Source organism: Suncus etruscus, chromosome 7 (genome assembly GCF_024139225.1).
Source record: "Suncus etruscus isolate mSunEtr1 chromosome 7, mSunEtr1.pri.cur, whole genome shotgun sequence".
In the NCBI taxonomy this organism is placed as follows: domain Eukaryota; kingdom Metazoa; phylum Chordata; class Mammalia; order Eulipotyphla; family Soricidae; genus Suncus; species Suncus etruscus.
Genome location: NC_064854.1, coordinates 4,890,580 through 5,034,758, shown reverse-complemented (window position 1 = coordinate 5,034,758; position 144,179 = coordinate 4,890,580). Strand labels below are relative to the sequence as shown.

At 39.2% G+C, this 144,179-nt stretch overlaps 2 protein-coding genes and 1 non-coding gene across 3 annotated transcripts; all 3 read right to left on the bottom strand.

Moving 5' to 3' along the window:
* Window positions 1-29,593: 29,593 nt before the first annotated feature.
* FIGNL1 (fidgetin like 1) lies at window positions 29,594-31,591 on the bottom strand. The gene has a single exon (XM_049777487.1). It carries the CDS (start codon window positions 31,589-31,591, stop codon window positions 29,594-29,596), a length of 1,998 nt encoding a protein of 665 aa, XP_049633444.1.
* Window positions 31,592-42,405: 10,814 nt separating this feature from the next.
* Window positions 42,406-42,538, bottom strand: LOC126014738 (small nucleolar RNA SNORA51). Its single transcript, XR_007497737.1, has one exon. It is a non-coding gene; the product is annotated as a small nucleolar RNA SNORA51 (small nucleolar RNA).
* A 10,768-nt stretch (window positions 42,539-53,306) lies between these two features.
* DDC (dopa decarboxylase) lies at window positions 53,307-134,095 on the bottom strand. The gene is made up of 15 exons (XM_049777478.1): window positions 134,053-134,095; window positions 113,587-113,815; window positions 112,059-112,172; window positions 109,616-109,735; window positions 105,029-105,163; window positions 102,901-103,044; window positions 98,736-98,802; window positions 82,762-82,856; window positions 77,403-77,470; window positions 70,352-70,428; window positions 65,670-65,689; window positions 63,188-63,286; window positions 60,840-60,941; window positions 55,671-55,891; window positions 53,307-53,602 (listed from the first exon to the last, which is right to left on the bottom strand). Exons 2-14 carry the CDS (start codon window positions 113,785-113,787, stop codon window positions 55,685-55,687), a joined length of 1,449 nt encoding a protein of 482 aa, XP_049633435.1. The 5' UTR covers window positions 113,788-113,815; window positions 134,053-134,095; the 3' UTR covers window positions 53,307-53,602; window positions 55,671-55,684.
* Window positions 134,096-144,179: the final 10,084 nt, after the last annotated feature.

Here is a 144,179-nt window from a genome sequence, read left to right as displayed (position 1 = left end):
TTATCAGCTAGCACTAGGTCTGCAAATGGAACTGCAGCAAGTTGGTGACTGTGGGTTTGAAGGTTCCCCTCGGGATCACAGGCAACCAGGCCGAGCAGTGGATCCCCTTGCATGGGCAAACCCAGTGGAGGGAAGGAATCCAGGGTAAGAGGTGGTGGTGGGAGATGGCGGGGGGGGGGGGGTACTCTGGTGATGCTGAGCAGTGAAATGGCAGCAGGGGTGGTGGGGACAGGAAGGAGAACCAGCACAGAGACAGCAGTGAGACAGGTCGTGGGCGTTGTGCCCCTGGAGAGAGGACCAGGAAGGTAGATGCCTTGGTCCTGTAAATGCTGGGGCCCCCCAGGACCGGAGAGACCAGGGCAGCAGTGCAGCTGTGTGGGCGACTCAGGTGTTGGTCAGCTGTTTGTCTCCAGGACCAGGTGTTCAACGGGCCAAAAGATGGAGGTCAGCGATGGCAGGTGGAGTCCCAGCACCGGGTCAGGTCTCTGCAGAGGAAACAGAGAAGGATATATCAGGTGGAGGGAGGAACAAAATCACCAAGTCTGTCTGGGGGAAGAATCCCCCCGTATCTCACTTCTCCCTTCTCAGCTCTGCCCATGATGTCACAGCAGCCCCAAATGCCCATGGCCACCCACATCCATTGTCATAGCCACCACGGCCCTGTCCAGCACAGCAGCCCCCAGACCCGGAATTGATGTGGGGAAGGAGGAAAATAATCACCTCAAGTGAAGAATGCACCTTATCCTCCTCTCCTCTCCTCTCCCACAGACTCTGAAGCCTCCTGTGATAGGGAAAGGGGCACTTGTCAGGGTAGCACCAGAGCTTGTGGTCGGGTCTGGTAGGACCCCGGCTAGGTCAGTCTCTGTACCCCCCAGGGTCTTCCCAAGCAACAGAATGGTCCAAGACTCACAGAGGCATCTACTTTGGGGCCAAGGCCTGTCAGACCATCTCAGGACTTTCACAACTGCCCTGGGAGCCCCAAGAACAGTTTCCTTAGAGGGACACATCATCTACACCCTCAGGGAATGTGATCAATTCCAGAAGCACAATTTCAGGGTCTTGTCCTCACCATTTTCTCCATGCCCAGCTCCCCCTTCATGCCCAAAGGCACTCAGGATCTGTCTGTCCTCTCATCAGCCTTCCCTTCTTCCTTCTAGGTCCCTGAATTCTCTGAGGGTTGTTGTCTAAACTGACATCCCCAGTGTTCAAAATCTGGGACTTATTGGATGGTAGGGAGAGGGGACCCCCTTAGAGTGTGCTGGAAAGGCTTCTCATTCCTCCTCACTGCTGGCTGCTTTCTCCTGATGGCTGCCCTCAAGTTCTGAAAGAAAAGGGAGAGTGAGGCAGGGACTTGGAGAAACTCAGAGAAGCCATAACTGAGCAGCACAGTATGACTTCAGGGAGCACACAATCATGTCTCTTCATTACAAAGATATTATCCATAAAGATGCTAATCACAGGTTTAGTCTGTCTGGCCCACACTAGCTGGTGTCCACAGAGCCCTGACAAGGAGACTCATAGAACAAAGCCCATAAGCCATGTTCTGATCAATCTACATGGATCCCCATTTGAGTGGTCACACGTGGTCTGTGACTACAACTAAAATGTAAGTCCTGTCATCTCCTGCGGAGCTGAGAGTCTAAAGAACTCTAGCAGCATTGTACAGTGGGTTTTTATTTGGGCCCAGCCTCAACACCAAAATATGTCTAAACCGGAGATAATATTGGTTCCTCCTCCACCCATACCCTACTCCTTGGGTCTTTGGGGTCTGAGAGATGAATAATGTTCTATGCTGGCCTCAGACTCCCCACCCTCCACCTTCCTCTGAACAGTCTCATTCTGAGACATGGTCATTCAATCCCTCAAGTATTTGCCCTTTTCCCTTACCTGGTGTCTCGCATAGAGGCTTTTCTCTCTGTAGTTGAAACCTGGAAGACAAAATGATAAAAGTATCACACAAAGGAGGTGGTCCATAAGGTCAGGGTGGCCATACCAGATGACAGGGCAGGGAGATGGGATTTCAGGAAAGGTGGGAGGAAAGGTGCTTCCTGATTCCATGACTATGGGACACATGGGAAACTCAAGAGTTTGCCTAAGGCAACTGAGCCCAGAACACGCAGGAACTGTATATATAGACTCGGTGACATCATCAACTGACACTGTGTCCTCACAAAAGGATACAGGGTGGGGTAGAAGACATCATGGTCATGGTGCCCACAGGCCCAGCCCCTCCAAGGACCCCTGAGGTCCCTCAATCCTATCTTCCCTCCTGTTTCCAGCCCTTTCCTCTAGTTCCCTGCTCCCCTGCCTTGTTCTCTCAGAAATCCAGTGATCACCTGAGCTCCCTGGACTCTGTTGCCTGACTGTTGTCTACAGTTGCCTTCCTTATAAACCTGAGGCAGTCAGTCCTTGCATTTTGACAGGATTCCCCATCTGGACCATATCTGTGTTCACACCCACTTTTCCTATAAATCTTTATGCCTCACATGTGAACTGAGGTCTGGAATTGAGAGGTCTTTCACACTTAGATTTGTGAATGGGCTTCAGTGAATAGTGTTGTATGTAGGTCTTCAGGAAGGAATGTTTTTCTGTCCTGGGCATAGATAGCCAAATTAAAAAATTTCTGGATCATCCAGGAGCTAAACTGAGATTTTACTGAGAACCCTCCAGACTCTTTCCTAAGGGGTTGGAGCTGACAAGATTGCACCAGCAGTGGATGAGAGCTCTTTCTTCGCCACATCCCTGCCAACTCAGGTGAATTGTCATACTCTCTACATACATGATCTTATATCCCTACCTGTTCCTTCTCCACCCTTCTCTTCAACCAATTCTTCTCTGAACACTAAGGAATTTTACAATGTTTTACTCGTTTCACTTGACCCTTCTTTTCATACTCCCTTGATCTATTCTCATGGTTTTTGTAGCCCTAGTATGTTTAATCTTAGATCATCCTTACTTTAATTTTCTTTGCAGTTGCCATAAATCTCCACATTTGGTGGAGCTTAAAACCAGACCCACTAGGCCCATTTCAGGGGATACTCTGGTGCCTGCCTCACCCCCATAGTGGTGCTATGAAGACAATGGTATGCTGGGGTAGAACCAGGACCTCACACCTAAATACATGTGTTTTACCACTTGATTCACATTCTAATGCTAGTTTCATATAAAATAGCATTTCCTTGATCACATATTCATCTCAATAAATTTTTCCTTTCATTCTTCTGAAATTCAAGCTAACAGTTAATTGCAATGAACTCTGAAGATTGTAGCATAGTGATAACATGGTGTAATGAGTATGGTAATCTCAAATCAACAATTACTTGACTATCCTGAGGAGGATTTAAATAAGGAGTTCTCAGGTTTACAGATCATGAGAAATCAAGAATGTTACTATAAATGTGTTATAAGGAAACTATCTTAATAATGATAAATCTAAAAGGATAAAACATTATATGTAAGAGTCATGCTCTTTACATTTAAAACTTGCTTGTCAATCATTCTGAGAAAAGTACTGTGATATGCATTTCTATATATACCAGTAAACTAATATTAAATACCTTATGTAACTCCACCTCTCAATCTCCTTATAACCTGACCTACAAGAAAGAGCCTCTTGGAAGGTAATAAAAGCCTTTGACCAGAAGGGCAAAAGAAAGAGAATTTATCTAGATGGAGAAGGAGCAGGAGGAAACATGGCTGGAAAAGGCTAGACGCAGGGCAAGCTGACAAGACCATGCTTAAATAGGTTTAAGATTATAGGCCACACATGTTGGCCAGGGCAAATAAAGCTGATATTTCTTGGAACCTGTCTGTGGATGATTTACTTGCCGCTAACTGAAAGTGCAGACCTGCCTGGGTTAGAAACACGTGGTCCTGAGCTGGAGGAGAAAGGTTTCCATCACCATCCACCTCCTTCCAGCTCCATCCTAAGGACCTAATTTATTATTTTAATCAACAGCCTTATACTAAATTTCTGTCTGTCATTTTGGGACATGTCTTAGTCATACCTATAAGTCCACAAAAGTCATAAAAATAAGCAAATGGTTCTGAATATTTTATTGATATCTTGCAGAGTATTTACATAAAAGTATTCTAAGATACATATAATTGCTGTAGAAAAAGAAATATTCTTTCCATAATAATAAACATATGAAAATTATGTCTAGAATAAAATATAAATATAATCAACTATTTCCAAATTTTACACTATATATTTCAAAGAAAAATAAAACCAAAATAGATATTTTAATTTATTGAAGGATATAAATCATCACAAATGATTTAATGAAAAATGTCAAGCTATTCTTATAAAAGTGAAAAGATTGGGGCCTGAGGAATAGCATAAAGGTAAGGTGTTTGCCTTGCATACAGAAGGTCGGTGGTTCGAATCCCAGCATCTCATATGGTCCCCCAAGCCTGCCAGGAGCGATTTCTGAGCACAGAGCTAGGAGTAACCCCTGAGCACTGCCGGGTGTGACCCAAAAATTAAAAAAAAGTGAAAGATTGATTCAAAAATTTTTATGATCTCACAATATCACATAATTAACAGGCAAATCATGAAAACTGGAAGTACATTAAAAAAACTTTCACTCATGACTTAAGAAATAGGTAAATTAAGAAAGGACTCAAGTAGAATAATATAAATAATTAAATCAGAGGGATATAATAAGATTTGGAAATAAACTGTCCTGCATTCTAGAAATGTTTTTGAAACCTTTGAAGTCTGTCAAATGAGAAAATATAGTTTTAAAAAGTTTTGTTAGGGGGCCGGGTGGTGGCACAAGAGGTAAGGTGCCTGCCTTGCCTGCGCTAGCCTTGGACGGACCGCAGTTTGATCCCCCGGTGTCCCATATGGTCCCCCAAGCCAGGAGCAACTTCTGAGCGCATAGCCAGGAGTAACCCCTGAGCATTACCAGGTGTGGCCCAAAAACCAAAAAAAAAAAAAAAAAAAAAAAGTTTTGTTAGAATCATTGAGAATATTTTTAAAAAAATCTAGTCAAGAAGCAATGTAATGACATGTTTCTCTTGAGAAAAAGTTCAAACCAGACTAAACCACTAAAACGTGGCCAAGAATCATCCGAAATATTTCTGGCTTAAATTCATGTTTCCTTGTCTTTTTTATCAAAGATAGAAATGGTTTTCAAAACTTTTTTCAAATTTATGAAGCATATCTTAAGATTTATTGCTAAAAATTTCACTCCAAAACTCAGATATCTGTTATATATCGATAACTTAACCCTATATTAAAAGCTATTTCCTTAGGGAAATTTTCCTTCAAGTCATTATTTCAGCATCAAGAAAATAATTACATCTTGATGTCATTGTTGTTACATAGATTTATTTTGTATTTACTGAAACCAATTCTAAGACAGAGTTAAAATTATGTATTTTATTATGATCATCCATACACAGGTGCAATCTAATAAAAAAATGGTCCACAATATTCCAACAGCATAATTTCCAGAAAATTCTCAACAAAAAAAGAGAAACTGTGGTTGAAGTTATTCAAATGACCAATATGTCACCTTGTGTGTAAAAGAGTAATTGAGGAATACAATAGTTAACTTGAGTTAACTCGAGGACCTTACAAAGATGGTCCCTACATAAACAGAAGCATGCTGATCAAGGGGAGAAAAAAGAAGAAAATAGACAGGAGAGATGCAACAGAAGTATTTGAGCAAAGACAGCTGACTTTCATTTTCAAAGTTGAAAATGGGGACAGAAAGCCTTTTTAAAAAAATGCATCCAGCCCATACTACAGTTCATTCGTCACACTTTACATCATCAACAGGTTCTTTGAATGGTTTAAAATTTTATTGTTTTGTGATATGATTTGACTTTATCATTTTTTAATCTTTTAAATTTTATCATCTACTAGTTATGTAAAGAGAGCTTCACAGAATAAATTACTCATTTTGAAGTCTAAAGTTTTTTTTTGCCAACCCTCTAATATGTTACTTTCCAACTTAAAATTTCAGGGATATCTAAGATTGTTTTAAGTAAGAAATAGGAAGATATTAGTATGCAGTCTATCTCAGGTAACCCTACTTTTTATAGTGTTACTACCTGGCATTTTATAATTTGCAAGAGAGAAGGGTGGGAGAAGTAAATGATTCCATTTTTATGCATCAGAAATTGTAGTTTTCATTGTATTAAGTGTTTTATTTGTATCTGTGAAAGTTTGCTTGCTGATCAAGGATCAAGGTGCAATTTTACTCATTTTGAGCCTAGTCAGTTATTTTTCTAAGTTCAGAGACTGCTTCCTTATACAGACAGAAATCATTTGATCAGATTGAGAATGGATTTTACCTATTTAAAATATATAAAGGTGTTTGCCTTGCACAGAGCTGACCCAGGATGGACCGAGCTGCAGTTGGATTCCCCAGCATCCTATATGGTCCCCCCCAGCCAAGAGTGATTTCTGAGTGCAGAGCCAAGTGTAACCCCTGAGAATCACCGGGAGTGCCTCCCCCCAAGAAAATAACAACAACAAAATCAAAAACATATCTGCAAGCTCATATCCATTTAAGGTTCATCATACATAGATATAATTACATATAGATCTAAACATTATTCCTATGATTTTGAAATTGCTTTGTTAAAAAATGTCTTTATAACATCGATATTGTGGAAATGAGAATATATAAATGTACTGAGAGTTCTAGTCAGTAAAATTTTGAGCTAGAGAGAATCAAAGGGATATATGCTTAAGTGAAGAATTATCAGTTCCTTCTCCTTTTGGGGGATTGTTGCATCTAGATCTGGGATATACAGAATTTCTTTCATTTATAATACATAATCTTTAGAGCATTTGCACACAATTCAACATCAAATTTGTGCTCCTGACTCTTTTCTCATTCTCCCTCTAGTTTCCCGTTTGTTCTCATCGCTCTCATTATCTTCCCTTATACTTATCTAAAGAAAGCTAGTTTGCTTTACAAAAGGATACATAATTATTAAGTACTATCTAGGGCCTAGATTCTAGGCTTTATAAAAAGTAGTGCATATGCCCCAAATGCTGAACATCCATCCTAAAGTTTATTATCAGAGTTAGGAACAACATTCTTACTGACTTGTGTTTAACATTGACAGTGTTTTTAGATAGAGATGGCAGGATTAAAGTTTATTAGAAGAATTTGACCGTCCATCTGGTACAGAGATTGGAACTCCATTGGAATTCCATTCACTATGCAGTTGAGTCCTGAGGGTAAAAGAAGTAAAGATCAGCCACAATTCAGGGAGTATTACAATATTTTAAATGGAGACATTAAAGACATTAGGCAATCTCAGGATAGCATCTGCATTTCTTGGATATGAGAGATATGCAACAATCAGTAAAAGCCAAAAGTGCCAAGTGGCTGATAGTAAAATAAACAAATTCTCCTGGAAGAAATAAAAAGGAAGACAAAATTGGGCTCCTTAGCTTAGGGAACAGAAACCATAGACTCCATTGCTCATGAATGCAAGCCCTGGGATCCACATCCCAGCTCCTAAGCCCAGAGCCCAGGAAGCAGCTGCCGCTTGATCTGCACCCAGAGACCCTGGATATTTCTCAAAAGGGCTGCAGAAGAAATAGGACTTTGGCTGAAAGCTGGACGTTTGACAGGGACGGGACACCATAAAGAACCTTTGACACCTGGTGGTCTCACAGATGGTCTCTCCAACAGCCCATGGAGAGAGAGGATTCTGGGTGGCAGCGCTGGGAGATGGAACTTCAGGAAAGGTAGGGCTATTCCATTAGTAAATTTGAGAAACTGATTTTTTTCCCCAGACAACTGATCCCAGAATGCACAGGCCCTGTAGATAGAGACTTGGTTATATGATTAGCAGCCACTGAAGTCACAAAGGGTCACAGGATGGTTGAGAGGATGCCATGAGTCACAAAGGGTCACAGGGTGGTACTGGTAGGTGGTCTCTCAGCCTTCCTGGGCCCCCTGAATTAACTTCAGTTCCAAATGCCACAGATGAAAAAAACAAACAAACAAACAAACAAAAAAAAAACGGAGGTAACTGTTTTACATTATAAACTTTCTTTTTTTTTTTTTGTCACCCAACATTATAAACTTTCTTAAAAGTGGAGATAGAACTAGAAGGTTTATATAGCATGCTTTGATAAAATTTTATAAGATATATACAAGAGATATATCAGATACGGTGTTTTGGTTCAGCCAATGCAACACATATTGTCCCCTGAGATCAAAGGCAGGTGTAAACCCTGAGCACTGTCAGGTGGGAACTCAAAACAAAACAAAACATATAATCTCATGTTCTCTAAAATACAGCCATTTCTTTCTTTGGAAAAATGCTACGTTTTTTTCCATTTGTGAGGTAAATTCTTCAACAAACAGTTAATATATTATTTTAATTAATCAAATACAAGCGAAAGACAATATTTCGATTCTTATAATATAAATGAGATTTTTATATAATATTTTTAATTCTTTATTTCTTTATTTATTTTTTGGTTTTGGGGTCACACCCAGAGGCGTTCAGGGGTTACTCCTGGGTTTGTACTCAGAAGTCGCTGCTGGCAGACTTGGGGCGCCATATGGGATGCCGGGATCTAAACCACAGTCTGTTAAAATCTGCTGCATGCAAGGCAAATGCCCTACCGCTGTGCTATCTCTCCAGCCCCATAATTCTTTATTTTTAACAGTTTTAGTTTCATTCGTGTTGATAAACTATACCTGTTCTCTTACTCAGGAGACACAAAGGACATTTACCAAAGTGTTTTGGAAATCCCTATTTAAGTGTATTTAGTTGACTGTTCTAAATTTTTACATCTGTATTTACAGTTGACTATAGTAATAATTGCCTTATAAATAAGAACACTTAAATCATACATTCCATTGTATAATAGCAATAAGTTCAATTATGAAATTTGTGTCCAGGTTTTTAATAAAATGAGAAATTAAAATCCTATGCTAATTTCTTCCAGCAACCTTGGCAACTATGACTATACGTTCTGATCATGAATTTTACCACTTTAGGTATCTTATATAATGAAAAAGTATATAACTTGTCTTTTGAGCAGGTATATTTTACATAGCATAATGTTTTCAGGTTTCACTCAGGCTGTAGTAAGCAAAAAAATTCATTTATTTTTAAGGTCAAATAATTCCATTTTAAGTATATATCATATTTTGTTTGTATTTTCATATATTTATTGACAATTACATTATTGTGGGGCCGGAGCAGTGGTGCTAGAGGTAAGGCTTCGGCCTTGCAAGCGCTAGCCTAGGACAAATGGCAGTTCAATCCCCAAGCATCCCATATGGTCCCCCCAAGCCAGGAGCTATTTCTGAGCACATAGCCAGGAGTAACCCCTGAGCGTCAATGGGTGTAGCCCCCCCAAAAGAAACCCAAAAACATTATTGTTACTATATTAACAAATAATATTGCTCTAAAATAATTGCATATATTTAACTTCAAGATCCTACAGTCAGTTATTGGTATATATAATTGGTATATAGTATATATTAATATATATTGGTATATACGTATAAATGTATATATATATATATCCAAGACTAGACATTCTAATTAGTGCTAATTCTATTTTTAATTTTTGAGAAGATATATTCTTATTTATTTAATTACTTTTGGGGGGATTGTACCACATCTGGCAGTGTTCAAGGGTTATTCCTGAATTTTTGTTTACAAATCACTCCTGACAACCTCAGAGAACCATATGTGATACTTGCAAGCAAATTCAGGTCAGCGGCATGCTAGACAAATGCCTTAACTCGTGTGCTATCACTATTGTCCAGGCCCTAAGACACATCAATTTTATAATGACTATGCCATCGAATTTTTATTACCAACAGTGTATAAAGTTTAGAACACCTAAACAATTTTGCCAATCTTTGTCATTATTATTACTTTTTATTATTGTGTTAGTTTTGTTTTGATATTAGTGTGATAACTCATTTTTCTGGGGTTTTTGGTTTTTTGGTTTTTTTTTGGTCGGGTCACCCAACAATAATGAGGATTACTCAGTATTTGCAATCAAGAATTACTCCTGGCCATCTTCAGGAGACCAAAAAGGGTCGTAAGATTGAAACTAGCCAACTATTTATAAGGCAAGTTCTATATCAGCCCCCAAATATATAACATTTAAATTTTGGGATTATCTAGGGATTCTATTTATCAATTAAATTATCAAATTAAATTTGTTTTTTGACTTTTTGACCACCTAGCAGCACCTCAGGGGTTACCCTTGGCTCTGTGTTCAGAAATCACTCCTGGCAGGCTCTGCAGACCATATGGATGCCTGGGATTGAATTTTGGTTTATCCCAGGTCGGCTGCATGCAAGAGATGGATAGAACCTAAGCTCTCCCTTCATACCTAAATTGGACTCTTTTATATGTAATGGTATTATATGATATGGTAGCATATATATATATAGGAACACAAGTCACAGATTTCTGATACTCATATTTAAGAGACAGAAACATATACACGTTTTAGTTAATAACTGCAAAGGATAGTTATATCTTGATTATTTCATTAAGCAGTAAATATTAATTAAAATGTGTTCATTTTTTTGAAATATCTGAATAGTGGTGGTACTTAAAACAGAAATAAAATAACTAGCTGTCTAATTTCTAGTTGTGAAATATATTCGTGATCTTTAATTTTATTTTTATATATGCATAACTATGCACAGAGATACATTTTTAATGGTAGTATGAAGATCTCACACATTTGAGATGTGATCCTTACGACTAAGGCACACCCCTGCTAAGGATATTTTTAACAGTGTGTGGCACAAATTAAATCTTTTCAAACTTTAATGATTCATGAACAAAATAAAAATAAAAACTAACAAGTCTTGGTTAACTATTTTTGAATGTTGTATATGGCATGTTTAAATATTAATTTATATAATGAAAATAAGGGCAATTCCTTATTTCAGTATCTTGTAACAAAACACACATAGAAAATATTACATGTCATTTTTGTCTTTTTATTTAGAAAAATACAGTAATTCAGTGTAGTATTAGAAATTATAGCTATGAAATTTTTTTTTTTTTTTTGGTTTTTGGGCCACACCCGGTGACGCTCAGGGGTTACTCCTGGCTATGCGCTCAGAAGTTGCTCCTGGCTTCTTGGGGGACCATATGGGACGCCAGGGGATCGAACCGCGGTCCGTCCTAGGCTAGCGCAGGCAAGGCAGGCACCTTACCTCCAGCGCCACCGCCCGGCCCTAGCTATGAAATTTTTAAATAGTTTGAATCAGTAGAGTTATGTGAACTTTGAATGTTGCTCCATATTGCTGAAACAGAAATTCAAAGAATAATTAGAGACTACTTTGAGAAACTCTATGCCACAAAATATAAGAACCTGGAAAAAAGAAATGGATAAATTCTTGGACTCTAATAATCTTTTATGGTTGAGCCAGGATGATCTAGCATATCTAACTAGCCCCGTCACTATTGAGAAAATTAAAATGGTAATCAAAAGTCTTCCCAAAAACAAAAGCCCAGGCCCAGATGGATTCACTAATGAATTCTTTCAAACTTTTCAAGAGCAACTACTACCAATCCTTTTCAGGTTCTTTCAGGAAATTGAAGAAACAGAAACACTCCCAAATATTTGTTATAAAGATACCATCACCTTGATACCAAAACCAGACAGAAATGCTGCAAAAAAAAAAAAAAAGAAAAGAAAGAAAGAAAACTACAGACCAATATCCCTAATGAACACAGATGCAAAGATCCTCAACAAAATCCTGGAAAATAGGATCTAACACTTCATCAAGAAGGTCATACACCATGACCAACTAGATTTCAGTCCAAGAATGCAAGGATGATTTAACATACATAAATCAATCAACATAAAACACCATATCAACAGAAGAAAAATTAAAATCCATATAATATTAATAGATGTGGAGAAAGCATTTAATAAAGTCCAACACCCATTCATGATAAAACCTTTCAACAAGATGGGAATGGAAGGAACTTTTTTTTAAAAATATTTTAACCATATTGAAGTTTTATGGGAACATTTCTTTTCATATTTTTTTGGTTTTTGGGTCATACCTGGCACTGCTGAGGGGTTACTCCTGGCTCTGCGCTCAGAAATCATTCCTGGCAGGCTCAGGGGGACCATATGGGATGCTGGAATTCGAACACTATCCTGCATGCAAGGCAAATGCCCTATCTCCATGCTATCTCTCCGGCCCCGGAAGAAACTTTTCTTAATATAGTCAAGGCCATTTAACTCAAGCCAATGGCACATATTATTCTCAATGCGGATAAACTAAAAGTCTTTCCTCTAAAATCTGATACAAGACAAGGCTGCCCTCCTCTCACCCCTCCTATTCAACATAGTACTAGAGTACTTGCCATAGCATTTAGGCATGGAAATGATTTCAAGAAAAGGAAGAAGTCAAGCTCTTACTGTTTGCAGATGAGATATTATATTTAGAAAACCCTAACGACTCTACCAAAAAGCTTCTCAAAACAATAGATTCATATAGCAAAGAAGCATGCTACAAAAGTAACACACAAAAATGAATGGCCTTCTTTTTTTTTTTTTTTGGTTTTTGGTTTTTGGGCCACACCCGTTTGATGCTCAGGGGTTACTCCTGGCTATGCGCTCAGAAATCACCCCTGGCTTGGGGGACCATATGGGACACCAGGGGATCGAACCGCAGCCCGTCCTAGGCTAGCGCTTGCAAGGCAGACACCTTACCTCTAGCGCCACCTTCCCGGCCCCGAATGGCCTTCTTATACACCAATAACTATAGAGAAGAAATGGACATTTAAAAAAAAATCCCATTTATATTAGTGCCACACAAACTCAAATACATTGAAATCAACTACAGAGGTGAAGGACATATACAAAAACAAAAAAAAAAACTACAAAACACTGCTTAAGGAAATAAAAGAGGACACAAGGAAATGGCTACACATACCTTCATTAAAATGGCAATATTCCCCCCAAAGCTTTATACGATTTAATGCAATTCCTCTAACAATACCCATGACATTCTTCAATGAAGTGCATCAAACGCTCCTGAAATCCACTTAAACAATAAACACCCATGAACAGCTAAAGAAACCCTTAGGAAAAAAAAGAAGATGGGAGGATGGACCAGAGATATAGCAGAGCTGTAGGGCATTTGTCTCACACTCGGTTAACCCAGGACAGACCTGGTTTCGATTTCCAACATCCCAAATGGTAATCTAAGCCAGGGAATGATTTCTGAGCACAGAGCCAGGAGTGACCTCTGAGAACAGCCAACTATGTCCCAAAAACCAAAATAAAATTAAAAAGATGGAAGTCGTCACTTTCCCCCACTCTAAATTGTATTACAAAACAATAGTTCTTAAAACAGCATGGCATTGGATAAAGACAGACCCTCAGATCAGTGGAATAGACTTGAGTATTCCAAGAATGTCGCCCAGACATGCAACCAGTTAATCTTTGACAAAGGGGTGAGAAATGCAAAATGGAGCAAGGAGAGCCTCCGCAACAGGTGGCGCTTGGACAACTGGTCAGCCACATGCAAAAGAGTGACCTCCACCTAACATCCTGAGCAAAGGTCAAGTAGAAATGAATTAAACACCTTGATATCGAAGCCAAGACCATAGAACATGTCGCTGAGACTAAAAGCGTCTTACGGAGGAAACAGGAAACAGTACTGTCCACGAAAGTGGAAGCAGAACAAACAGACGAAACTGTTTAGAAAGCTGAGAAGCTTCTGCACCTCAAAGGAAATAATGATGATACAAGGCCGCCCCCCCAAAAAAAAATTGAGAAAATATATTTTCACCTATATATTCCTTGCATCACTGTCTACATTAGCCCCGGTCTAGAAATGACTCAAGTGCCCAAGAAAGATGACTGAATAAAGACTACGGTGCATACACAAAATGAAATACTACTCCGTCATGAGAAAAGATAGCTATGAAATGTGCCGCTATTGGTAAAGACCTGAAGAATATTATGCTGAGCTAATTTAGTCAGAGAGAGAATGTTACACAGAACTATACATTTTTGTGTGGGTTATAAAGAAATATGATGGTGGAATAACCCAAAGTACCCAAAGATGATGGAAATAAGGAACATGAGAACTAGTATTCAGGAAAAACACAAGTCCCAGGAAGAGCTGGAGTGGACAGGAAGGACAGGAGTGGCTTGGGTTGGGGTTTGTGAATGAATATAGTGGAGGAAAGTGCTCATCCAGGAACAGGGAGTGGTAAAGTGCTAACAACATTACTATAAACCATAGTGCAGGGCACAGTACATGTATAAGCCACATACATATATGTAAGCTAAAGACAGTATCACTAGAACGGGGAATACATTAGATGAGGAGATGAGAGCTGAAAGAATAGCCACACTATTTTTCTTCTACATATATACTGTTCATGTAGTTGTGTGATAAAATACCATCTAATTGATTTGCATGCAGGGATTATATTGGAAAAACTAAAATGAAAGGCTTTAGTTCTCATTGAAATGTAAAACCTTGGGATTTAGCGATACATAATATACTTATTTCCTGCTTTGGGAATATTAAAATATTATTTAGCAACAGTGCAAGGGTTCACTATCAAAATATTGTAAATATATTTGACTTTGTGCTAGAATTTTTTTTTTTTGATGTTTGGGTCACATCTGATAATGTTCAGGGTTACTCCTGGCTCTAGGTTCAGAAATCTCTCCTGGCTTGGGGGGACCATATGGGATGTGAGGATCAAATCCAGGTCTGTGCTGGGTCAGCTGCGTGCAAGGCAAACACCCTACCGCTGTGCTATCTATCGCTCAAGCCCTGTGCTAGAATTTTAATCTATGATATCGTTAAAATTAGCTTTTTTTTTTTTTTGGTGAATCCAGCTGGTAAAAAATCAAACCTTTCATTATCTATGAAAGCACTGTACATGCTGACAGCTCACCTGCCATTTATACTAAAACAAAGTGACAAATTTTGCACCTTGTATTTGCTGTGTCTACTTAAATCTCTCATAGTTTTATCTTCATTGATAAGTACTTTCTATCTTTTGTATCATATTTTGCTGCTTTTAAAACAATCTTAAATCTCTTTAGTCAGTTGGTGCTATTTTCTTGCATTTTGCTTTGGTATCAAAACAGCATTTTCTCTAATTAACAAATAATTAGATTCAGATTTCAATTACTAATAGCCACTTCTGATCTTTCATTGTACTTCACAAAAGAAAACAATCTGTTGAAACAGCTGCCTAAACCACAAATAGTTTTTGCACTTAGAGGCTAAATTGTTTTAATTGCAATAAAAGTTGTATTATAATTGCTAATACCCTGAAGGACATTTTGCTTCATGACCTTATCTATTTCATAGCTCTTTGAATAGCAGGAGATCTCGGTATCCCTCTGCCAATCTTGCTTCCATTCTGCCAACATTTTTTTTCAAATCCCCAAAAAATAGTAAAGGAAGCTACATTCAAAATATCAATGTGAATATTTAAATTAAAGATGCTCAAACTACAAATTTTTCTACTGTGGAGACAACGTATATACAAATTAAGCAGTAGGGAATCTATTTAAAAATATTTAAATATATGCTGGTTCCTGAGTGCATTTTATATATTTTTCATCTGTCAATAGTCTTCATGTTTTTCAAATACAATATGCAAAGATAAAAAAAAAGCAATGCTCTCTAAAATTAGAATAAGTCGTCATCAATTTAACTGAAAAGGAGAAGCTCTCTTTCTCAAGCTTCAGTTCTGCCTTCAACACTTGAACACTCACTTTCTGCTTTGTTCATTCTTGAAAAACCTGTTTTTCCTTTTGAACACATATTCCTCTCTCTCTCCCCTCACAACTTTCTAGGTAACATTTTTTTTAATAAATAAGTAAATAAAATAATGAAAGAGGAGGTAAGAAGAGGAAAATTTTAAAAAATCTGGAAAAAAGTCATATTTAATTACAAGAGATATAATGCAGGGAGTGTTCTGATTATGACTGAAACCCAACTACAATCATGCTTGTAATTATGGTGCTTAAAGATTTTATTTAAAAAAAATAGAGATGTAATGCGAATCAAAAGCACAGTGAGATATTACCCTACACTTACTATCTCAAAAAAGGAATTATATTAATACAAATATATATGGCAATGGTTTTAATTTTAGCAAGATGTTCTGTAAGCCAAGTTTTTAGACTTTAAGAAAGTATGTACTTAAAACTCTGAATAAAATTGACATTTTATGAATGATTAATTTTGTGAGAATAACAAAGTTTACAGTGTACTAAACTGACTTTCACCTAACAAACTTTTGTAGTAAGAGTAAGGATTCATAAGTTTTTCCTTTATTTTTTCGCTTATTTTTTACAGGCCACACCGCATAGTGCTTGCAGCCATGTTACTTGGGTGCCACCAGGTTTATACTGGATTTTACAGCATATAAAGTATAGACAGAATGAACTCAGGGTCTCAAACAAGCTAGAGATGACACTAACACTTCATTAAATCACCATTATATGAAGACAGTCAATAGGCCAGTGGCTTCAAAAATTCTACCATATTATAATTTTACATTGTATTTTAGCTATATATATGGATATATATTTTTTCCAGAAATATACATGTTATCTTGAATTAAGAAAGTCATGATCATGCTTGAGATTTAAAGTGTATATTATGTTTATCCTTCAGTCTCTACTGTCCAACCAACTATTGCTACCTTAGTTGGTACATATTTAATAGTATGAGTTGGTATAAAGTTTGGTCCTCAAACATTTTAAACAGGGGGCTAGTTCACTGTCCCTCAGACTGTTGGGAGGACCAGACTATAGTAAAAACAAAAATTATGAAATTTCTATGCACACTGCACATTTTATTTTGAAGAAATAAAACAGGAACAAATACAATAAAATGTGGCCCATGGGTCTTAGTTTGAGGACCACTGCTAGTGGTAGGTCACTTACTAAAAATAAAGCAATTTCTCTATTTCTAGCAATCCATACTCTCCTTGTAAGAATTTTGCACTGATAAATAAGATGCCAACGCAGTGAAATATTTTATAACCCCTGAGTTTGAAGCTATAAAACTCTGATTATTAATGTTATTAATTCCTAATAATTGTGTTTGTAGTCTGTTTGTCAGAGAGAATGCCAAAATATCTTGAGTTGCGAATTTCTGTATTTTTTTTATCTTTTCTTATATTCTGCACGTTTTAAATCCTCAATGAGCATTTGTAGAATAGTGAAATTCATTATATGAGTACATTATTCTACATTAAGATTTTTCGCAACAGTTAGAAGCCAGAATTACCAACAGTTAGAGAAAATTTGTTAAAGGAAATTCAATTAGAAATTCACTACAAAGACTCATCAGTAAAACTTTAATTTCCAGATAATTATAAAGGTCATTTTTCTTCATCCTAGTTATTTCTTCATCTTAGTTATTTCTCTTCAAAATATATTAAAGGGGTGAAAGAAATATCTCAGTGGCCTAGAACGTCTGCCTTGCACTCAGATAGCCACCAATTCAATCCCCAGTGCTGCTGCATATGCCAAGTATAATTCTTACCTCTCTTGGTTAGCCTGGAAAGCAGAATCACTGAGGGGAGTGTGTGAACAAACCTGAAAAGCAAAATATTCCATTTTCAGTCATCTTAACATCAGTAAACAGAAGGAAGAGCAGGAGGAGAGTTTTGGTATTTGGGACTTTTTTTGTTAATGATTTTTAACTGGACAGATGATCTCTCTCATATGTTGGATCTAAAGAATCATGGTACAGAAATTACAAATCCCCAAAGGCAACAGAAACTGAGAACTGGTTTCCAGTAGGAAGCTCACCCACCCCAGGGAGGTGAAAGGAGGAAGGACATGGGTGTAATGATGCAGACTCTCGAGCAGAGGGTGTGGTGCTGTAGTGTTTCATGCATGAAACTGGACTAATAATAGTCTTGCAAACCCTGGTGCCTAAAATAAAACTTAAATTTAAAACACAATGACAGTCCAACACTGTTTCACCATCCTAATGAGGAACTTTTAGATAATGCTTAAAGAAAACCTGTAAAATATACAGAATAAAGGGAGAGAAAGTAGATGAACAACAGAAAACAATGTTGTAACATATATAAATTACCATATTTTTGTATCATAAGACGCACTTCCCTCACACACACACCCCAAAGTGCATCATATGGAGCAAACGCCACCTGGAGCTGAAGCCTTAGTGCAGGGAAAGAGGGCCTCTAAAATCTATGTTCATCTTACGGTCAGGTGTGTCTTATAATGCAGAAAATACAATATAATCCTCAGTTGTTTCAAATGTGCATTTCTTTTGTATGTGTCTTGCCATGATCTTTAAGTATGGAATATTATTCACATGAGAAATGAAGTTCAGTAAGATAGTTCCGAAGATTGTTGTATATGATCTGTATATAGGAGCCCTGCTTGGATAACAGGTACTCTGGGGTCCATGAGCACCACTGGGAGGAAACAAACCCCCTTTCCCTAGTTATTTGCCAGGATAAACACACCTGGGCACCACTAGCTGTGACATCTCCAAAGACATGAGTAATAAAGGATGGAGAAAGATCATTAAAGACAATGGGAGGTGGAGTGGGAGAAGAGATAGCATAGCAGTAGGGCATATGCCTTGCATGCGGCCAACCAAGAACAGATTTGAGTTTGAAGCCCAGCATCCCATATGGTCCCCCAAGCCTGCCAAGAGTGATTTTTGAGCACAGAGCCAGGAGCAACCTTTGAGTGTCACCAGGTGTAGCCCCCCCCCAAAAAAAAAGAAGAGAGGGGGAGAGAAATAGAGAGATAAGGAACATAATGACATTTTTTAATCCTATTACCTAGAATTTTATTCTTTACAGTTTTTCATCCAAAGAGAAAGTTTTAGTTGTTTTACTTACTTTTGAAGCCTGAGCCTACTGTACACTTTTATTATTAAGTTAAGAGAAGTGTTGGTTGGGGCCGGAATGGTGGCGCAGCAGTAGGGCATTTGCCTTACTCACGTCTGACCTAGGACAGACCTTGGTTCGATCCCCGACATCCCATATGGTCCCCCAAACCGGGAGCAATTTATGACCACAGAGCCAGGAGTAACCCCTGAGCATCACTGGATGTGGCCCAAAAACAAAAACAAAAAGTGTTGGAGTTTCTCTCATGCAAAACCCTGTTTTGTGTAATGTAATTTCTCCTATTTAAGGCTGTTTAGTAATCTTGGATGATACCTGATGCTGTATCGTTTACTGTTACTGAGAATTTCTGTCCTTCTTTTAAAAAACTCATACATTTGAAAATTATGTATTTATGTAAAATAATATAAAGAAAAATTATAGTAAATTCCTAATTTCTTAAAAAAAATAGTCTGTGCTTTGACTCTTATATGGACAGAATAAAATTTGACTATAAAAGTTGACTTTAATTTTCAGTTCCTCCTTTTTAAAATATATTGTGGAGGCTGCAAAGCCTTGTTTTCACTTAATAACATTGCTCAATAAACTGAGAATCACCAAGTTGGAAGGTATCAGATCCTTTTGAGAATACTTGGGTGGGTCTCAAAGTCATTTGCCCTTTTGTCTGGCAACAAAGCCAGAACTTTCTGTCCAACCATGTTAAAAACACATATATATCATATGTGTATATATACATAATATAATAATATATATTATATATGCTATATGTCATAATTCATTAATTTTTCTGAATGGAAAAACTGACCTTTAAGAGTTCAGAGACTTATTTTATCAAAAGAAAAATTGGGGAATTCCATTTAGCAGTGGATAATTATGCTATACAAAGATTGAGAACAATAGACAGTTTAGTGAAACTGAGACAGAAAGCCTTTGAAACTAATTATACACTAGGATTGAGTTTTTCCAAAGTACTAAAATGGCTTAGGAAAGACAATTTTATTTTCATTTCTATGTGTATTGCAGATTGGAAATCATGTGCATTTTCCACTCTAATTTAGACTTCTTGAAAAGAATAAATAATGAAGTACTGACATATTTATTTTGCATCCACTAAACTTATCCATTAAAATAGATTTATCTGCACCATTTCCCTTAAATTGCAATCATGCACTGGTTTTACAGCAATTTTCTGTATTTTGTGAAATTATGCTTCCATAAGCTTATCATACATTTGAAGATGCATTGTTCTATGAGGTCGGAAACTTATGTATGCCATGCCATATTTTCCAGATGTGGGAGTTGAATATTACCTCTATCCCAAACTCAAATAAAATGAAACATAGCCCTTCTATATTCACATATGTAATGTTATGTTTATAAGTTACTTTCCCAAAGATTCCTTTATAAAATGGGTTTCTGATTCTTCCCTTCTTAACATGCAGACAAAAATTTGTATTTCTCTCACAGCTACTACTTAAAGCAATTGTTGATGGCTTTGCTCGATTTGGAATTGAATGAATGAGTATTGCTTTGGATTCTGCTTCTGAAGGATTTGCTTCTAAATAAAATTTTATATATGTGTAAAGCATGGAGCATTCCCATCTGTTTCTTTTTTTTCTTTAAGATTTATTTTATTTTATTTTTTGCTTGGTCATCAACTGAGAAAGTCATTTCAAATTTTAGGTTTTTATAGCTCCATTACTTTCTAAAATATGTAGGGTTCTTGTGATTTTTAAAGCCAGTTTTCTTATTGTTATTAAATAATTTCAAAATACTATTTTGTTGCACTTTCAAAAGTTCCCAAAAAGTAGCTTATTATTGTTACCCATATTTATTGCTTACTATTTTAGCTTATTATCATTTGCTCCCAACAAGGGAACCAGTGTCTTAAGTTAACTCTAGATATATTATTTTGCTTTGTGGTAATATCACAGTCACCTAAATACTTGGAGCTTTCTACTTTACACTCAAAAATTTACACTATATTCTACCTTTTATATTATTTTTGGTTTTGGGGCCACACCCAGTGACACTCAGGGGTTACTCCTGGCTATGCACTCAGAAGTCGCTTCTGGCTAGGGGGACCATATGAGATGCCGGGGATCAAAGTGCGGTCAATCCTAGGTTAGCGTGTGCAAGGCAAATACCCTACTGCTTGCACCACTACTCTGGCCTTATCTTTTATCTTTAAATGCTGCTTTTATTCTTCTTTCTGGAGTAACATTTCAGTCTCCTGACAATGTTTTCCATTAAAAAGAGCCAGGAGTCAGCCCTGAGCATAACTGGCTGTGGCCTCCAAACAAAACAAAAAAACAAAACAATATAGCCAACCAAAAAATAAACCAATTTCCTTAAAGCAAAATGAAACACACAATAAAAGATCAGTAGTATTTACATTTTATTATATTAAACTAATAATTAAAATATGTATGAACTTGTGCAAAAAGCCAGATGTTATTACAATCTACATTGTTAACTTTTTGGGTCATACCGATGGTACTCATGGTAGCACTTGGTTCTGTTCTTGGAGCTCTCTCTGCAGAACTTAGTCTACTATGAAGTTCCAAGGACCCATCATGTAAAACACTCGCACCTCCATTCTTTTCTTCTGTTGTTATGGACCACATCCGATGGCACTCCAGCAGTCCTGCACTTCACTCAGAAATTACTCCTGGCAGGCTCAGGGGAACGTATGGGATGCCAGGGATTGAATCTGGATCAGCCGCATGCAAGGCAGTCAGGAGAAAGATATGGAGCCAGTCTGCACCTGTTGGTATTTCTGAGCACCAGATAAAACTGAATTTTCTTAACTAAACTAACATCCATCCACCAGGAAGGGGAAGATCCAGAGTGAGACAAAAGTACCTATCAGTGGGCTTTTACATATCAAAGGAAGAGGTTTAAGGAAGGGGAAAGTTGGGGGACTGTTTGTGTCTTGGGCTAATAGCTGGCTGTCATCCTATATTCATTACTGTACTTATTCAAGTATAATGCGCAAAATTTTCTACCAAAATAAGAAATCAAAGTTTGGGTGTACGTTATAAATGAGGGCTGGGCTGGAGTGGCTGTGGCGGCTGGTCCAATGAGGGCACAGGCGAATTGCGAGTTTGCACTGCGCTTTTTCCGGGCTGCAGCTGCCACTCTACGTGAGGGCGAAGAAAAAAAAAAACCTCAAGAAACCTGGCCTATCTCTCATGACTTCCTGGGTTAAAACATCATGGGAAGACAGACCAAAAGAAATGATCATCAAGAGTTTTTGGAAGACAGGCATCAGAAGACGACCTGCTGTGGAATTCAGACTCAGAAGAAAGCAAAGAAACTGAGAAACAGATGTTCCTGCCAACTGGGACACTGATGAAAAAATTAACTCGAGAAGAATGGGAACAACTCTTTAGTGTATCTGATGATGGATCTGGCTTTGAAGCATTTTAAATAAATAGTTACCGATAATTTTAGTTCGGTATTGTGTTGATACCAGTTTACGTTGTCAATAAATGACTTTTATTATGGTTGCACGTGTTCAACGTTTTTTGTCAATTACAATGCTTAGAGTGACAACAAAATGTTATACCGATTTTTAATAGAAAATTAGGGGTCTGCATTATACATGTGTTATACTCGAATAAATACGGTACTTACAGGCACATAAGTTTAAATAGCAGGTTGTTTGAATTCAGATCCTGCTATGAAAAACACCACATTCCCAGTATCCTTACTTAAATCTACTGCCAAACTTCTTCATAATGCTTATTCTTTTCTTAAATGATCTGTATATATAAAGTACACAATTATGATTCCTTACAGTTCTATCCCTTCAAGTTTTCACTCATTATTTTACTAACTCTTAAACAGAAAAATCCTTAAACTTTTAGGAACCTAGCATTTAAGTTGTTACCAACTTAGCACAATGATGCTCAATTTCTGGAAATTAGTAATAGAATAGCAAAGCCATTATTTTAAGGAAAACATAACACAAGCCTACCTAAAAAAAAAAAAAAAAAAAAAAAGACAAGTCTACCTGATAACGAATGAAACATGAAACAAGAGAGGTAACATTTGAAAAGCTCAATTATTTGCAGTTTTATGATGTATTTTCCACATTCTCTACAATAAAATTGTGCTACATAAAAGTTCTCTCTAATAGAAGAGTTAAATGGAAAAGAACTGGGTGCTGAAAGGAGATAAAGTGATATGTATGACCCAGCTTCAATAATAATATTGCAAACTACAGGATCTAAAAGAAAAATAAAGGAGGAGAGAATGAGACATAGAAGAAAATATGTCACAATAATGTGACAAAGAAGAAAATTGATGAAAAATGTCTGCAAAAAAGGTGAACTCAGTCTTCTTTTTAATGTCATGCACTAAAGTCAAAACAAACTGGATTAAAGACTTTGATATCAGACCTAAAACCATAAGTACATAGAGAAAAACATAGGAAAAATCACTCCAGGAACACTGATACTAAAGGCATCTTCAAGAAGGAAACACCTTTGTCCAGGCAAGTGAAAGGAGAGATTAACAAATGGGACTACATTAAACCAAGAATCAACTGCACTTTCACGTCAAGGAAAACTGTGAGTACCCACAGAATTAGAGAAACTATTCCCCCAGTACTCATCTGATGAAGAGTAAACATCTAAGCTATACAAAGCCCTGGTAAAACTTAGCCTAAAAATAAAATATTGTGAGGCCGGAGAGAGAGCACAGCGGCGTTTGCCTTGCAAGCAGCCGATCCAGGACCTAAGGTGGTTGGTTCGAATCCCAGTGTCCCATATGGTCCCCCGCACCTGCCAGGAGCTATTTCTGAGCAGATAGCCAGGAGTAACCCCCTGAGCGCTGCTGGGTGTGGCCCAAAAACCAGAAAAAGAAAAAAAATTTAAAAAATTAAAAAAAAAATTGAACCCCATCCCAAAACAAGAAAAAATTAATACATTTTTTGAAGAAATTCAGATGGCCAAAGACACATGAAAAATGCTCCACATTATTAATATTAGAGATGCAAATCTAAAGTACAATTAGGGGCCAGAGTGATGGCACAGCAGTAGGGCATTTATCTTGCATGCCCTAACCTAGGAAGGATCGCAGTTTGATCCTCCGGCATCCCATATGGTCCCCAAGTCAGGAGTGATTTCTGAGCATATAGCCAGGAGTAACCCCTGAGCGTCACCAGGTGTGGCCCCAAAACAAAAAAATTTCAATGAGATACCATCTCAGAGAATAGACTCTCATTTACTGCTAGGAGGAATGTTCACTGATCCAGCCTTTTTTGGAAAAAAATATGGATATTACATAAGAAACTAGAAAATCGGGCTGGAGAGATAAAATGGAGGTGGGGTGTTTGCCTTGCATGCAGGAGGACGATGGTTCGAATGCTGGCATCCCATATGGACCCTGAGCCTGCCAGGAGCAATTTCTGAGTGGAGAACCAGGAGTGACCCCTGAACGCTGCCGGGTGTGACCCAAGCAAACAAAAAAAAAAGAAACTAGAAATTGAGCTTCCATATGACACAGAAAAACCTTTTAGAAATATATCCTAGCAGCTCAAAAACAAAAATAGCAGAAAAGCCCTGTTCATTTTTAATTAAACCAGTATTCATATTAGCCAGAATCTGGATACAAAGCAAGTGTCTGAGAACAGAAACGTGGGTAAAGAAACTGTGGTATATCTACACAAGAGAATATTATGCAGCTGTTAGAAAAAAAAAATGAAGTCATGAAACTTACTTATGCACGGATGGATACTGAGAGCCTATGCTAAGTTAAATTAGCCAGAGGGACAGATACAGAATGATTACATTCATTTGGGGGGGGGGGATATAAAAATTTAGAGACTATGGTGATAATGTCCAAAATGACAGAAATAAGGACCAGGTGACCCAGAATACCACTCTGGACAAGTGGGTTCTAAAAGGAAAAATGTGGCGGACATGATACACCTCATTAACAATATTGAAAACCAAGTGTCTAAGAGGGTGGGGGGAGAAAGTGAGAATGAGAGACATAGGGGAAGAGAGAATACAAAAGCAGAAAATAATCTGCCCAATAGGCAGCAGGGAGTGAAAAATGGAGATATTGGTGGCCAGAAATGTTCCTGGTGAAGTGTGTTGTACTTTGTATGAATGAAACTCAATCACGAATAAGTGTAAGTGGGTAAAAAAAATTATAAACAACTTTGTTACCATAGTGTTTAAGTGAATTTTATATATATGTATGTGTATGTATATATATGTATGTATGTATGTATGTATATACCTGCCTTAGAGACAAGCATGGGGAAGGTAGAGGGAAGAGCAGGAGGGAAATAGGAAGCATGCACTGTGAAGGGTGCTGGACATCGCATGACATTGAAATTCAATCATGTCTAACTTTTTAACTGTATTTCATGATGACTCAATTAAAAAATGTATTTATTTAAAAAAATAAGTTAAAGTGGTTGACTATATCTCACCAACTCTCATCAGTCTTTCCCTTATGGCTATGGTGAAGACAGACATTTAAACGGTTGTTTCCCTTGACTCAATCACCAACAAACCCAGACTTGTGATCAAAAACTAGAGATCAGTCAGCAGATGAGCACTCATTTGGCCTGACCCTTTGCCAGAGTCTACATAGAATCCTCTAAGTCTAAAGCATGAAGGTGGGCATAGACTGTCCCTTTAAAACACAGGGACAGGGGGCCAGAGAAATAGCATGGAGGTAAGGCATTGCCTTGCATGCAGAAGGTCGGTGGTTCGAATCCGGGCATCCCATATGGTCCCCCGAGCCTGCCAGGGGCGACTTCTGAGCAGAGTCAGGAGTAACCCTGAGCGCTGCCGGGTGTGACCCAAAACAACCAACCAAACAAACAACAACAACAAAAAAAAACAGGGACGGGGCCGGAGTGGTGGTGCAGGTGGTAGGGCATTTGCTTTGTGTGCGCTATCCTAGGACAGACCGCAGTTCGATCCCCCTGCATCCCATATGGTTCCCCAAGCCAGAGGCGATTTCTGAGCGCATAGCCAGGAGTAACCCAAGTGTGACCTAAAAAACAAACAAAAAACAAGGGGACAGTATACTGACAGATGAGTAATGAAAAATAATACCCAGGACCTGTAAACAAGTCTTTAAATCTAGAAAAACCACATTTCTTTCTTTTGAATCAGATTTACTTCATCAATACTAACATAAATGTTAATGATTATCTATGATACAAGTACCACAAATAGATTAGATTAGGCAACTCTTGGAAGTTTAAAACAAGCCTTTGACACTATGAAAACACAAGAATGAATTACTGGGCACCCTGGAACTTGCAACTTGTTTCTTAATTCTCCATATTGACCAGTGTTTTCCAAGGAGGGAGATGCCATGCCCTGACTGTCTCTGAGGAATCCAGGGACAACAGTCGTTCCAAGTGCCTGTGGGAGCTGCTTTCTGTTTCTTCACATAAAGAAGATGGATTCCCAGGGAGGACACTGAGTAATTTTTTTTACAAAAAGAAAACAGTAGGTCCAATAACTTTGGGAACCTCAGGATATTACTTTAGAACTGACATTTAACAATTATGTGGTGTAGACACAGCTTGCAAATGAAAAAACATAATAGGTCCAATTAGTTTCCAAGTCCATGATCTATATATAATTCCATACTGTCAATTAGTGTAGAGGACTTAATATTTTATAATAGAAAAAAAATAAATTAAACTTCCAGAAGAATGGAAAAAAGATCAAGTTACAATAATATTTAAAAATATTTGCCTGGAGCCTAGAGTTGGTCTTGTGCCAGGAAACTTCAGGGGTAGGGTCTCCTTGTATTTAGACCAAGGCTTTTCCTTTCCATGTCCCCCATATTTTGGTGGGCCTATGCAAACAATATTTGCCATTCTAACCCCATTTTTACTGTGCTCTTTTGACTCTAACCCTTAAAAAAAAACCTCTTAAACTTTTGATGTTAACTTAAACTAATATACATGTGCATGAAAATACTAAAAAATACTATGCCTTCAATGTTTAAGGAGTCACATAAATCTTATGGCTTTAGATTGCTTTGTGTACTGCTAAGAAATGTTATAATGTACTACAATCTGGGGACTTGTGGACAAAGTAATTGTACATGGGTTCTGCCTTATTTTTTTTAATGTTCTTTGACTGTAAGTTCAATATTTAGGCATCAGCAAGGGGATTTCTTCTGAGAACTCTGTTTATGTTATGTTTATGGGCGATTGTCCTTCCACTGTAACTTTACCTTGTCCTCTTTGCATCACTGTTCTCATAATTAAAAATAAAAAATTAATTTAATAAAGGGGAAAAAATGGACAGAGAGAAGAAACTGAATGAGAAGAGAAAAAAATTTAAACCTAATATTAAAAAGAAAAGGTTGATACAAATAATAGCTTTGGTAAGCTAGTGCATAATTTCTTTAACATTTCATAATATATGTGTCTTCAAAATTTTAAAACCTCTATGGCATTAGTAGTTTAATCTTTAAGGTCTTTATATCTTGAAGGTATAAATAACCTTGTGGTTATTTCTTTCTAAAATCTCAGGATGAGAAACATTTATAATAGAAGGTCATAAGCAAAATATAATTTACCTTCAAGTAATTAAAAAAATTTTTCATCTTTTCAAAAGTGAAAACCCATTGCAACTATAGCAAGACTGAATCTGGCCAAGAGTCATGCTGTTACTATTTGCTTATTTTTCCATTTTTTACTTCCAAAATATTTGCCTAGAGAGACTTTCAATAAATCTATTAGTAAAAAAATTTAATAAAATAATATGTAAATTATAATTAGGTATATAATAGATACCTACATAGGTATATAATATAGATAATACAAATATTAAAAATGGGGCCAGCGAGGTGGCACTAGAGGTAAGGTGTCTGCCTTGCAAGCGCTAGCCAAGAAAGGACCTCGGTTCGATCCCCTGGCGTCCCATATGGTCCCCAAAGCCAGGAGTAACCCCTGAGCATCTAATGGGTATGGCCCAAAAAAACAAAACAAAAAATAAATAAATAAAAGTACAAATCTGGCCACTCTGGATCATCTGCCCCAGGTGGCCAGTCACGTCTGTGTCTGGGCAGAAACAGGAAAACTGTCCTAATCCCTCCCACCAAATGTGATCAGGGCTGTATTTAGAGTTCCTCAGCCTCCTTCTGGAGGTCCAGCTCCAATCCTCCTGATTGTCCTGTTCTTCCCATCAACCCTCCTTTTTTGAAACTATGTGGATGCTAGTGCATGCGCATGAAGTCATTTCAATTTGTATCATATAGTTCCTGGCAGACTGGATCTAACTTCTTTCTCTTAAAATTTATATAGCTCAAAAACCAGCTGACCAAACCAATGAACTAGTTTGCAGTATTTTTATCATATACATGTAATCTTGCTTGTTTAGAAAACTTACCTCTAAAGAAGACAGACCTCGAGCCACCTTTCATATAAACAGTTCCATAGATCACTTTCTTGAACACCCTGACACTCCAGCATCCTAAAACACTAAATTTAAAGATCAACGGGGAAGTTAAGGAAGACACGTACAGTTGGGGACATGGAGAGAAATCCTGGCAAATTTAAAAGTCCACCCAAATGCCTGAGCCTTAAGTATGAGGACCTGAAATCAATACCTCATGTTTTAGCAATGAAAATCAGAGTCACTAGCTTGTGAAATTAAGAAATCTAGAGATGAACAATTCAACCATTCAAAGAACTCTGAGAGAATCCATACAAATGGAACAGAAGGAACTAAAAGACATGTTAGTAAGCCATAATAGAATTACAGGAGGAGAATCGCATAGATAAACCTGAAGACAAATTACAAGCCAGCAGAGCTTAAAAAAAAAAAAAAGTCAAAAAGAAAGGAGATATAAAATACTGGAAGAAAATGTAAGGTACCTCCCCCACCCTCTTATAGGTAGACTGGTAGGGGAATGCTAATGAAGGGGAGGTAATTGGTGGACCTCATGGCTTGCCTTAAATGCCCAGAGGATTCAGTCCGTCCACACAACTGAAATACAGGCACTTTTAAAAAGGAAGAGAGACAAGTGATAAGGTGGGAAGTATTTTAAAAAATGAGCAGACTACAAAAAGGAAGTCCTGTATAAAATACTTGAAAAATGCAATGGCTTCAAAACAAAAATAACCAGTATAAAATATGAAAACATCTATTTTTGAAATGCAGGTTGTGATGACAATTAGTTTTAAACATCACTTCCCCTTAGAACAAATGATACTCATCACCTTTCAGTTCTGTGCTTTGCTTAATATTAAATTACCCTATTTCTGGAAACACTTTATTAGCCTTGTTTAGGGAAGAACTATTAAATGCTAGAATAAAGTAAGAACAGGAACTTTCACTCCTGGTTTTAAGACAAATTTATTCCAGCTCAAGTACAAAGAATATGGTATTTACAAAAAACTCTTCAATGAAATATAAATAGATCCACTAGAGCTTCATATATAAATGATTCTGTTAAATATACATTTGAGATGTTTACTTTCTACATGTAGAAAAAGTTTCATACAAGAATATTTCTCACTGCGTGAGTAGATTACTAGATAACTGGAAAATAAGCTTTTATTAACAGGATAAGTTAACTGCAATATTTAACCTTTTGTTCTATTGTATCAGATGAGGTAATAGAATTGAGAGTACACAGGAAGTGGAATTTTTTTTTTGTTCAAATGCTTTGAAAAAACTGCACCTAGATGACATCTTTTCATTTCAAGTATCCCAATTTACTTCCCACAGCCATAAGTTTTGTTCCAATTTTCAAAAAGCTCTAAATCTTTTGAGGACACAGATGGCCGCACAGTTCTAAAAGCATTTTCAAAATCAATATAAGCTATTGGCCGGACTTGATCTGGTGTGACCGTGGCAATGTCGGCAATCTGCAAGCTTCGAATGGGACCAAGGGAGGCCTCTCGGCACAGCTGCGTCATGTCAGCCCCCGAGAACCCTTCAGACTGCTGCACGACCAGCTCAATCTCCTCTTCCCTGAGACAGCACGGCTCCTTAGACATCAGATTAATCACTATCTGCTTCCGGGCTGAAGCTTCTGGAAGGGGAATATAAAGTCTTTTCACCAACCTTCTCCGGGCAGCCTCATCGATTTCTTGTGGCCGATTAGTTGCTCCGACTACTAAAATACGATCTTCAGAAGATGTGGTGGCTCCATCTAACTGAACTAAAAATTCGGTTTTAATCCTTCTAGAAGATTCGTGTTCACCATCTCCTCGTTGAGACAACAAGGAATCGATTTCATCAATAAAGATCACAGATGGTTGCTGGCACCTGGCAACGGCAAACAATGCCCGGACCATCTTCTCCCCCTCGCCTACCCATTTCGAAGTCAAGGATGATGCAGAGATGCTGAAGAACGTTGCACCAGACTGACTAGCAATGCACTTGCCAATGAGAGTCTTGCCAGTCCCGGGGGGACCAAAGAGCAGGATCCCTTTGGGGGGTCCTCGCAAACCAGTGAAAATATCCGGCCTCAACATAGGCCACACGACTATCTCCTTTATAGTGGCTTTGGCAAATTCCACCCCTGCTATGTCTTCCCAATTTACCGGAGGGCCGTGATCCACAATCTCACTCATAATAAGGTCGACCATCCTTGGTTCCATGTTCTTCAGACGCCCATCAATGGGGGGTGCTGATTCTGCAGATCCGGTGCCGTAAGACTTACGCTGCATTTCTCCATTCTGCTCTCCCCCATCTTGCTTAGGTATTGGAGGCACAAACTTTCCAAATATTCCTCGGGATCGACTTGCTCCTAGAGATTTCTTTATCCCACCATATGAAGACCCTGCTGCACGCTGGGGTTGGTGGTATTTTTTCTGCTCATCTACCCATAACTGTTCTTTGGCAGTTTTAAAAGTGGGCAGGCTGCTCTCCTCCCTTGGGTTGTTATCTACTGTTTTACTGGGAGCATTAGGCATCGGGGTAGAGCGTGTATCAATGATGCCGGAGCCATAGAAACCTTTTCTTTTCTGTGAATCTTCACAATCCAAAGGAAGACAAGACTGGCTAGGTAAGAACATACCAAGGCCTACGCTGGCTTTTGAAGAGCTCTTATTTTCCTTTCTAGCATTTCCAAAGAGTGGTGTGGCATGGAATTTGGCAGTAGGTGGTTCATTTGGAACTAGAGAACATGTCTTAATGGTGTCCGTCAGAGTAGGTAGCTGGGCATTCTGAGGACCTGGGAGACCTTGGATCTTATTTGTATACTGAACTGAGTTACATATTGGACTATTCTCCCCTGTACTACCACAAACATTAAACTTAAGATCTAATTGAGCAGTCTCTTTATGGATCACTGCTGAGGGGTCAGAAGATGCCAGCAAATCCCCTTCACATTTTCTGCCAGCCTGCATCATTTCCTGCACAGTCTTCATTTTGAAGACATTATTGATCGACAATCCAGACTGCCACTTTTCACTATCAGTTTGCTGAGATCTGGCCAGAGATAAAACGTTTTCTGCATAGTTATTCAAACCAGTTTTGACATTGTCAGAATCAATAATAGTGGAGTACTTCTCTGCGTATTTCTTGAAAAGCGTGGACGCGCAGGCCTGGGAGATCTGAGAGTCTGCCCACGCATACTGAATCTGTAGTATCTGTGATCGGTATGCATCCGCCTTCTGTCCAGGTGTGCACGTGTCAGATGTGACTATAAAGTAGTTTTTCTGCCATTCACTGAGGTGCACAGATCTAGAATTGGAGGTCTGCATTGTAGAGGGCCTATGATAAATGACAGTTTAAAAAGAATCAATATTAAGCAAACAAAAATATCATATTTTAAACATACGGTTTTTACAGTTTATGTGGAGGAATGGTGGATATTGGGCACAGAGCCTCATACACAGGACACACATGGTTTACCACTGAGCTGTATCTCCTGCTAAATGTAACTGTTTGGAAGAGAAGAGGTGCCAAAGGGTGTGGAGACCCCACCATGATTCTCAGGCTGCTGATTCACTGCAATGATCCAAGAAAGCAATACTGCTTGGTCTCTATGATAGAGAATTAACTGGGTTACCCAGGCCACCCCAGCAGTCTGGGGCCTTCAGGATCATGGCCTGAAGTACATGAGGGACTCAAACGAGTCTAGGAAATCAGCTAGTGCCAGGGACAGAACCAGGCTTGGCACATACAAACTATATACTCTAAATATATGTTCATCCAAACGCTTACTATATCTTTATAACAAGCTTTTAGAGATATAAAATTAACATGGAAATTATCTAGTAAACAGTTTTTGATAACTGAGGATATGAAAGACTTCAACCAACTTAATATTTGGTAGAGGTTAAACTGCATTATCCCTACAAAAGCTTTTCAAAGGTAATGGCAGAACAACAGAATAAGAGACAATAAAATAAACCACGCCAAGGGTTTATTTCTAGTCTAAGAAATATTAGATGCTTTTTTAAATGTTATTTTTTTTTTTTTTTTTTGGTTTTAGGGCCACACCCGGCGATGCTCAGGGGTTACTTACTCCTGGCTGTCTGCTCAGAAATAGCTCCTGGCAGGCACGGGGGACCATATGGGACACCGGGATTCGAACCAACCACCTTAGGTCCTGGATCGGCTGCTTGCAAGGCAAACATCGCTGTGCTATCTCTCCGGGCCCTTTAAATGTTATTTTTAGCAAAGCAACATAGTTTTTAATTGAAAGAAATTTAAGAGAAATGTTCGGGAAGTGAAGAAGAACTATGTGTTCAAGAGAAGTTCTCGACAGTGGGAAAAACATCTAGAAAAATGTAAGCAAACCTTTATTATCAACAAGTCTTCAGTTTTCTGATCTGCAAAGTGAAAAAAAAGTCCATTATGAATGAAGTCAAATAATGAATACTTTGAAAAGCAGTACACAAACATGAAAAGCAGATGCAGTTAAGGAACGTACTTGAGCTCACAGCCCCGTGGCAATGAAGTCAGAATTCGTAACGGCAATTTCAGTTCTTGCTGCATGCTTCAGTGTAAAAATATAACCCTACTAGAAACGACAGCAGTATGAGGATTACTATGAACAGCTATCAAATAAACATCAGATTTCTAAGATTTACTTAGTGAATGAGCATTCAATACAGGTTGCTGCAGAACTAATTTTACATTAGAACTGAAGTTGGAATTGTTATGAAATAAGAAATTTGTGAACAAGGTTCTTAGAAGAGAAATTCATGTTTTATAATACATTTCTTCTGTTATTTTAATGGCCTCTTTACCTGAATTAAAATGACTTTTAATGTCATCACATAATGTATCAGATTGCTAGATATTCAGATTTTATTTATTTATTTTTTGTTTTTTGGGCCACACCCGGTGATGTCCAGGGGTTATTCCTGGCTATGGGCTCAGAAATCGCTCCTGGCTTAGGGAACTATATGGGACACTGGGGGGTCAAACTGCAGTCCATCAGAGGCTAGCGCACGCAAGGCAGATTTATGGCTTGCGCTACCGCTCCAGCCCCTTAGAATTTATCTTTTAATCCTCAGTAAAGATTATTTTTGTTTTACAAAATTACTTTTGGTATGCCAAGTTTTAAATATTTATGTTCTGGGGGTACAATTTCAGCATCACACTCATGACCAGAGTGTCGATATCCAAGGGCTGGGAGACTATATATTAGTTAACGGACATCATATGTGTGGTTAGCACATCATACGGTCCCTCAAGAATCCCTTGGTGGGCCCGGAGAGATAGCACAGCGCCGTTTGCCTTGCAAGCAGCCGATCCAGGACCTAAGGTGGTTGGTTTGAATCCCGGCGTCCCATATGGTCCCCCGTGCCTGCCAGGAGCTATTTCTGAGCAGACAGCAGACAGCCAGGAGTAACCCCTGAGCAACGCCGGGTGTGGCCCAAAAACCAAAAACCAAAAACCAAAAAAAAAAAAAAAAAAAAAAAGAATCCTTGGTGCAGCCTTGAAATCCCAACTTCCTCCCAGCAACCAAGAGTTGGCGCCCCCAGATCCACTGATGTGTGGCTCAGTCTAATTTCTGGCGGCATAGGGCCTGAGCAGCACTGCATCTTCAGGCCCTCACATGAAATCTATCACCAACTTGACTAAGAATCACAGGTACAGACACCGGTTGAGTACCACTTGGGAGCCTCTCTACCAACAAGTGAATTATCCTTCTACCACAGTCCATAAGATATCCACACCCTTTCTCTCCGCTTACATCACAACTTTATTAGTCTCACTTCGGCATCAAAGCCTAAGGATCAGGGGCCTGAGAAACAGCAACAGCAGTAGGGCATTTGCCTTGCCTGTGGCTGACCCAAAATGGACCTGCTTTCGATTCCTGGCACCCCATCTGGTCCCCGAGCCTGCCAGGAATGATTTCTGAGTGCAGAGCCAGGAGAAACCCGAGTGCCACTGAGCGTGGCCCAAAACCAAACCAAACCAAAAAAACCTAAGGATCTGATTTCTATACTTGTTTTGTTTCTTTATATTCCACATCAATGAGATATCTTTCTCCCTCTGACTTACTCCAATCAGTATGAAGTCCCTTCCAGTTCCATTAATGCTGCAGCAAAGGCAAGATTCTATTTTTTCTAATAATGAATAGTATTCTATGGTATATCTATCATGAGAGAGAGAAAAAGAGAGTGAGAGTGAGAGTGAGTGTGCATGCGTGCGTGCATGCGTGTGTGTGTGTGTGTGTGTGTGTGTGTGTGTGTATCTCCATCCCATGGTATACCACAGTATAACAGTATAACATATGGTATATCAACTACATAGTACAGTATATCTAAAATATCTACTATTGGACTCTTGGGTGGTTTCCAAAAGTTGACTACTGTCAACAGTACTGCTATGAATAGAGGTGTACCTGTTAATCTTTTAGTTTTATGGTTTTTCATCAATGGAACAGATGAATCATATGATAGGCTATTTAAAAGAAGTTGAAGAATCTTGCAGCTTTTTATAGGAACTGCACAAATTTACTTTTAAAAAAATCTGAAATAGAGACTGGAGCAATAGCACAGCTGTAGGGCATTTATCTTGCACACAACCTGGAATGGATCGGTTCAATTCCCAACATCCCCTATGGTCCCTCAAGACTGCCAGGAGCGATTTCTAAGCTCAGTGCCAGGAGTAAACCCCTGAGCGCCGCCGGGTATGGTGCCCCCCAAAAAAGAAATCTGAAATGTATTTTTAAAAACATTTTTGTTTTAAGGTCATGCTTAGTTATGTTCAGGGTCACTGCTGGCCCTGTGCTTAGGATTCAGTTAGGGCTTAGAGGGGACATATGAAGTCAGGGGCTAGGTGCAAGAAAAATGCCTTCCCTGATATATCTCTTCAGTGCCCTATTTATTTTTTACCAAGTGTGTAAAAGTTCCATTTTCTCCATATCTTGGACAACAGCTGGGTTTCTTTTGGTCAGTCATTCTTACTGGTATGAAGTAACAGCACTGTTATTTTGACTGGTTTCTTAATATATTTTACTTGTTATAAGTAAATATGTATGTATGTGCTCTTGATCATCTGTATATCTTCCTTGGTGAAGTTTTTATTCAACTCTTCCGCTATCCTTTCTTATTAGGCTGTCAGGTTTTTGTTCCATTTCATGAGCTCCTTATGTATTTCAGGATTAGCTCTTTGTGAGATGCACAGCATGCGATTTTTCTCCACTCACTAAGGTGTCTTTTTGTTTTGTAATGATAGTTTATTTTATTGTGCAGAAGCTTTTCAGTTTGATGTAACCCCATTGTTTGTATTTTTTTTCTTGTCAACAGAATCCAATCCCTAATTAAACCAGAGCAGTCAGTATTCCAGAGCATTTTGCCAGTTTTCTTAGATGTATTTTATGGGTTTTGGTGTAATGTGAAAGTCTTTTTATCTATTCTAAGTTTACTTTAGTTCATCATGTGAGATAATTACCCACAATGGGATTACTTCAAACTAAAAATCTTCTTTACTATTAACAAATAAAATAAGATAGTCACGCACACATCAGACAAAAAAAAAAAAATAAAATAAATGATGGACAGAAGGAGCCTTCAAGAAAAATTGTATAGGGGTTAAGGTCCAGGCGCCTGCAGCCAATCTGGTTTAATCCCCAGCACTACATGGTTCCCTGAATATAACTAAACTAGGCCCTGAATCTATGGCCTTGAAGGACCCCAGGCACTAGGTATACTGAGGTCTTCTGGATAATCTCAGGCTCTGCAGAGCCAAAGCAAAGCCACATCCTTAGAGCTTGGTGTTGACCAGCTTGTCTGGTTGGCCAAGAATCACTGGAAGAGGGTCCCTAGCATCCCAAGAATTGCAAGGAAACTGCCCTTTCCCCACCAAAAAATCATGGGCAGAAGATCTGAGCAAACACTTCTCTACAGGCATATGAATTAGCAATAGATACATTAAAAAAAAAAAACCATACTCATAGGTTATTATTAGAAAATCTCAAGCCAAAACCTCATGTTAAATCATACCTATCAGATAGCTTACATCAAAGACACGATCCAAAGAACTGTGAGAACAATTCCAGAGACCTGACTGAGACAATAGCAACTGAATGGGTCTTCCAGAAACATAACTCTATCCCAGGCTCCATCCTAGGAGCAGCATAATGACCAAGACCACCAACTACAGAAGATGGATTAAAACAACACTGAAGAAACAGAACTGCTAGAACCACAAAGAAAGACTTCATCATAAGCTCCATTCCTTGAGCTGTACAGACACCAAGATCTCTAGATACAGAGGTCTGGTTTTACCATCCAAGACGAAGCAGAAGTCTTCCATACACCACGAAAGCACCGAGGGGAGAATAAATGATCATGCAAGGAGTCTATAGTTAATCCCATGACAGTATACTTCAAGGGTGGAGAAACCCTGTGTCTCCTAGGCAGGCCAAGGGAATTCCCTCTATAATGTCCCCAATAGTTACTGTGCCTATGCAGGGAGAAAAAGAAAAGGGAAATTAAAAAGCCCAAAATAATCCTTTTATCCACTTATATATTTATTTATTGACTGATTTTTTTGACTTCTTTATTTTGGTGTAAATATTGAAATTGATGCCTCCAATTTTATTTTATTTTATTTTATCTTTCTTTTTGCACTCCAGCATGGTTTGATTTCAGGACCGAGACTGTTGTGTGGTGCTTGTCTTTATTGCTGCAGTGCTCACTGGACATTTTATTTGATATTTCTTTCTGTATTGTTGCGGTGTTTCAATTACCTTTTTCCTGTCCTCTTTCAATCTTTCCTTCAAACAAAACCACATAACTCGAACTATCTAGCTCCGCCTCTCAAATAGAGGGGGAAAAAAGAAAGGGTACCAGGACCAAACAGATATATATGATCACTCATAGTAAGCTAGACACAAAGGGGACCACCTACTCTAGCAGCTTGGGAGGAGTAGGTGGGGGATATGGGTTGCAGGAAGGGAACAGGGGTGGAGGGAGGACAAATTTGGTGATGGGAATTCCCCAGATTCAATGTTAATATGTACCTAAAATACTATTGTGACAGATATGTAAGCCAATATAGTCAAAATAAAAATTTAAAAAAGAAAAAGAAAATAACTGTGAGAACAAAGGTATCTCCACACAAAGGAGGTCTGAAAGACACTGTCTTCTGTTTATGTAACTGTAAATTATGCCAGTCACTGTGGAACAGTTCAAAAGCTCCTCATAAAATAAAAATCAGAACCATCATATGATCTTGCAATATCACTCTTGATTTCTAAAGAACATGATCACACTAATTCACAATTATCTAAGTACTACTAGGTTTATAGCATGATTCAAAATAGCCAATATATGGAAGCATACTAAATACTCTAATAAAAACCACAATGAAGATGTAGTATACATAGACAATATACTCAACTATATTTTTAAATCTTATTTGCAATAAGAATGGGGTTTGTCGGGTGGGGAGGAGGGAGACTTGGGACATTGGTGATGGGAATGTTGCACTGGTGATGGGTGGTGTTCTTTACATGACTGAAACCCAAACACAATCATGTATGTAATCAAGGTGTTTAAAAAAAAAAAAGAAATTAAAACCCTGGAATCCAAAAAAAAAAAAAGCAGAAACTGAATTTGTTTTTATCACTCACCTGGCCTATAAATATTAAAAAAAAAAAAAAAAAAAGAATGGGGTTTGTGGGCCCGGAGAGATAGCACAGCGGTGCTTGCCTTGCAAGCAGCCGATCCAGAACCTAAGGTGGTTGGTTTGAATCCCGGTGTCCCATATGGTTCCCCGTGCCTGCCAGGAGCTATTTCTGAGCAGACAGCCAGGAGTAACCCCTGAGCACTGCCGGGTGTGACCCAAAAACCAAAAAAAAAAAAAAAAAAAAAAGAATGGGGTTTGAAATGTCGATGCTATGTGAAATAAGTTAGGAAAAAACATGAATATGACTGAACATAAAGTAGGAAGCAACAAATGAACAAAAAAATTTGTCCTAGCTTCTGACAACAAGTTGATTATAACTAGAAAGGACAAAAAGGAGAGGAATGGAGACAAAAGGGTAGAAACAGGTAGAAAAAACTGGTTACTGGCAGATGATTACCAGTTCAGTGTGAGTGGTTTATGAGTAGTATAAGAGGGAGGGGAAAGAGAGGGAAAAGAGAGGGAGAGAGAGAGAAAGAGAGAGAGTGAGTGAAAGAGAGAATTTACCCAATGAGGTAAAATATGATGTGAACTCCTGAAATCTGCCAAGCAAAGGTATACTCATTTAAAAAATAATCTTAACAGTCATATAAAAGTAAATGAGAAAAGCTCTGCATTTCCTACAATGTGGCACAAAAGTTGTACCACTTTAGAATTGTAGATGCCTGCTCACAAATCTTTGTTGGAATGTCACTTATGACCCAGAGAATCTGCTTAAAGCTCATATGCCAAATGGCACACAGAACTAGAACTGAAATCCCTTGATTACAGAGAGCCTCTCTCCAATCGATTTATTTTATCTCGATCATCTGTGCAATACTGGAAATAAGAAAATGTAAGAGGTGACTTGGAAAACACCACATTTTCACATCACTAATAACATGCACTTCTTTCCTGGGACTCTATCCCACTTGGTCTGTACCAGCATCCTCCAAACCCAGAGTTCTGGCACTGCTCCCCAAAACTCAGTCTGACTTGTGCTCAACAGACACCCCACCTAGTCCCATACCATGCACACCCCTAGACCTCCTTTCATCGATCACTTACTTATCAAATCCCAATACAGACACCAGGATTGGTCTGGGCTTGTACTAATCACTAGGAGCCAGTAAATTAGTTACCATTAGAATCAACTGAACCTTCTAGGCCTTTCTTAGATCTCAAAGAATGTGGATCCTGACGACAGGTACATGACTAGCACTTCAATCTTGAATTTTGGTCAGTAGTAGGCAAGCAGGTACTACTTCCTATCATCCACATGATTTCTCCCACCTAGGTAAGAATAAAGACTTCAGAGCAGCCCATCTGGAGGCAGGACCCTTAGCACCATGGTAGGGCGTTAGCATACAATAAATCCATTTTTTCCTGGCGTGGTAGTCTCTAATTTATAACTTTTTAGTAACATTTTATATATTTTAATATTTTATGTTTTATAATTTATAACTACGACTTATAACTGTTATAAACATACATTTATGAAATATATCAATCACGACCATGGGCAGAGTGGGGTTGAGGGGGGCATCCTAAACACCCTAAAAGCCTCCTATGCCTTTATACCTAGAAAAATACTAGAGGTATTTTTACCTATCAAAGTAGTATAGCATGCATACTCTATGCTCTAAAAATACTTTCTAGGGCTGGAAAGAGAGTGGTTTGTTTGCCTTGCATTCCTGCCTACCCTGGAGGGTCCAGGGTTGATCCCCTGCATCCCAGAAAGTCCCCAGAGGCTGCCAAAGTGATTCCTGATCCGGTCGGTCCCCAACACCTTGGGGTGCCTCTCTGCAAGCCTTTCTGGAAGCAGAAGTCTCAATCTCTGACAACTGCTGAGAATGAATGAGCTGGGCATTGAATTGGCAGCATTTGCAGAGTCTGGGCTGCTGCCACCAACACGCATGCGCAGTCGCCAGGGGGCAGGGACTGGCGGGCCAGGCCGCGGGAAGGGTGACAGGAACCCCACGCCATCCACCGCTGTCCACCACCATCACCCCTAGCCCAACCAGGAAGCCCCTCAGCCCGCCGCGCCCCACTCCCGGCCCCCGGAGCTCGGCCTCGCGCCCGCACACTTTGGCCCACAGTGGCCTCACGAACCTGGAGCATCCAAAAAGCGCGCGGGACGACGTGCGCCTGCGCAGTGCCGTCCTTCCGGGCCCGCCCTCGGCGTCCTTGCGTGCGTGCGTGCGTGCTTGCGTCGGTCGCGCTGCGTGTGTCCAAGATGTGCGGTAGTGGGAGCGTGGCGGGGCGGGCGCATGCGAGACTTGCGCAGTCGCGCGAGAACGCTGGGCGGGTGGGCGGGGCTTGCGCGTTGGCGCGGGATTTGGGAGGAGACGGGCTGGGACGTGGACAAGGGGACCAGAGGCCAGAGCCATGTGCAAGTCCCTTGGGGTGCTTTTTCTTTTCTTTCTTTTCTTTTCTTTCTTCTTCTTTTTTTTTTTCTTTTCTTTTTTCTTTTCTTTTCTTTTCTTTTCTTTTCTTTTCTTTTCTTTTCTTTTCTTTCTTTTTCTTTTTCTTTTCTTTTTTTTTCTTTTCTTTTTCTTTTCTTTTTTTTCTTTCTTTTTCTTTTCTTTTCTTTTTCTTTTCTTTTTTTTCTTTCTTCTTTTCTTTTCTTTTCTTTTTTTTTTCTTTTTCTTTTTTTTCTTTTCTTTCTTTTCTTTTCTTTTTTTTTTCTTTTTTTTCTTTTCTTTTTTCTTTTCTTTTTTTCTTTTTTTTCTTTTTCTTTTTTTTTTTTTTTTTTTTCTTTTCTTTTCTTTTCTTTTCTTTTTTTCTTTTCTTTTTTTTTTCTTTTTTTTTTTTCTTTTTTTTTTCTTTTTCTTTCTTCTTTCTTTTTATTTTTTTGGTTTTTGGGCCACACCCGGCGGTGTTTCTTTCACTATCATTATCATGGTAGATTTTCATGTAGTTATTTCTCTAACTGCACTTACTACTCTTTGTGGAAAGCTTCATATCATGGGCTGGTCCTTCCAGCTTTCATCTCTTTTGTGTCTGGGCATTATTACAATAAGGTCCTTGATTTTTCTTAAAACCCATAGATGAGTGAGTGTGTGTCTATTTTGTGTGTGTGTCTCTCTCTCCCTCTGACTTATTTCACTCAGCATAATAGATTCCATGTACATCCATGTATAGGAAAATTTCATGACTTCATCTCTCTTGACGGCTGCATTATATTCCATTGTGTATATGTACCACTGTTTCTTTAGCCGTTCATTTGTTGTTGGGCATCTGGGTTGTTTTTAGAGTCTGGCTATTGTAAATAGTGCTGCTATGAACATAGGAGTGCAGAGAAAATTATTGTATTTGTTTCTTGTGTTCCTAAGGTATGTTCCTAGGCGTGGTATAACTGAATCCTATGGGAGCTCAATGTCCAGATTTTTCAGAAATATCCATACTGTTTTCCAGAAAGGCAAGACTAGATGGCATTCCTACTGACAGTGAATGAGAGTTCCTTTTACACAACATCCATGCCAACAGTGGTTATTCTTGTTCTTTGTATATGTGTCAGTCTCTGTGGCATGAAATGATATTTCATTGTTGTTTTGATTTTCATCTCCCTGAAGATTAGGATGTGGAGTGCTTTTTATGATCCAAAGACAGAATAGCCACTTACAGTGACCATGCGGTAATTAGTATCATGATGGTGCCTAGTGAACGGTTTAGAGGTTGGCAGTTGCATGTTAGAGTTATTCCTGGCTCTACACTTAGGAATTACTTATGACAGGCTTAGAGACAAAAGGAATCCTGGGGATTCAGCCAGGTTTGCTTGATGTGAAGGCAAATGTCTACCTGCTGTACTGTCTTTCTGGCCTCACTTTTTTTTAAATTGTCAAGCCATTTCTCATCAGATAACTTTATGTGATTAATAGACACTGGTTTGTCGATTTTTTCCAGTTTATTTATTTTTATAATATCTTTAAGTACCATCATTCCAAACATGTTTGTACTTGGATTTCAGTTATAAAAGACAATACCCCCTCTTTACCAGAGCAACCTTCCCACCACCAAAGTCCCCCATCTCCCAGTTTTATTTTTATTTAAATTAATTTAAAATTTATTTTAGATACCATGATTTACAATGTTGTAATGATAAAATTTCGTGTCTACGTGGTTCAACCTGTATGTTCAACCAGAGTGATTGCTTCCCTGCACCATTGTCTCAGCTTCCCACCCCACCATTATCTTTTCTCCCCCAACCCCATCATCTCCCTGCCATAATAAGGTCCTCCGTTCTGTAGATTAGTTCTTCTCAGATGCTTTTGCCTTTGGCCATTAGATATTCCCCTAATGTATTTCTTTATATACAACATATGAGAGAGATCATTCTGTGGTTGTCCTTCTTCTGGCTAATTTTGTTCTACATGAGTATATTTCAGTTCCATATTTGCAGTGGCAAATTGCTATGGCCAGAACTTCCAATACCACTATTTTTTTTTGCCCCCCAATACACAATACAGACCAGGCAAAAGGCCTTTGTTGAGGTGTATATGGGGTGCATTTACTGTACCTCCTCTTTCTATACAGTCAGTGTAAAGAACACAGCCTGTGGTAAGAATTGGGAGGCCTTATCTTTTCTTTTCTTTATTTTTTCTTGATTTTTTAATACACACACATACACGGGAATGTTGCACTGGTGAAGGATTTATATATATCCTTCACCAGTGCAACATTTCCATGCGCAATATCCCAAGTCTCCTTCCTTCCCACCCCACACCAGCCTGTACTCTGGAGAGAGATAAACACAGAATGGTCTTCCTCATCTATGGGTTTTGAGAAAAATGAAAACATTTGTGTAATGATTCTCAGAGACAAAATAGAGGAGGACTGGAGGGTCGAGCTCCTGACATGAAGCTCACCACAGGGATCATTTAGTGCAGTCATAGAAATAATTACACTGAGAACTATCATAACAAAATGTGGCTGAATGGGAGAAGTAGAAAGCCTGTCTAGAGTTCAATATCACTATTGAATAATAGTTGTGAGTGTTGGCAACCTTGTCTTGTGCCTTGTCCTTTTTATGTTATGAAAATAGATGTCTTCTGTGAGTTAGTGGTAAAGGCTTTGGCTATTTTAAGGTAAGTTCTTTATATTCCCACATTGTGGGTGTCTTTTTTTTTTTAATTTTACTAATTTTAATTGAATCACCATGAGATACAGAGTTACAAAGTTGTTCTTGACTGAGTCCCAGTCATACAATGCTCCAACACTCATCTTTTGACCAGTGCACATTTCCCTTCACCAATATCCCCAGTTTCCCTCCCAATCTCCCCAACTCCCCAGCCTGACTTTGGCAGATAATTTTCTTCTCTCCCACTCTCCCTCCCTCTCCCTCCTCTATCTTTTCCTTTTAAGGTTTGCAGTACTATTACTGAAGGGTTATCATGCATGTCACTTTGCCCTTTAAACAACCAGTTCTTGGCCAGAGTGATCATTTTCAACTACTGTTATTATACCTTTCTCTGCTGTATCTGCACTCTCCTGCTCTTTGTGGCAAGCTGCCTACAGCCCTCCTATCCCTTGTCTCTATTGTCTTTGAATAGTATTACCATACTATTTCTTTATTTCTCACAAACAAATGTAATCATGCTATGTTTAACCCTCACCCTCTGACTCGTTTCGCTTAGCATATCCATAGCCATCAATAATGCTATCCATAGCCATCAATAAATAAGCAAAGTTTATTTTTATCCAACAGCTTTGTAGTAGGAATTTAGGCTATTTCTGAATCTGTGAGTTCACTGCAGAAGGTATACATGTATTCCATGTAAGGTATGTTCTATGTAAAGAGCTATCATGAGATCATGTTGTTCTTATGAACCTGAAAAATGGTACACTTGAAGTCATAGACATACAGGCTGATGCCCACCCATATGGGTAGGATCCATCAGAATCCAAAGACCAAAGACCTATCATTGGGGAAGTGATATGGAGTGGGAAGGTATAGAACATGATGACAGAAAGAAGCCTCTTAGGGGTTCTGATCCAGCAAAGCAGTTGAGAAGGATTTGTGACTTTTGACCTCCAAGCAAAAATGGTTGGTCCAACCAACCAATACTGATACCCAATATATGCCCAAGATCCAAGGACAGAGCTGCAGGAGGAGTCTGAATTGGGGAGAGAAGCACTTAACAGTGCAAGAAAGTGGAGATATGTCTCATAATTTAAAGGGAAGGAATCATTAAAATAGCTTGTATGTACAGTGAGCTCTCATGATTTTCTAGCTGGTGTACATAATAAAAGACTGAGAAGGGATTGTGTGTATTTGCTTATGCATCACAATTCCTGGGAAGAAGATGATGTCATTCTGGGATGATGCTATTGAGCATCCACCAGGTCCTTTTACACACACACACCTGGGATGAAAAGTGGGCTGAACATCTGATTGGGATAAGTTTGACCTGGCATACCAGAAGCACTGGGAGAGGAGTGTGGTTCAAAATAGCTCAGTGACAAGTTGTGTATTTCTCGCCATTTATCTTTCCTTCACTTTTCCAAGTTTCCTCCCCTTTTACGTTTGTGATTAATTTCTGCTTTCAGTTTTTTTTTAATTTTGGTTTGTTGGGTTTTTGTTTTGTTTTGTTTTTGGGTCACACCCAGTGATGCTCAGGGTGTGAGCTGGCTATGCACTCAGAAATCACTCCTGGCTTGGGAGACCATATGGGGTCCCGGGGATCAAACCACGGTCAATCCTAGGTCAGCCACATGCAAGGCAAACGCCCTACCACCGCGCTATTGCCCCGGCCCCTCTATCTTTTAGATTTTATGGAGACTTTTTATGCCCAGAATGCCATCTGTCTTGAATATCCCATGCGTGTTGGAGAAGAATGTGTACTTGACATTTTAAAAGTGGAGAGCTCTGTAGTTGGCTCTTAGGCTCATTTCTTCCTTTTGTTTTTGGGAGGACCTCTCAAATGGTACTTAGGAGGGCAGAACCCCTCTATTCTTGGCCAACTAAGCAGATGGTTTGTGTAAGGGCAAGAGGATATGGTGCTGCCTTAAAATGAATAGAATTACCCAGGGTACTCCAGCAGTGCTCAGAGACTTCCAAGATTACATCTTGGAGTGCTCAGAGCACTCCACCTAGTGGTACTTGGAGAACCATATAATGCTAGAAATTAAATTAGTATCTGCTACAAGCAAGGCATGCTCCTTAACTCCAGTACTATATCTCTGACTCCTTCCATTTTTTCCTTTAAGTCCATTTTTTTCTTATGATTTTTGTACATACATAACCCCTGAGCATCACTGGGTGTGACCCAAAAAAACAAAACAAAACAAAAACCCAACAAACCAAAAAAAAAAAAAAAACAAAGAAACTGAAAGCAGAAATTAATCACAAACATAAAAGGGGAGGAAACTTGGAAAAGAGGAGGAAAGATAAATGGCGAGAAATACGCAACTTGTCACTGAGCTATTTTGGACCACACTCCTCTCCCAGTGCTTCTGGTATGCCAGGTCAAACTTATCCCAATCAGATGCTCAGCCCACTTTTCATCCCAGGTGTGTGTGAGTAAAAGGACCTGGTGGATGGTCAACAGCATGTAGTACATAAGGTTAACATCTTCAATTTCCTATTGTGTTAGTGTCAGTATCTTTCCTTCGATGAATCTATTAGAAGTTCCATATAATTTAATCCTATATTATGTGCATACATATTTATGATTATAAATGACGTGTAGATCTTTTTGTTCATGAATAAATATCTTCCTAACCCTTAAAATCTTATTTTGTTTGATTTTGGGGGTCATACCAGGCAGTACTCAAGACTTATTCCCAGTTCTACACTCAGGGGTCATTCCTTGTGGTACTCAAGCGACCATAGGGGGTAGTAGGCTTGGAATCCAGGTCAGCCACATGCAAACCAAGTGACTTACTCACTGTATTACATTCCAGCCTTCTCCCCTTAAAACCTTTTACAAATGTAAAGTCTGGTATGAATGTTCAGTACATTTTTGTTTGCTTGTTTTTTGACAAGACATCTGAAGGTGCTCAAGCATTCTCTTGGCTCTGTACTCAGGGATCACTCCTGGTGGGATCAGACCAAGTTCATAAAGTTCATTGAGGAAAACAGAACTCTCTAAGACTTAGATCTCAAAGAAGTCTTTGATGACAGGATACCAATGGCACAGGCTATAGCATCAAATCTGAATAAGTAGGACTACTTCAAACTAAAAAGTTTCTGTATGGCAAAAGAAACATAGGCCAAAATTCTAAGACAGCTAACTGAATGGGAGAAAATTTTTGCACTTGACACATCAGGGATAAAGGTTTTTTATATATAGGATATACAAGTACTCACAAGGGTTTACTCCACAAAACTTAAAAACCTCATCAAAAATGGGGAGAAGAGGAATGAAAGACACTTCTCTGAAGAAGACCAACAGATGACCAACAGGCACATGACCAAATGTTCACAACATCATTAGAAAATCCAAATCAAGACAACAATGGGATATCATCTTACACTAGTGAGGATGGCACCTATCAAAAATAATGGAAAAAATTTCTTGGTGGGGATGCTGTGAAAAAGAAACTCTCATACACTACTTGTGGGAATTCTGCCTGGTCCAACCCCTAGGGAAAACAGTATGGAGGGTCTCAGTAAACTCAAAATTGAGCTGCCATATGACCCAGCAATCTCTGTTTTGGGCATCTATCCCCAGGACAGAAAAACATTCATCCAAAAGGATTTATGCACACCATTACTCATTGCAACACTCAGTACAATAGCTAAGATATGTCCAACAATGGATGAATTAATCATGAAAATGTGGTACATATATACCATGTAATACTACATAGCTGTAAGGAATGATGAACTCGTGCAGTTTGCTACAGCATGGTTAGAACTGAAAGATATTATGTTAAATGAAGCAAGCCAGAAGAAGGATAAATACTTATATGTGGTCTTTAGAATAACTGCATGAAGAGATGCAATGGTTTAAATGGGAATCCGCCTGAACACCCTTGGCCCAGAGAATAGCGAGAAGTAGGAAAGAAACTGAGTGGAGGAGGTGAAACAAATATAGAAAGCATGGAGGCCAGGGGCAAAATGGTCCCAGGTCCATTAGTGGAGATTAAAAAAGGGGACAGAACTAGATATCCAAGCCAAAAACAAGAACAATAGAATCAAAGGATCCAAACTAATGATCTAAACTGTAAATTATCTTGTTATACTGGCAGTCTGGAAGGCAAAAGGTAAGGTTGTATGGGATACACTCTGGAACATGGCGGAGGGAAATCGACATTGGTGGTGGAAATTGGCCTTAATCCATGTATGTCTGAAACCCAACTCGAAGGACTTTGTAATTCATAATAGTTTTAATAAAATAAAAAAAAATAAATACTCCATGCATGGCAAAGAAATGCAGGCTAAAATTAAAAGACATCCTACTGAATGGGAGAAGATATTTGCACAAAATATCTGTCAGGTAAAGAATTAATATCCTAAATATTCAACACGCTTACAAAGATTAACAAATGTAATAATGCCACAATAATGTGAAGGGGAAATCAACAGACACTTTTCTGAAGAAAATAATAGATGTCCAGTAGGAATATGAAAGTGTTTATTATCACTTATATCAGGGAAGTCCAATTCAATATGGCAAAGAGTGATCATCTGACTGCTGAGAATAACATCAAAAACACCTAGAACAAAACAGTCAGTGTTGACAGATACAACACAAAGAAGGCTCTCCTTCCCTGCTGGTGAGAATGTGGATCATTCAGCCCCTGTGGAGAATCCTTAGTTAAGTAATAGAGCTCCCATATTAACCTGTGATTTCATTTCTTGATATCCAATCTCAAAACACACAAACAATCATTAAAATGATGTGTCACCCATGTTCATTGCAATGCTTAATGTTACATTTAATCTGCACCTTCATTGCCACCATATCTCTTCCTTCACTGCTTGATTGTATAATACAAGGCCAGTTAAACTAATTCCTCATTTTGTCTCTATCTCTATACCATACTTACGTGATAATATCTGATAATTACCATCCTCTCACTTATTTGTCTTAGCATGATAACCTCCAGTTCCATCCACCTAGCTGCAAATGGCATAATTTCATATTTTTTACAGCTGCATGATAATCCATTTTGAAATTTCTTTATCCATTCATCTCTTATCAAACATCTATTTTTTTCATATCTTGGCTATTGTTCTGAGCACTGCAATGAACATAGATGTGCATTTATCGTTTTAGACTAATATTCTCAAGTTTGATGCCAAGAATTGCTGGGTCAAATGTCTTTTTGGGACAACTGTGTAGTGCTCAGGTCTTACTGGGTCTGCTCTCCTGATCATCTCTGGACAGACTCTGGTAGCTACGTGGGGTGTCAGGAATTGAGCTTCAGTCAACTGAATGGTAAGTGTCCTGTCCTCTATGCTATCTCTGTGGCCCCTGTGTTATATTTTTTTTAAGAATATACTGCTTTTCCAAAGATGCTGAGTATTCTTACTGCAACATTTCCATCAATGATGAATATTTCTTTTTTTTTTGTCACATCCCTAACACTTATTGCTTGATATGATTTTAATATATTTCATTCTCACTGATACAAGTTGACATATCATAGCTGTTTGGATTTTCATTTTCTGATAATTAGTGGTAAAGAACACCTTTTCAGATGCTTACTGGCAGTTCATATGTCTTCTTGAGTAAAGTGCCTGTTTGTCACTTTACTCTATTTTTATGTATGTGATTATTGTATTTTTGTTGATGAGTTTTGAGAGTGCTGTATATATCTTGAATTATTTTATGTAATGTCTTGCAGGAAAGTATTTTATCACATTCAATGGAGTGTTTTTATGTGAACATGAGTCTCTTTTCATATAAAACCTTATAATTTGATTTAGTTTTATTTGTTTTTGTGATCTTTACCAATCAATTTATAGAACCAAAAACATCTCTGGAGTGCTAAAGAGTTCTGCTGATGTTTTCCTTAATAAATCAACTGTATTCTGATTAATTTATTTTTTTTGCATTTGGCTAATCAGTTTTCCCAAGGCCATTTGTTGAAGAGACTTTCCTCACTTCAAGCACACATAGATTTTTCTCCAAATTTACTGAATTTTTTTTCTAATTATTTTCCTAGGTCATCAAGTGTTGTGTATGTAAACATTTTTATGGGATTATTATGTTACTGACCCTACCCTGATCAGTGATTGTGCCCTATCCTAGGGTGTGACCTGGCATTCTGCTCCCACCCTAGGGTGGTACCTGATTCTGCTCCCACCATTGGGTGGTATCTGATTCCACCATTGGATGGTACCTGATTCTGGGGCATAAAAGCAAGGGTCTGTGGAAGGTGAGGGCTTTTTTTTCTGGGGCCTATTCTTAGGCCTTTGGCTTCGGCCTCTTCACGAAATAAAGAGCTGTTTTCTTCGGAAGCCTGACTGCCTGTTGGCTTTCTTCCCACCGCATTCACCTCAGAACCGCCTACTGAATAGGGTAACAGACGCGTGGTCAGAGCTGGAGGAGAAAGGCCTCATCCTCCATCCCTCCATCAGTCAACCTCATCAGGGGCTGATTTGCAACAATCAAGAGTATTTTTTTCTTTGGTTTTTGGATTTTGAGTCACACCCGGCAGTTCACAGAGGATTATTCCTGGCTCTCTACTCAGAAATCGCTCCCTGGCAGGCACAGGAGACCATATGGGATGCCAGGATTCGAACCACTGTTGGTCCTGGGTTGGCCATTTGCAAGGCAAACGCCCTATTGCTGCACTATCTGAAATCACCCTCAGGCAGCAGCAAAAGTTCGGATTTACCTTAGGACCTTCATGGACTTCCATACCAGTCTGTTGATGTGGCTGAATTTCAATGTTTTTGTTTCAATGTTTACCGTTTATTTTTACTTATGCACCATGGATTATAAATCTCTTTATGATAGAATCAGGGTTTCAATATTCCATCTTCAAATCCATCACCAGTATCATCATGCCTTTATCAATGACCTCAGGTTCCCTCCCTCTCACCTCCCCATTAATTTCTTCATTTTTTTTCATTATTCCTAGTGCCTTGTGGGAATTGTGGGTGAGACTTTAATAAATTATAAATGTTCTCAGCCGCAATCCTGTGTTCATATTCCCAGAGGGTAGTCATAGTACTGCCTATGACTAATGATATCTGGCAGCCACAAATGCTTAGTGAGTATTTTCTTTGTTTTTGAGTCACACCCTACAGTGCTCAGGGATTAGTCCTGGCTCTGCACTCAGAAATCAGTCTTGGCAGGCTTGGCGGACCATATGGGATGCCAGAAATCAAAAGGGGTCCATGGTTGGCCATGTGCAAAGCAAATGCACTACCTCTGTGCTACCGATCCAATTTGTGAGTACTACTTAAGTGCTTATAAGGCCAATCTGGTGCCTGCGACACTGATTTTGTGCAGTTGGTTAACAATGGGGTAATAGCATTTGTACCCTGTGGCTGCTATCTCATCAAGATCTAGTTGGCCAGAAGTCCAACCCAGGGTTCACAGTATCTGGCAGATTTTGTGCCATAACAACAGTTTAAATGACTGAGACATTGGCTGAGGTTTGTGTTCATATGTACCCAATCATAGCGGTCTACAAGAAGCTCTTCACAGCTGTAGGGAGATGTTTGAATTTGCCAGCACTTGTCTCAGGCTGTCTGCTTTAAAGTAGACCAAATGGGCAGGGTCACCTCAGCTAGTTTGCTACCTATTATGTCTTTTTGATGTTGGTTCCCAAGTTCTTTGCTTGAAATGTCTGTTCTCCTAAATGTGGCTTGGGGACAACTGTACCCTGTCCAGCTGCCAGATTCTAGTCGATTTCTAACATGATGGTTATTGATATAAAATTTATTTTTTGAACTCTGTATCCTCTAACTTAAGTTTTAGATCGAAGTCTTTTCTAGTCAGTTTAGGACAGTTTTACCTGTTCTGAACCAATTGGATTGTCCAACAACTGAAACCTGAGGGTAAAACCTGTCATCCTTCAGGATCTGAGCTTTAATGATGGAACTGAGAAGAGTACTTTTGCAGCAGTGCTATGACTTTGAGACCTGCTTGGCAGAACTGATGGTGGGATACTTCTGAACAAAGCTCATTTGCCCTCCAGAATGACTCCTCCCTACATAAACCTAGTGTGACTTCATTACCATATTTATGGGGCTTACGAATTCCAGAGAGACTAAAACTCACAAAATCTAATATAAAATGAATTCTGTGAAAACCTAATAAATAACAGAAATTTTCTATGGTGAGATTTAAGGTAGGCAAGCCTGTTGGGATGGAGGCAAGACAGAGCCCCAATGGCTTGGCTTCTCTTGGATGTAACTGTCTTCAACTTGGACTGAAAAAAGCAACCCCTTTTTGTTGTATTGTGTCCCACACCTGTTTCAACTTAGAAAGTACCATTTTGAGTCCTTTGTACTTAGTTCCCTCCTTCCCTATATTCTTTTTGTTCTCTCTGACTCAGTAGTATGTTCCCTCAAGCCAGGAGCGATGTCTGAGCACATAGCTAGGAGTAACCCACTGGATGTGGCCCAAAACACTAAAAAAAAAAAAAAAAATAGTATGAGTGATTAGAGGTGCCCTCTCCTAAAATTAGAGAGACAGAAAGAGCTATCTATGTTGTTTGTTTTCCCCAAGAGCCTATGCTACCACCTTGCGTCAGAATTTCCAGGTATTTTCAGTTTGACTTCATTAAGTTGGAGGTTGAATTGAGGGAGAATAGGTTGAGCTGATGAAGGGCATAGTGTTGGAACCTAGTATTCATGTTGATGCACAATACTTAAAAATCTATATAAAAAATATAATCAGAAGACTAAGGAGATAGTTCAAGAGTTATAGTGCATTCTAGGCATAAACCTGGCCCAGGTTTGATGACTAGCATCACATGACCTCCTTACCTTGGGGCTAGCACTGGAAGCCCCAAGCATCACAGGATGTGACCTATAAACTCCCTGTAAGATCCCTAAGCATTGCCAAGGTGATCTAAGTGGTCCTAACATTGCAGAACCTGAGTAGTATTGCAGCTCTCGCCTAGTAGAATAAGTATAACTGGATAAGACCTTTGGCTAAGTATCCTCAGGACCTTTGGAAACCACCTGGATGGCCAACAACAATAACAACAACAACAACAACAAAATGCCAAGTTATATTTATTTTTTTCTTCAAATAGTTTTGAATGAAATATTAGAATTTTCAATTTACCATTTGCTGCATCCATTGGGTTCCTTAGTTAGGACAGGTCTGAAGTCAATGTTAATGGGTAGTTCTGGGTTGGTTTTGAATTTTAATTTGGGAGAGTCTAGGCAGCCTACCTGGTCAGACGTAGGGGTTATTTTTAGCAGATAGTAGAAATGAACAAAAATATCTGATTTCAGAAAATTTTGCTTTTTTGCAAGTTTCAGAGAGAAGAGATTATTATTTCAGAGAGAAGAAAGAATTCCTAGATATGACAAAATAAAAATGTAATATTTTTATATTAAGTAGCACTCTATTGGGTTCCAAGTACCTAATAATAAAAATATTTCATATTATTATAAAAATATAATGTAGCAATTTATATAAATGTAATGTAAAAGCAATATAGACATAGTTAAGTATAGAAATAAATTAAAATATTTCAAATTATTTAAAATGATAAATAAAATATGTTAAAATACTTAAAATAAATAAAATATTTAATATATATGAAACTAGAAAATTTATTTATTTTATGAATATCTTATTATCTTAAGGTTTCATTATAATGTATTATAATATAATTATAATTATCTTATAATTATCTTAAAGCCTACTAATAATAAATCTTTATAAGGGTTATTCTTTAAAATAAATATATATTTATACTTGAGTAAATGTTGCATCTCATTCATATTCTTGTTTGCATTAAGAGTTCTATAACTGGGGCCAGAAAGATAGCATGGAGGTAGGGTGTTTTCGTTGCATCCAGAAGGTCATTGGTTTGACTCTGGCATCCCATATGATCCCCCAAGCCTGCTAGGAGCGATTTCTGAGTGTAGATCCAGGAGTAACCCCTGAGCACTGCCGGATGTTAACTCCCCCCCACCACCACCAAAAAAAAGTTCTATAACTGTTACTTGTGACAATCCAGGCCAGATAGACATCAGTAAATTGGGTCTGTGGGTTAAAGTTTTTTTTCCATCAAACCAAATAGGACTGAGACTCTGGTTGTGTCTTTGTTCTGAATTTATTCCTTTATAATAACAAGTAATAATTGAATCTGATTAATACTTCTTGAACAGTGTCTTACATTTACTAAGAATTCAATAAAAATAAATATTTATTTGAACCAAAGGTATAACTCCAAGCTTATAATTATAGATAAGAAATATTTCAATATGACTTTTATGCCACTGATAGTTTTACAAGCATGAAACACTACAATTTTAAGCAGCAAAAAATCACAGCCAGATTATGTGAGAAGCTATATTCACTGGGACTAACTTGTCATACAGTAAAAAATACTTCTTCATTGGTGAGGTACTGAACAGTTTTGATCACATCTTCTGGATGGTTTAAAGAAAGAAAGAAGGTCACATTTAGGCTTGGTTGCATGGAATCAGGATGAGATTTGTTTGTATAGCATTCCACTTTTCCAATATATAATTTTTAAACTTCTGATATCTATTAGAAGGAAAGTAGCAAACATGTATTAGGAAAATCACATGTATTAGAAAAAGCAAAGAATCAAGTGCTTAGTACTTTTATTGTATTTTGATTCATAAAACGCATATCTGATCTTCCACGGTTCTGGTTCACAACTCCTAAAATCTTTGTAATTCCCCTAGTAATTATGTTTTATTCCAAAACATATCATTTTTATTTTAACAAACCTAAAAATGGGAATCTTTTATTCTCACTTTAGACCTCCAAGTAGGGGAGAGGAGCAAGAGGTTGAATTATTTGCCAATGGCTAATGGATCAGTCAATCATGGTACTGTAATGAAGCCTTTCTCAAACCTGAAAGGCTTGACTTAGAGAGCTTTCAATTTAGAGAATGTGAAGATCTGTAGGGAGTTCTCTGGAGAGGACAGGACCTCTATGCCCTTTGACCTTGACCTCTAGCTATGTTTCTTTGAACTGTTCCTTAGTTATATCCCTTTATATAATAAACCAGTGATATAGTAAGTAAAATGTTTCTCTAAATTTTCTGAACTACTTTGGCATTAATCAAGTCTAAGTGGGGGATCATGGGGACCCCTGAGAACCAGTTAATCAAAAGCACAGGTGACAACCTGTATTTGCAGTGGGTGTGTGATGTGTGTGGAAGTTGAGAGGACAGTCTTGTGGGATTTATCAGTTAAACTATGAGGTCTTCTTACTCTCTTTGGGAGAACAGTCAGGACTGAATTAAATTATAGGAGATCTCTCTGCTATCCCTAACATTGTCTGGTTGTTGTTCTCGTTGGTTGGAAGCCATGAATTGACTTCTCATACATGAATTACAATTTAAATTATTTTTTTGGTTTTGGATTACAGCTACCAATACCTAAAGCTTACTTCTGGCTTGGTGCACAGTGAGCACTTTGGATGGTGTTCACAGGAACATATGGGGTTCTAGGGAAAGTAACCAAGTTGGCCACATTAAAGGCAAGCGCCTTACTGATTGTCCAAACTCTCTATCTCTCTAGCTTTTACTTTTTTGAGCAAACTGGGATTTCAGGTTTTCATGGTTAATTGTAAAATCAACCCATGTGTTGTATCGCCAACCGCAGGTGAACAAGTATGAACCAAGGTCATAATAATTCAAACCAGGCAGAGAGTAAAACACATGTAGTCTGGCAGTCTTCTACCTCGTATGGAGCACAAGTTGCTGCTTTTTTTGAGTCCAGAGACCACCCCTGGGTGTGGTAGTAAGGACAGAGTAAGGACAGATAGCTCAGGCTATCCTGAGACATTCCAAATTTATAAATAAGACAGTCTGTTTTGGTATAAATCCAAGTTATAAATAAACATACAAAAGAACCAGGACAATCTTTGTTTTAGGTAAAATAAGGTGTAACCTAACAGTTAATAAGGACAAAAAAGATAAAGCTATATTTGATCTGTAAAATTAACTGATCAGATATAGACACTGAGGTTTTACATACCCCATAAGTAGATAATAGAGGGAGAAAGGAGGCAGAAAGACACAGGAGATAATTAGAGGCAAGTCACAACACCCTTGCCTCCCAATGTAGAAAATAAGATAAAGTTGATAATTTTATTTTAGGGTTATAATAAGCTATAAGTTATGCTCAGGGATTACTCTTGGCTTTATTTCTGATGATACGCACAGAACCATAGAAGATACGGTGCAAAGAACCTGGGTCAATGGCATTCAGGGCAAGTACCCTACCCTCAATACTATCTCTCTCGCACCTGAAGGTAGACATTCTCAAAATATTCTGATATGAAGACTTTTGAGATGATTGTGACTGTGACATATTATCCTCAAATTCACCCTAGTCAGTAATTGAGCCTTGTTAACCAGGTGTTTCATGCATGTTCACACTACTGACTTCAGAATGGGCTAAAGCTCTGGATCAAACAAAAATTCTTTCCTGCACCAGCGGGAATGGTACATATCGGTCACATCACATTCTTTCTAGACATTTCCATTTTCCAGCTAAATATAGAAAAGAGTGTTATGACAGTAGCCTGACTCATCAACAACTGAAAAGATATGAGGGTGGAATTCAGTGCAACTCACCTACTGCAGCTGGCTCATTTGCCCTTGGTGTTGGCTTTCAGAAGTTCAGAGGCTTTCTCTCTAATGTGGTCCCAGGCAAAGTGTATATGAGCAGACTCCACAGTGCGGGAGCAGATGGCAAAACGCAGCACAAAGTTGTCCCTGAGGTGACAGGGAACCAAGTGGATTTTTTTGGCATTGTTTATACTTTCCAGAAGAGCTTCATTTAATTGATTGGATCCCTGTAGGTATTGAGAGAAGAGTTGTGTTCAGGGCTATGAAGAGTCAATAAGTCAGCGAATGAACTGAGACCCAAGTTTGGCAGTTCTGCCGGGCATGAGTGAGAGACATTGGCACCTAAAATAATCCAGTAGACATTCTATTAGAAACTATTCCCAAGAGACTGCAAGACCATTTCTTTTTTTTAATAATACTTTATTTAAGCCCCATAATTACAAAAATGTTGTAGTTTGGTTTTAGTTATAGCAAAGAACACCCCCCTTCACCAGTGCAACCTTCCATCACCAGTGCCCTCCCATCTCCCTTCCCCTCGCCCCTCCGCCTGTATTCGAAACAGGCATTCTAGTTCTCTCATTTACCATTATCATAATAGTTGTTAGTGCAGTTATTCTCTAACTACACTCGCCATTCTTTGTGGTAAGCTTCATATTGTGGGTCAGTCCTTTCAGCCCTCATCTCAATTGTCTCTGAGTATTTTAAATCCCACAGATGAGTGAGACTATTCTGCGTCTATCTCTCTCCCTCTGACTTATTTCACTCAGCATAGTAGTTTCCCTGTCCATCCATATATTGGAAAATTTTATGACTTAATTTTTTCTAATAGCTGCATAATATTCCATTGTGTGTATGTACCACAGTTTCTTTAGCCACTCATTTGTTGAAGGGCATCTGGGTTGATTCCAGATTCTGGCTATTGTAAATAGCATGCAAGACCATTTCTTTATGTTCAACTATGCTTTGTGTTCAAATAGAATTCTTCTGGTCTTGAACACATTGTTGCTATATAGATGAGGTAACTACATACTAAAAAGCATATATGGACAATACAACAATCATACAATCCAACTATGATACGCACATTTTAAATTTTTATGTGTTTATTTTGAGTTGAGTGCATCATGGCTCAATGTGGTGGCATCATGTCTCTGTGTTCCTCTGTCCTCACGGGTCACTCCTGCTGAGCCTCATGGGGGCCATATGTGATGCCAGAGATTGAACTCAGGTCCACATGCCACATGCCAGGTACAAGCCCTACCTACTATAATATTATTCTTGCCCCCAATAAGTACATTTTTTAATGAATTTTCTACAGTGGTAGGGTAGGGAGAGGAAGAGAACCTTTGGTTTGATGGAAAGATACTGACACTTGTGAAATGTGCTTTGGATTACAACATTGATTATGTTATCAAAAGTTTTATAAATCACAGTGCCTTATTTTTGGCTTTTGGGTTACACCCATCAACTGGCTCAGGAATTACTCATGGCTCTGCACTCAGAAATTGCTCCTGGCAGGCACAGGGGACCATATGGGATGCTGTCCTAGATTGGCTGCATGAAAGGCAAATGCCATACCACTATGCTATCTCTCTGGCCCCTAAAATAGACTTTTTTTTTTTCAAAAAATTATCCTTCTAAGTCCTGAGGGTATTTTTTAAAAGAATATTCCTAGGGCCCGGAGAGATAGCACAGCGGTGTTTGCCTTGCAAGCAGCCGATCCAGGACCAAAGGTGGTTGGTTAGAATCCCGGTGTCCCATATGGTCCCCTGTGCCTGCCAAGAGCTATTTCTGAGCAGACAGCCAGGAGTAACCCCTGAGCAACGCTGGGTGTGGCCCAAAAACCAAAAAAAAAAAAAAAAAAAAAAAAAAAAAAAAAAAAAAAAAAGATTGTTACTAGCTATAAAAATAAAAGAATTTTCCTAGAGATGGTCCATACTGAGGAACTTAAACAGTAGATCTGAGCAGAACTGAGCTTCCTAATGAGTCTCATACATAAAGACATATGTTTCAACAATATAGCAAATAAAGCATAATAGTCAACTTCTTACTAGAATCTGGAGAAACTGGTCATAACATAGGACCAAGGTGCCATTGTTTGGCTTTCCCTTTGAAGGGATCAGTCTAGCAGTTTGGAACAGAAAGACAGAGTTCAGGTTGGACTATTTATCAGGCCATATTTTCTCCCTTGTGTGCCAATTCCTGGGCAATTGACTCTGCCCTCTATTCTCTATCCTTTTCTGATCCCAAATAGTGTCTCCACCCTCTGTTAGCCACACAGTTAAAGCAAAAGAGGACTGACAGTGGAGCCTTGTAGACTTGGTCATGCAACCCTCACCTCACAGGACTGAATTTTTCTGGGTTTCACTCTGTTCTGAGTAGTAGGAAGAACTGTTTAAAGAGAAAAATCCAGTCTGGCCCAGACACACAGACAGATATTGGAATCCAGCCTGAGGCCCAAGGAGATTCATTCAGCTCTTAACTGTAGTGCTACCATTGGTTTTACATAGGCAGCTACTGAGAATGTTAGTTCAGAAAGCATTGCCATCACCAACCCCAGGTAAATCTGTTCCAGGAGGATAATGGAAAAGAATATGCTAAAAGGAACCAAAACTGTACCATAAAGATTTACCATAAGAGAAAACATCTGATAAATATTAAGTGCAGAAAGTAAAAACCAATGGTTTAGCAAAAATGTGCTTCTTATTGGAGACATTCTCTGTGTTCTGAAACATTAGTAAAGAATTGGCATAGACTAAAAAAAATAAATAGGAGCAAGATGCCAGAAAGAAAAGATATTAAGTAGGATGTGGAGAGAAAAAAAGAGTAGGATGGGAGGAGAGACAGAAGAGAATGCAGAATGAGAATAGAGTGGGTCGGAGCTATAGCACAGTGATAGGGTGTTTGCCTTGCATATGGCTGACCTGGGACAGATCTAGGTTCAAACCCTGGTATCCCATATAGTCCCCCAAGCCTGCCAGAAGCGATTTCTGAGCGCAGAGCTAGGAGAAACCCCTGAGCGCCACTGGGGTTATACACAAACATGCAAAAAGAATAATAATAGAGGGCTAGTTGGATGAAGATGGGGATGAGAGGAAGTCAGTTATAAATACTATCAGTGTATGGTCCTATTACTGTGTTTTGAATCAAATGAAGTTCCTTTATATGTTGGAGTGGTAGATGATGTATTTGAAATTCATGCTGGCGACAACTGGAACAAGAATTAATTATGACAAGATAAACAAAAACTTCTTAGAAATACCCTGGATTTCAAATCTGACTGAATATTACTAGTAGAATGAGAAGCATATGTATAATGGAGTTGGGTTACCACTAATTATGAAAAGAGAACAAAATGTAACCAAAATATGCCCTTGTCTAACCTTGATAACATTATGACTAAAGGAGCTGTGTTAAAAGGCAACATACGAATGACTTCATTAACAGATCTTCACAATATACCAAGCCATCACAACAGAAATCAGATCAATAACATCTGAAAATTACAGTATGGGATGATAGATTTTTGGGGGGCTTCTTTGGGGAGGATGATGATGTTCTCAAATTTATTTATGTAAAAGCTGGGATAGATGCTAAAATACTTCAAGTGGACATATCAATGATACCTCAATTACATTGGTGAAATGTGAAAATCGAAAGCCTGCAAGAACATTGGTGGTAAAATAAATACAAAAACAATTGGAATATAAGTCTCAGCAGAATGCCAGCATCAAATCTGGTGAAGTGTGAAGCCTGTTACAGTATTGCAGAATCTGTAGGGCTGTGAGGCTGTTCCACATGAAACTGGGTGTGAGCATATGCTCACTGATCGTCTATGACCATGATCTTAGGAATCCTCTCTCCCCTTTCTGCTACTTCCAGACTTTTCAGAACTGGTTCTCATCATCACCTTCGATCTCTAAGAATCTCAAAGAGGGATGAGTTATGAGAAGTCCCATGTCATAACCATGCAACTGAGCCATGGCAGTTTTCCTAAATGCCTTTCTTGAATTTGGATAAGAACCTTGTAGAAAGGGGGGGGGGGGGGTTCTGTTTTATTTTTAAGAGCTGATTCAAACATTAAGGCATTAAGTTGTCTAAGAGCCTCATTTTTACAGAACAGATTCAGTAAGGACCTGTATCCTCTGTTTTATGGAATCTTTTGAGAAACTTGGCGATGGATCGCCAAGACTCCAATTACAGAGCAAGCACATTTGTCTTTGTCACAGCCACAGCCCATCTTATCTATGTGTATTTGTGTGTGGGTATGCATACATGTGTCATGTGTGTACTAGAATCGAGGAGAAATGAGGAGGCATGTTAAGATGCAAATTTTGGGGGCTACCACCTTTTTCATAGAACCTTGGGATTACATTATTTAACCCCATACTCCCGTATTTTTCTATAAAACTAAGAGGAAAGGCATAAAGAAAGGCTGGGATCCAAGGGCCAAGTGTCTCAGATGCATTGGTGGGGAAAAAAATAAGGCCAGAACTAAATATCCAAGCCAAAGTCAACAATAATAGAATCAAGGGGCCTAAAATTTAACAATCTAAACTCAAAGGAGCCTGTTGCACTGACAGGCCAGGGAGCAAAGGGTGTTGGGAAAGGATGCATCCTGGGTCCACTGGTGGAGGGAGGTTGACATTGATGGTGGGAAGGGCCCTGACTCATTGTATAGTTGAAATTCAACTACGAAGGCTTCTGTGATCACAGTGGTTTCACTAAAATACAATTTTTAAAAAATGCAAATTTTGTCCTGTGAGATTAGGGTCCAATGCTAGCATTTTTAGCATCTTCAAAATGATACTAATTTTCTTCACTCTTGGGAGTGACACTAAGGGTAGTGGCTCTAATAGATAATAATATTATTATTATTATTAATAATGATAATAATAATAATAGATAGTCCAATTCTTAAACACTGGTAAGTGTCCTAGAGCCAAGGAATAAAACAAGTGAGGATTCACAGCCTATGATCAAGGAAGAGAAAACAATTCATGGAGAAGATCTAGGCAATTGTTAGGTAGAGTGGAAAGTGGTGGAGGAACAGTTGACTGGGATATGATCTAATTCTGAGTGTGCTCTAAACACAAAGGTCCTAAATGACACATTCCTCTCTATCACATTGAAAGAAAACAAGATGATTGTAATAAAGTTGACTATTGAACATACCTTGAGCCGGAAGCAGACCAGCCCCAGTGTGACTGCTGCACAGATCTCAAAGCGAGGATCCTGCCGCACCAGAGACTCAAACTCATGAGACAGCTGGACATGCTTGAAGGGAAAGGGGGGAACTTGGGTGAGTCTCTAGCTACCATTTAATCCCCTAGAAAACATCCTCAGACTGCACATTGATATTTTATTTATATGCTCTTAGCTATTTTCTTCAAGTGTTTGTCTATGGCACCTGTCCATTCACACACAGGTTGAAAATATTCATCATGGAGAAAGGGTTATCGCCTTCAGAAAAACACCAACCATAAATTTCTAGGCTGCATTTTTTTAATCCTCTCCCCATCATTTTGGAATAAACTCTTTGAAGATGAATTTGAACATACTTAAACAGTGTGGCTTTTATCTTTGGTATAGGTTCCTAGTGCAAGCTGTGTGCTTCACCACAGAGTAAATCACACAACACCAACACAGGTGAAACAAACTTAGGCCCAGCTTGCAAATAAGGACACTGAGGATGTGATCCTAATGTGATCCTAATGCCTAGGATGTAACCTTCAATTCTACATTCCACAGCTGCCATAGTGGTTGTTCCATGGCATTTGCTACCAAGAGTTGTAGCGAGTCACCTGGCATTCAAGATTTGCCTCTCATGAAATAAGCCACCCTATTAGATTTCTAGATCAAGGAAGGAGTTTTTGGGAGCTCAAACGCTATCCAAATAGTGTTTATCCAAATTAATATCCAAAGTAAGCCTGAGAAAAGTATCTCTATGTTTAGGAACACATCTTGCTCTTCTAGACAAAGACATCTAGCATAGTGCTGTCACTTGTTGATGCTCAAGAAATAATTTGAGTATTAGTACTCAAATGGGAATGAAGAAATATTTATTTAACAGTTATGTCCACCAGAGGGCACCAAAGAATTTAGGTTCACAGTGGTTCACCATAACAATAATCACCCCACATCATCCTTGGGACTCAAGACTGAAACCTGCTCCTGGTTTGCATGGACTGTTTTTAACATGAAGCAGCTCAATCCCACCCAGTTGTCCATTAACTTAAAGCTGGAATTATTAAGGTAAGATTAAGCCACTAGTTTTTGCCACTAGTTTATCTTTTTTGTGAAGAAACAAAATCCTCCATCATTATGAAGCTATACAATAGGATCTCTTATCCATAAACTCACAATACCTTTCTTTTCTAGAACTATTCCCAAATAAAACCAATTTTCCTATGTTTGTCGCCTTATGGTTACCTTCTAAGATGGACAGATGCCATGTGGCATAAGGTAAATACTAAGTCATGCTTGTAAATGTATGGTAGATCCTTGGCACATGAATTGAAGAGAATAAAGTGCCAATAGGGAGAGAGAACCTCTGTCCATTAAGAACTCACAGCTGAGACAAGATGCAAAATGAAAGATATTGGCTGAAACCTATGTGCCTATACAACTAAATAATAGAACCTACAGAAATGGCAGCCTAAAATAAGATTACAGCTTCCTTAAATAGGAAGGAAGTGGGAGGGAAGGAAGGAAGGAAGGTATGAAGGGAGGGAAGGAAGGAATATAAGGAAGGGAGGGAGGGAGGAAAGGAAGGAAGAAAGGATGGAAGGAAGGAGAAAGGAAAGGATGGAGAGAAGGAGGAAAAGAAGGAATGAAGGGGAAAAGGGAGGGAGGGAAGGAGGGATGGAAGGAAGGGGAAAAGGGAGGGAGGGAGGAAGGGAAGGAAGGAAGGAAGGAAGGAAGGTAGGAAGGAAGGAAGGAAGGAAGGAAGGAAGGAAGGAAGGAAGGAAGGAAGGAAGGAAGGAAGGAAGGAAGGAAGGAAGGAAGGAAGGAAGGAAGGAGAATTTTGGTTCAAGGTGAAACTTGAAGAGATTGGTAGTTCTCAAATTTTAACCCTCATCATTACTACTGTTTTCACATAGTAAAACAGGAAACTGGAACCTGATCAAGGAAGCTAGTTTGCAGCAAGCTGTGTGAGTTGAAGGCTTATTTGAGAATCCTTGGGTTGGTCATGATTGACAAGTATTCCCACTCAACATTAAGACTTTCCTTTTGTGGAAAAAATCATTGTCTCCACTGTTTCTACTGTTGACTGACCCTGTTTGAGAGATGTGACTAAGATGCTAGCAACGCAGCTTCTTCACTGGAATGGTCCCCCACAAAGGACACCTTTCATGGAAACATCTAGAAGATACACCAGATGCACTAACCATCACATAAATACTCTACTCTCAATATCCCACACCATAGTCATTCTCCCTTTGCCTATCAATGCATCATGGTTCATTTCTAAAGCTCCCGCAGTCCTTGCTATTTCCCTGATACGTAATGAAAATAATAACCTTGCGGATATAGGCTTGCAGTCCCTTGACTCCATACATTCTAAACACAAACCACATTTTCAAAGAGCGGAATCTTCGGCCCAGTGGTAACTGCCAGTGCTGGAAAACAAAACAAAATGACGTGTCAGTGAGAAATAGTTTAGAGCCTTTTACCTCCTGGGCTCCCCTGTTTCTCTTGGAGGCAGCCAATTCTATGAAAGTCTCCTGTTCTAGATGGATGGCAAAGTTGAGTGTTCAGTGGGCTATGGACATTGTGTACTGCAGGAGACTTTCTCTGAAAATGTTGACAGGAGTGTGGCCTTTCAGAGCCTTCTCTGGCTCCAGAAAAGAGGATAAAACCCTACACATGCTTTGCTTCACATTTTTTAGATCCCTGAATCATTTTCTAGATAGTATTAATTTTCCTTCTGCTCTGCTAACAGGCATGCATAGCTCATCGGGCCCTCTTAGTAAGGAATATATCTTTCAGTAGAATGGTCCTTAAGTAAGCTTTGCCTCTGCTTTTGCCAGTTTTTTCTTACTTCATCAGGTGACTTCACTCTCCATTCTGTGGAGAGTGTTCTGTAGTTGTTAATATACTACTAGCTCAAGCAAAGAAGAAGGAGGCAGGGAATAACAATAGAGCCATTGGATCAGACAAAGTAGTAACATCTCCTTGTGATTTATTTTACATTTATTGTTAAAATTTTCTTGTTTGGGGGCCATAATCAATAGCTGGAGGCTACTTCCAGCTTGGTTCTGTGCCTTGGAGTCAGTCTCAGAGATGCCTACATGACCGTGAGGTGCCAGAGATTGGATAGATATGTGACTCAGAATTGCAAAGCATGCACTCCAGCCTTCTGAGTCATTCCTCTGGTCACTTGTCATTTTGCAGCTTGTATTGGTAATACAGAGGGGGAACTCCCCTTTGGGGCTCTTGCCAAAAACAGAGCTGAGAGGAGAGGCTTCTTAGCACAGGAAGTGATACCATATAATGGTCCAGCAATGCCCAGGTCTGCTTCATGGCGGAATGGTTGGCAAATGGTGGTGAGTGTTGACCACTTCAACAGCATGCCACTTATGAAGTGCAGTTCAAGCTCCATGGTACTTTTAATAGCCTTATGTCATAAGGAGAATGGCCAATCTATTATTTTGATCCAGAGGCATCATTCTAGTCAACCCCACTTATACCTGGAACTAGATGGAATGACATTCACTTTATCTTCCCACAGAGCTACAAAGAAGTTAACAGTTCATTTTTTTCTCCTTTATTTCATAGTTTTTGGTTTGGCAGTACCAGAGATAGAACTCATGACTTCACCTATGCAAGGTATGTACTCTACCACTAAGCCACACACTCCAGTCCAGACATGTAGGGATTTCCTATATATCAGAGAGAAAGCAAGCAGGTATAGGCTGAGAGACATCCAAATGCTGAATCTTGACTAATATATATATATTTTTTTCTTTGATTACAGTGTAATTTATTTGCTACCTTTTATTTTTCAAGTTGATAGGGGACCTTCTGTAAAAACTGAATGGGTATTTTTGAAGATCAGAAAAGTTATTGTGGGGTCTAGAAGAATCGCACAGTGACTTAAAGCACCTGCAGTACAAACATATGCTCGTGAGTTTAAAACCCTCTTGTCCCACTTCCACTGAGCATGATCCCAAAATCTGTTGTTTTAGCCTGGCAGCTTGGCTTTCTGTGATCTTTGGTGTTGTAAGTGACTTCTGCCACACCAAATAGGTGTGTGTAATCACCACAAAAAAGGGACAGACATGAAATTTTCCTATACATGAATGTACATAGAAACCTTTATGCTGAGTGAAATAAGTCAGAGGGAAAGAGAGAGACACCGAATAATCTCACTCATCCATGGGTTTTAAGAAAGTTAAAAGACATTGGTATAATTCCCAGAGATGAGGGCCGGAAGGACTGGCTCATGATATGAAGCTTACCACAAAGAGTGGTGAGTGCAGTTAGAAAAATAACTACACTAACAACTAGCATGACAATGTTAATGAGTGATAGAAGTAGACTACAGGCAGAGGGTGGGGTAGGAGGGAGATGGGGGGGCACCGGGTGGTAGGAATGTTGCACTGGTAAAGGGAGGTTGTTCTTTGACTGAAGCCAAACTACAATCATGTTTGTAATCACGGTGTTTAAAATAAGAAATAAAAAATAAAATGTCCTCAAAAAGAAAAGGAGTGGGGGCATAATACCTAGCAAGCTCTACAAGCACCATAACCAGGAAGTACTTGTAAGTACATAAGCAACCATCACAACAGACCTCAGAGAGCAACACAGTCATAATTTTCCCACCCGCCCTAGCAAGCATGTGCACAAGCATGACGATTTGAAGAAGGCAACTGACAGTGAGTTCTGCAGCTAAGCATGCAAATACCAAAATCTGATGTGTACTCAAGGGATTAAGACAGGACCCAGATTGGCACTGTAATGTCACAGACCTGGAGCTCCACGGACCACTCTCCCACTTACCCTGTAGTCCGTGATCAAGCCTAGGAAAGAGAAGGACAAAGAAGAAAGCATTAGATAGGATTGTTGATGCCTCTCTCTTCATCTTCCTGCATCCCTACCTGTCCTCTCTTGAGCTATCGAAGACCAAAGAGGCATTCTGTTTCTCTCACTCTTTACCATTTTCCTGATAGTTGTTAGTATAGTTATTTCTCTAACTGCATTCAGATGGAGGGCATTGGGGGTGGGAATGTTGCACTGGTGAAGGGCGGTGTTCTTTTTATGGCTGAAATTCAACTACAAACATGTTTGTACTCATAGTACTTAAAGATATTATTGAAAAAGAAAAAAGTAGTATGACCAATGAGGGCAAAAGCTGAAAACACTTCTCCTGGTTTCAAGGGCAGTCCCTGGAGTGGGTGCCCTGAATTCATATTGAATGTGTTCAATTATAAATTATTTTCTTTTTTTTTTTTTTTTTTTTTTTTTTTTGGTTTTTGGGCCACACCCTGTGACGCTCAGGGGTTACTCCTGGCTATGCGCTCAGAAGTTGCTCCTGGCTTCTTGGGGGACCATATGGGATGCCGGGGGATCGAACCGCGGTCCGTCCTCGGCTAGCGCAGGCAAGGCAGGCACCTTACCTCCAGCGCCACCGCCCGGCCCCATAAATTATTTTCAACGACACTACTGAAGAGACTGGTGTTAAAATACTGTATGCTCGCAATTCGATCATGAATTGTAGTGTACCTATCTGAGACCCTGGACACTACTGCTGTGCTATTGCTCTGGCCTGTGATCCAACTATCTTATAGCTTTTAACCCACTGAATAGCTGACTCCTTGTTACAATTTCAAGAAAATTCAAAGCCTACCATCTGACTAGAAGAAAACGGGCCTTTCTCCATTCAGATCATACTACAAAGAGATAGGCAAACATGCAACGCCATTTGGTCAGGTTCAACCTCCTAATTTCATGAGTGACCCTGAAAAAGAAACCCAAACTCACATTGCCAGTATCAATTCCTATCAATGTTCTCTCTTTTTTTTTTTCCACCACACTGAATGGAGTCAAACAAACGTCAACACTAGAGTCACCAGAATTAACCTGGCAGGAATTCCTAGACACTAATAGAAACGAGATAACAGCTTTCAAAACATACTTAGCTTGTAATAGTCCTTCTGGGAGAATTTGTTGAAAATGAAGATGACACTCTAAGTGAAGATGGGTGACCCTTCTTTTTGGTTTGGACCATAGAACTGCCCATCATGGCGGTTACATGATTATTTAAATGCTATGTCAAGGAAATCAAGTTTGAAACTTAGTTATTCAGTTGCTCTGGTCTCTTCAGATGCTCAAGATCAGCTTGAGTTATAGCAAGTTCTATAAAATGAGAATGGAATTGTATGCAGCCTTCAGGAAAAATGAAGTCATGAAATTTTCCTATACATGAAAACTATTATGCTGAAAAGAGTAAGAGGGAGAGAGACACAGAATAGTCTCACTAATCTGTGGGATTTAAAAAAAAATGACAGTATTATAAATAATACCCAGAGACAATAGAGATGAGAGTTGGAAGCACAACAGGCCCATGGTATGAAGCTTCCCACAAAGAGTGGCAAGTGCAGTGAGATAAATAACTACACCAACAACTATCATGACAATGGTAGTGAGTGAGAGAAATGGAACACCTGTCTTAAAGACAGGCGGGTGTGGGGAGGAAGGTAATGGGGGGGTCATTGATGGTGATGGGAAGGATGCAGTTATGAAGGAGGGTGCTCTTTTTCTATAACTGAAACCCAACACAAACATGTTTGTAATCATGGTGCTTAAATAAAGATATTATTATTATTTTTATTATTTAAAAAAGAGAGAATAGAAGTATAAGATTCAGACTCAATAGTTTTCATGACCAAACCACATCTTTGCTGAATGAAAGAGCATGTTTACAGAGCATGTTTCTATATGAGCTGGCTGAAGAACAACTGGGTTTACTTGGAGGTTTTCTTGCATAAGTGTTTACTTCTTTGTGTGTGTGGGACAAATGTTGGTGACAAAACCAACCCTCACATGGGTAAGACAGGTAGTCTGCCTATAAGCTACATCCCTGGTCCAAAGAGTTTATGCTTAACATAAATAATCCCAACGTCCACTTGCAGTGGTTTCCAGAAACAGTGGACTAATGTGAATATGCCATATATCCTTGAAGACTTTAAAATTATACAATATGTATTTGGGGTGAGCAGCGTCTACACTTGCAAATGGAAGATGTGAAAACAAAAAAACACTTAAGACTGACAAGAAATCCAACAACATTTTAACATCTGGGTTTATTGAATTCATTGTTTAATCCTGACTATTTTCAAAATGTATTGCATTTATAAATAAAATATCATTTCTGCTTTGGTTACTTCCATGTCACCTGTGTCATTATGGAAAGTATTCCTGAGTTTCTGGGTGTCCATGGAAGGGGACAGTGCCCATGCCTCGCCTTTCTGATGACTTCTATTCCAGCCACTATTAAGAAAACATTGCTATTTTCTTTTTTGTCTTTGTTTTTGTTTTGGGGCCATACTCAGCAGTGCTCAGGGGTTACTCCTGGATCTGTGCTCAGAAATTGCTCCTGGCTTGGTGAACCATATGGAATGCCAGGAATCGAACCTGGGTCCATCTGGGGTCAGTACTTTCAATGCAAACACTCTGCCCTTTCTGTCACTTTGGCCCGCAAACATTGCTATTTCCTAGACAAGGCCTGATTCACCATCAGAAAATTGAGTAATTATTGTTACTGTTTCTCCTAAATTTATGGTTCTGAGGATTCTTTATTATCCAGGGATAGAGCAGACTATAGAAGCGCCACAAGACTTTGTCTTTCCTTCCCTTGTGGGCCCATTCTGAAGCCAGAGCTGGTGGTATGAGGGCCTGTAGTGAATAAAGTGTGTGGCCCTCAAAATTGTGGGAGACTGCTCAGCAGGTAGATAAATATGGGCACAGATGTTGTCAGAGAAAGTCTGCACGCATCCCTTCTCTACCACATACATTTTAGTTTATCAGGATCTCAATGGAGTCTCAGATTATCTTAACTGGCAGAGATAATTTTTAGGGACACTTCAAATTTTAGCAGCAAGAAAAGCAGCATAAGGAGACTCTCAGAGAAACCAGATTGCACCGTGGACATGCCTGAGAGTTTGGATAGGACTTAGAGGAAAGTGCACAGTACTTTGTGTTTTCCAAGAATGGCACTTCAAGTAAGGTCTTTGTGTTTTATTTTGTTTTGTTTTTTGATTTTTGGGTCCCAGTGGCACTCAGGGGTTAGTTACTCCTGGCTCTGCACTCAGAAATCTTTCCTGGAAGACTTGGAGAACCAGATGGGATGTCAGGGATCAAACCTGGGTTCATCCTGAGTTGGCAGCATGCAAGGCAAACATCCTACCACTGTCCTATCACTCTAACCTCTCGAATAAGGTTTCTTCTTTCCTTTCTTTCCTTTTCTTTTCCTTTATTTAAAATTTCTTTTACTTAATTTTTAATAGGTGAATCTCTACTACAATATCATACATAGACTATATAGGATTTCTTTTTTTTCCTTGTAACATAATTTTATTCTTTAAAATTCATATTTATGTTTCTTTCCCTTTTTATTAAATAATATATTTATTTAAGCACCATGATTATAAACATGTTTGTAGTTGGGTTTCAGTTATAAAAAAAGAACACCCCCCTTCACCAGTGCAACCTTCCCACCACCAATGCCCCCTTTTTTATCCTTCTCTTACCCCCTGCCTGTATTCAAGACAGGCATTCTACTTCTCTCATTCACTACCATTGTTGTGATAGTTGTTGGTATAGCTATTTCTCTCACTGCACTCACCACTCTTGGTGATGAGCTTTATATCATGGGTTGGTCCTCCCAGCCCTCATCTCTATTGTCTCAGTGCATTATTACAATAATGTCCTTTATTTTCTTAAATCCCACAGATGAATGAGACTATTCTGTGTCTATCTTTCTCCCTCTGACTCATTTTACTTAACATAGTAGTTTCCATGTCCATCAATGTATAGGAAAATTTTATGACTACACCTCTCCTGGTGGCTGCATAGTATTACATTACATAGATATACCACAGTTTCTTTAGCCCTTTTCTTTTTTTATTTTCTTTTCTGCTCTTCATTACAGCTTCATCTATCTCGAATGCCCCGTATGTAGGCTATCTGTGAGCACAAGACAAGAGTCACCCCAGGGTGTGGTTTGTCTCATCTCACCAGATTTGAGGGCAGACACTGAGACAACCATAGAAAACAGGTTTCCAAATTGACAACCTCAACCAATTTTTCATGCCTCAAATATATAACTTCCAGTAAAAGTGTTCATACACGTTCCCCTTATAATATTAGGTATGAATAAAGGGAAATGCTCAGACAACCACCAGGGTAAGCAAAATAACCAGTATCATATGCAGGTGAAATCCAATATTAGCAGAGATCCAGGCAGCCCATGGACCTCCCTGGCTTACACTGTACATTTCTGGGAGAGGGTCAAAGGTTTTATCCTGAGTCCTCCTAAGAACACATGAAGACTTCCTTTTGGGAATTGCGTGTCCAGACCTAAATTAAGTTTCTCCCTATGGAATTCCTCCTCTCTGGCTCTCTGGGTCTTCAAATATAGAGCCAAGAGGACTAAGACTGTAGAGGATCAGACTAAAACTTACCTGAATCCTGGTGACTGTGCTTCAAGTAGAGAGGGTCCAGTTTAAAGGCTCCAGTTAAATCTGTTCTCTTTTTCACCCTGATTTGACAACAAAGGAGGAAGTTTAAGAATAAGCTGGAAAGGATGCCTCTGCCATTTGCCACTTGGGTGCTCCTCCTCCTTCTAGGCTCAGCCTAGGGCAGTGGCCAGGCCCCCTTTCCTTCCCTCAGTTCTGCATGCACCAGCACCTCCACTTCTTCACTGGAGGAGAGTGTCATATTCTGGACTCCAAGTACTTAGCATATACATTATATATATATCATATACATTATATATATACTTAGCATATACAAGTACATTAGCATATAATGTTTTTTTTAAAAAATGTTTGGGACCAGGGAGATAAAGTGGAGAGATAGAAGTCGTGATTTGAAAGAAGGAACCCTGAGTTTGATCCCTGGAATTAAAGTACCTCCAAGAGTGTTCCCTGAACACCAGGCTGGAAATACCTTAGCTGAATATATTGGATATATCAAATGCATACTGAGTGGAAAGGAGTGAAATGCTTCTTACCATACCCTACAGTTTGTCCTGGGCACCTTCTACACTGGACTCTTCACTTATATCTTTTCAAATAAACAGCTAGTACATGGATTGATGCTGGTTAGAAGGTCTCAAGGGTTTGAAGAAGCCTACTGAAACGTTAATATAAGTAAGCATTTGCCTGAGTTCTGTGAATGGTTTTAGTGATTTATTGAACCTGAAAAATCTGGAAGAGTGTAAGAACTCTGATTTTGCAGTCAAATTGAGCAAATTCCTAATGGAACCCACTACTTTCTGCTAGTGTTGTTGGATGTGTGTGTGTGTGTGTGTGTGTGTGTATGTGTGTATGTTTAGGAGGGGGTTCTCAATAATATGTGAGTGACAGCATTGAACTGTGTTGTGGGACTCCCTATAGTATCTTGAGATGAGGAATTAAGTATTGGAGGATAAATCTCTTACCTTAATAGGATTCTAATTCATCTGCCTTGAAAGGTAACGTGAGTACATACATATAAACAAAGGGCACAATGAAAACATTGTGGGTGTGGGTGATGTCCTCCTCAGAGTCCAACCCTTCTATACTGTATGTCTCAGAGAACATACAGGGTAGTAGTCATACATCACAACTCGGTTCAAAACTCCCCTTTGGACTAGAATTTGAGGCATTTTGGTAATTGCCTCTCTGCCTCATTGACAACATGAACACCATGTCAAGGCAATTTTGTGGAGAGAGGATCCTTGGGAGTAAATTAGAAAAGAAACATCCATCTAACTTATATCTAACTTACCGCTTAGTCTTGAGAGTAAATATAATGTGAAAACCCTCAAAGATACAACTCAGTGAGCATGAAATAAGAAGCCCAATATAGTACCCATCAATAAGTAGTTAAAGGGGAAGAGTTAGAGTTATTGAGCTGTAAGTTGTCAACAAACTCTCTAGTCCTGACTCTCTGACCTGGAGTTCCTTGGCTTTATATGATGGCATTGAGATCTGTGGACAGACATTTTAGTGCATTGTGGGTTTCATATGAGAACCAATTAGAGGAACAGCCTTAGTTTTCTTTGTACTGGAAAAGCCTAGGCTTAAAGGGATTCAAAGAGCAAGAATATAGGAAATGTTTATTTGTTCTCAGTAAACCTCAGTCCTGTAAATGAAGCTCCCACTTCACTTCTAACTGACTATAAACAATGTCCTTTGAGCCTTTCATAACACTAAAAACGTTATGTGATAACAATTATTCTGTAATAAAACTTGATTGTTTGGTTAAGTTTACTATTAGAAGAATTATATATTTCTGTTGGGTCAAAATGTATCTATCAGCATATAATATCTAATAGCTACGTGATTTTCCATGTTTCCTATTCTTGAATCAATTTTTGTAACACACTATCAGGAGATTAGTATAGCAAAGGGGCCAGCTACAAAGTCAACATACAAAAATTTGTTGCATTCTATATGCAAATAACAAACTACAGAAGAAAGCAGAGTCCATTCCATTTAAAATAGTGTCCCAAAGGGACTGGAACAATTGCACAATGGTAAAGAGTTTGCTTTTTACATGGGCAACCCAGAATGAACCTGGGTTCAATCCCCGGCTTCCCATATGGTCCCCTGAGTCAGGAACAATTTCTGACCACATAGCCAGGAGTAATCCCTGAGTGTCACTGTGTATAGCTCCAACATCCCCCCCAAATAGTGCCCCAATCATCATGTATTTAAGAATCAATTCAACAAAATATGTAAGAGAACTATACTTTGGAAATTATAAGCACTTAGAAAGAGATAGAAGATAATCATAGGAAATGGAAAAGTATTAGATGTTCATGGTTAGAAGAATCAATGGTGTCAAAATAACTATTTTACTACATTATTATATAGTCAATAAAAACCCACACCTAAATTCATATGACATTTTCAAAGATGTAGAAGCCAGTGACAAATTTTATATGCAATCATAAGAACATCCCAAATAGGCAATCCTATATTGAGAAATGTGAAATTGGGGAGTATCTCATTTAATTTGAAACCATACTGAAAAGATATACTGATTAAAATGGTATGTTCAATGAGCTATAATCAAGTAACCAAATGTAACAAAAGACAAATTCTCAGTTCTATGGTCAACTAGTTTTCTATGAGTGAGCTGGGTCCATAAAATAGAGTGAATATAGCCTCTTCAACAAATGGTGTTGGGAAAGCTGGATAATCACATTAAAAAATAAAGCTGGGAGGTCGGAGAGATAGCATGGAGGTAAGGCATTTGCCTTGCATGCAGAAGGTTGGTGGTTTGAATCCTGGCATCCCATATGGTCCCCTGAGCCTGCCAGGAGTGATTTCTGGGCTCATAGCCAGAAGTAACCCCTGAGCATAGCCGGGTGTGGACCCAAAAATCACACAAAAATAAATAAAGAAAGCTGAATGTATATCTCATACCTTACACAAAAAGTCAATTCAAAGTGGATCAAAGACCTTGAAATTAAACCATAATGTATAAAATGTATTAATAAAAATATCAGCACAATGTCCCAACATTTGGAACTCAAAGCTGTCTTCAATAATTTGATTCCATTGTCAAAGACAACAGAATCAAAAATAAACTAATGGGACTACATCAAATTAAGAGTCTCTGCATGGCAAAAGAAATACAACCTGAAACTAAAAAGCAACCAACTAAATGAGAGAAAATAGTTCACTCTACACATCAGAGAAAGGCTTAATATCCACAAGATATAAAGAACTCACAAAGATTAATAACAACAAACCAAAACTAATTGGGGAGAGAAAATGAATGAACACTTCTCTAAAGATTTAGAAGATAAATAGACAAGTGGAACATGAAAAAGTTGTCCTCATCATCACCTGTCAAGAAAATCCAAATCAAGATAGCATTGAGATATCATTTTATACTGATTTAAATATGTAAAAAATACTTATAAGCAATCTATGCTGGAAAGAACGTATAAAGAAACACTCATTCACTGCTGATGAAAATATTGACTAAAACTATTCTATCCCTATGGAAAGCAAGATGACTATTTCCCAGAAAAGTAAGAGTAGAGTTTTTATATGACCCAGAAATTCAATTTTTTTCTTTTTTTCTTTTATATTTTTTGGGGGGGGTCACAACCAGCAGTGCTCAGGGGTTACTTTTGGCTCTATGCTCAGAAATTGCCTCTGGCAGTCACGGGGGACTATATGGGATGCGGGATTTGAATCACCATCCTTCTGAAAAGAAGGCAAATGCCTTACCTCCATGATATCTCTCCAGCCCCAAATTTAATTTCTTTATATCATTCCCCAGAACACACAAAAAACATTTAATTCAAAGGATGCCAAGAGCCAAAGTTCTAGTAAGGTCAGAGCTAAGGAAAGTCCTGTTAGGAAAACTTACCTGAAGCAAATTTCTCTAGGCAGTAAAACAATTATAAATGTTTTACTAGACTTGAGGGTGTCTTGTGACAAGGGGCACCTTGAAAATATCCTAACCTTTCTGAGAAAGGAATGTTGACAGTTTATTGTACATTTTTTTGTGGTTTAATAACTCCTGTTATCATGAATATTTTGCCTGCCCATATTTGCTTTAGTCTGTAATCTATTTAAAGTGCTTTTTCTGTTTTAATAAATGGAACCTCCCCATTCTCTCTCTGTCTCTATGTCTCTTTGTCTGTCTTAAGTTTATTGTTTGTCTTTGTTTTGTGTTCATTTGCACGTCACCCCCTCCCCGAGAAATATCCATGAGAAAATGTCCCACAGGATGGATCAAAAGGACTTAAGCATACCATTATTAAACCAGCACTTAGTACAGTAGCTAGACTATGAACTCAATCTAATGGCCAATGACAGATGAGTGGATAATGAAGACATGGTACATTACACAATGAAACACTGAACAGCAGAAAACAACCCCAAGGTCTTTCTATATGGTCCCAGGAAAAGTTCTGCTCAGTTGCGGTTGTCAAAGTCAGTCTTCTGTAATTAGAGAGTTTGGTTTTGCACAAATCCCAGGACAAAGCCAGGGTGTCACGGAGCATCTAAAAGACTAATTTTAGCAAGATACTAAGCATCTATAGAACACACTCCAAGTTTTATGTAGAAGTGATTTCTTAAAGCAAATCTAATTTGATAAGGATCACACGGAATGATCTCTAGCAGCTTCGGTTTTGAGTTTGCTTTTGCGCACACACCTTTCCAGGGCTGTTGGCTGAAGTCTTCAGCTCAGATCACAACTCATGCAGCCTCTGAAAAGGCAACTTCGGTGAGAAGCTCTCCTTCATCTCTCTTCATTAACTAGTGGACAGTGACTCAATGAACCCATGGAGATAGGTCCCTGGCAGCTTCTACTCTGTCTTCCAACTCCCAGATTATCCCTTGAGTACCTGATCTACACTAAACACAACCTTCATGTTATCACTTTTGATCATTATTGGTCTCAGTTTCTTTTTATTTAGTTTCACAGAGCTTTGTTTATACTTTGCTTGTTAGAGTAGATTTTATATATATATATATATATATATATATATATATATATATATATATATATGCCACAGCCAGCAACACTCAGGGGTTACTGTTGGCTCTGCACTTAGAAATCATTCCTGGTAGCCTCGGGGGACCCTATGAGATGCTGGGATAGAACCCGTCTCTACCCTGAATCGGCAGCGTGCAAAGCAAACACCCTACCACTGTGCTATCACTCTGGCCCCTATAATTTATATAATTTTTATATTTCATAAAATATATTTTATGTATGTATATACTTTGTTTATATTTTACTGTGCCCTGTCTTGGTCTCCTAAACCCAGAGATACAGCATCTGTTCTCAGCTCCAAGGAGCTCAAAAATCAAGATTCTTCCAATTAATCTTGACATTTTTTCCGGTCATTGTTCTCATCGAATGGCTTTGGCCTCAGCTAATGGCTGTGGCTTCACCACCATCATTACTGAGTGTCATTCCCAGGCAGGGCTCTGGACAGAGAAATGCAGGTCGTGTGCATAAGTCCAAGTCTCTCTTTAGGCAAAGCAGAACTAAATGTGCCCTTACAAAATAAGAATGAAACAAATTTTCCAGTGTAATAATACAAATGCATAGAGTATAAACAAAAAAGAAAATATAAAAGCTTTATATGTATAAATTTATATTTTGCATTTACAAAATATAACATTTAATTAAACAAATCAAGAAGCCTAAGAAAGATTCTAGAGAACTAGAGAGATAGTAGTGGCTAGGAGGCTAGGAGGCATGTGCCTAACACCAGTTTATTCGCAGCATCCTGAGCATTCTTGAGTGTAACGCTGGAAGCCCAAAGGACAGAGAAACACAAACTGTGAATTCAGTGGCACCTAAGCGTTACTTGTAAGGTCCTAGTGGTTTCCAGCACCATACAAGGCCAGCACTAAAATGCTGACCCAGTTGCCCCAAAATTGCTGGGAGTAGCTCCTGGGTCCCCTGAGTACTGTTTGTTCCTGACTCTTGGGCAAAACAAAACAAAGCAAAACAGGGGCCAGCGAGGTGGCACTAGAGGTAAGGTGTCTGCCTTGCAAGTGCTAGCCAAGGAAGGACTGTGGTTCGATCCCCCGGCGTCCCATATGGTCCCCCTAAGCCAGGGGCAATTTCTGAGTGCTTAGCCAGGAGTAATCCCTGAGCATCAAATGGGTGTGGCCCAAGAAACAAACAAACAAACAAAAAAACCCAAAGCAAAACAACAACCAAAAATAAATAAATAAATAAAAATCCAAACCAAAATTATAAGGTTTAAAATAAATTGATCCAGTTTAAATCTTTACATATTTACCCTTACGACTTTTTCTTTTTATAAAATATTTCATATTTATATATATTTTAAAATTCTTTTTTCTGTTTTGATGGTCATTTTCAGTTGTTCTGAGGCTTATGCCTAGCTCTGTGTCCAGGAGTTATTTCAGGAAGGCTCTTCTATGACAAATTTTTTCAAATATTTTTTCAAATTTTTATTATCTTATTATAATTATTTTCTTTTATTTACACTCTCTATACTCATTTTTATTCTTATTACATAGGTGGGGCCAGAGCAGTGGTGCAAGTGGTAGGGCATTTGCCTTGCACATGGCTGGCTGACCTAGGACAGACAACGGTTGGATCCCCTGGTGTCCCATATGGTCCCCCAAAAGAGGATTTCTGAACGCATAGCCAGAAGTAACCCCAGAGTGTCACCGGGTGTGGCCCCAATGTGTTTTAAAATGTTTGTTTTTATTTTTATTTTCGGATGTAAAAAAAAAGTGAGGTGAATGTGTTTAACGAGCTGTGCACCAGCATATTGTAAATCTATTTCAGTCTCCCAGGCTAGTTGTTCCCAGCTGCCATCTCCTGACATCTCTTATTTTCCTCTTCTAAAAACTGTGTGTCTTATGGTCCAGTACATCTTATAGGGCAAGAAATATGGTATGTATGTTGCTGCAACATCATCCTCACCCACTAGATCTTTCACAGAAGACACGATTATAAAGAACGGTGAGTACCGAGCAACTGACATTTAGTGAAGAGAAAACTTACCACATGGCCGAGCAGTCAAAATTCACCAAAAGCCACTTGTGGGGATTAAAATTGAATGAATCTGCAAACTGTCAAGGAACAATGCAAACAAAAATAAGATACTTTAGTTATTAATAGCAGCTATAAAACTGTCCTCAGATACAATAATGAACAATGTATTTTCTTTTTTATACTTTTTAATAATTTTTATTGAGATCCATGTGAATTACCAGTCTTTCACAGTTGTATTTCAGACATATAGTGACAGTGAATTAGGGCCATTCCCACCCCCAGTGTTGACCTCTGTCCATCAGAGTTTTTAGCACGCACCCCATACCTCCACCCTTAGCCTCCTGGAATGCTAGTGTAAGTGGTCCATTTTGTGTGTAGCTTGCTGTGGTTTCGGTCTCTTGATTCTACTGTTTTTGACTTTGGGTTGGGTAAGTGAAGCACTTGAGAAAGAGCAGAGCCAGGAGTTACCCCTGGGTGCAGTCAGATGTGGGAAGGAAGGAAGGAAGGAAGGAAGGAAGGAAGGAAGGAAGGAAGGAAGGAAGGAAGGGAGGGAGGGAGGGAGGGAGGGAGGGAGGGAGGGAGGGAGGAAGGAAGGAAGGAAGGAAGGAAGGAAGGAAGGAAGGAAGGAAGGAAGGAAGGAAGGAAGGAAGGAAGGAAGGAAGGAAGGAAGGAGGGAGGGAGGGAGGGAGGGAAGGAAGGAGGGAGGGAGGGAAAGAAGGAAGGAGGGAGGGAAGGAAGGAAGGAAGGAAGGAAGGAAGGAAGGAAGGAAGGAAGGAAGGAAGGAAGGAAGGAAGGAAGGAAGGAAGGAGGGAGGGAGGGAGGGAAGGAGGGAGGGAGGGAAAGAAGGAAGGAGGGAGGGAAGGAAGGAAGGAAGGAAGAAAGGAAGAAAGGAAGGAAGGAAGGAAGGAAGGAAGGAAGGAAGGAAGGAAGGAAGGAAGGAAGGAAGGAAGGAAGGAAGAAGATTTCAGAGAATAATTCAACCCGAAGGAAGGAAGGAAGGAAGGAAGGAAGGAAGGAAGGAAGGAAGGAAGGAAGGAAGGAAGGAAGGAAGGAAGGGAGGAAGGAAGGAAGAAGATTTCAGAGAATAATTCAACCCTAATAAGGATTTAGGAAGTTAATTTCTGTTTGTCAATGAGATGATGTCTAAAGCTTTGGCAGCTTACAAGTCCTTGACTCTCTTATTTGAAACTGGAATGAGTTTTAAGTCTTCTATTTATTTATTTAGCTTTTGGTTTTTCCATCACTGTGTGCTGTGGTAAGGGCTGCTCCTTGCTCGAGTTGTTCCTGGTCATGCTAGAGGAACCTTGTGCTGCCAGGGATTGAACCCAAGACTCTTGCATGCAAATCATGTGCCCCATCCATCAAGCTAAATCATTTTTTATTGAAAAAATTGAGAACTCTGCTTTTCTTCATAGAGTTTAGTGCTTATTAATGTTCTATGTTTAACATCTTCAAATTTCAAGAGATTGAAGTCACATAAAATTATCCTTATTCTATTTGAAACTACCACAGTATTTGTAATAATTAGAATAAGGTACATTTTAATACCTGGAAATTCTATGGATTAGTTCTATGAATATTTTATGCCTGTGGTCCCCTTAACTTCAAGAATTAACAAAGTTCCTGCAATATATGCATCCTCATAACTAACAGAAAAATAAAATTTTAGTAATCAGAAATCTTTTTATTTGCTTGGTTTGATTTTTTAACAAATATTCACAAAATACATCAACAGCTATTTCAATTTTCCTGAATATTTTCTTATTACACTGGAGCAATAATACAGCAGATAGGGTGCTTGCCTCATGTCTGGCCAATTTGGGTTTGATTTCCAAAATCCCATATGGTCCCTGAACCTGTCAGGAGTAATCCCTGAGTCTTTTATACAATCTATTAGTTTTCTTTGTGTACTACTGGGTCTATCCCCGAAACCAAATATTATTTTTTCTTTAATTTCATTTGATGTAAAATTTCACTGTGTTCCTAAAATATTGCATATTTCTGTGAGCTGTGGGTAGAAATTGCAACTGGCTGACTAGCTTCACTCATTAATTTTAAGAAACACCATATTTTCAAGCAGGAAACAAGGGACTTCAATTACCAAGGGTGACAGAGGCAAATACTTCAATCCCTACAATACACACACACACACACACACACACACACACACACACACACACACACAAATCAGAGAGAGACCTATGTATTTTCACTGAGCTGTCATAATGGTGAGTTCTTCCTTCTTAGTTTTGGGCTTATCCTATGACTAATGGACAAGACCTATATCCACTTGACTGTCCAGAAATGTCATAGGGACAAATCATTAAATTAAGCTGAAATTTAGACAAATATAGCTGAATTCTGTAAGGAAAAAAAAATTCTTTGCTTTGGTTTTGGGGCCACACCTAGCAGTGTTCTGGGGCCACGACTGGCTCAGTTCTGAGAACTATTTTCTACCAGTGTTCAAGTTACCTCTCTGACTCCTAAGTGATATTAAAAATTTTTTTCCAAATGCTGTTACTCCTCATCTCTATTTGGTTCCAGATTTGAGCATTAAGGAGGCAGAGAGAGAAAAGGCCTAGAGAGAGTACAGGGGTGGGGGAGATGCAGGACGCAGGATCAGAAGAGCATTTTGTCAGATGATGGCAAACTGAGTCAACCTGCCATGGGCAGCATATTCATTTCCATCCAGGCTTTAATAAAAGTAATTTTGAGAAAGAGACAGGAAATTACAAGGAGAACGAATTTCATTTGTTGATAAAAAGGGAACTAAAGGTTAAAGAAGCACTTTGTTTGCTAGAAATTTTATTAAATTTCTCTCAGAGGGCTAATCTGTACAAACTACTTTCATTACCTAACTGTGACATTTTCCTTCTGCTGACAATGAGAAAGGTTCTTATCTCCAGGGCAGGGCTATCACAGGATATTAAAATATGCCTTATCTGACCAGCTGGGCAATAAGGGCCTCCATCAGGTAAGGAAAGAGTCTATAATAATGGAGGAAAAACGGAAAGAACTTATTGTTTGCTATGAAATCTTGTCTGCTTCTGTCTCCTTCAATATCCACTGTAGACACCTGAAAATTGTAGGCAGCCCCTACAAAAGATGAAACTTAGAGATGTGGGTTTATGGGGAATAAATTTGTTGTCGGAAAAGAACATAAAATCCTCACCCTGACAAAGTTAGATTGGAGCATCTGGACTTTGCCAAGATTATTGAGAGACCTGGAAATGATTTTCTTCCCTTGAATTTGCAGAGATAAATATTTCTGGTAATGTGTAACTCTCCATAACAAATTATGTGTGTGATGCAGAGATAGTATTATTCCATTTTAGCACCATAACCTCCACACAATTACATGTCAGAACTATATAGAGTGGAGTATTAACATCAACATCCAATTTAGAATCTTTCCTAACTATAGACCCCTTCAAATATTTATGGAGAATTTCAATTTTTCTGCATACATCTATATTATTAGGTGAGAGAAAAAAGGAAAGTGGATAAGTCTTGTCTTGCATGCAGCCAACCTGGGTTGGTTTCCTGTACTACGAGCACTGCTAGGAATGATCCATGACCCCAAAACCCAATAAAACACACAACACATCTACCAAAATCATACCATGTATTCAGAGACTCATGTAATTATTGAATAAATAAGTGAATAAATTCAACAGGAGTGTAAAATCAGAATATTACATGGGGCAGCATAAAATACGATTGATTTTGAAGCAGTATGAGGATTCAAATTAGTAATTAGAAAATTTACTGGTAAACATCTCACAACAGAAGTTTTGAAGGATAGATTCTCCAAGTCATGATACAAAGTAATATCAGCATTTATGGTGTGCCTAATTCTTGCTGTGTGCTGGACACTGTTTTTAAGCCCATCAAATATGATTTGTTTCTTACCACTTGAAAGAGGGATCATTACAAAATTCATTTTTGTGAGGTGGAGAGAACACTCTAACTTGGCCAGGGGACTCTACCAAGCCTAAAATAGTACTGGATTGAAACAATTAGTAGAATTTGAGATTGAGGATTGAGCCCTTAATCCTTGTGCTGTATATGAGCAAGGTCTCAGGAGAACTCCAATCAAACAGAAAACCTGATAGCAAAGACAGCACTCTGTCCTTACCAACTCTCACCTTTTCTTGAATTTATCTCTTAATTCCTGGCTGAGAGGACTTCTTGCTCTCCCATCCCAGAGCTACAATCAACAATGTAGAAGTTGGGGTATTAACATCCCATTTTCAGATTCCTGCTTGACTAACCAACCCCTCAGAGCACTGAATAAGAACTGGCTTGATTTTTTATGCTCTGCAGAGATAGGGTATTGGTTGATAAATTTGATTGCTTTTTCTCAAAAAGAAGTAGGTTTTTTTTTGTGTGTGTGTTTTTGTTGTTGTTGTTGTTATTGTTGTTGTTTTGGTTTTTGGGCCACACCCAGTAATGCTCAGGGGTTCCTCCTGGCTACATGCTCAGAAGTTGCTCCTGGCTTGGGGGATCATATAGGACGCCAGGGAATCGAACCTCGGTCCGTCCTAGGCTAGTGCTGGCAAGGCAGACTCCTTACCTCTAGCGCCACCTTGCGGGCCCCAAGAAGTAGGTTTTTTAGTGGGCATTGCAGAATCACCTCTTATGAATTTTAGAAGTACCATCAGATATTTAAATGCATTGAGGCAATTTCATATTGATTTTTCATATTGATTACATTAAATAGCTTTTTTGCTCACACAGTCAGAACATGACTATCAGACAGTCCAATTATATAGAATTGCAAGCCAGAATTGCCCTTCAAATTACCCTTTAATTTAAAAGGTATGGAGATTTAATCTTGCTCTTAAATATAGTTCCACAGTTTCGTAGACTCAGATCTATTTTATCATGCTAGCTAGTCCCAGAATTTGAGCAGATTGGAAAATAGCTTTGAGCATTAAGAATGTAGGCTATATGGGGCCGGCAAGGTGGCACTTGAGGTAAGGTATCTGCCTTGCAAGCGCTAGCCAAGGAAAGATCGCAACCGCGGTTCGATCCCCCGGCATCCCATATGGTCCCCCCAAGCCAGGGGCAATTTCTGAGCCCTTAGCCAGGAGTAACCCCTGAGCATCAGATGGGTGTGGCCCGAAAAACCAAAAAAAAAAAAGAATGTAGGCTATATGATCAGAAATCTTCCAATAGGTCTTAAGAAAGTATGATATTCAATGCTCATTGAGATTGTTTTGAAAACAAACCACAACATAGAGTTGACTTGAATAAATGAATTGAATGGTCATCATTCTGAGAAGTCAATGGTAACATAAATTCTAATATAGTGAATCCAAACTAAGTAACAAAAATTGCTTTGAAGACCAACAATTGTACCCACCTCCACTCCATTCAGAAGAGGCCGAAACTCAGGACAGATGAAGGAACTGCCTGCGTAAGCAGCATCGATGTGTAGCCATATATTCTCCTGGTTACCTAGAGTTCAAAGGTGACTTGGTGAGATCTCAAATAGCTGACCCCATTATTTGGATCTGATAGCTAAGCTTATCCCATCCCAGCATTCTGTCACATCAATGGTGTTTATTGGTCCAATTTCTGAATGCCTACGTGGCTCTTTCCTTCAAAGATCACGAAGTTGAGGACAGAGATTGAAGGCTGAAGTTCCATGAAGTACTAAGAATTTGTGGATTTTGTGGAAATTCCATGAATTCGATGAATTTGTGGAAAGTTGGGTGAAATAAAACAATTATACTCTTTGACTTTTAAAGCTGTAGTACTTGCTTGGCATGAATCCAAGTAACCAGTAAATTCTACCCACCGGGTTATCACTCCATGATTCTAATTCAGTTATCCCATCTATCTTTGTCCTATCCCCTTATTATACTCCTTCTGAGTTTCCTACCACTTATCTTGGCTAGCCCATCCTGGTCTTTCCCAGAAGCACCAGGGAGGGGGTTCAGTAGAGAAGCCACCATGTTCTATTTGCCTGTTTCCATCCCCAAGAAATCTAAGTTCATTATTTTACATTCTCTGAGTCATCATCAATTCCTTTTGTGAATATTATGTTTCCTTTCAACCATATTAGAAGGGAAAGGACCATGTGTTGGGGGGGAGTGAAATGGTTTATTATTTCCAAATACTTCCACAGAAGATATTGAATATTACATGTACAATTAGAGTCCACACTGCCAAGTGTATAACAAACTCATAAAACTCCACAAGCCAAGCAAAAGATGTTTAGGGAATTTTAATAGACTTTTTCAAAGAGGGCATACAGATGATTTGCATATAAAGAGATGCACAGCATCACTCATTAGTAAAAAAGTGCAAATGAAAAAGTGCAATGAAATGCTTCTTCATGGTTGTGAGAATGACTTATATTCAAGTAAGCAACATGTGGGTCCATCCAGCCCTGTCTTTATTGGGTAAGTGCTTCAACGAAACAAGTTCCTCATAAAACCAGTCTGGAGTCCAAGAGGGAATCTAAGATCTCATTCTGAAGCCCCAGTTAACAGAAGCTCAAAGGGACCAATAGAAGACCTTAACAACCTCCCCCCAACTAATTGAATGTTGAACCTCATGGAGACTTCTATTTCTTCAATTTTATATTAAAGATATCAATATATGCGCCAAAGTCCACAATCCTAGGGTATGTCTCAATTTCTGTATGGACTGACCCTTAAGAGCACTCTTATGAGAGTGAACTATGAAAATTCATCTTAGATATCAGCAGACATGGGGGCCCGACCATGAGAAATTGTGAGTGCTGCCTGTGTGTGTCTGTCTCCTGTCCTGTCGCCTGAACCTCTTGGGAGTGGGCCGAAAAGAGGCTCCAGAAAAGTCGCTCTCCCAGAGGCTCATTCAAGGGCAGGAATACCAAGGAACTGCTTTATAACGTGAAAACTGGCTATAAGCAGTAATTTGCAGAAGTCAGGTCCCCTGTTTGTGTGTCAGGCTGAGAAAATATTGTGAGTGCTGCCTGTGTGTGTCTGTCTCCTATCCTGTCGCCTGAACCTCTTGGGAGTGGGCTGAAAAGAGGCTCCAGCAGAGCACGGCCACTCTGCTTTGCTACGCAGCTGTGTGCTCTTTCTAAGGAAAGAACTCCATTGCAACAAGAAGAAAAAATCACACTAAGAACTCTGCTGGACTACTGAAGCCCAGCATTTCTCCCCATACTGTCTTCTCTGCTGCATGCTTGGGCCTAGGATTTGATCCTGGGCCGGGCGGTGGCGCTAAAGGTAAGGTGCCTGCCTTGCCTGCGCTAGCCTCAGACGGACCGCGGTTCGATTCCCCGCGTCCCATATGGTCCCCCAAGCCAGGAGCGACTTCTGAGCGCATAGCCAGGAGTAACCCCTGAGCGTCACCGGGTGTGGCCCAAAAACCAAAAAAAAAAAAAAAAGGGGGGGGGGGCCGGGCAGTGGCGCTGGAGGTAAGGTGCCTGCCTTGCCTGCGCTAGCCTAGGACGGACCGCGGTTCGATCCCCCGGCATCCCATATGGTTCCCCAAGAAGCCAGGAGCAACTTCTGAGCGCATAGCCAGGAGTAACCCCTGAGCATCACAGGGTGTGGCCCAAAAACCAAAAAAAAAAAAAAAAAGATTTGATCCTGTGTGAGGCTTCATCCACAGAGGACTCCCCTCACTTGGAGGCAAGTCAACCCACCAATAAAGGGCGGAGCCAGAGGAGCGTGTCTGTGTATATAATTTAGCCAATGAATACCACCACAACACGTAGAAAAACCCACAATACAAGTGTGACAATGGGGAAACAAAGCAGGCCAGCATCAGACATAGAGAATGAAGATGACAATTCTGATGACCAGAAAACGACCAACCAACTAATCAATCTCTCAGATAAGGAGTTTAGACAAGCAATATGGAAGATGCTCAAAGAACTCAAAGAAACCATGGATCGAGTTGAACAGAACACTAATAAGAACCAAGAAAATATGAAGACAGAAATCACAAAACTCCAAACTGAAATAACAGGTCAAATAACAGGCCTGAAAAACTCAGTAAACGAATTGAAAGACAAAATGGATAAGCTCTACACCAGGGTAACAGAAGGTGAGAATAGAATTGGTGCTGTGGAAGATGAGATAAAAAAACAACTCCATACAGCAGGAGAGATTGGAAAAAAAACTTAAAGCAAATGAACAGACAATGAAAAAATTAGTCAAAGAATGGGAACAGATGTAAATAGAAGTTTATGATTAGCTCAACAGAAACAACTTAAGAATCATTGGAGTCCCAGAAACCCAGGAAGAAAATTTCCAGGAAGAAATAAACATCAAGAACATCATTAAAGAGAAACTTCCAGAGCTAAAGAATATATGCGATCAAATCCTGCATGCCTGAAGAGTACCAACCAAAAGAGACCCCAGAAAAAATACCCCAAGACACATCCAAGTCACAATGATGAATCCCACAGATATAGAATTCTGAAAACAGCAAGGTCAAAAAGGGACATTACATTCAAGGGAGCATACTTAATATTTCCAGCAGATCTGTCACCAGAAACACACAAGGCCAGAAAGTAGTGGTGGCACATAGTGAAAAAACTCAATGAAATGAATGCTTCACCTAGAATACTGTACCCAGCAAAACTCATTTTTCAGTTTGACAGAAGAATACATGGTTTCACAGACAAAAGAAAGCTCAGAAACTTTACAGACTCAAAACCAGTCTTAAGAGAAAAACTGAATGACCTAATTTAAGACAAGACTGACCAAAAGACACACCAAATTTCAATAAAAAGATGGCATTAAATCCCAGGACAATTCTTCCTCTCAATGTCAATGGACTAAATGCACCAGTTAAGAGACACAGAGTGGCTAAATGGATCAAAAAATTCAATCCAACCTTCTGCTGCCTACAAGAAACAAACCTGAGTAGTCAGAACAAACATAGACTCAAAATAAAAGACTGCAGAAAAATTATCCAAGCAAAGAACACCCATAAAAAAGCTGGAGTGGCCATACTAATATCAGATAATGCAAACTTTATACTCAGGAAGGTTGTAAGGGACAAAGATGGACATTTTATATTAATTAAGGGGTATGTAGAGAAGGAAGAAATAACTCTCCTAGACATATATGCACCAAATGAGGGTCCAGCAAATTATTTAATACAATTGTTGACAAATCTGAAAAATAATATCAATAACAACACAATAATTGTGGGGGACCTCAACATGGCTTTGGCAACACTGATAGGTCAACCAGACAAAAACCCAACAAGAATATACTAGACCTGAGGAGAGAAATGGTGGATATATATATATAGGACACTTCATCCCCAGAAACCTGGATACACATTCTTCGCCAATGTACATGGGACATTCTCTAGGATATTCTCTAGGATAGACTGACCACACGCTGGCACATAAAACATACCTCCATAATATCAAGAGGATAGAAATCTTGAAGGCTACCTTCGCTGAACACAAGGCTCTGAAATTATATGTGAATTCTAAAGGAACACAGAAGAAATACTTTAACACCTGGAAGTAAAACAGCCTCATACTTAATAACAAGTGGGGCCAAGATGAAATCAAAGAGGAAATCAAAACTTTCCTGGAAACAAATGATAATAAAGACACAAACTATCAGAACTTATGGGACACAGCAAAAGCAGTGCTGAGAGGAAAATTTATAGCTTTGCAAGCACACATCAGGAAGGAAGAAGGGGCTTACCTGAGTAGCTTAATGACACAGCTCATAGAACTAGAAAGTGCTCAACAAAAGGAGCAAAAATAGGGAGACAGAAGGAAATAACAAAGCTGAGAGCAGAAATCAACAAAGTAGAAACCCAAAAAACAATTCTAAAGATCAACGAAAGCTGAAGTTGGTTCTTTGAGAAACTAAACAAGATTGATAGACTATTAGCAAAACTAACAAAGAAAGAGAGAGAGAGAAACTTGATAACTCATATTAGGAATGAAAAAGGAGAGATCACTAGTGATATGGCAGAGATTCAAAGGGTAATCAGAAACTACTTTGAGAAACTCTATGCCACTAACAATGAGAACATAGAAGAAATGAATAAATTCTTGGACTCTTATAATCTTCCACGGTTGAATGAAGAAGATATAGCATATCTAAACACCCCCATCACTATTGATGAAATTAAAACAGTAATCAAAAGTCTACCCAAAAACAAAAGCCCAGCCCCAGATGGACTCACTAATGAATTCTTTCAAACTTTCCAAAAGAAACTACTACCAATCCTGGCAAGACTCTTTCATGAAATCGAAAAAATTGAAACACTTCCAAATAGCTTTTATGAAGCCAACATCACCTTGATACCTAAACCAGACAGAGATGCTATGAAAAAAGGAAATTACAGACCAATATCCCTGATGAATGCAGATGCAAAGATCCTCAACAAAATCCTGGCAAATAGGATTCAATGCCTCATTAAGAAGATCATCCACTACGATCAAGTAGGTTTCATCCCAGGAATGCAAGGATGGTTTAACATCCGTAAATCTATCAACATAATGCACAACATCAATAACAAGAAAAATAAAAGCCACCTGATCATATCAATAGATGCAGAGAAAGCATTTGATAAGGTCCAACACCCATTCTTGATCAAACTCCTCAGCAAGATGGAAATGGAAGGAACCTTCCTCAATTTAGTTAAGGCCATCTACCACAAGCCAGTGGAAAATATTATCCTCAATGGAGAAAAACTAAAAGCCTTCCCTCTAAATTCTGGCACAAGACAAGGCTGTCCTCTCTCTCACCACTCCTATTCAACATAGCACTGGAAGTACTCGCTATAGCAATTAGGCAAGAAAAAGATATCAAGGGAATCCAGATAGGAAAGGAAGAAGTCAAGCTCTTGCTGTTTGAAGATGACATGATACTCTAATTAGAAAACCCTAACGACTCTACTAAAAAGCTTCTAGAAATAATAGACTCATGTAGCAAGGTGGCAGGCTACAAAATTAACACACAAAAATCAATGGCCTTTCTATACACCAATAGTAATAAGGAAGAAATGGACATTAAGAAAACAACCCCATTCACAATAGTGCCACACAAACTCAAATATCTTGGAATCAACTTGACTAATAATGTGAAGGACCTATACAAAGAAAACTATAAAACTCTGCTCCAAGAAATAAGAGAGGACACGCAGAAATGGAAGCACATACCCTGCTCATGGATTGGCAGGATTAACATCATCAAAATGGCAATACTCCCCAAGGCATTGTACAGATTTAATAAGATCCCTCTAAAGATACCCATGATATCTTCAAAGAAGTGGATCAGGCACTTTTGAAATTCATTTGGAACAATAAACACCCTAGAATAGCTAAAGGAGTCATTGGGAAAATGAATATGGGAGGAATTACTTTCCCCAACTTTAAACTTTACTACAAAGCAGTACTTATCAAAACAGTATGGCATTGGAATAAAGACAGGCCCTCAGATCAGTGGAATAGGCTTGAATACTCAGAGAATTTTCCCCAGACATACAATCACCTAATTTTTGATAAAGGAGCAAGAAATCCTAAACGGAGCAAAGAAAGCCTCTTCAACAAGTGGTGTTGGCACAACTGGCTAGCCACTTGCAAAAAATTGAATTTAGACCCCCAGTTAACATCATGTACGAAGGTAAAATTCAAATGGATGAAAGAACTCGATATCAGACCCAAAATCATAAGATATATAGAACAATACGTAGGCAAAACACTCCAGGACTTTGAGACTACAGACATATTCATGGAGGAAACTGCACTCTCCAAGCAAGTGAAAGCAGAGATTAATAGATGGGAATATATTAAGCTAAGAAGTTTGTGCACCTCAAAGGAAATAGCGCCCACAATACAAGAGCCACCCACTGAGTGGGAGAAACTATTCACCCAATACCCATCAGTTAAGGGGCTAATCTCCAAAATATACAAGGCACTGACAGAACTTTACAAGAAAAAAATATCTAATCCCATCAAAAATGGGGATAAGAAATGGACAGACACTTTGACAAAGAAGAAATACAAATGGCCAAAAGACACATGAAAAAATGCTCCACATCACTAATTATCAGGGAGATGTAAATCAAAACAACTATGAGGTACCACCTCACACCACAGAGATTGGCACACATCACAAAGAATGAGAATAAACAGTGTTGGCGGGAATGTGGAGAGAAAGGAACTCTTATCTTCTGCTGGTGGGAATGCGGCCTAGTTCAACCTTTATGAAAAATGATATGGAGATTCCTCCAAAAACTGGAAATCGAGCTCCCATACAATCCAGCTATACCGCTCCTGGGAATATACCTTAGGAACACAAAAATACAATACAAAACCCCCTTCCTTACATCTATATTCATCGCAGCACTATTTACCATATCAAGACTCTGGAAACAATCAAGATGCCCTTCAACAGACAATTGGCTAAGGAAACTATGGTACATATACACAATGGAATGTTATGCAGCTGTCAGGAGAGATGCAATCATAAAATTTTCCTATACATGGATGTACATGGAATCTATTATGCTGAGTGAAATAAGTCAGAGAGAGAGAGAAAAATGCAGAATGGTCTCACTCATCTATGGGTTTTAAGAAAAATGAAAGACATTCTTGCAATAATAATTTTCAGACACAAATGAGAGAAGGGCTGGAAGTTACAGCTCACCTCATGAAGCTCACCACAAAGAGTGATGTGTTTAGTTAGAGAAATAACTACATTCTGAACTGTCCTAATAATGAGAATGTATGAGGGAAATGGAAAGCCTGTCTAGAGTACAGGCGAGGGTTGGATGGGGAGGAGGAAGATTTGGGACATTGGTGATGGGAATGTTGCACTGTTGACGGGTGGTATTCTTTACATGACTGAAACCCAAACACAATCATGTATGTAATCAAGGTGTTTAAATAAAATAAAATATATTTTTAAAGAAAGATATCAGCAGACATAATGGGGAAGCTGGTAAAAAGTCCACCAAGCCCAAAGTGTAAAGATAATAGCTGAGAAGTTTCTAACAGCATAAATCTATTAATATAAAGACTTTAGGAACACAATTATGTGACATTTAATGAGATCAAAGAAACAATGGCACAAGTAAAATAAATCAAAGAACAGTAATGAGAAAACTACTATCAGAACCAAATATCATTAAATAAAAAATTCACTAGAAGGTCTCAACATCAAATTAGTAGCTAAGGGAAAAATTAGTGAATTCATGATGGGATGACAGAAACTACTAGAAACCAACAAAAGAAATTAACTATGAAAATAAATAAGCAGCACACTATAGGATTAGGGGATGAGTTCAAGATGAATAATATAAGAATCATGGGAAATCCCTAAGGATAGGAAAAAGAATTTGATGAATAACCAGTAGTCCAAGAAATCAGAGATAAGGTTTTTTCAGAGTTCAGGAGTTCAGAGTTCAGAACTCAGTAGATTCAAGGGACCTGAAGGGTCTTGGTCAAAAGGGATTCACATAGAAAATATTAAAAGCATGTTGTAACCATAATAACAAAAGTCAAAGGAAGTGACAAAATACTACAAATTAACTCACAGAGCGAGAGGATACAGTGGGTTGTGTGCTTGCCTTCCATGGGGTTCCAACCTGGGTTGCCTACCAAACTGGGTTCAATCTCTGGCACCATATATGATTCCCCAAACCCCCCCAAGAATGATTCCTGAGTGCAGAACCAGGGGTATCAACAGATGTGGGCCCAAAACAAAACAAAAAATACAAACACACAAGAAAAACTAATAACAAAACAAAACAAAAAAAGGAAATCCCATAAATTTTAAAAGCAAATTTAACAAATTAGATTCTATGGCCCAGAAAAAGGGATACAGTAAAATAGCTGAATGTCTCACCAAAAAATTTTTATTCAGCTAGATTCTCATTCTAATATGAAATGATGTTACAAAATTTCTTGGACAAGTAACAGTTTAGAAACTTCACACCTTAAATTTAGTTTTGAAGGAAACATTAAAGAAGTTTCTCTAAAAGTCATGATGAACTTCACAACCACACATGTCTCTTAGAAAATAATGCAATAAATTCCTTTAATTAATTAAACTTAGTCAAAGTAAATTGACCAAACTGACCACTCAAAAGACACAGAATGGCAAATTGATCAGAAAAAAATGAACTCATCATTTTATTGCCAACAAAAGACACACATGAATAGTTAGTGTAAGCAGGAGTTCCAAGACAAAAGAATTTGGAAAATAATCTTACAGGCCAGGATAGAAATACTTCAGATGATGTATACTTCAAATTTTAAATGGACTAAAGGACAGGATGTCCATTACTTAATAATCAAGGGATTGATACATCAAGAACTCACACTCTTAAGAACATAAGCTTCATAAGATGTCCATCAATATATACAAAACAACTGCTAATTCATAGGAAGAAAGACAGTGACAATAACATAGTAGTAAACTTTAACATTCTTTGTTCACTGCTGGGTAGACGATGTAGCCAAAAACCTTAAGTAAACAAAGGTCATAAAGAAAGAATTAAAAGATATGAGCATAGCAGACCTTCATGAGACCTTCACCCACCGAAAGTTGAGTACAAATTTCTCCCAGTGTACATGGTACCTTCTCCAAAATACACCGCATAACAGGACAAAAATATAAAATCAAGAAGATAGAAATTGTATCAGATATCAGTTCTTCATGCTGCATGCTTTGAAAATGGAAATTAACAATAAACATATATGGCTGGGAAACTCAAACACTTAGAAACAAAACAACTTTCTATTGAATAATCAGAAATGATCAAAAGAATCCTGGAAACAAACAAGAAAGAAGGTAAGAATGACAAGAATATATGGGACACAGAAAAACAAGTGCTAAGAGAAAACTTCAGAGAGATGCAAGAATTCATTAGAAAGCCAGAAAAGACCCACAAAATAACATACCTGTGTAGTTGTTTAGTGCAAGCAGCTAATGACAAGCAAAAAGAATTTAATGAAAAAGAATTTAACTTAATTTAATTTAATGACAAACAAAAAGAACCCAAAGAAAAAAGAAAAAATGGCATAAAAATCTTAAAGAAGAAATAATTAAAATGAAAATTTTATTTTAATTTTTATTAATAATATCCTTTTAAGCACCATGATTACAAACATGTTCATAATTGGGCTTCAGCTATAAAATGCTCACCCCCTTCATCAGTGCAACTTTCTCACCATCATTGTCCCTCCATTCCCTACCTCCCCACTGCCCCTGCCTGTCTTGTCGACAGGAATTATATAAAATGGAAATTTTAAGTAATGTTCAAAAATAAACATAACCAAGAGCTGGTCCTCTGAAAGAATAGAAGATTGACTAGCCATTATAAGTGCTCACAAAAATAGAGATAAAACGTGTAAACTGACCCAGAAGTGAAACAGAATATGTGCCATAGATACCACATAAATTCAAAGAATCATTAGGGATTACTTTAAATTTTTTTATTAAACTGGATAGCATAGAAGAAATAAATAAATTATTAGACTCCATAACCTCCCAAGGTTGAATCAAAAGGGAATAGACTACCTGGCCACTCTCTGATTGAGAGTGATTGAGAGAGAAATCTTTGCCACTTTTGGGTACCAGAAGCCTTGGTTATTTAAAAAATTGTTAAAAGGAAAGAATATGGGCCAAAGAGATGGTACAAAGGGTAAAGTGCTAATCTATCATGGAGGCAACATATGGTCCTCAGAGCACATCTAAATAGTCTTGGAGGACTCTGATAACTATTGGGTGTGACCACAGAGGGAGCAATAGAACACCACAGGCTCAAGCAACATCAAATCATTAGGCCCTTGCATCAAACTACCAGCCCGGTTGGCCAAGACTCAACAATGGGACTTCCAGACTTCCTGAACACTTCCTGGGAGAATCCCCGTCAAAAAGCAGGAATACTATTTCCATTTGGCCCAAAAGTTCCTTCCTAGTATCAACCCACAAAATACAGAACTATTAATTTAAAAAGGTCAGGGAACACCTATATTTATTGCAGCACTAAGTACAATAGCCAGGAAATAGAAATAATCTAGGTACCCAATGACAAAGGAACAGATAAAGAAGTTGTGGTAAGACATACAATAAAATACTGTGCAGCCCCAAACAAAAAGGAACTAATATGCTTTGTTGCAACTTGGAAGGAACTCGAGGGCATCATGTTGAGCAGAAAAAAACTAGAAGAGCAAATATTGATAATCTCACTCATCTGTAGCATGTAGAAGGGGAAAAAAAAGCAGTATACTGAGAATATCAATTGATGATAAACCCTGGGCATTGGATGAGAGAAAAGAAGATTCTTGGCTGGGGGGCTGCAGAGTAGGGAATAATGAGATAGATTGTGGCACAAGGACATTAGGAGATGGTCTTGAGCACTTTGTTGGAGATGCGGTAAGGCAGCCACATATACCAAAATCACGATAAAAGACAGTGGTGAAGGACCAAGGACACTTTGGTTGCTATTGCAATAATTTTGAAATCAAAACTTAAAAGATGAATTTTTTTGGGGGGGGGCATACCTGGCAGCACTCAGGGGTTACTCCTGGCTCTGTGGTCAGAAATTTCTCTTGGCAAGCTCAGGAGGCCATATGGGATGTCAGGAATTGAACCCAGGTTGATCACTTGCAAGGCAAATGCCCTTCCTGCTGTGCTACTGCTCTGGCCCCTAATCAGCTTATATTATTGTGACAATTTACTGTTGCCAAAGTGACAACAAAAGTTTTGTAAGATATTATATACATATCAGTGGACTATTGTTCAGCTATAAAAATATGTAATTTTGCCATTTGTGGACCAGAGATAACTCAATGGACTGAGTGCTTTACATGTAGGAGGCCTAGGCTCTATCCTCAGCATAAACAAAAGTGATCCCCAAATATATAGCTAGGATTAACCCCCTGAGTACCACTGGGTGTGGCCTAGAAAAAATAGTTTTAATTTGTAGGAAAATGAAAAGGACTCAAAGGGAATATTGTAATGAAAAATAAATCAGAAGGAAATTTTATGCAATTGATTATCTCAGTCCAAGGATATAAAGTTGACATACAGACAAAACAAATAAAAATATACCTGTGGACATTCATGACATAATTGAGGTTACCTGAGGGGCTGAAGGTAGATGTTGGGCAAAAGAATGGAGGGAGGTAATAAAAGTTGGTCAGCTTGATTTATAATGTTAGTAAATTAGCAAAAAATATTCCTTTAGTTTGGATGTATCTGGTTCAACTCCTGCCTCCCACTCTAAGGAGCCACATGACCTCATTTAGCTCCTCTTATTTCCTTCCCTTCATAGGCTAAGAGACAAAAATAGCACTTGTAACTTGAGGGTAAATTGGGAAATGTTCATGATATGCCAAGCATGATGAGCACAGAATTAGAGAGAAATCGATGTGACCTCCTGCCCCAGCCATGAACAGTCACAAGTCTGTAAGCATGGAGAGAACAGGGCCTCAGGGTCCTTCCTTCTAGGTGAAGAGTTGAGTGGTCAAGAGTTAAGATGTGTGGGGCTGGAGTGGTAGCAAAGAGGTAGGACATTTGTCTTGCATGTGGATGACCGGGACTGACCTGGGTTCAATTCTTGGCATCCAATATGGTCCCCTGAGCCAGGAGAGATTTCTGAGCACAGAGCCAAAAGTCAACCCTAAGCGTCAGCAGGTGTGACCCCAAAAAACCAAAACCAAACAAACAAACAAAAAAAGAAAGAGTCAAGATGTGGAAGTTTCCATGCCTAATGGACTCTGTTTCTCATTCCTCTATCTCGCTAAAAATCTCACTTTCACTAATTTCTTGGAGTCCCTTTTTTATACTAAGAGAAGTACAAATTTGTGAACCCCACACTAGGAATTGGTATCAGAAATCAGAGAAGAGTTTGGGCAGCTATAAAACTACAAGGCCAGACTCAAACTCCCAGAAAAGTATATAGACAGTTATACATACAGAGTATATGTATAAGAACATACAGAGTATGTTCTCCTCTTCCCATGAGAGATAAAGAGATATTTGTACCAGCCCACATCTATATTTTATAGTGATCCACAATAACCTGCCTTCTGATACCTTAGAATACTGATGAAGTTGCCAGGTGTAGAAAGATCTCCAGATCTGTAGCCTGAACACAGGATATGCATGCTCTGTGTCTACCCAATACTGAGGCTAGAACACATTAACTGGGAGCTTTTGGACACATTGGAGCAAAAGGCAGCTGCTCTACCAGGAGCCATTTCCAACATGGTGGTAAGACCAGTAGCGGTTAGGTCCTCCCACCCCAGATGTACTCACACCTTTTACTATTGGACAAAGCATAGGCTGCCCATTCATCTCATCTATCCCCCTTCTATTCTAAATTCCCATTATTTGCTCACACATCCACACCTCACCTCTGTCTTCTTCCAACTATATGGTTTCTGGGTCTCATCTTCTTTTCACTAAAACCTATCAGGAAATTCCCTTCGCTCAATTCAAGAGGACCCATTGAAACCACAGTCTTGGTGATCACTTTAAAAGGAAAAAGTATAAAGCATTTTTTCCTAAAGCAACAGTTGGGAAAAATAGCTTCTGATATACCTTCTCAAATAGTGGCAAATTATGGTATTTTCCAAAAATGGTATTTTCCTAACTAACCATGGTTATTTATATCTAATACATATAAGACTGTCAAAATAAAGCTCAAGTAAACATATACAGCTTATTGGTATTGTTATATATTATTAATATAACACATATTGATATATGCATTGGCAGTAAACATTGGGAAGGTTTTGCATTCGGTTGCACAGGTTTTCTCAGCCAAGCCTGAATAAGTTGAATGTTTGTCAACAAACAACATAAATCTAGCTCTGCCTGCAGCCCCTAGACCTTGGGATAGAGAGAGCTGCAGAGCATCAGGAAACCATCAATCTTGTGCTCATCAATTCCAGATGCCACCCTCTGACTATCACGTCCCTGTTCTAGCAAGAGGCCACTCCTGGCTCTTGGGACCAGGACGTGTGGCTTTTGACCTACAGCAGACTTCGGTCTCTAAATCCAGTAGTCTGGGGATTAAGTCAACTGTCTACTGTCTGGAACAGCCAGTTCCCAGTCTTGTCATCTGAGTCTGAGGCAATGCCAAGCTACTGGCCCTGCTGAGAGAGATGAATCTAACCAGACTAACACGGTGGCCCTAGTCCTGATTTGGCTAGCTGGCCCCTTCTTCCTGTCAGGCACAACCACCTTTAGCCAGTTGTTTTTATAGATACTCCATAGAGGGCAGAGATGGCGAAGTAAATTCCTGTGTGAATGGGCAAGCTTACACCCACAGTTACTTGCCACAATAGCTGTTTTCCTCATCCCATACAGTGATACAGTCTTTTATTGTTAATTTTTGATTAATTGAACTTTGAGATTGACAATACTCTTAGTTGGCTTCCCGTGTGAATAATTCCAACACCACACTTGCTACCAATGTGTTTATTTTCCTTCCCCAAGACTATATAGCCTCTCCCATTCAACTCTTCTACCCAATTTAATTGTGGGCATCTGTTCTTCAATGATTTGCCTTTGAACCTCTGTTGCTACCTTGCTATGAATCTTTTGGTCTCACATATGAGTGAAATCATGCTGCATTTATCCCTTTCTTTTTGACTGACTTCATTCAGCATGATATTCTCTAGTTCCATGCATGTTGCTGCAAATTGCATGACACACTTTTTTGTCTTGCATTTTTTCTGACAATACTAACCCTCCTTGCAACCTTCTCTCACCGTGGGTCTTGACCATGTTGCCTTTCTGTGGTCTTCTATCCTATTAATTGGCACTCTAGTCACATGCCATGTCTTTGGTTCCCCTGAAATGTCCTGGGGGGGTGGTAAACAGGGTCACATGGACCTAGTTAAAATTTTTTGCTCTCAGATACCTAAGAAATTATGCCACAGAAATAACACCTTAGTCAAAGTGCTGGTGTCATTACCAGTCTCTAGGTAGAAGAAGTTTAAAATGGGAGCGCACAGCTTTAATCATTGGGTTTGAGCTCCAACATAGCTTCTTCGTAAGCCCAGTCATGCTCAACCCTCTGGAAGTGGAAAAAGTGCTCCAGAAAGGGGATGGGAGAGTAAATCAAGGCTAAACAGTGGTCATTACATGTAGTACAATTCAGATTCACTCTAGTGATGCAGCCAAGCTTTCCTGTGACACCCAAGTTCATAGAATGGGCTACACTGGCCCATGTAGCCCCAAATGCAAGGCCCTCTGCCCCCAGAGGCAACTACTCCAAAGAGCTAAGTGTGTGGCAATTTATCCCTAGAGGAGAATGAAAGGGGAGTTATTGAACCTATCGTCTTGTCCTTAGAAAGAGGTCTGGTCGTCGTGCTCCTCAAAGGCCTTCTGATCAATCAGGGCTTTTGCTGAAGAGCTTGGAACCTATCTATGACTTTCCACTTTCTAAGTTTGTCTCTAAATTCTGTCCTCTGGTAAAAACTTGAGTTCCACACAAATGAGAGATGAGAGAGAGTCTCTCAGAAAAATAGTACTATTCTTTGAAGAAGCATCCCCATTTTTGAGGTGCTACGGATGCATGCAAGACAGAAAATACTCTACTGCAGTTACACCCCGAGCCTTAAGCCCTATCTTGGAGGGTATTTTGATTTGTTTCATATCTTCAAGTAAGTTATCTTACTATACATAGTGATTTAAAAGGGCTAAATTGAAAAAAAACCAAAACTTAGTTTTTACTTCTAAGGTAGATGGTTCTCATGTTCTGCATTCGAGTGACTTCAGGAATGAACTTGTGACAAGAATTTTCTCGCAAGAGTTAGTACAAGATTGACCCTGGTTCAACCCCCAGCATCCCATATGATCCCCCGAGCCCACCAAGTGTAATTCCTGTACTCAGAGCCAGGAGTAATCCCTGAGCACATTGGAGTTTAACCCAAGCCTCCCACCAAAAAAAAAAAAAAAAAGAATTATCTCTCAGCCAATTGAGTTCTGCAATTTTATATCACTGTTCCCTTAATGGAAACATTATTGTTTGGGGGGTGGGTCACACCCAACTGCACTCAGGGGTTACTCCTGGCTCTTTGCTCAGAAATCACCCCTTGGCAGACAAGTGGGACCATATGGGATGCTGGGATTCAAACCACCGTCCATCTTGGGTCAGCTGCTTGCAAAGCAAATTCTGAGTTTGTGGAATTTAAGTGAATTATATTTGTGTTATTATAAATGTAAGAATAAAAATATAATGCTAGACTAATAATAGATTGTTTTCATATATAATTATATATTAATAATAGTTAATATTTTGGGAGGAGACAAGAACAAAGAGGAAAGTCTACCAAATCTCTCATGTACTGAGAAGATTTTTCCAGATAATTTTTAATGAGGTACTTACAGATGGGGCCCACTTCTAAAAGGTTGTCAAACGAACAGCAGGAAGTTGTGCCCAGGGTGGCTACCACCTGCAAAATGAGAAGAAAACCTTTGTTGAAGTTTCCATTTTATTAGTCACATTACTGCCACCATCCTGGATCCAGCCTTGAACCTTGTTCAGGGAGCTCACTGAGTCCATTAATCAGTGCTTTTTGTCAATGGCCCACAGACCCAGAACCCTATTGCTATGATTATTAGCCCCTGGTCTCTGAACTTCATTTGCAGGTATAAAAGGATTTTAATAACCCTCTAGGTTAAATGGCAGCATGATATTTTATGAATGTGCACTGGATCTCTGATGAAAGCATTCTAGGTTGAGACTAAATTTGCTGAAAGAAAAATAAGTAATAATGCCATGTACTGTACACAAAGACAAAAAGATGATTTTTGTCTCTGTCATTAATAATAAAATGTATGTGGTGTTTTGTTTCTGGGCCACATCGGTGATACTCAAGGGTTACTCCTGGCTCTGAACTCAGAAATTACTCTTGGCTTAGGAACCATATGGGACACTAGGGGATCAAACCACGATCTGTCTTGGGTCAGCCGCGTTCGAGGCAAATGCCTTATTGCTGTGCCACTGCTCTGGCCCCAAAATGTATGTAGTTTTTAAGAATCATAGATGATTCCCTCATAGTATTGCTTTCAATTTACTTTCTTAACTTTCAGAGTCTCTTATAAATAACATATTAATACCTTCATTTTTATCTATTTGCTTCAAATTCTAACTTAATGCAATAATTTGTGTTTCAAAACTCTTGTTAAAGATCGTTTTTATATATTCACATGAATTCAAATAATATCGAAAATTATTTCATTAAATACTAATCCTAATTATTGTAGATATTATTTCAACCTTCCTTTACCTGTATTTTTGTTGCAATGATTAGGGGTTTTGTATACTGGACATGGTACATGAGATAATGCACGCTATGCTGTGGTGCTGGAGATCACATTTGATCTGGATCACACATGGAACGTAGGGCAATACCACAGATTGAACCTATGACTTCAAACACATATGGCAAGTGCTCTACCATGGAACTATATCCAGAATGTCTAGCTTTTTGTTTAATATTAACTTTGAATCTTAGATTTTGAGTGATTATTTTTGTCTTTGTTCTGTGCATAAGGCACTTATTTTTTCTCTTTTTATTATAGTTGAGCCTTATTTCTTTTTTTTATTTCATCAACTTTTTAATTGAATCACCATGAGATACAATTATAAAGTTGTTCATGGTTGAGTTTCATCCATACAATGTCCAACACTCGTCCCTTTAACAGTACACATTTCTTGCCACCAATGTCCTCATTTGCATCCAGTCCTTCCCACTGTCCTCCCTGCCTCTATGGCAGATATTTTTCATCTTTCTCTTTCTCTCTCTCTCTTCCTTGTTTTCTTTTAGACACTGTGGTTTGCAATATTGTTACTGAAGGGTATATCTTTTCAACACCCACTTGTCCAGAGTGATGATTTCCAACTATCATTGTCATCATAATGATTCTTTCTCTGCCCTTACTGCCTTCCCCCCACTACTTGTGACAAGCTTCCTAACATGGAAGTCTTCTTGGCCCTCGTTTCTATTGTCTTTGGGTAAAATAAAAAAAAAATATGACCATGTTATATTTTATATAGCATAGGGCATTTCTGTAAAAACAATAAAATCCCTTGTTGTTTCTGAATGTGGCTTAGTTGACAGCAACAGGTATCATTTTCTTAGCTTTCTTTCTGGGTGGCCTTGGAACTATTTCTCCTTCAGAATTGATTTAAGTGTGACTCCCAGAAGTTGGTCCAAGGACACACACAGAGAAAGAACTACTTGGATGTAAGTTCAGGTATGGAAGGATCTGTCTGGCCAGTAATAAACTGTAGGGCCCTGGCATAACAGATACACTTCCAGTACTCCGAGTCCTTTATAGCTTAAGAGGAAGGCAGGAGGGAGCCAGGATTTTAGGGACGACGTGCCAGACTGGCACGCAGGCGAGGCACAGTGTTCTAGATAGTGGCAAATAAGCTTGTCCTAATTCTCAAGCCACTTTGAAGCACAGCACCTGCTTCACTCTGAATTCTGATCACCCAGCTCAGCTCAGTGACGTTAACCTGATTTCAGCAGCTCTGCGGGAGACATAATCACATTGTGCAAGGGGAGAGAGGGAGGAGCGAGAGGGAGGGAGAGTGCAGTGCCTCATCCCACAGAGCTCCTCACACCTTCTGCTGCCTGAGGCACAGCTTCTTCCCCTCCCTTCCTACCCATGACAAACAGACAGACAGATAAGGCAAGCCATCATGAGAAAGACACCAATTTCATTTCAGCCCCAGAAATCTACCTGGCTCAAGCCAACCATTTGTACTCCCTAGATTTCCCTGCCAGTACACCACAAAACCCCCAACCTGGTAATCAGTTATTTTCATTATGCTATCATGGTCTACAGAATATGATTATTATTTTATATTTGTAGAGCTACTTCACTTTGAGGCATCTGCATGCCTTTTGTAAATATAAAGAAAAGTCGGAATTTCAGAATGATGCACATAGGTATTACGTACATGCAGAACAATAACCACTAGGCTCATGTTTCAATGTAAATAACTGGTAGTAAATAAAGTTATGATATTCCTTCCCAGTCCAGGCTAGCCTATCTCAGTTTTCAGACCCTTGAGTGCCCCATTCAAGAAACAAACCAACTGTATTTCCTGGTGATGGAAATGCACCTCTCTACCGTCAAAGTATTCAACCAGTTGAACTTTATCTTATAAAAGGAAAGGCACTTGATACCTACATGTCTATAGGACACAACATGTGATGTGATAGGTAAGAGATAGTAAGAGACTGAAGTCTAATATTCTTGAACAGGTAAGAGAGTTCCCATGGAACACTAAGTTGAAATTTGAAAGAAACAGAAGTATGTGGGTCTGGTTTTTGAAAAATTTTCTTAGTCATAAGAGGCTTTCAAAGTATTGAATACTGCCCAGGACAACTTAAGTTATGGGGACTTATGTCAAAAGAAAAGTTATGCTTCCCAACTCTACAATCCTATCTTATTATCAACTTTTATGGTGATTAAGGTTCTGTAACTTACAATATTGTTAATATTGTTTTTCCATGTATATAATTCCAACACCACAACCATCACCAATGTATCTGCCTCCATTCACCAAGGACCCCAGCACCCCTCCCTTTCAGTCCACTCCTCACACATATACACACAAAGTCAGTTGTGTGGATAATTTCTCCCATTGTTTCACCTTTGGGCCTTTGTTGCTACCTTACTTTTTATCTTTAAGGCCCACATATCTTTAAGAATGAGAGATCATTCTTTATTTAATCCCTTTTCTACATTTTTCCTATATTCAAATGCCTAAATCCAAGTCAAGAGACCGAGTTGGATATAGGGGTCTGAGCTGGCAGCAGGCATCAATGGAATAATGTCTCACACTGTCTGGGAGATGCCCTTCCTGTGGTATTTTCTGCCCATTCCATCAATAGATAGAGAGCTGACAGTTGACTGGCACTCTTCAGAGCAACAGACTTACATCTCACCCTTCAAAACCTTACCAAATACCAAGGATCCCCTGCCTACTGTCAGACACCCAGGTCCCAAAGCAGGCTGAGAGACTCAGACAATAACTGTCCTGAAGACTTCACCCCAACCCAAGGTAAGTCATCCATAGTCCATGTCATCATAAAAGGGAATGAAGGGTAGTACCAGGCTCTGACAATTTAGAGACAATCATTACCACTTAGTAACTCTCAATACAAGTGACCACACACTTTATTATTAAAGTCCAAACTCCCAGGACTAAATAAATTTGGCAACTACTATACTTGGTCACTCACAAATTCAAGCATTTGGTCACTACTGCCCAGGACCTGAAACTAAGCTCAAATGTCCCACTAAGTACTAAAAATTTAGTGCCTCAGACATCCCATCAGGCCTGTTTTATTTTGCCCAGATCTACCACAGGGAAAACATTATTGCATATCATTGTTACTTGTGATCATTGAAATCTGATCAATTACAGCAAAAAGATACAGTACGTGTGTTTGATTTTGAACATCAAACCTTCAGAAGACACTGTCACTTGGCCCTGCACAGTTTCATGTGATCGGTACAAAGACACTTACAAAAAAAGGAATCAGGCCAGCTGCCTTATCTTTCTCCAGAACCTCCTTCAGGGCAGAAGAGCGCATAGCAAACTTGCTATCTGAAGGGATGCTCTTTAATTTCACTCCACCAATTAATCCAGCTCTTTCCACCGAGGAATGTGCCTGAAAAATAAAGAATAGTGTTAGAATCACAAGGATTGCTCCATTCAGCTATCCAGGTTCTGCAGAGGACTTTCAAAAATGGTAACTTTAGAAAACAGATGCTCAGGAGAAAATTCTGTGTAGTTCAAACAACTGGAGTGCAAGATGTAAGATTGGGTAAATGAGATATATTGTATAAATGCAAATAAATCATATTAAGCTATAAAAAGAAGTAGCAATGGAAAAGTACAGGCTTAAAGTTTTGTGAATTTGTGTGAATTCTAGGCTCCCTGGAGCCCTGGAAGATGCTATATTGAGAAAGTAACAAACTTCTGCTTCAAATCAGATTTGTCAAAATGGTCAGTAATAACATGAAGGCATCATATAACCAATCAATTCTGCTCCGAGTATATACCCAAAACACAATGTAGAAAACACATCTGCACTCCTTATGTTCATTTAAGCACTAGTCACAATAGCCAGAATCAGGAAATAAACCAAGTGCACAAATCTCAAAAAATTGAGTGGATAAAGAAACTATAGTATAGCTATACAATGAAAAACTATGCACCTGTTAGAAAAAAAATAAAGTCATTAAATGTACTGATGCATGAGATGGACCTGGGGAGTATCATAGTAAGTAAAATTAGTCATAAAAGTGGGACATATATAGAATGATCACACACATTTGTGAGTACAAAGAAACATAGTAGGAAGGAGGCTGAAGTAATATGTTTACCAACTGCCACAAGGACCAGATCTACACATACAAACAAATTTGCATCCCTTGCCCCACAACTCAGAGGCAAGATAATTTTTCACCTCCATGAACTCCCCCAGAGACCTCTCTAGCAAATGACTCTGACAGTGATATTCAAAATACGTTTCTCCACACTACAAAAGAAAACATGATAAAGCAAACAGAACCCTATCATGGGTAGTGGAAGAATATTGTAACCTTGAAACAGTCTCAGTTGTAAACTCCTACAAAATCTCTCTGCAAATAACTTCACAGTGGAAATGCTTAGGATGTCAAACTCAAAGAACAGTGGAACAATTTCCAGTAAAACACGGGAAGATATGAGAGCAGGACTGAGCAAAATACAAGCAGAAATGACAGAACTAAAAGACTTGGTAGGCCAAATGAAAGATTCACTGGAAGGCCGTGTGAGAAGAATAACTACTGATATGAGCAAGGACACTTATTTTTCTATTTTATGTATATAAAATATAGCTATTTATCTCTATAAATACATTTTTTGAAAAATTAGAACTGTATCAACTAGTTTTTCCTTTTGGACTTCAAATTCTTAAGAGGTTTAATTTATGCTTTACTTTATTTATAATTTATGTTTTGTGCCCTCCTAACTATAGTAGTGTCTTTATGTGTCAGGCTACTTAATTCTCTTCCCTTCTGTTCTTTCACATGCAATTCTCTGGTTTTTGTTTGGGGTTTGGTTTTTGTCTTTGTAAGTTTTCTCCAATGGGTTTATCAAATGATTTATTCTAGATGCTGTGATTTGCAGAGTTCTCTAAACCATATGAGTGACTTTCATAGCTTTTAATCTATGTCCAGTTATTGCTTATTTGACTAGCAACTTTCAGGGGTGAGTAGTTGTGTTCATGAAGAAAAGACAGAGAATTATGTGATTTGCTTAAAATCACAAAATGGTGGATCTAGGCTCTGATAGGAGATTTCACTTGGGTCTCTACCATGGTGACCAGAGATCCCACTCGAAGTGCAAGGGGGCAACCACAGAGCCCCTCATAGTCATTTCTCAGCATTGCTCCTCTCTTCTCACTTGTACAACTGGATGCCAACCAAAGTCAAAGCTTTGTCTTTACACAGAACCCCAGTTCAATGACCCCTAAAGATGTGTGCTTGGATTTGAAATGGCACAATGTAATTCTGATAGGGTTTGATTTGATCTGGCATGAAAAGAGACATTCATATTTTGAAGTGTGTCACCTTGAGGCCAGCCAGCTATGCAGACAACCCACTCACTTGATCTGATGAATAGGCCACTAACTTCTCCATGATGGCGCCTGTTGTTAGCCCTGGAGAGGTGGCCTGCAGGCGGTGAATGACTTTGGTTCGAGCAGCAAGGAGGGCCACCAGAGTGGCTTCACTGGCACTTCCCTAAATAAATAAATAAATAAATAAATAAATAAATAAAAGTGAGCTTCAACATCTGACTAAGAAACTAGTATTTAAACTATATGAAAACAGTTGACTTTTTTTTTAAACTCAAAAATGAATCACAAAACTGTTGAGTCCATTTATCTTCCACATTGAAATACCTCGGATACCATTTTATCTCTCATTAGACGCTCAATATTATTTCATCAATTTTAGGTAACAAACATGCAACTTTTCTGATCACCTACTATATGTCAGCTATAACGAACCTTCTTTAGAAGTGGAACAAGGAAAAATTTCAGTGGAGAGTGATGGTCTGAATGAAATAAGCCAGAGGTATAAGGAAAAACATAGGATATTCTCATTCATCTGTGATATATAGATAAACAAAGGGGATGGAAAATATTAATTGATAATAAATCTCATAGAGTTCTGAGTTGGGGGTCGGTGGGGATAGGCTATCGAGAAGTAATATGAAGTAACATGACTATGGGACTTCTCTTTTTCATACAATACTCATGTAATGTGTATATGACTCCAAAAACAACCTTCCCTCTGAGGACTGGGAGCTTATATCATCATCCTAATCTCAGGCTGCCACCCCCTTCCTCACACAAAATACCCATTCTTCTCTGAGTCACATTCAAACTAAATAAATGCTCTGAGTTTTTTTTTAATTTGTCTTTCTTTTTAAATAATTATTTTAGCACCATGATTACAAACATATTTGTAGTTGGATTTCAGATATAAAAAAAATACCAGTGCAACCTTCCCACCATCAATGCCCCCCATCTCCCTCCTCTCCTACCCCTGCTTGTTTTTGAGACAGACATTCTACTTCTCTCACTCACTACCATTGTCATACTAGTTGTTAGTGTAGATATTTCTCTAACTGCACTCACCACTCTTTGAGCTAAGCTGCATATTGTGGCCAGTCCTTCCAGCCCTCATCTCTATTGTCTGGGTATTATTACAATAATGTCTTTTATATTTTTTAAATCCCATAGATGAGTGAAACCATTCTATATCTATCTCTCTCCCTCTGACTTATTTCACTCAGCATAATAATTTCCATCTCCATCCATGTATATTTTCATGACAGCTGCATAGTATTTCATTGTGTGTATGCACCACAGTTTCTTTAGCCACTCATTTGTTGTTGGGCATCTGGGTATGTTTCCCATTTCTGGCTATTATAAATATTGCTGCAGTGAACATAGGTGTGCTATGAAAATTGAAAATTTGGCCCCCATATGAACCAGATATACCTCTCCTAGGAATAGATCCTAAGAACACAAAACAATACAAAAACGCCATACTAATTTTTTTTAATAAGAAGGTATTACCCTTCTAAACTCAAACACATTCAATGCTTTGTATAGTGCATCAAAGGTATATCTTGTTCTTTACAGTGAGTTCTCTGAAAACATTATGACATAATTACAGAATACACACAAAATTAAATATATCAGCATGATGCAACTATTCAGTACTGCATACAGTTCATTATTTATAAGACACCACAAGGACACAATTCTTATAAATTAACATGGGTTATTGTTCTCAGGTTTGTGCTATTTATACCTGTTAGTGATAGTGACCATCAACTTTTTTTAAGGTTTGGAGTCAAAGGAGCAATGTAAAAACAATGTTAGTGTGGCAATTATCGTTTGCATGGGCCCACCAAAGTATGGGGGTCATGGAAAGTAAAAACTTTGGCCTAAGTACAAGGAGACCCTACTCCTGAAGTTTCCTGACAGAAGACCATTTCTAGGCTCCAGGCAAACCAGTTTGTCCAATCCCAGTCATTGTCTGCAGTGCCCATACAATTATATCTTTCACACTCTCTGTTGTTGATCTCAGGACTCTGCATTAAAGGTCCTGGAATCTGTACATCCCACATTGAAGTCAGGATGATGCGGAATAGTGTCTAATTTCATCTCACAATTAACGAACAATGCAGAAAGCCCTGGTCAGTACGCAAGTTGTTGTTGTTGTTTAAATCTTCTCAGTGTTAAGGGAAGACTCTTTTGAGTAAATCGATGTCAGAGCAGCAGTAGGGTCTTCCCCAGTAGAGGATTGCTTCCAGGTGATGTCATAGACAACTTTGGATGTTTCATAGATGGCTTCCCTGTTTCAGGGGTGACTGGAAAATGCCCAAACCTCTGAGGCCTGTGCCAGGTCATCATGTCAATGTTCAGGGTTTGTAAGGTTCCACTGCACCACAAGATTAGTGTGTTCCCGTCTCTATTGATAAGAACTTATTTGTATATATAGTATTTTTCATTTTAATGTGCCCATGCAAACAAGGAATAATGCCACATGGCATTATCAGCACATAAGGGGGCCACAAGAAAAAGTCCAACAATCCTCATGACCTGGTTCAAACATAAGCATTAAACTGAGGGACTCTTTCACCAAAATTTCTTATTGAACAGTTCCCAGCAAGATTGGTGCTTATGGGGATGCTAGAACAAGTCCAATAATCTAATTGACTTGATTCTTATATATAAGCTAAATGGAGGGACACTTCTACAAACTTTATAAACTTTAAATGGAGGGACACTTCTACTAATTTTCTTATTTAACAAATAACAACGGGATAAAAAGTGGGGAAAATAAACAATCTAACTTAAGACAGTGGACTCAATAGTCACCATATGCGGGAACTAATCAGAAACCTAGTATGGTAGCAAAGACAGTTACACAGTGAAGAAAGGAAGAGGCCAAGAAGCCGCTGAGATTGAACAAGTAGAAAAAGAGTACTGGCTTCTTCCCAGCCTGAGAGTCCATTCTCTCATTTTTATTTTGAATATATATGGTACCCCCACGCAAAGTGGTCTCCTCCCAGACTGAGAGTCCATCCTCCCATTTTTATTTTGAATATATATGGTACCCCGCGCAGTTTTTAAAATGGAGACCAATGAGAAAAAAAATACCAGTGAATGTCAAGACATACACCAGTGCTGCATCGGCCTGCCCTCCACCCCATGCGTCCCCCCCTTAGTGTAGGAAGACAAAGGCGGAAAGACTGAGGACCACGATAGAGTCCACCTAGGCCGGCAACCAGGGAATACCTGGAATAAAGGGGAGATAGCTAGGGAGATTGCCATCTGGCATGGGGTGTCCCCTAACCCCAATACCTGGGAAAAGCTGGCCTCCAGGATCAAGGCACCGGAAGCCAGCTATTTGCCCGGCCCCTCCCTTTGCTCCTCCACCTAGAGTAGGGAAGGGGGGGAAGCCTGGGGACCCCTAATAGAGTCCACCTGGAACCCACAGCAGACCACCTGAGGTGGCACTCAGGCCAGGCCTAGAGTCCAGGGGAAAATAGAGGAACGGCTGGAGGCCTGCCAAGCCTCCCAGCACCCCCCAAGCTAGGGAGAATGCCAACCATACTAATTTTTTAAAGATTTTTCTTTGAGCTCTTGCTAAGCCTTGAGCAAAAGCTCTCATTCTTCAGGCACAAAAAGTAACCTAAAAAAATGCACCTAATGAAATTAATTGTTGAGTATCTAAAACTCAGTGTCTTGGAGCATGGTTTGATTGACTGGAACATGAAGAGAAGTAGACTTATTTTGGATGGGAAAATGTGCCCAGGCAGACTGGTGATGTGTTCTTGTGCTCAGAGCAGAAATAACACCTTTGCTTTACTGAACAGACAAAGGTTGCCATGGTGAGCCCATTGAGGGGGCAAAAAGAAACATCAGGAAACTGATACAGTGACCAGAAATGCCTTTTTATTTCCCGTGTTTTCAAGTGTCGCCTCAGACAGAGTGAGAAATGGGCTTTTCTTCCATGAGAGCTTTTGAACCCAATTAAGAAGCCATTTTCACAGCCCTGTTTGTCCAACTCCAAGAGTGATCCGCCATTTGACTTAATTGTCACTGTGCGGAGCAGCTGTGATTAGGGCTCTGAGGAGTTCAGCATCTGCCACATTTCAATCCCATGACGGTTATCTAGCTCAAGTGCTCTGGGGATCTCAAAAATTCAACAGTTGCTTGGTCGCTGAGAAAAGCAGGCCTCCTATCTCAAAGCTTCTCCCATCTGAGTCCCTTCTCAAAGCTCCCTTTCTTCCTGTCTCTGACTATTTTCTTTTCTTAACAAAGTAGAACCTTGCTCTGACCAATACTATTGAGTTCTGTCCTGATAGGAGATTGGAAAATGGCGTGACTTCCTTCAAGATGCCTGAAATGCAAATCATTCAGCCCATACTTAGGGAAAGGAGGGTTGAGTGGAGATTGACCAGAATGAGCTTCTGGACAAAATGAGTGAGAGACAGCACTGTGCTCCCAATTCACATCATCCCAGAGTTGTTCCTAAGAAGGCAGCTTCCTCATCTGGCTTGCTTTCTCTACAGAGGAAAAGAGGAGGCAGCACAGAGTTCAGATCCCTTTTTATCCCAGTTGTATCAAGAGAGCAGAAATCTGTGTTGAGCCGGACTTCTTACGTTACCTGGATCACTCCGCCTCCCTCTCCAACATTCCCTGCTAAAAATTCCTCAGGCAGCTTCAACATCTTCCCAAGCCAGTCCATCATCACGGTCTCCAGCTCTGTACAGGCTGGGCTGGCAGCCTGACAGGAAAAGAGAGAGTTTAGGTAGGAATGATATGCCAGCTACTGTCAGCCTCCAGTAAGCTGGAGATAAAAGTATAATTAAAGAAGTTCATCTTAATTGGCAGATCTGTCTATATATAAGTATATATTATAGAGAGAATATAAATCTTAAAAATTACCTAAATATGATTTATTAGACTACAGTTCAATTATTGCAAAGAAACTGGATTTGACTTCATTCTTCATGTATTTTCGCTTTCCTCAAGAACTTAATTCTGAAACTACATTTTTCTTTATTACTTTAATCAGTTATGTATATCTGGTAAATTCTGATCAAATTTTTGTTAGATTGCATACAGTAGAAATACACATTTGGAACACTATAGGATTGTTGTGCTCCTGTTTTGGTTTCAGTTGGAAAGAAGGTTCAAGGTAGATGGCTTGTTACTGTTCGTTTAAAATATTTTATTATTGTCCATTACCTTTTTATATTGTGTTGTGACAGATTTAGGAGATGTTTTTAGTCAACTGAAATATGCCTTTGTTTTCTTTTGAAAGGTAATCCAAAGGAAAAATGTTTGTACTCCTGAAATATATTAGCCTCAGCCTATATGAAAATCTCTTTAAAGTAAACATTTTACCAGAAAAAAAATAAGAAGAAAAGGTTCATCTTTGAGTGAGGAAGGAGTAATATATCTCACATGTAGAACTTGGCACGGGTGAGAGTCTTTACCTTCTGGCACTTAGAAAAAAGGGACCACGCTCCTAGAAATGGTTCTGTACATAGAAACTCACACGTGTATGCAAGGGTTTGTATGTCTTTACGGTGACCTCATGCCCTCAACAAAACTGAAGTCTCTAAAAATGTCAGCTGTCTCTTATCCTGAACCATAAGAAACAAATACTAGAATAAGTGATGTCATTCAGAATTTCAGGGGTAAAGAAAGATTTACCTATAGCTGAACCCCAGATTAAAACCACAGCTGTGCTCAGAAGTTCAGGTCACCTGTCTGTGCACACCAGTCTTTGCCACACTTACAGCAGGAAAGAGAAGGATGTTCTCCTGGCCAGCAGTCCTACTGGCATTGTTTTTGCCATGACCTGGCTGATCCCAGTCCAGAAAAAGAACCCTGCACTTGCTGTGAGGAGCCATAATTTCCAGCAGATGCAGCCATAGAGACAATGAGGCACTCCTTGAAGCCGAAAAGAAATTAGTCTGTGCCCAGAAAGAACAGACCATTTGATAAATGCCAAGTTACCCTGAAGCGACAAGATAGGAACAGCGCTCAAGGAGTTTTTCTCTAATAGCTAATCAAAGTCAATGGTCTTCAGCAGGGGACATGTGCTCTGCAGATATAAAGGAAGGTCACTGAGGCCACAAGGGTTATTCATGCTGCCCTCACAGTGGGCAGGGAATGCTTAGGGCTTGATAAAGAAGCAGCTCAGTAACATTAGCACCATCTGGGAGGAGCCACTTCTCAGTGGGTCATTCTGGAGCTGTGACCTCTAAAAACCTCCAGAGATTTTTTTTTGGGTGCAAATCAAGTAGGGGCCAGAATAATTGTCAACTGTGATGGGTCCCTTTATGGCACCCTGCATTCACAAAGGATATCTCCATGACATCCACAGGCCCTGCTTTAGCATGAGTCAACACCCATTCAGATTCAAAACCTGGTGAAGACTGGCCCTTGACTAAGTCCTTTGGGGGTTATTTCGACCCAGTGAGTAAGGTAGCTGCATTTCCCAAAACTCTGCCTTTTAGAAGGGTGGAATCTTTGCCATAGCTATACTTAGGAGCAGAGACAGACAAGGCAGCCCTGTCTACCCTTCTGAATATGGATCTTTCTAGGACTTTAAATATCAAACAAGATGCAGCTGGGGTCACAGAAGTTGAAGCAGGCCTCATTTCTAGCACTCAGAACTTCTGTTGAGCAGAGACCTCTTCCGGGACAGTATCCCTAGGTGAAGAGAGCTACATCATTCCACAGCATTTCTTAAACTGAAGCTTATATAGAAATTCTTTGATAAACTTGGTAGAAATGCAGCTTCCTAACTGTGGTGATAACTCTGGACTTAGGACTGTAGTTATAATTCAAACCAAAAGCTTCCAATAAAAGACTTTTTTTTGGTTTCATTGGCAGCAGAACTGACTTAGGTTATTCACATTTTTCCAAACAACACTTTCTATTAATCTCTATTCCAAATGTTCATTTTCTCATAAGCACCTCTCATAAGCAACTGAATCTTCTGCTCATACATTGTCCCTTGCTCACATCCTGTAAATCCTGTAAAGAAAGTGATCTTTTCTCCCTCAGGGGGCACCTAGAACCCCTATACTCACCCAGGAGAAGCCAACACAGCCAATAGCCCCAGACAGCATGTCCGCAAGGATGGAAGGATATGAACTGGCCGTGGGAAAATAAGCATAGAAGTAAGGACTATGCCAGTGGGTGACCTGTGGAGAGAATGAGAAGTTACTAGCATTATTGGGAAACCACTTCTTCCTCCTTGGGGTAGAGGTTTCCAGGATTGTCTGTCCTCCATGAGAGTTGTCAGTGCTCAGCTAGTGCTCAGGAGAAACAATGGATTCCCTCTCTCTCTTCACACTGCCTTCCTGCTGAAAATTGCATGTGTGTTGAAAGTTCCTACATAGCTCGACAGTAACTTCCATTTCCTGGGCCACCTGTGCAGATGCCAGCCTCTCTCAGCGTTCCCTCCTTAGAATCCCTATTAGTTACGGAAATGTCTTTTCTCTATCTGAGACAACGCACGTATTTATTCTTGAAGAATTGAGTGTTAACCACTCACTCTCTTGGGACTGCTAGTACAAGGGTTGAGGTTCTTGTATTGCAGGTGGCCAACCACAGTTTAAACCTCTGGCACAACATATGGTTCTCTCTTAGTGCTGGAACTTGGATTCTGAACAAGGAGGGATGCCATTTTGTAAAGGCCACCTGGCAGGCTTCTTAGGTTTTGAACAGGGAAAGATGCCATTTTATAAGAACCACATGGTGAAGGTCTTCACAAGCCTATTTTCAGAGACACCGCCCAGAGCTACCTGACCATACCAAGTAGCCTATCAGAGAAGGACAAGAGAGCAGTAGTAAGGCACCACTAGACAACAGCCAATCATTTTGAAGATCATCACAAAGCTGGAACCTCCCTATATCCTTTCCCTATATAATCTTCTTCATGACCTTGGGCAGGGCTCAACTTCTTTGGAAGATGGTCCTGGCTGGCCAGTGTAGGGGTTTTTGTGGCAGATAGATTAAAGTATTAAGCTTTATTCCTCCACTCGAGTGGTCTCACCCATTAATCATTGGCATGCCAGGGGTTACACCTCTGTATAGTGCTTGGAATAGGCCCTTGCTAGGTCCCTCAGCATCACAAATGCCAAGCTGCTTCTCAGTGGTCTCAGATAGAGGCCTGCTTCAAGACAAATAAGCAAGATGTTTCCTCTTTAATTGTCTGCATCCTTATCTAAGCATAAGCTTGGTAGAAGAATGCTCTCTTTTTAAGTATTTAAATTTGAGTGTAAAACCAGGTCCCAGTGTCTATTTTCTTCAATGGCACAAGTCATATTCCCCATGGCTTGTGTATCAGGGATAAGAACAACATAAGAACTTTCAGGAAAAATACTCTCACTGTCCAAACATCATAGGCTGAAAACTTGGCTTTGTTGCTTATTAGCTGCATTACCTCTGACTGATCAGCTTGCCCTCTCTGGCCTTCAGTTCCCTCTCCTGAAAAAAATGACAATTATATCAATTTTTCCCAGCATGTTGGTCATGAAGATTGAATTGCTCACTGCAAAGCCAGTTCCACACTCATGCCATCCCTCTTATACTGCAACTAGTATACAGACTCACCCCTGGCATAATTATCTTCTCCACATCATTAATTATATCCTCAAATGTGTCAGGTTCCTGGGGGGCAGAGGCAGGGATCAAGGGACGCAGGTAGCCAGGCTCCACATCAGGGTACACCTGGCGCTTCTCAATGCCTTCCATGTAGTCAGCCACATAGTCCACCATCTCTTTTCCTCTCCTTCGGAATTCACTTGCATTCATGGTGACTGGATGTTGTCAGAGGAGAGAACTGCACAGATTGAGAAAGAAACATGGCAATCTCTTTATATATAGCGTGGAAACCTCTATGCAATGATACAAATACCTGGAAACTACCCGGATCTCAGATTGAAGCCACATTATTTTTCTACACAGGATGGGAATGACACAGGTGTGTGTGTGTGTGTGTGTGTGTGTGTGTGTGTGTGTGTGTGTGTGTGTGTGTGTGTGTGTGCTGTTCAGGGAGTAAGGGGAGTCATGCAGTGCCAGTGATCAAACTTGGAACTAGTGAGTGCCAGTCATGTACTTAAGCATTTGAGCTATCTTTTCACCTTTTAAATGTCTCTCTTTTAAGGAATCTGTATTTCAGATTGATTTGGACTTGCAGACAGTGTTAATTCATGTCTGAAGAAAGCTTTTCAAACATATGTATCTCCTCTCTAAGGCACATCACAGTCTTCCTACATATGAGATAACACTAAACAGAATTGAATACTGTATTTGGAGACCAACTAAGATATACAGTCAAAATTAACATAAAAATATGAAGACTGGGTTCTAGAATGATAGCACAGCAGATAGCACACAAGACTGGAGGATGTAGTGATGCAATTTTTGGTCCTGCAAGCAGCCAACCCAACAGCCAACTTCACTTTTTGTTTTGTTTTTAAGTCATAACTGGAAGTATTCACGGGTTACTCATGGCTCTGTGCTCAGAAGTTACTATTGGCAGGCTTGAAGGAACATATTGGATGCCAATAGTAACTTCTGAGCACAGAGCCATGAGTAACCCGTGAATACTGCCAGTTATGACTTACAAACAAAACAAAAAGTGAAGATTGGTGCACATAAATACATCACTCATTGAAATGGATTTTAGTGGGAAACTAAACATATCATCACTTTCATCACATTTTACATGTATGTGTATCTGAATGACCTCACAAGCACCAGAAGTATTGATTTGGGCTTGCAAATAAATTTTAACACAAAGAAAAGCATTCACTTGAATCCCACCACAGAATTGTGGCACACACAAAAAAGTGGCACATGTCCTTCTAGAATGTTTCCTATGTCAATGAGAGACAATTTTGCATCAAGTAAGATATGCATTTCTAAATTTCTGTTGGGGGCTCAGAGCTTCATAATTCAAGAGTAATTTCCCTATGAAGTAAGTGTTAATCTATCAACTATAAACATGACATATCCTCAAACATCTTCCACTGGTTTCCACTGTACTTTTATAAATTTAACTCTCAGTACAATGGGGAAAATGGTTGATGGTATGATATGGCTGCAGATGGGTTCCTTCTTACTAAGAACTTGGTTGTGTATTCCTGGTGATAGCTCAAAGGCCTTTCAAGGGTTTGGTATCTTATAAAATCTAGGATTTGCTAAGGAATCAGCACCCCAAAGTGGATAGTAATTTAAGAGACTCCAAAGAACCTCACAGATTAGAAGTCAGTGGTGAAACTATCCACAATTCTTTTTTATTCTATCACATGATTTTTCACAGTTGCATGGTGCCTTTTATATCCTCAGAATTATCTCCAGTGTTTCTCTCTGTATGTTTTCAAACAATGAACAGTACAGCGGGGAGGTATAGAAGTTCCCAGGTTTCTTCAAGGGTTATTATTAGAACAAACCTCCTTCCAATGTTATTCTTGCATTTCATCGTGCAACTAGTACCACAGAGAGACAACAGTCAGGACATAGATTATAAACTAGAGCAACACAATGTCAGAATGACAGCATGGTCTAAATCAAAACAGTTGTCTGGAGTTCCTTACATGTTTGCATTCCATATAATCTCAAGAAATGTTTTTCTCATCAACCAAAATATAATGGCAGAATTTTCCAGAAGCTCTTAGTATGACATTACAAAATGCTTTATTGCCATAGTATGCAGATTTTCATACTGTGGAAAAACTCTTAGTTTTCATATTTTGCACATATAGTAAAAATTTGCTTTTGCCTCAAGTTGGATTCTTTCACGTTAACATAATTCAAATTCTGATAAAAGTATATGAAATGGCACATTGTTTTTGTTAGCTTTCTTTATTCTCTAAGCACTCTTTATGTCAATAGTTCCTTTTCTATTCTATGATTTCTTTCAATTGCATGTTGTTTATTAATGTGAATGTCCTATATTCCCAGTGTGCATATCTACTGTCAAACATTTTAGAACACGTTCATTCATGGGACAAATTGGTGGGGACTAGTTGTCAACACTGTAATCTGAAATAAATTGCCCTTAAGGTAAACATCATTTTTCCTAATTGAAAACAAATACTATTATGAAATAATATTACTTCATAATTTATTGATTGATTGATTTGTTGACGTCTTTATTTTGGTGTAGATATTGAAGTTGATGTCTCCAATTTTATCTTATTTTATTTTCTCTTTCTCTTTCTTTTTGCACTCTAGCATGGTTTGATTTCAGAACCGAGACTATTGTGTGGTGCTTGTCTTTATTGCTGTGGTGCTCACTGGATACTTAATATCATATTTCTTTCTGTATTGTTGTGGTGTTTCAATTACCTTTCTCATGTCCTCTCTCAAACTGAGGTCGAAAGACTCTAGAAGGACTCCGCCCATTTTCAGCGTATTTGACTTCTTTTTCTTTCTTATTTTGTACCCCAATCTATTGCTTTTCTTTCTTTCAAACAAAACCACATAACTCGATTTATCTAGCTCCGCCTCTTAAATAGAGGGGGAAAAAAGGGAGGGTACCAGGACCAAACAGATATATGATCACTAATAGTAAGCCAGACAAAGAGGGGTCCACCTACTCTAGCAGCCCGGGAGTGATAGTGGGGTATATGGGTTGCAGAAAGGGAACGGGGATGGGGGAGGACAAATTTGGGGATGGGTATTCCCCTGATTCAATGTTAATATGTACCTAAAATACTATTGTGAAAGATATGAAGCCAATATGATCAAAATAAGAATTTAAAAAAGAAAAGAAAAGAAAATCCTAGGCAATGTCAAAGACCAGCATTCCTGGAGTTTTGGTCAGACTGGTGTCTGCAGAAAGCCATAGATGAGTGGAGAGGCTGGGCTAGTGTTGAAAAGGCAGTTATGGGTGTTGGATGCAGCTGGGATGGTTTCAGCAAGGCAGGGATTTGGCGTGTTCTCTCCTGCTGAGATTCTGTTTTCAACTGTGCACTCTCGTACCCATGATTTTTTCATGACTTGGTATAAATCTCTTTGAAGTAATATTTCATATGAATCTGGCCAAATGTAGACATGGTGATCGCATGAAATATATGAAATAATATTACTTCAAAGAGATTTTGGGATGATTATTAAAAATACATAAAATTAGGGGCCAGACTGGAGGAGTAGAGCAGTAAGGCATCTGCCTTGCTGGTGCTAGCCTAGGATGGACTGTGGTTTGATCCCCCAACGTCCCATATGATCCCCCGAGCCAGGAGTGATTTCTGAGCACATAGCCAGGAGTAACCCCTGAGCATCAATGGGTGTGGCCCCCCCCAAAAAAACGAAACAAAAAGTACATAAAATTAGAACAGAATTACAAAATGGAGGCTAGTTATTAGTTTTTCTATACACATTGACATGTATAAATTCATATTTATATTTTTGCACTTTGCTTTGTAATAAATTATTCAAAAGAAAGCTTTCATCTTATCATTTCTTTTCCTTTTTTTTTTTTTTGTGGTTTTTGGGTCACCCCCGGCAATGCTCAGGGGTTATTCCTGGCTCCAGGCTCAGAAATTGTTCCTGGCAGGCACGGGGGACCATATGGGACGCCAGGACAAACCAATGACCTCCTGCATGAAAGGCAAATGCCTTACCTCCATGCTATCTCTCCGGCCCCTCATCTTATCATTTCTTTAAAGCAATGTTTGCTGTTATGTGAATGGAACTGGAGAGTATAATGCTGAGTGAAGTTTATCAGGACAGGAACAGATTCAGAATAATCTCTCTTATATGCAGGGTGTAAAGTAGCATCGCATGGCCCAAGGCAATGAAGTCTGTCAACCAGTCTATAAGAATTCAGATTATCATAGTGGAGAGACAGGGAGACATAGGGCAAGGGCTTTAAGGAGACTCTGAGATAATGGTGGAGGGAAATGGACAGTCTTGTGTGATGGGGTGTGTGTGGTGAAACATTAAATGTATGTAATCTCACTGTAAATCAGGATGGCTAAAATGTTTATTTTAATTATATAATTTCAAAGATAAAATAAAAAAATTCTTACAGAGATATTCTAATATTTAAAAATAATATGGCATAGAGAACAAGAAAAAAATATTGCCTAATTTCTCCCCAGAACTATTTTTATATTATTCTCTCAGGCAGAGCTATAAAAAGGTACATTTAGCCATATAATTACCAATATTGTGTTTGAGTAATGATTTTTAAACTTTGTCAGCTGAAAAGCATTAATGGTTTCACTCAACTTAGTCAAGTTTAAAGTTTTTTAGCCTCTTTGCCATTTGGAATTTTCCTTTTATGAATTACTTATTCACTTCACTTATTTCCACTAAGGGCTTAGATATTTTCTAAATTATAAGAACCCTAATAGCATGACCATTATTTTTAGGATATATTTTTTCATTTGTTTGGGACATATTTTTTAAACATCCTCTAATTATTGTTAGATTAAATTTTACTTATTTTTATTATGACCTATAATAATTGTAACCTTGTCCTTTATGATTTGAACCTTATGAGTATTTTTAAAAAAGTTTTTGAAAGTAAATATTCAAGTGACATCATACTGAATGCACTCAGTATAGGTGAATTGAGAGACCTTGAGGAACTGTACAAAAATTAGAAACATTCTTAGGTTCTTGTGCTAGTAGCCATTCTTTTTCAAAGAGAATGTATTAGAGTAGATGGCCAAAACAAATCAATATGAGCAAGCTCACGCATGCGCGCGCGCACACACACACATACACACACACACACACACACACACACACACACACACACACACACACCAGGCTCTCTCTCTCTTCAATTTACTTTCCAATGCACTTTTCTATTTTCTCAAAACAAACAAAAAATTAAACTTAGAATAATCATTCCATGTCAAACTTTGACATACGGTTATTAGCATCAATTCATTCTGCTAGTGCTTGCCAATTATTGTCCTTTCATGAAGGCTCTTAGCACAAAACCACAGAGTCTTCTATTCATTTGGTACCTATTTAATATTTCCTACACCCTACCTGGGCAAATATTGACTGGAAGATGTAGACTATGATAAAAAGCAAACGATTGATGCCTTTCCAGACCTTTGAAACAGCTTTTGTTTATATTATCTAAGCCAGCAGCTGTGCAGCTGACATTTTATGTGCAGCTCGTGGTTTTCTGTATTTTCCTGGTGAGTGGCTCAGCCCTGGACTTCTCACTCAGCATCTTAGTACATCAGGGATGGCTCCAGTCTCACATGTTCTCCTACCTCCTGTTTGACAGGAATGGCTATTTGCTTTTTTGGTCATTGACATTCCACTCAAATCTGCTACTGTTGTGGTCTTCTCTAAGCACAGCTCTCCACTCTTTATTTTTACTTTCTCAGGACCAATTGCTGACATAGTAAGCAATGTAAATATACACTGAACGAAAGGAGAGGATGAGAGAATAGACATTTATGCATGAAAGGAAATTTTTTTTGCTTTACTATAAAGCATTGGCTGAACCTGGTAGCCATTGCAAGGCCTTGCCCTACTGAACTATTCCTCCTGCTTGGGCATTATATGGGAAGCTGGGGATAGAATCTGGGTCAGCTGTATGCAAGGTGATAGGGCATCATATGCCCTACCCATGTGCTATCATTCTGGCTCCCAAAGCACAGACTATTTAAATAAAAATGACTGGTTTATTATGGCTTTACAATAAAGCATTGGCTATTTTTGAAATATCAAAAAAAGAAAGAAGGTATTTTTGATCCTCTGACATTTTCTTGCTGAAATAGATTGTTAGATCTCCCTCTCTACTTTTGAGACAATCAACAATCAAAAATGAACAATTCATGGCTCACCTGTCAAAAGAAAAGTTATAGGAGACAATCATAGTCAAAGGCAATCATGGCCTTCTACATAGATCTGTTTTGTTTGCTTTGTGTGCCATGTCTGGTAATGCTGACGGTTTATTCCTGGTGAACTCACGGGACCATATAGAGTTTTGGAGATTGAACTCAGTGAGCCACATGCAAGGCAAGCACCCTGATGACTGTACTAATTTGACCCCTCCCCCATTGATCTTAATCCAGTACTGTCAGTGGTCCAGGCTTTGTTTTCTCAGTCTAGACCCTTCAATGCCCTCCTTGGATTTCGGCTTCCTCTGACATCCATTTCCCAAGACCTCATATGGAAATATTACATAAATCCAACCTCTGCTAAAGCTGTTTAACTAGTTCTTAACACAACCCTAAATGATGTTTCATTGGTGTAATGATGGTGTGAGGCTAATTCTACAGCAGCCTGGGACAGATATCCAAGATATAGAATGCTCTCAACAGAACTAAATAAGCAAAAATCGGTGCCCATCAATTGGGAAGAGAAAAGGAACAAACAATTTCTCAAAAAATATGTACAGATGTTTCATAAGTGTATCAAGCAATTGACTATTGAGGTAACATGGATACCATCTGTTAATGTTCATGTTTTTGGTGCACAAACATTTTAGGCAGATGAAAAAAAGTGTTCAACATCACTAATTATCAGGCAAATGAAAATCAGAATAAAAATTAGATATCACTTTACACTGGCGAGAATGAACTACATGAAACAGCCTAAAACTAATCAGTGTTGTTAAGGAGGTGGTGATGAGAAAGGATTGTTCATTCACTATTAATGGAACTGCTGTCTGGTTCAGTCTCAATGAAAAACAATATGGAGACTCCTCAAAAACTTAAAAATAGAGCTTTTAGGGTCCAGAGCAGTGGTAGAAGTGGTGGGGCTTTTCGTTGTATTTGCTAACATAGGATGGACTGCAGTTCGATTTGTGTCCCTTATGGTCCCCCAAGCCAGGAACGATTTTTGAGTACATAGCCAGGAGTAACCCCTGAGCGTCACCAGGTGTGGCTCAAAAAAGAAAAAAAAAGCAAAGAAAAAAATATAGATTTTATATGACAGTGATTTTACTCATTTGTTTTTATTTCAAGAGCACATAAAATATTAATTCAAAAATAAGTAATTCATACCTGTTCCATTGTAGTGTTATTGATAAAAGTGAAGCAAGCCAAATTTCCAACAATAAAGGACTGACTATATAGTTGTCTATGTCCGCAACAAAATCCTACTGAGTTATAAGAAATGATAAATGTTTCCTTTTGCTATAACTTAGATGAAACCAGAAAGTATCTGTCTTAAAGGAAATAAGCGAGAGAAAAAGACAAAAGCCTACAGTCTCACTCAAATGTGATATCTAAAGAAATGAAAAAAAACACATTGGACAATGTATAATTGGACTTTAACAATTAACAGAACTGAGGTTATCAAACAGAGTGATCAGAGGAGTGGTGTGGATCTGTGTGTGTGTGTATGTGTGTGTGTGTGTGTGTGTGTGTGTGTGTGTGTGTGTGTGTGTGTGTGTTTAGAGGTAGAGAGAAGTCAGGGCCAGAGAGGTCTAGCAGTGACAAAGACAGCTATGGAGGGTCCTTTTCTGGCATTTTGGTGGTAAAAGTGGGAGAGAATCTTTGTGCACCAAAAATATAAGCATTAGCACATGGTATAAATGTTACTTCAATAATCACTTGGTTGATAAACACTTTATTTGCTAGTACAAATGCATAAACAAATCTAATAAAAGAAATGCTCCTAAGACCATAAGGAAGTTTCTTAGAAATGAGGGATTTCTAACAAAAAGGATGACAGTCTGATAGCGTGTTGCCAAAGTAAATAAATTAAGTTCAGCGAGTAAAGCGGATATAGCCAATCCAAGTTCAATGCCTGGCATCATATCCCTAAACCTGTCATGAGTAGTCCCTGAACCGAGACTCAAGATTAAGCCCTCACTGCTTAGAGGTGTCCCCAAACCAATAACTAACTAACTAAATAAATAAATAAATTCCTCTAAGTGTTTTTGGAATAGCAAGTTATTTAGAAACCTTTTCTTATTTGAGCTTGCATATTGTTACTCTGATACAAATAGCTAGTCAAAACAAGCCTCAGAGACCTAATTAAGGACCACTGAGAGAGAATCCAAGACCACTTATTTCACTCATACACACTGAAGCACTTTCTTTCCATCATTCCAACCCTCCCTCTCAGCTTCCATGAGAACAAACATGCATGGAATTATAATGTCTCATGCACCCAGGGCTTTTCAGACCCACAAACATATTTGCCACCACCGAGGTCTTTGTTCCCACCCTTAGTCTAATGCTAGCTCAGAAGGACTCACTCAACCTTCCTGCCTGACTTCCCATCCCACTGTCTCAGCAAGACCCCATCTTCCCCTCCAAGCCACACAGACACCACACTACACACCTGTTCTGCTTCACTCATTCTACATACTCTATGAATTCACAGTGCCTTGAAGTAGACACAGCCCCAGACCCCCCCCCCAATATCATACCATCAAAATCAATATCCTACCATCAAAATCTATAATCAAAAACCTATAATCAAAAGCAACCACCCACTCTGTGGGAATTCATTCACCTAACAACAACAACAACAAAAAAAAAAAACTCCAAGGGTGGGATATACGCTGAAGGCCAGTCTGGCGTGGGGGAATCTCTGTCCCCTGAACTACGTGGTCAGCCCAGGAGGCCCTTGGTCAGCTGTCTGCCCAAATCCCCAGACATACCAGTAGGAGAGGAGCAGAAATCCTGGCATGTGGGGTCTTCTGGGTTCAACTGCAGCCTCCCTCTCCAGTTTGAAAATGCATAGGGGAGGAGTTTCCCTCTTCCCCAACCCCCCAGAGCCCAGTTGCCAGGCCTGGCCCTGAAGGCCATTCTGTCGTGGGGGTTCTCAATCCCTTGGACTACGTGGTCAGCCCAGGAGGCCTTTGGCTGTCTGCCCAGATTCCCAGACATACCAGTAGGAGAGGAGCAGAAATCCTGGCATGTGGGGTCTTCTGAGTCCAACTGCAGCCTCCCTCTCCAGTTTGAAAATGCATAGGTGAGGAGTTTCCCTCCTCCCCACCCCGCCCCCAGAGCCCATTTGCCAGGCCTGGCCCTGAAGGCCAATCTGGTGTGGGGGGATCTCCGTCCCCTGGACTATGTGGTCAGACCAGGAGGCCTTTAGCCAGCGGTCTTCCCAGATTCCCGGACATACCAGTAGGAGAGGAGCAGAAATCCTCTTTACACTTATTTTTATGTGGGGCGATTAAGCTCAGGGCTTGTACATGCAGTCCAAGTGCTCTACCTACTACAGAGTCACATCCCTGGCCATATGCTTTCTACATTTTTTCTCTTAAAATATTTTATTAACGTACTGATATTTGCAGTTAATATGTGATGCTCATTCTTTCATGTGTCTTCTTCAGAGTTATGTCTGTGCATTGCCTCTCTCCACTTTTTATCAGGGCTTTGGATTTTGTTGTTGTTATCTTTGTAAGTACTTTATATATCTTGCATATATCTCTTTATCTGATGTGCTTAGTACATATATTTTCTGCCATTCATTTGGGTGTCTTAGTTGTTGTTGTATTGATTATTAATTATATAAAGTCCTAGTGAAGATGCTGATGCCTTTCTTAGCTCGGCCTGGCACTTGCAGCCCCTTTGGCCAACTCGTCTGTAGGTTCAGGATAAAGGCAAAGAAACAATCCACAGGCAGTTAGTTGAAGCTTCAGGAGAAATCCAGCTCTACTACAAGGTCTTAACCACCATATCTTTTTTTTTTTTTTTGGTTTTTGGGCCACACCCTGTGACGCTCAGGGGTTACTCCTGGCTATGCGCTCAGAAGTTGCTCCTGGCTTCTTGGGGGACCATATGGGACGCCGGGGGATCGAACCGCGGTCCGTCCTAGGCTAGCGCAGGCAAGGCAGGCACCTTACCTCCAGCGCCACCGCCCGGCCCTAACCACCATATCTTAACCGTGCATATATCACATAGCTTCTAACTTCAACAGCTTCTTTCTTGCACCTCTGCACCCATCCTGTCTCTGATCTCCCTCCTTGTTGCATCTGCCTCTCCCCTCACCCCAGACAGCTCCTTAATTATCAACCACAGACCCCTCGAAGCTGTGGCTGGGTCTCACCATCCAGGTGAGATTAGCAGGTAGCATTGGGGAGGGGTAACAGTTTTAAGCTTTTTTTTCTTTTGCCATGCAGAAATGCCTTTCTTTAATATAGTCCCATTCACTTATTTTTATTCGATTGTCTTTACCATTGGAATTATATTATATGACTTGTTAAATGAAATTTTTAATTCATTAGCTGAGCAAAGATAACTTCTTTTTGTCTTTAAAGAGCTCATTCCTTTCCAATTTCCAATCATATTTTATTCACATTACTCATCAAAGATATGCAAACCCAACTATTTACAAAGTTGAAGTCCTACACTTCTGCAACTGCTCCTTTTTAATTCATTAGACTTAAACCATAACTGCCTATTTTTCAAGCTCTTTGGGAGTGGTAGGGAAATGTTAGCCATAACCGGCAGTAGTAGGGGCTACTCTGGGTTGGTTCTTTGGTAGGAGAATGTATTGTCAGTGATAAAATCCAAGTCTCCTGCAAGCAATGTGCTCCAGTCCTTGAGATCACTCACCAACCCTTCTCCAGTTCTTTTATAAAAGTTTACAGTCAGTACTGAAAAGGTTAAAGTCATTTTGCTTAGAGACCTTGATTCCCAACACCATCCAGAATGCTTCATACATATACACAATAGAATACTACGCAGCCGTCAGAAAAAATGAAGTCATGACATTTCCCTATACATGGATTAACATGGAAATGACAATATTGTAATAATACCCAGAGACGATAGAGATGAAGGATGAAGGGACCAGCCCATGATATAAAGCTCACAATGAAGAATGGGGAATGCAGTTAAAGAAATAACTACAATAAGTGAGAGAAATAGAATGTCTGTCTTGAAGACAGGCAGAGGGTTGTGGAGGAGGGAGAAGAGGCCATTGGTGGTGGAAAGGTTGCACTGGTGACTGAGGGGGTGTTCGTTTTATAACTCAACTACTATTAAAACTCAACTACTATTAAAAAATGGGGGGGGGGCTGAGAGATAGCATGGAGGTAGGGCATTTGCCTTTCATGCAGAAGGATGGTGGTTCAAATCCCGGCATCCTACATGGTCCCCTGAGCCTGCCAGGAGCGATTTCTGAGTGAGGAGCCAGTAGTAACCCCTGAGCGCTGCTGGATGTGACCCAAAAACTAAAAGAAAAGAAAACTCAACTACAAACATGTTTACAATCATGGTGCTTAAATAAAGATATTATTAAAAAGAAATAATTAAATAAAGGTATTTTAAAAAAGGAATGTTTCACCCCATGCACCTCCATAATGGGGACCATGCCTAAAGATGTTCTTTTAATAAGGTTATTGTCCTAGAGCTTTTAAAGCTACAAAGAGAAGCTTAGTAGGAATGATAGAAACATCAGTAAGTGCTTTAGAGGCGAGTCCGTAGCAGAAGAGAAATGACTCTGGATTCAGACTTCAGTATTTGTGTCCAGTTTCATTTGGAAAGTAAGAACCAAGGAAAGGGAAAAAACAGGATGTGGTCACATCTTTCCGTGTAGACTGGTCTGAGCTGACCACTCTGGGACGTTCTGGGAACAGGGTTGGGAAGAACAGACTCCCCCTTTCTGCCTCGTGGCACATCTGACACCCTCAGACCGAAATGGCCTGGCTCTGCAACTGAACCTTATCAAACTGTCAATCCACCAACTTGATCCAGATGGATAGTTCTCAAACCATCCAACCAAATATTGGTCACGTGACACCTCCAAATTTCATAGCGCCATCAGCGCAGTAGGATTGTGCTAGCACAGTAATAGCACCGTAGATCTCAACCAATGACTATAAGTGATAGTATTGTGAGATATAACAATTATTGCACCTTGACTCTTGTTGATCTACATTTTGATCATTCCTTTTCTCTTTTTGTTGTAACAAACAATACAAAATAAATTTTTTGTGTGCCTGAAAGGGGCAGGTGGAGGAGTGGATGGGAAATTGGAAACATGAGTTGAGGGATATCACATGGGTGGTGGGGTTGATACTAAAAATTTAATTCCTGAAACAGCTATATTCTAAACAGCTTGGCAGATCAAGGTGTTATAATATTTTTTATAAAAACTAAGGTTATAAAAATAAATACATAAGTAAAAAAACAACAAAAAACTGAAGATAGTAAATGAATCTCTAAACTTCTCTGTCCCATGCTAGAATTGAGCAATGGAATGTACACTATGATCCCAGAGCCTAGGCTCTGCCTCTTGGGTAAAGCCATCGCTGTGTAAAGCCTTGTTGCAGTGTTAAGCTTGGGTTGGCACTACCATGGAGGAGCCATGTGGTAACAAGGAAAAGGCCAAGTTTTCTGCAGACACTTGCTTTCTACGCCAAAGTTTCCTTGGTCGTAATTAAAAAAATAAAGACAAGAATTTCCTACTCTCCATTCTTTTTGTTTTGTTTTGTTTTGTTTTTGCTTTTTTTCGGACCACACCTGTTTGTTGATCAGGGGTTACTCCTGGCTAAGCACTCAGAAATTGCCCCTGGCTTGGGGGAACCATATGGGACGCCGTGGAATCGAACCGCAGTCTGCCCTAGGCTAGCACTTGCAAGGCAGACACCTTAACTCTAGCGCCACCTCGCCGGCCCCCAACTCTCCATTCTTATCTCTACAAACACCCTATTTTCTTTCACTCTTTCAATTACTTCTGTTGTGGGGTGCTCTTGATGGGATTTGTGGAAATTCTCATGGCTTTAGGAAACTGTTAACAATTTTCAATCCAGGCTTCTGTCCTTTTCATAGAATGTTGGGACACAGATTACTTTATTTTACCTCATATTCCAACATTTTTCTATAAAACTAAGAAGAAAGGCTCAAAGAAATGCTGGGGACCAGGAGCCAAGTGGTCTCGGACGCATTGGCAGGGAAAATAGGGCAGAACTAAATATTCAAGCCAAAGTCAATGACAACAGAATCAAGGGACCTAAACTTCAACCATCTAAACTCAAAGGGGCTAGTTATATTGGCAGGCCAGAGAGCAAAGGGTGGTGGTACAGGACGCACTCTGGGGCCATTGATGGAGAAAGGTTGACACTTCGAGGCCTCTCTGAAAAAAAAATGACAGTGACATTGAATTTATTTCAAGATTTACTCTTGATCTCAGACATTTCCAATTTTTTTTTATCAGAACCTGTTATCTTTTAATAATTTCTTCCTACCACTATCCCATTTTCCTGATTACATCTGCAGAATTTCATGATACTTTGGCACATAGTAACCCTTATTGATTGCTTCTAAACAGAGATTTTACCACATTATTTGACTCTTCTCAGTCCCAAGCACCCCCAAAACCTCATGACCTCTTTCCTATGCTTTCAAAATAGCATTACCATAGGTAAACATGCAGTGGACCTCAAGAGAAATGACAGTGTTCCTGCCATGGTGTCCAGTTGCTTTATTTTCCTATTGAATTTGTTCTTTTTTCTTCTTCTGGTTTTTGGGCCACATCTGGTAGTGCTCAGGGGTTACTCTTAGCAGATTCAGGGACCATATGGGTCATATCCAGATTATCTGCATAAGGCAAATGTCCTATCTGCCTTATCTGCTGTGCTATCACTCTGATCCAGAATTTTTGTGTTTGTTTTTTAAATAAATTCTTTATTTAAGCACCATTGCAAACATGATTGTAGTTGAGTTTCAGTCATAAACAGAACATCCCCCTTCATCAGTGCAACATTCCCACCACCACTGCCCCCCTCCTTCCCTCCCATCCCCTGCCTGTATTTGAGACAGGCATTTTACTACAGTTATTTTTTTTTAAGTTTAATAAGCTATTTTTGTTTCTTTCTTTCTTGAAGGATAAGTGTTAAGAAAAATACAGTAGTAACAGTGTGAGAGTGGCAATTGCCATTGTTTGGATAGGCCCAGAAAAATATGGGGAAAACGAAAAAAAAAAAAAAAAAAAAAGCCTTGGCCTAATTACAAGGAGGCCTCGCCCCTTAAGTTTTCTGGCATAAAACCAACTCTGGACTCCAGGCATACCAGGCTGCCCAACCATGGTCCCAGTAAAATTTTTTCACACATTAGCTGTTGTTGGTGTCAGGTTCCTGTAGTTAAAGATTCTGGTTTCTGTGCATTTCCTTCATCAAGTCAGGTTGATGTGGAGCGTCCTCTAGTTTCACTTCATCATTAGATGAAGAGACACCTGCCCTGAAAGCAGGTTGTTGCTGTTGCTAAGTTGTCTGGGCGTTAAGAGAGCACTCTTTGGAGTAAGCCAATGCCAGAGCAGTGATAGGGTCTTCCCTGGTAGGGGTTTACTTCCTGATAATGTTATAGAAAATTGTGGTTGTTTCCATGGATGGTATCCATGGTTCAGGGGTGTATAGGCAATGTCCATTCTTCTGAGGCCTGAGCCAAATTATTATGCCAATGTTCAGGGTATCAGGCCTAACTGCATTACAAAATTTGTGTTCCCATCTTTATTAGATAAAAATTTGTGTGGATATGTAATAGTTTCCCATTTTAATGTGCCTATGCAAAAGAGAAACAATGCCACAAGGTATTATTGGTACATCTGGGGGTCGAGAGAACAAGTCCAACATTCCCTGTAACTTGGTTCTAACATAAATTCTATACAGAGAGACACTTCTACCAGAATTCCTTATTGAACAGATCCCAAAGGGGGGGAAAACAACAAAAAAAAAGTGGGTAAAATTGTCACTATATAAAAGGATATTCAAAAAGAGTTATAGATGTTAAGAGATTACATCTAAGATATACAAAGGAGATACATGTGCCTTTTATGTCTTTAGAAATAGTCGGGGAGGAGGGTGTTGATTTGGGCACCTGGATGCTGCAAAGGACTCCCAGCAGTCATATCAGGAATTGTCTTTGAGTGGAGGCTTCTCAGAAACTGAGTATGGTAGCAAGCACAGGTCCACAGTGAAGGAAGATGGAGGACAGGAGGTCGCTGGGAGTAGGATAATAGGAACAGATTCCTTCTCAGGGTGAGAGTCTATTTTTTTTTCACTTTGGGAGCTGGCTGGAAGCTGGCTTGAGTGAGGATAATGATTCACTTCACAAGAAGCAAAGAACTGAGGGTAAAAATGGTTAAGTGTGGGGTAATAGACAGTGGGGGTGAGAGTAAAGGACTGTCCTTTTAAGATGCCAATTGCACTCAAGCTGAGAAACAGCACAGCGAAAAGGGAATTTGCCTTGCATCTGGTTGATCCAGGTTTGATTCCTGCCATTTCATAGGGTCCTTGAGTCCTCCCTGAGTGACTTCAGAGCCAGATAAAGCCCTAAAAGAAAGTCCAGCGGTGTAGACCAAAAAGAAAATAAAAAGGTCAATTTCCCTTAGTACATAAAAGTGTTTCACACTTCCTTTGCATGTTGCCAGATTTCTTTCCAAAATAAAACCAAAAAATACAAAAATTCACTTGTTTCAAGCATGCTATGCATGGACCTACTCTCCAAGTTCTATTAGTTTTTAATCACTCGTTCAAAATGGATCAATCACTTCAGTGTTGTTATTCTAAAAAGTTTTAACAAGAACCACTCATAAATATAATTTTAAGTTTCCTCCTCTGTTTCATTGTAATTTTAGTATTACTCCAAAAGAAATATTTCCTTAGAGGGAAAGTATTCCTACCTCTTACATTTGTAAGACTTATTTTTTTCTTCAATTCTTTCCTTTTTCTCTTATTCTCTTCAAGTCACCAGAGAGCTCCCAGATCTCTATCATCTGCTTTTTAACGACCTGGACAATAAATTATGGTTCATTGTTTGTTTTTTTCTCAGAACAACCGAACAATCTGTGTGCATGTCATGCCATATATTGATTTGTAAACATGTGACACCTGTACTTATGAGTCGAGTATACACTGCCACACACTTCGGAGAGATCCATTTTCCCTTACAAGTAAATTGAGTTATAAATATTGACTTCTCAATTCACACTGTTCCTTGAGCACAATTGCTGGCGCAATTCTGCTTTGGCTAACGAGTCTCTGAGCCAAATTCTGCAGACATCTTGGCACTCAATTGCCTTATCCTATTATCTCAAAAACCCAAGAAATTCGTCTTGCTCACACTTCTCCTGAGCTTGGTGTGAAAAATAGTTCTTTTAACACTCTTAGTACCATAATGAATGAATTTAGTACTAACATTTTTCCATGGCTTGGAGAAATAAGGTTCAGAGAGCCTTTATAGTGCCTTCAAGTAAGGTAACACAGCCCAGAAAAGGAAGAATGGAAGACGGTGTTGTGATTTGAGGCAGGATATCCAGTGCCATCCTCAGGCCCAGATAGGCCCTGAGATATGGGAACTTGAAAATCCTGGCCTCGAGGCAACATCTGACTCCAGAATATGGTAGGAGTCTGCCCATGTTTAGCTATGGGTCAGAAAGTGATTCAGGAGAAAGCACGGAGCCCCATCTCAGCTCACCCCACAACAGCAGAGAGGAGTCTCTCACACACTGCCACTCTCAGCCTAGGAGGAGAGGGCTGATTTCTCTCCAACCTAACGAGAGCTGAACTGTGACTTCACCCCTTGTTCCTCTCTGCAAAACAATCCCCATGTTGGAAATGTCACACAAGCTCAGGGAAGCAGGCACACATGGTCCTGTTTCTACATGCCTTGAGCATCTTTTTCTTCCAGACATGCTTATAAGCAACCTATAAGACAAGCTTCCGGTCACCTCTTTTAAAATGCTGACTTTTCTAGAACTTTCCTTGATCTTACCAACAGACTCAAATGGAGTTTCTAAGAGTACAAAGTAAAATGATCCAAATAATTAACATATTGAAGGTGTTATTTTTTTTAACTAGATGTAATGACATTTCCGAGCTCCTTTAAATTTGTGAAGTTGTCAAAGGGTTTCGTTTTATTTAAATACATAATTTGATCAAACTGACTATGGTCAGAGAACAAGTCCAGAAAAAAGAAAATAAAAAGATGATTTCATCTCATTATTTTTCACACTTCATTAAAATCCCTAAACTGTAAAATTAAATTAAATTAAATTAAAAACACGCAGACCCTCCTTGTCTTTTCTGCATCTTAGAGGTCGCAGTCTGTCTGCTCTCTATGCTGGTACATTACATTTAATCCAAGTAAGTATTCTGTTTCCCTATACAACCTTAAAAATAGAGAGAGATCAGGTTATATGCTTTTATTATTCCCTTAGCTCTCAGTTCTCTGTGGAAAGAGAATTATTGTTTATCTAAATAAGAAATCAATTCTAAGAAAACTGACTGGAAATATTTAAGAGAAAAATTGACTAAGGAGAAAACACAGATCACCTGTTTCAATTTTCTTTGGAGAGAAGAACACGGCCTATTCCCAACATGCTGAGAGCTAAGCAGCATTCACTTGCTGATGACTACAATAATATAGCTATAATAATATAGCTCTGATGGACTGGAGCAATAGTATGGAGGGTAGGGTCTTTGCCTTGCACATGGCTGGCACAGATTCAATCATAGGCATCACCTTTGGTCCCTGGAGCCCAGCAGGAGTGAATCCCTGAGAGCAGAATCCTGAGTAAGCCCTGAACACCATCAGGTGTGGCAGCAAAACAAACAAACAACAACAACAATAATTAATATAGGTCCCAATATAGGTGTCCTACTTTGAATCTGTACAGATAGCAAATATAAGTTTTACAGCAATCGTGTGGGTAGATGTTATCAATCTTTATAGCTCAGGGCAGGAGCCCCAGTTGAGGGCTTTGTCTCCTGCAAACTGGGGTATCTGGCTCACAATATCCTCACCCTTATTTTTCTGCTCCATTCCACAGTCTCCGTGGGCTCTAGTCTAACTAGATGCACTTTGAGCTGACTTGGTAAACCACTTCAACTCTCGCATGGCTCTAATAATTCAGAGAACATAAGCTAAAAAAAACAAAACAAAACAAAAAAAACCACCATCAGAAGTTTGAATTGCACTTGTTGCTCAGAAATGACATGAAAAAAATGAAAGTGACATTGAAGTTGACTAGCAGAAAGTCTCAAGTCTACCCCACCTAGAATTAGCAAATAGCTTCAACAGCAAAAAAAAAAAAAAAAAAAAAAATCAACCTCTGAATCAACAGGCAAACCTCACATCCCAAACCTAGAGAAAGAGAGAGAGAGAGAGAGAGAGAGAGAGAGACAGGCAGACAGAGAAGAGAGAGAGACAGACACAGAGAAAAAGAGAGAGGAGACAGACACAGAGACAGAAGAGAGAGAGAAGAGAGAGAAGAGACAGAGAGAGAGAGAGAGAGAGAGAGAGAGAGAGAGAGAGAGAGAGAGAGAGAGAGAGAGAGAGACTGGATGCTCCAGCAAGCCTCATCAGGACAAAGAGCGGTACTCACAGGCAGCCCAGAGTTCCTTGAGCTCTGTCCTTGCTCGCTCCTCTCCTTGGTGACAGTTAAAAGGAGCAGAGGCTGTGATTGCCATTTATGTAGAGTGTCCGCCTCCCCAAAGCCAATCAAAAGAGCTTGCTGCCTTCTTCACTCAGCAAGCAGCATCTCCCCCCAGCCCTGCTTGCCAGCAGCCGTCCTGCCCCCACCTCCCAACAGGACGGCTACTGGACCAAGCAGAACTGGCTCCTAGAGCCTCTAAACATCTACGGTCCCTTCTTAGGGGGGTCCCACTGTTCTAGGGTCTCCAAGACATCTATGAGCAGAAGCACAGGTACAGAATAATCCGTTTTATTTCAAAAAGCAGGATGTCAAACTTGTCTCTGTTCTAAGTGCTGTTTCCTTGAAAATTCTTCATTGAAATGCTTTTTTTTTAATTCCAATTTAAAAATAAAGGTTTAGTGCCATGGTCCTATTCTGCATCGTCAGGAAAAATCATATGGTTTTACTCCTCTAAGTTATTATTTTGTTCATTATTATGTATCCTCTTTATGCTTGGGATCTCTAAGCTAACCCAATGATATTTAAGGTTGTCAGGGCAGATTCTTACTAGGGAATTGCAGATCTGAGAGCCGTGGGCATTGCTTGTGCCAGGAGATACTTGCTTAAAAGGCCAGTTCCTGCTGTCTTCTCCTGCCTCCTTGGAAACTAGAACTTTTTAGCCTTTGTATAGTGATGTTCTCCCCACTCTCAGTGAGAATTTGAGGGATTTTTTTTTTTTGGTCATTTCTGATCATTTATCACTATCCTTCTCTTATCAACTGCTCTGCCTCATCCCCTCAGAAACCACTTTCTGTACAATGATTGCTTTACAAAGTCTGAATCATGGTATATGTTTTAAGAACACAATGCCTCAGTGAGAAAGATCATTTCTAAGTGATCATGTTTTGATGAGTTGATGTTAGATTATACACCGTCCTCAACTCTTCCACCTTACCTTAAAGCAATTCAAGATCAAGATTGTGATTCCCCACCCAAAAATAAATAAAATAATAAAAAAGATTCTGATTCCCAACAAACATCACCATTCCAAAGTTAATATTTTAATTTTAATATTTATTTTTAATTTTAATATTCCACCTTACCTTAAAGCAATTCCCAACAAACATCAACCATTCAAAGTTAATATTTTGTTAGTGTTCCAGGATGTTTGCTTAAAATGATAATATTCTAAAATTGACAAAGACCCTTCATTTTGTCCAGTCATGCCACTTGGCATACTCTGGTTTGATTTCTAAGTGGGCTAGACTATATGTCAAACAATACTTCACAGAGTTACAAAGGTTATAGAGATAAAGGCAGGGTTAATTCGGCCTGATATTATCCATATATTTTTATGTGATTTAATCCACACAAGAGACTGATAGGGTTGGCATTACCAAGCTCTGCATTACAAAGAGGAAGAAAATGGAAGTGCAGACTGGTGTTTGCTAAATGTACCACAGGTGAGTGATTGAGAATAACTCAGTCCCAGTACATCCTGCCTCTGCTATCAAGAAGTCAAGAAATTGTCGCCAGCAATTTGCACAAATGTGTACGCACAATGGAGTATACATGTGATTTCCCTGGCTCATTCCTGAGCACTGAATGCTGCTCGTCGCAGTAGAAAAGGTAGCAGTGGAACAGTAACAACCGCCCATTCCCAAAGTGTATTAACCTTTGGGCAAAGCTTCAGTGCCATGAGACTGCCGTGGTCCAAGGGTTGCCATTCCCATTACAACAACCTGATAAGGTATAAAACTGGAGACTTACTCGTTAGAAATTCTAATTCCTTGTAGACCTGTTCCCTACAGGAAACTCTGGATCTGGGATTGAAGCTATTATGGAGAAGCAGCAGGAGCCTTAATGTTTGGGCAACTTTCTGTTCCTGCACCTCTTCTTCTGTCTCTGCCTTGTCTGCTTCAAATGCAAGTTAAAACATTAATTTTGATAGTGATAAAGGTCAAATCTTGAGGCAGTTCCTACGGGAATTTGATTATCCCTGGGGCATCTGAGGTAAAATTATTTTTTAAATTATTTTTATTGAAGTTTTGAGATTGATAAGACTTCTAATTAAACGTGTTCATTGCATACATCCCTTCCAACAACCACACTCATCACTGGCTTTTAATTAGAGCACTGAGATTACTGTGAGTCACCACTTTCCACATTATTTCCACACTAAGAGCCATCATTATAGAATCTGCTTCCTGCCACCAGTGTCCCAAGAACCTTCTTTCACTAGACCCAGGTAGCTCAGTTCCATAGACAAAACATGCAGTTCCAATGACTTTTTTACCATCTGCTGTTCTCTTACTATTTCTTCCTTATACATCCTGCACCTACAGGAGAGACCTCACTTTTATTATTTTTATTTTTTGCAGAAGGTAGAGATACCAACTTAGATGAATGAAATCATCTAATCACTTGAAATTTCACAAAATGGTAAATTAAGGGGCAGGAGCAATAGCACAGTGGAGGGTGTTAGCTTTGTATGAGGCCTACCTGGGCTGACCCTAGTTTGAGCTCTGGCATCACTCATAGTCCCCGAGTCTGCCAGGAGGAATTTCTGAGCATAGGAATAACTCCTGAATGCCTCTTGGAGTGGCCCCAAAACTAAACAAAGTTGTAAATCAAAAAGTTTTTTTTTTTTGAGAAAGATCATTTTAAGTGATCATGTTTTCATGAGTAGCTGTTAGATGATACAAACAGTGCTGGCGGGGATGTGGAGAGAAAGGAACTCTTATTCATTGCTGGTGGGAATGCCGTCTAGTCCCAAGCCTTTATGGATAGCTATATGGAGAGTCCTCCAAAGGCTGGAGGTTGAGCTCCCATGTGATCCAGCTATACACTTCTAGGGGACATATACTAGGAACACAAAAATACGACGCAAAACCCCCTTTCTCACACCTATATTCATTGCAGCACTGTTAACAATAGCCAGACTCTGGAAAGAGCCTAGTTGCCTCTCAATAGATGAATGGCTAAAGAAACTGTGGCACATCTATCTATCTATCTATCTATCTATCTATCTATCTATCATCTATCTATCTATCTCTTTATATATGTATATACATATATATACATATATATACACAATATATATATATATATATATATATACAATGGGATATAATGCAGCCATCAGGAGAGAAGAAGTCATGAAATTTTCCTATACATGGATGTATATGGAATCTATTATGCTGAGTGAAATTAAGTCAGAGGGAGAGAGGTAAACACAGAATGGTCTCACTCATCTATGGGTTTTGAGAAAAATAAAAGACATTTGTGTAATGATTCTTAGAGACAAAATAGAGGAGGACTGAAAGGTCCAGCTCACAATATAAAGCTCACCACAGAGAGTGATGGGTGCAGTCACAGAAATAATTACGCTAAGAACCTTCATAAAAAATGTGACTGAATGAGGGAAGAAGAAAGCCTGTCTAGAGTACAGACCAGTGTGGGGTGGGGAGGGGGGACACTTGGGACATTGGTAATGGGAATGTTTTTTTAAAAACAAAACAAAACAAAAACAAAAACTGTGTTTTTTCAAAATGAATTATTTTCTCAAACATTCAAAATGACAGTTAAATGCAGAGAACAATACTGCAGCTGAAATTTTGAAGGATTACTAAAAAAAACAAAGATGGTATACTCATCAAATTGAGAAAGATGCTCTAAGTATGAACACATAAAAAATCAGAGGCCATCTTGGGAGCTGGTCTTTTTTTAATTTATTTTTATTTAAACAACTTTATTACATACATGATTGTGTTTGGGTTTCAATCATGTAAAGAACACCACCCATCACCATTGCAATGTTCCCATAACTAATGTCCCAAATCTCCCTCCTCCCCAACCACCGCCTGTACTCTAGACAGGCTTTCTATTTCCCTCGTACATTCTCATTATTAGGGTAGTTCAAAATGTAGTTATTTTTCTATCATCCCTGTTTGTGGTAAGCTTCATGAGGTAAGCTGTAACTTCCACCTCTTTTTTCTTTTGTGTCTGAAAGGTTATTATTGCATTATTCATTTTTCTTAAATCCATAGATAGTGAGACCATTTTGCGTCTCTGGTCTCTTCTCTGTTACTTATTTCACTCAGCATAATAAATTCCATGTACATCCATGTATTAGGAAAATTTCATGACTTCATCTCTCCTGATGGCTGCATAATATTCCAGTTGTGTATATGTACCTACAGTTTTTTTAGCCATTCATCTGTTGAAGGGTATCTTGGCTGTTTCCAGAGTCTTGCTATGGTAAATAGTGCTGCAATGAATATAGGTGTAAGGAAGGGATTTTTGTATTGTATTTTGTGTTCCTAGGGTATATTCCTAGAGTGGTATAGCTGGGTCATATGTGAGCTCGATTTCCAGTTTTTGGAGGAATCTCCATATCACTTTCCATAAAGGTTGAACTAGACGGCATTCCCACAAGAAGTGATAAGAGTTCCTTTCTCTCCCACATCCCCGCCCAACACTGTTTATTCTCAATTCTTTGTAATGTGTGCCAATCTCTAGGGTGTGAGGTGGTACCTCATAGTTGTTTTGATTTGCATCACCCTGATGATTATTGATGAGGAGTCAATTTTTTTCATGTGTCCTTTGGCCATATTGTATTTCTTCTTTGTCAAAGTGTCTGTTCATTTCTTCTCCCCATTTTTTGATGGGATTAGATGTTTTTCCCTAGTAAATTTCTGTCAGTGACTTGTAGTAATTTTGGAGATTAGCCCCTTTTTCTGATGGGTATTGGGTGATATAGTTTTCTCCCACCTCAGTGGGGGGCTCTTGTATCGCTGGGTACTATTTTCTTTTGAGGTGCAGGAAGCTTCTCAGTTTTAATATAGTTCCCATCTGTTAATCTCTGCATTCACTTTGCTTGGAGAGTACAGTTTTTTCTTTGAATATGCCTTTAGTCTTAATGTCCTGGAGTGTTATACCTATATGTTGTTCTATATATCTTATGGTTTCGGGGTCTGATAGTCGAGGTCTTTCATCCATTTGGGATTTTAACCTTCATACATGATGTTAGCTGGGGGTCTAATTTCAATTTTTTGCAAGTGGCTAGCCAGTTGTGCCAACACCACTTGTTGAAGAGGAGCTTTCTTTGCTCCCATTTAGGATTTCTTGCTCCTTTATCAAAATTAGGTGATCGTATGACTGGGGGGGGAACATTCTCTGAGTATTCAAGCCTATTCCACTGATCTGAGGGCTGTCTTTATTCCAATACCATGCTGTTTGATAACTATCACTTTGTAGTAGTTTAAAGTTGGGGAAAATAATTCCTGCCCATATTCTTTTCCCCAATGATTGCTTAAGCTATTCTAGGGTGTTTATTTTCCAAATGAATTTTCAAAAGTTCCTGATCCACTTCTCTGAAGAATGTCATGGGTAGTCTTTAGAGGGATTGCATTAAATCTGTACAATGCTTGTGGAGTATTGCCATTTTGATGATGGTTAATTCCTGCCAATCCATGAGCAGGGTATTTGCTTCTATTTCTGTGTGTCCTCTCTTATTTCTTGGAGCAGAGTTTTATAGTTTTCTTTGTATAGGTCCTTCACATTATTAGTCAAGTTGATTCCAAGATATTTGAGTTTGTGTGGCACTATTGTGAATGGGGTTGTTTTCTTAATGTCCATTTCTTCCTTATTACTATTGGTGTATAGAAAGTCCATTGATTTTTGTGTTAATTTTGTAGCCTGCCACCTTGCTATATGAGTCTATTGTTTCTAGAAGCTTTTTTGTAGAGACTTTCCGTTTTTCTAAATAGAGTATCATGTCATCTGCAAACAGCGAGAGCTTGACTTCTTCCTTTCCTATCTGGATTCCCTTGATATCTTTTTCTTGCCTAATCACTATAGCAAGTACGTCCAGTGCTATGTTGAATAGGAGTGGTGAGAGAGGACAGCCTTGTCTTGTGCCAGAATTTAGAGGAAAGGCTTTCAGTTTTTCTCCATTGAGGACAATATTTGCCTCTGGCTTGTGGTAGATGGCCTTAACTATATTGAGAAAGGTTCCTTCCATTCCCATCTTGCTGAGAGTTTTGATCAAGAATGGGTGTTGGACCTTATCAAATGCTTTCTCTGTGTCTATTGATATGATAATGTGATTTTTATTTTTCTTGTTTTTGATGTTGTGTATTATGTTGATAGATCTATGGATGTTAAACCATACTTGTATTCCTGGGATGAAACCTACTTGATCGTAGTGGATAAACTTCTTAATGAGGCACTGAATCCTATTTGCCAGGATTTTGTTGAGGATCTTTGCATCTGCATTCATCAGCGATATTGGTCTGTAATTTTCTTTTTTCGTAGCATCTCTGTCTGGTTTAGGTATCAAGGTGTTGTTGGCTTCATAAAAACTATTTGGAAGTGTTTCCATTTGTTCAATTTCATGAAAGAGTCTTGCCAGGATTGGTAGTAGTTCTTCTTGGAAAGTTTGAAAGAATTCATTAGTGAATCCATCTGGGGCTGGGCTTTTGTTTTTGGGAGACATTTGATTACCGTTTTAATTTCATCAATAGTAATGGGAGTGTTTAGATATGCTACATCCTCTTCCTTCAACCGTGGAAGATTATGAGTCCAAGAATTTATCCATTTCTTTCATGTTCTCATTTTGTGGCATAGAGTTTCTCAAAGTAGTTTCTGATTACCCCTTGAATCTCTGCCATATCAGTAGTGATCTCTCCTTTTTTATTCCTAATACGAGTTATCAAGTTTCTCTCTCTCTCTCTCCCTCCCTCTTTTTCTCTCTCCCCCCCCCCTCTCTCTCTCTCTCTCTCTCTCTCTCTTTGTTAATTTTGCCAGTGGTCTATCAATCTTGTTTATTTTTTCAAAAAACCAACTTCTGCTTTCATTGATCTTTCGGATTGATTTTTGGCTTTCCACTTCGTTGATTTCTGCTCTCAGCTTTGTTATTTCCTTCTCTCTCCCTATTTTTGGGTCCTTTTGTTGAGCACTTTCTAGTTCTATGAGCTGCGTCATTAATCTACTCAGGTAAGCCCCTTCTTCCTTCCTGATGTGTGCTTGCAAAGCTATAAATTTTCCTCTCAGTATTGCTTTTGCTGTGTCCCATAAGTTCTGATAGTTTGTGTCTTTATTATCATTTGTTTCCAGGAACCTTTTGATTTCCTCCTTGATTTCATCTCAGACCCACTGGTTATTCAGTATGAGGCTGTTTAACTTCCAGGTGTTAAAGTTTTTCTTCTGAGTCCCTTTGGAATTCATAAATAATTTCAGAGCCTTGTGGTCAGCGAAGGTAGCCTGCAAGATTTCTATCCTCTTGATATTATGGAGGTATGTTTTGTGTGCCAGCATATGGTCTATCCTGGAGAATGTCCCATGTACATTGGCAAAGAATGTGTATCCAGGTTTCTGGGGATGGAGTGTCCTATATATATATATATATGTGTGTGTGTATATATATATATATATATATATATATATATATATATATATATATATCCACTAGGCCTCTTTCTTCCATTTCTTTCCTCAGGTCTAGTATATTCTTGTTGAGTTTCAGTCTGGTTATCCTATTCATTGTTGACAAAGCCGTGTTGAGGTCCCTCACAATTATTGTGTTGTTATTGATATTATTTTTCAGATTTGTCAACAATTGTATTAAATATTTTGTTGGACCCTCATTCGGTGCAAATATGTTTAGGAGAGTGATTTCTTCCTGCTCTACATACCCCTTGATTAATATAAAATGTCCACTTTGTCCTTTACAACCTTCCTGAGTATAAAGTTTGCATTATCTGATATTAGTATAGCCACTCCAGCTTTTTTATGGTGTTGTTTGCTTGGATAATTTTTCTCCAGCCTTTTATTTTGAGTCTATGTTTGTTCTGGCTATTCAGGTGCATTTCTTGTAGGCAGCAGAAGGTTGGATTGAGTTTTTTGATCCATTTAGCCACTCTGTGTCTCTTAACTGGTGCATTTAGTCCATTGACACTGAGAGAAAGAATTGTCCTGGGATTTAATGCCATCTTTATATCGAAATTTGGTGTGTCTTTTGGTCAGTCTTGTCTTAAATTAGGTCTTTCAGTTTTTCTCTTAAGAGTGGTTTTGAGTCTGTAAAGTTTCTGAGCTGTTTTTTGTCTGTGAAACTATGTATTCTTTCGTCAAACTGGAAGGTGAGTTTTGCTGGGTACAGTATCCTAGGTGAAGCATTCATTTCATTGAGTTTTGTCACTATGTCTCACCACTGCTTTCTGGCCTTGAGTGTTTCTGGTGACAGGTCTGCTGTAAATCTCAAGGATGCTCCCTTGAATATAATTTCCCTTTTTGATCATGCTGTTTTCAGAATTCTGTCTCTATCTGTGGGATTCATCATAGTGACTAGGATGTGTCTTGGGGTATTTTTTCTGGGGTCTCTTTTGGTTGGTACTCTTCGAGCATGCAGGATTTGATCACATATATTGTTTAGCTCTGGAAGTTTCTCTTTAATGATGTTCCTGACTGTTGATTCTTCCTGGAAATTTTCTTCCTGAGTTTCTAGGACTCCAATGATTCTTAAGTTGTTTCTGTTGAGCTTATCATAGTCTTCTATTTTCATCTGTTTCCATTCTTTGACTAATTTTTCCATTGTCTGTTCATTTGTTTTAAGATTTTTTTTCCAATCTCTCCTGCTGTATGGAATTGTTATTTATCTCATCTTCCACAGCACCAATTCTATTCTCAGCTTCTGTTACCCTGTACCAGAGCTTATCCATTTTGTTATTCATTTCGTTTACTGAGTTTTTCAGACCTGTTAGTTGACATGTTATTTCAGTTCGGAGTTTTGTGATTTCTTTCTTCATATTTTCTTGGTTCTTGTTAGTGTTCTGTTCAACTGGATCCATGGTTTCTTTGAGTTCTTTGAGCATCTTCCATATTGCTTGTCTAAAGTCCTTATCTGAGAAGTTGGATAGTTGGTTGGTCATTATCTGGTCATCAGAATTGTCATCTTCATTCTCTATGTCTGATGCTGGCCTGCATTTTTTCCCTATTGTCACACTTGCATTGTGGGTTTTTCTATGTGTTGTGGTGGTATTCATTGGCTAAATGATGTACGCAGCCACGCTCCTCTGGCTCCACCCTTTCTGGGTGGGTCAACTTGCCTCCAAGGGAGGGGAGTCTTCCATGAATGAAGCCTCTCACTGGATCAAATCTTAGGCCTGAGCATGTGGCAGTTAAGACAGTCTGGAGAGAAATGCTTGGCTTCAGTGATCCAGAACAGTTCTTAGTGTGATTTTTTTTTTCTTCTTGTTGCGATGGTGTTCTTTCCTTAGAAAGAGTGCATGGCCGTGTAGTGAAGCGGAGCTAAGTGCTCTTCAGGAACCTCTTCTTGGCCCACTCCCAAGAGTTTCACATGACAGCACAGGAGACAGACACACACAGGCAGCACTCACAATTTTTCACAGTCGGGCCCCACTGGGCAGGCGTAGTTTTGTCGGGAGCTGGTCTTTTTGATACTTGAAGCTTCTCCCAGTGCAAGACTGAGCACTAGGGCCCGGAGAGAGAGCACAGCGGCGTTTGCCTTGCAAGCAGCCGGTCCAGGACCAAAGGTGGTTGGTTCGAATCCCGGTGTCTCATATGGTCTCCCGTGCCTGCCAGGAGCTATTTCTGAGCAGACAGCCAGGAGTGACCCCTGAGCACTGCCGGGTGTGGCCCAAAAACCAAAAAAAAAAAAAAAAAAGAAAAAAAAAGAAAGACTGAGCACAAGACATTGAAGTTGGAAGTAAGAGATACTAAGAGCACAAGTACTCTTAGTACCTTAACACAGTACTGAGTATTTAGTACTTTTAACAAAGGCACTAAGAGTAAAAGGTTGATTTCTGGGCAGCTTATATAAGGACTGACACAAGAAGGAAAAACAGAATGGCTCTAACCAATGTGTCATAGACTGGTTTTAGGAAAGAAGGTTCTGCCCTGGGAATAAAAGTAGGGGCACAGAATTCACAGGAGACATAAGGAGAATGACTGAGGCAGGCCCTCCTCCACCGAACTGGCAAATGCATGCATCTTGGCCTAAGATCTTTGGGCAGGTTTGAGACCACCCACCACTCTCCTCTGGACCACGAATTGCATGAATGCTAGTGCGTTTATGAAGATAGTCTAACTTATACCATATAGGTCCAGTCAGTTCAGACCTAACACTCAATTTCCTCAGATAATCTACAGCCCATAAAACAAGATAGCTAAACACTGAAGCAACTTGTAAAATCCCTATCATACTTAGACAAGCCACCTGGCTAAGTAAAAATCAACTCTAAGTCAGATATACCTTCAAGCACCTCTAATACAATCCGTACTGCAGACTACTTTATTAAACAATCTGAGAACTCAACATTCAAAACCACCAGATGCAAAGAAATATGGGTAAACTAAGGAAAACTCTAGCAGCTGGGGAAATGAACAGAAATCCTATCAAGTTTCCAAGTCCACCAAAACGCACAAGCCCAATAGATGAAGACCTAAAAGTGATAATGAATGCCCTAGCAATGGAAATCAAGGAATCACCAGCCTGCGAAATTAAGAAATCTACAGATGAACAATTCAGCCAACTCAAAGAACTTTTATAAAAGATGAAAGAATCCATACAATTGGAACTAAGGGAAATAAAAAAACATGGTAGAAAGCCATAATAGTAGAATTACACAGTTAGAAAAACACATAAAGGAACTTGAGAAAAAAAACTACAAAACAACAATTACAAAGAAGTCAGTAAGTAAGCAAGAGACAGGGGCCGGAGAGATAGCATGGAGGAAAGGCATTTGCCTTTCATGCAGAAGGACGGTGGTTCAAATTCTGGCATCCCATATGGTCCCCCGAACTTGCCAGGAGCGAATTCTGAGCATAGATCCAGGAGTAACCCCTGAGTGCTGCCGGGTGTGACCCAAAAACAAAAACAAAAACAAAAAAAGCAAGAGACAGAACATTGGTAAAAAATAATTAGGTGCCTAATGAACAAAGATAGAAGGAAAAAAACCCTACGAATTGTAGGAATACCAGTAGGGGAGAAAAGGGAAAAGAAGAACAAGTAGTGAGGGAATTAATAGCAGAGAATTTCCCACCCTCTGGAGACACCTGTACAAATCCAGGAGGCAAAAAGAGACCCTAATAAATCAGACCCTAACAGACTAATACCAAGACATATAGTAATCCAAATGGCAAAAAAAAAAAAAAAAGATAAATTCTTTAAAGCAATAAGGTCAATAAGGGAGAGAAAATCCCTCAAATACAAAGGAAGGGGCATAAAAATCAAACCAGACCTACCATTTGAAACAGTTCAAGCAAGAAGACAGTGGAGTGACATATTTAAACTACTGAATGAAAGAAACTTCCAACCTAAAGTACACTCACCCCAGGGAAAAAACTCTCATTCATATGAGGAGAACTATAATGGCTTGTGGGGTGGTGGTTGAGGGGAGAGATTCTTTTTATTTATTTTTTTTTGGGGGGTCCCCACACCTGGTGGTCGCTCAGGGGTTACTCCTGGCTATGCACTCAGAAATTGCACCTGGCTTGGGGGACATATGGGACACCGGGGGATCAAACCGCAATCTGTCCTAGGCTAGCGAGGGCAAGGCAAATGCCCTACCACTGTGCTTTTGCTCCACGCCCCATGAGAAAAGCAATTCTATGAGTTTTCTATTTCTTTTTTCTTTTTTCAGAGTAAGAGTTATAAAACATAAATTAAGTAAATTTCAATTGTCAATTTTTTTTTTACTATTTTGGCGTGTAACTCAATAGTTGTAAGAAAAATAAAAGACATATTTGTAATAATACCCAGAGACAATAGAGATGAGGGCTGGAAGGACCAGTCCATGATATGAATCTTATCACAGAGTGGTGAGTACAGTTAGAGAAATAACTACACCAACAACTATTATGACAATGATAATGAG

What these genes read in the sequence shown, in the direction of transcription:
- FIGNL1 (XM_049777487.1), bottom strand. Translation starts at nt 31,591, where the DNA reads ATGCAGACCTCCAATTCTAGATCTGTGCACCTCAGTGAATGGCAGAAA.
- DDC (XM_049777478.1), bottom strand. Translation starts at nt 113,787, where the DNA reads ATGAATGCAAGTGAATTCCGAAGGAGAGGAAAAGAGATGGTGGACTAT. An exon ending in TTTGACTGCTCGGCCATGTG is followed by an intron (nt 70,429 to 77,402) that starts GTAAGTTTTCTC and finishes TTGTCAAATCAG; the next exon opens with GGTGAAAAAGAGAACAGATT. An exon ending in GCACAGTCACCAGGATTCAG is followed by an intron (nt 65,690 to 70,351) that starts GTAAGTTTTAGT and finishes TCTCTTTCCTAG; the next exon opens with GCTTGATCACGGACTACAGG.